This window comes from Impatiens glandulifera, chromosome 2 (assembly GCF_907164915.1).
Source record: "Impatiens glandulifera chromosome 2, dImpGla2.1, whole genome shotgun sequence".
Taxonomy (NCBI): Eukaryota; Viridiplantae; Streptophyta; class Magnoliopsida; order Ericales; family Balsaminaceae; genus Impatiens; species Impatiens glandulifera.
This window is the reverse complement of record NC_061863.1, coordinates 57,601,972-57,730,505: the sequence shown is the minus strand read 5'-3', so window position 1 is coordinate 57,730,505 and position 128,534 is coordinate 57,601,972. Positions and strand designations below refer to the sequence as shown.

General features: G+C 32.3%; 19 protein-coding genes and 1 non-coding gene across 30 annotated transcripts; 7 read left to right on the top strand and 13 right to left on the bottom strand.

Annotated features, from left to right (window-relative positions):
• Positions 1–5,767: 5,767 nt before the first annotated feature.
• Positions 5,768–6,619, top strand: LOC124925035 (extensin-1-like). The gene has a single exon (XM_047465011.1). It carries the CDS (start codon positions 5,768–5,770, stop codon positions 6,617–6,619), a length of 852 nt encoding a protein of 283 aa, XP_047320967.1.
• A 2,641-nt stretch (positions 6,620–9,260) lies between these two features.
• On the bottom strand, positions 9,261–10,099 carry LOC124927811 (NAC domain-containing protein 90-like). The gene is made up of 2 exons (XM_047468291.1): positions 9,591–10,099; positions 9,261–9,520 (listed from the first exon to the last, which is right to left on the bottom strand). The coding sequence occupies exons 1-2, from the start codon at positions 10,086–10,088 to the stop codon at positions 9,428–9,430; spliced, it is 591 nt and encodes a 196-aa protein (XP_047324247.1). The 5' UTR covers positions 10,089–10,099; the 3' UTR covers positions 9,261–9,427.
• Positions 10,100–14,607: 4,508 nt separating this feature from the next.
• On the bottom strand, positions 14,608–15,481 carry LOC124925810 (NAC domain-containing protein 90-like). Its single transcript, XM_047465918.1, has 2 exons — positions 14,982–15,481; positions 14,608–14,896 (listed from the first exon to the last, which is right to left on the bottom strand). The coding sequence occupies exons 1-2, from the start codon at positions 15,477–15,479 to the stop codon at positions 14,804–14,806; spliced, it is 591 nt and encodes a 196-aa protein (XP_047321874.1). The 5' UTR covers positions 15,480–15,481; the 3' UTR covers positions 14,608–14,803.
• Positions 15,482–17,671: 2,190 nt separating this feature from the next.
• Positions 17,672–21,402, top strand: LOC124925809 (putative pentatricopeptide repeat-containing protein At1g31840). Of its 2 annotated transcripts, XM_047465917.1 has the most exons (3): positions 17,672–18,312; positions 18,824–21,184; positions 21,288–21,402. In XM_047465917.1, the coding sequence occupies exons 1-3, from the start codon at positions 18,161–18,163 to the stop codon at positions 21,313–21,315; spliced, it is 2,541 nt and encodes an 846-aa protein (XP_047321873.1). In that variant the 5' UTR covers positions 17,672–18,160; the 3' UTR covers positions 21,316–21,402. The 2 variants fall into 2 exon arrangements, with proteins under 2 accessions (XP_047321873.1, XP_047321872.1); XM_047465916.1 differs by having other exon boundaries at positions 17,673–18,312; positions 18,824–21,402.
• Positions 21,403–22,479: 1,077 nt separating this feature from the next.
• On the bottom strand, positions 22,480–22,872 carry LOC124925033 (forkhead box protein L2-like). The gene has a single exon (XM_047465010.1). The coding sequence runs from the start codon at positions 22,870–22,872 to the stop codon at positions 22,480–22,482; it is 393 nt and encodes a 130-aa protein (XP_047320966.1).
• A 756-nt stretch (positions 22,873–23,628) lies between these two features.
• LOC124926254 lies at positions 23,629–24,465 on the top strand. Its single transcript, XM_047466449.1, has one exon. The coding sequence runs from the start codon at positions 23,723–23,725 to the stop codon at positions 24,278–24,280; it is 558 nt and encodes a 185-aa protein (XP_047322405.1). The 5' UTR covers positions 23,629–23,722; the 3' UTR covers positions 24,281–24,465.
• Positions 24,466–24,517: 52 nt separating this feature from the next.
• On the bottom strand, positions 24,518–27,390 carry LOC124926252 (glucan endo-1,3-beta-glucosidase 14-like). 2 transcript variants are annotated; one of them, XM_047466448.1, is made up of 5 exons: positions 27,207–27,390; positions 25,998–27,037; positions 25,736–25,921; positions 25,392–25,482; positions 24,518–24,536 (listed from the first exon to the last, which is right to left on the bottom strand). In XM_047466448.1, the coding sequence occupies exons 1-3, from the start codon at positions 27,262–27,264 to the stop codon at positions 25,859–25,861; spliced, it is 1,161 nt and encodes a 386-aa protein (XP_047322404.1). In that variant the 5' UTR covers positions 27,265–27,390; the 3' UTR covers positions 24,518–24,536; positions 25,392–25,482; positions 25,736–25,858. The 2 variants fall into 2 exon arrangements, with proteins under 2 accessions (XP_047322404.1, XP_047322403.1); XM_047466447.1 differs by lacking the exon at positions 24,518–24,536 and having other exon boundaries at positions 25,180–25,482.
• Positions 27,391–29,275: 1,885 nt separating this feature from the next.
• LOC124927002 (ferredoxin-like) lies at positions 29,276–32,325 on the bottom strand. Its single transcript, XM_047467336.1, has 2 exons — positions 32,169–32,325; positions 29,276–29,992 (listed from the first exon to the last, which is right to left on the bottom strand). The coding sequence occupies exon 2, from the start codon at positions 29,984–29,986 to the stop codon at positions 29,522–29,524; it is 465 nt and encodes a 154-aa protein (XP_047323292.1). The 5' UTR covers positions 29,987–29,992; positions 32,169–32,325; the 3' UTR covers positions 29,276–29,521.
• Positions 32,326–32,828: 503 nt separating this feature from the next.
• On the bottom strand, positions 32,829–34,487 carry LOC124927001 (60S ribosomal protein L10a-1). Its single transcript, XM_047467335.1, has 6 exons — positions 34,436–34,487; positions 34,240–34,278; positions 33,856–34,075; positions 33,387–33,552; positions 33,107–33,312; positions 32,829–32,983 (listed from the first exon to the last, which is right to left on the bottom strand). Exons 2-6 carry the CDS (start codon positions 34,242–34,244, stop codon positions 32,930–32,932), a joined length of 651 nt encoding a protein of 216 aa, XP_047323291.1. The 5' UTR covers positions 34,245–34,278; positions 34,436–34,487; the 3' UTR covers positions 32,829–32,929.
• Positions 34,488–37,060: 2,573 nt separating this feature from the next.
• Positions 37,061–38,363, bottom strand: LOC124927003 (cytochrome b-c1 complex subunit 9, mitochondrial). The gene is made up of 3 exons (XM_047467338.1): positions 38,155–38,363; positions 37,828–37,875; positions 37,061–37,299 (listed from the first exon to the last, which is right to left on the bottom strand). Exons 1-3 carry the CDS (start codon positions 38,269–38,271, stop codon positions 37,252–37,254), a joined length of 213 nt encoding a protein of 70 aa, XP_047323294.1. The 5' UTR covers positions 38,272–38,363; the 3' UTR covers positions 37,061–37,251.
• Positions 38,364–38,920: 557 nt separating this feature from the next.
• LOC124927000 (cell division protein FtsZ homolog 2-1, chloroplastic-like) lies at positions 38,921–41,361 on the bottom strand. The gene is made up of 7 exons (XM_047467334.1): positions 41,200–41,361; positions 39,989–40,973; positions 39,832–39,922; positions 39,638–39,762; positions 39,466–39,558; positions 39,328–39,387; positions 38,921–39,248 (listed from the first exon to the last, which is right to left on the bottom strand). Exons 2-7 carry the CDS (start codon positions 40,871–40,873, stop codon positions 39,135–39,137), a joined length of 1,368 nt encoding a protein of 455 aa, XP_047323290.1. The 5' UTR covers positions 40,874–40,973; positions 41,200–41,361; the 3' UTR covers positions 38,921–39,134.
• A 3,575-nt stretch (positions 41,362–44,936) lies between these two features.
• LOC124926878 (T-complex protein 1 subunit beta-like) lies at positions 44,937–49,716 on the top strand. The gene is made up of 12 exons (XM_047467188.1): positions 44,937–45,148; positions 45,492–45,555; positions 45,638–45,694; positions 45,910–45,975; positions 46,081–46,192; positions 46,399–46,527; positions 46,732–46,803; positions 46,985–47,100; positions 47,779–47,855; positions 48,345–48,830; positions 48,922–49,237; positions 49,361–49,716. Exons 2-12 carry the CDS (start codon positions 45,550–45,552, stop codon positions 49,505–49,507), a joined length of 1,584 nt encoding a protein of 527 aa, XP_047323144.1. The 5' UTR covers positions 44,937–45,148; positions 45,492–45,549; the 3' UTR covers positions 49,508–49,716.
• Positions 49,717–51,868: 2,152 nt separating this feature from the next.
• Positions 51,869–51,996, bottom strand: LOC124928265. Its single transcript, XR_007098484.1, has one exon. It is a non-coding gene; the product is annotated as a U6atac minor spliceosomal RNA (small nuclear RNA).
• A 1,905-nt stretch (positions 51,997–53,901) lies between these two features.
• LOC124926400 (protein ADP-ribosyltransferase PARP3) lies at positions 53,902–57,622 on the top strand. The gene is made up of 14 exons (XM_047466621.1): positions 53,902–54,360; positions 54,438–54,551; positions 54,629–54,756; positions 54,830–55,138; positions 55,224–55,461; positions 55,544–55,671; positions 55,771–55,847; positions 55,918–56,078; positions 56,147–56,356; positions 56,435–56,537; positions 56,615–56,697; positions 56,777–56,926; positions 56,994–57,176; positions 57,266–57,622. Exons 1-14 carry the CDS (start codon positions 53,947–53,949, stop codon positions 57,350–57,352), a joined length of 2,385 nt encoding a protein of 794 aa, XP_047322577.1. The 5' UTR covers positions 53,902–53,946; the 3' UTR covers positions 57,353–57,622.
• A 97-nt stretch (positions 57,623–57,719) lies between these two features.
• On the bottom strand, positions 57,720–59,487 carry LOC124926402 (beta-1,6-galactosyltransferase GALT29A-like). Its single transcript, XM_047466626.1, has one exon. The coding sequence runs from the start codon at positions 59,142–59,144 to the stop codon at positions 57,966–57,968; it is 1,179 nt and encodes a 392-aa protein (XP_047322582.1). The 5' UTR covers positions 59,145–59,487; the 3' UTR covers positions 57,720–57,965.
• A 6,061-nt stretch (positions 59,488–65,548) lies between these two features.
• LOC124926401 (protein SUPPRESSOR OF K(+) TRANSPORT GROWTH DEFECT 1) lies at positions 65,549–69,722 on the top strand. Of its 3 annotated transcripts, XM_047466622.1 has the most exons (8): positions 65,559–66,206; positions 66,367–66,472; positions 67,841–68,039; positions 68,557–68,625; positions 68,704–68,778; positions 68,895–68,993; positions 69,107–69,262; positions 69,335–69,722. In XM_047466622.1, the coding sequence occupies exons 1-8, from the start codon at positions 65,732–65,734 to the stop codon at positions 69,458–69,460; spliced, it is 1,305 nt and encodes a 434-aa protein (XP_047322578.1). In that variant the 5' UTR covers positions 65,559–65,731; the 3' UTR covers positions 69,461–69,722. The 3 variants fall into 3 exon arrangements, with proteins under 3 accessions (XP_047322581.1, XP_047322579.1, XP_047322578.1); XM_047466625.1 differs by lacking the exons at positions 68,557–68,625; positions 68,704–68,778; positions 68,895–68,993; positions 69,107–69,262; positions 69,335–69,722 and having other exon boundaries at positions 65,549–66,206; positions 67,810–68,017; XM_047466623.1 differs by lacking the exons at positions 68,557–68,625; positions 68,704–68,778; positions 68,895–68,993; positions 69,107–69,262; positions 69,335–69,722 and having other exon boundaries at positions 65,550–66,206; positions 67,818–68,033.
• Positions 69,723–69,986: 264 nt separating this feature from the next.
• Positions 69,987–97,743, bottom strand: LOC124923862 (DNA polymerase epsilon catalytic subunit A-like). 2 transcript variants are annotated; one of them, XM_047463841.1, is made up of 49 exons: positions 97,486–97,743; positions 97,297–97,362; positions 97,144–97,203; positions 96,979–97,074; positions 96,414–96,574; positions 96,104–96,195; positions 95,795–96,012; positions 94,824–94,910; positions 94,604–94,738; positions 93,261–93,383; positions 92,448–92,531; positions 91,535–91,699; positions 91,251–91,427; positions 90,340–90,453; positions 88,879–88,983; positions 87,728–87,846; positions 87,480–87,621; positions 87,305–87,399; positions 87,051–87,156; positions 86,866–86,945; positions 86,611–86,787; positions 86,404–86,491; positions 86,213–86,293; positions 84,955–85,098; positions 83,555–83,650; positions 83,184–83,384; positions 82,322–82,376; positions 82,104–82,246; positions 81,585–82,027; positions 81,033–81,180; positions 80,760–80,957; positions 80,583–80,657; positions 79,666–79,856; positions 78,816–78,990; positions 78,674–78,738; positions 77,045–77,177; positions 76,835–76,936; positions 76,674–76,757; positions 75,571–75,645; positions 75,393–75,452; positions 75,061–75,317; positions 74,929–74,977; positions 72,625–72,785; positions 72,359–72,425; positions 71,682–71,813; positions 71,404–71,574; positions 71,128–71,322; positions 70,935–71,041; positions 69,987–70,667 (listed from the first exon to the last, which is right to left on the bottom strand). In XM_047463841.1, exons 1-49 carry the CDS (start codon positions 97,645–97,647, stop codon positions 70,310–70,312), a joined length of 6,618 nt encoding a protein of 2,205 aa, XP_047319797.1. In that variant the 5' UTR covers positions 97,648–97,743; the 3' UTR covers positions 69,987–70,309. The 2 variants fall into 2 exon arrangements, with proteins under 2 accessions (XP_047319797.1, XP_047319798.1); XM_047463842.1 differs by having other exon boundaries at positions 96,104–96,192.
• A 3,298-nt stretch (positions 97,744–101,041) lies between these two features.
• LOC124927472 (serine/threonine-protein kinase D6PKL2-like) lies at positions 101,042–104,272 on the bottom strand. The gene is made up of 2 exons (XM_047467888.1): positions 103,611–104,272; positions 101,042–101,939 (listed from the first exon to the last, which is right to left on the bottom strand). Exons 1-2 carry the CDS (start codon positions 104,177–104,179, stop codon positions 101,147–101,149), a joined length of 1,362 nt encoding a protein of 453 aa, XP_047323844.1. The 5' UTR covers positions 104,180–104,272; the 3' UTR covers positions 101,042–101,146.
• Positions 104,273–111,014: 6,742 nt separating this feature from the next.
• LOC124927471 (serine/threonine-protein kinase KIPK2-like) lies at positions 111,015–116,226 on the top strand. 2 transcript variants are annotated; one of them, XR_007098410.1, is made up of 4 exons: positions 111,015–111,260; positions 111,744–112,728; positions 112,801–113,752; positions 116,174–116,226. XR_007098410.1 is itself a non-coding variant. In XM_047467887.1 (3 exons), exons 2-3 carry the CDS (start codon positions 111,776–111,778, stop codon positions 113,642–113,644), a joined length of 1,797 nt encoding a protein of 598 aa, XP_047323843.1. In that variant the 5' UTR covers positions 111,015–111,260; positions 111,744–111,775; the 3' UTR covers positions 113,645–113,757. The 2 variants fall into 2 exon arrangements, 1 of the variants encoding a protein (XP_047323843.1); XM_047467887.1 differs by lacking the exon at positions 116,174–116,226 and having other exon boundaries at positions 112,801–113,757.
• Positions 113,667–125,012, bottom strand: LOC124927469 (alkaline/neutral invertase E, chloroplastic-like). 5 transcript variants are annotated; one of them, XM_047467885.1, is made up of 10 exons: positions 124,798–125,012; positions 124,385–124,435; positions 123,747–124,309; positions 123,291–123,456; positions 122,816–122,936; positions 117,674–117,764; positions 117,114–117,607; positions 116,958–117,006; positions 116,179–116,605; positions 113,667–113,757 (listed from the first exon to the last, which is right to left on the bottom strand). In XM_047467885.1, the coding sequence occupies exons 2-9, from the start codon at positions 124,413–124,415 to the stop codon at positions 116,276–116,278; spliced, it is 1,845 nt and encodes a 614-aa protein (XP_047323841.1). In that variant the 5' UTR covers positions 124,416–124,435; positions 124,798–125,012; the 3' UTR covers positions 113,667–113,757; positions 116,179–116,275. The 5 variants fall into 5 exon arrangements, with proteins under 5 accessions (XP_047323841.1, XP_047323842.1, XP_047323838.1 ...); XM_047467886.1 differs by having other exon boundaries at positions 124,845–125,009; XM_047467882.1 differs by having other exon boundaries at positions 123,747–124,435.
• Between the last annotated feature and the right edge of the window lie 3,522 nt (positions 125,013–128,534).

The following is a 128,534-nucleotide window of genomic DNA, read 5'->3' as shown; positions in this document are numbered from 1 at the left end:
AGCCTAGGATCGAACCACCCTATTCTTAACCAAGCCCGACCGAGCCTACATCGGCCAAAATGAACTCAGACCCTAGGACTCCGGTCTTACAGGACTGTTTGGTTCCACTTTTTAAAACCTGAAGTTATTTTCGTAATTTTAGGACCCCAAAAACCATTTTTAAATAATCCTGAAAGGTCAGAAAACGACATTTTTCACATTTTCGGGATATCACCTAAACCAATGTTTTGGATAAGGGCTCGTTTGGAATTTATTCAGACATTCTCCTTTGATATTTTTAGGTTTTGTTAAATTTGAACCTCAACGCAATAGGTACACACCTTCTTTAAATGATTTTGTACAATTATTTAAAGTTTATCCTCATTTAGGACCCTTATACTACTAATTAAAGATAAAGAATGTTATAATTAGATTTATAAAAGCCATACTTTGTTTATTTTAGAATGATTTTGAGAATCATCCTTAAGCGGGCGTAGAGGACATAGCGCAAAAACCCTTTTCCTGAGCGTAAATAAAAAATAAATTACCTTTTTTAAAAACTCTGGTATAAATACGTTTGTACACGTATCATTTTATTGATTTTCATAAAATCTCTTGGCGACTCTAATTTTCAAATAAATAATCTTTAAATTGATTATGTTTAATTAATTTAAATCGGGTTATAGTTAAATTGTTATTTAGCCTTCTAGATTATTAATGTTTGAACAAAAGATTAATTATTTTTACATAATTAATTTTTACCGTTCCAAGTATTTTCAAAATCTTGTAAAAACTAAATGTTTCATTTTAAAAGATGTCTGACACGCAAATTAAGGTTAAAACGTATCGAACCTCGAACTGCTTCGCGGTAGTCCTTCCATATTGTCATGTGTCTCACAAACACGTGCTAAGCTATGTAATGAAACATAGACCGGAGATTATAAAAAATTCGGTTTACCGGAGATAATAAAAATAAGTATTCAGATATATAATTGAACAATATTAAATGTATTATATTTTCACCATCACAATATTAAAAAAATTATTGAACTAAAAATCTTGAATTTTTGTCTTAGTTATACTGTTAGAGTTTTATTTTATATTGAAAGTTGCAAAGTGTATATGAATTTTTCATTTTAAAAACTACTTGTTTGATCTAATTCATATAAATTATTAATAATGTTATTGATCACAAATATTATATTTGAAACTTTTTGAGTATTTAAAACAAACTAATTAATTATTAGATTTACAAATTTATGACCATTTCTTAAAAATTTAAAATAAATTAATTTTGTAATTTGAAGCACTTCTTTATCAAATAATCATTAAAATACTAAAATATTTTATTTTATTTTGAAAAACAATATTTTAATCCTGTAATCCAATTAATGTACATTTTATCAAATAATTATATCACACATATTTATTAAGACTAATTAAAATATTTATTAAAAATTAAGGTCAAATACCATAAAGTTTATACAAACTAAATTAAATAATTTTGTTATAAGTTAACAAAAAATTAAGAAAACATAATATAAATATTAATGCATCATTCAAAAAAGTAAATGTAGATGGTTCATTGGTATTGATATGTGAGTAAATATTAGTGTGGATCAATTCTCCTTATACTAATTAAGTATAGACAAAGCCTATTTAATTCTTGACAATCATAGTCGAGATGGGTATGATCAACATATATATATGAGGTTGTTAAGGTTCCACTATTATGGGAGGATTCTCTGATCTACTATTCCCTTGAAAGGGAGCATTGGTAATATTTATTTTTTTTATTTTATTTTATTTTAATATTATCTTTATGTCCCTCCTGGAACAGAGAATCCTCATGTTATAGAGGATCTCACCTTGAGTATGAAGTCTATATTGTTTAATTTAGCTATTAACTAAATATAAGTATTTTTGAATACAAAAATTTATATATCTTATTATCAAATTTAAATTTATAATTACAATTTAAAAAAAATCGTTGTTCTCATTTTTTTCACATCATTCTTTTCCGTTTGTGTCTTAAACCACTTCATGATAAGTGATGATAAGTGATATTGCATTTTTAATGAGTCTTTCATTATTAAGCGATTCATCAATTCCTCATGTTTTTCAGTTAGGTAAGTGATTTATAATAAATCGATATTGCCATGACTTCCTCACAAATGAGCGTTGTAACAATGAAATATACAGTCCCTTGGTCTGAAAAACAATACAATTGGTCTCAATATCACTTTTTCGTTTGTTTGTCTGTCTAATGAATATATCATCAACAAGTTTATTCTCACCAACACTATAAAGTGGAGTATCAAGTTGTAATATAGGCTTCTCGACTCTTAGATTACCAATTTGTTATCATGAATCTCATAGGAATAGAGGGTACAACTGCATTCTCAAATGTAGGATCATCGAAAACATATCCTCACGCATGGTCTGTTTTGTCGATTGAGTCGCATAATGTGTGGACTCTCTTTTCATTCAACATTCGAGTGAGCAAACTGTATTACTTTCTAAAAAAACATGTAATTAGGAGGTTATATATATATATATATATATATATATATATATATATATATATATATATATATATATATATATATATATATATATATATATATATATATATATATATATATATATATATATATATATATATATATATAAATAGAGGAGTGATAGGGGAATTTGGGAGAGAAAATGTGAGAGAATAATGTGTCATTACTTAGAAAAGAAAGATAAAAATTCGTTATTTTTTAGAATAAGATTGTGTTAGGTCATTTTCAAATTCTCCCCTAATCATTTCTCATATATATATATATAATATATATATATATATATATATATATATATATATATATTTAAGTATTTATTTTTTTAAAACACATTACATAAATTGTGTTTGACTTAATTTATATTTAGTATTATAATATATATTAGTTGGAGTCTTCTTTGACCATTTATCAAATAAATATTATCATATATTATATATATTATTGTTTTAAAATGTTTTATTTTAAATTAGTAAATTAAAAATATAAATTTTCTTAATTTCTACTTTCAAAATCATATTGATTAGAATAAAGAAGAAAATTGTAACGAATGATTATATAAAGTTACATATTATCTAATTAATATATATATATATATATATATTATATTTGGCTTATGAAGAAACTAATATAAAATATTAATATAATATTAATATTATTATAATTTATCATATTAAGATAATATCTTACTAATATATTATATAATAAAATAATATAATATTGATATTATTACAATTTATATATTATCTTATATTTTAATATTTTTTTTCAACTCGAGAGAAAAAATATTTGAATAACTTGAGGATAAAGATGAGATGTTGAAATGTTGATAATATATTTTCAAACTTCACAAACTCGTGAATTCCATCTAGTTACAGGATAGTAGTGTGTTGACTGATTAACTAGCGAAGATGTAGAATCTCATGGACATTAAATGAATGTTGAGGTGAAACAACAACCGAATAAACTCTAAACTTACTCGTGAGTCTCGAGATCCATTTAACGACGGGATGACAGTGTGTTGAATAAAAGAAAACCAGCGGAAAAAGTAAAAAAAATCTCATTGACATATAATACTAGGGTGAAACAATACCTGAAAAACTCATCCTAATAAAAGAATAGTAGTATGTTGACTAAATAACCAGTAAAGAATCACATATGATTGGATTAAGATCAATAAAAATATGGGCATTGACTATTAGAATAAAGTAACAACTGAAAACAAAACTCAAAGAATATATAATTGTAAAAATTAATAAGAACATCAACAAAATTATTTAAAAGAAAGAAATATTATTAAAAAATATAATAATAATAATAATTAGAGTCATCCATCAATGGCTAAAACAACCATTGATGAAAGTTGCGAAAGACTATATTTTGTAGCGAATAAAACTTTGGTTCCGATACCATGTTAGAATAAAGAGGAAAAATGTATCGAAAAATTAACAGACTTACATAGGTTATGTCTAATATATAAACATTATATTTGACTTATAAGAATATTAATATAATATTAATATTATCAAAATTTATTATATTCGGATAATATTATAATTAATAATATTGTGATAATATATTATATAAATATTATATTATATTTTATCAATATTTTAAATTAATTTTTAAATTATTAAAGAGAACTATTATAATTAATGATATAGTTATCAAATGACATTGTAGTTGAGCGGTTGAAATATTTTATCTACATTCATAGTATACATGGGTTGGGTTCATGTTGACATCCACCAATATAAATTTACAAGCAAGGAGTCGTTCGGTACGTGGTATTAGTTGTAAGGAGTATAATTTGTATAGGGGTATTAAGATGTATAAATTATATAGATTATTAATGTTTGGTTGGAATGATAAAAGATGTATAAGTTATATTGATTTTATAATTTTGTGTTTGGTTGGTGGTATAAAAAAGTAATAAAAAAATAAATGACTATTTTATCCTTGTATTTATATAAATTATTTTAATATTTTTATTAATTATATTTAAACTAATAAAAAAATATTTAATTAACATATAAATATTTTTAAAATAAATAATAATGTTATATGATAATATAATTATATGTTAATACCTATGTTTAAATAAATATTTATCAATAATTAATTTATTAAATATATAATAACAAAATTACAAACAAATTAACGAACTTGAATTCTATTTTTTTTTAAAATAAATAATACAAATGAATTCGATTTTCGGTTGTCTTCGAGTTGAAATATCGACTCAAAAATCAATTCAAAAACCATATTTAAATTCGAATTGTTTAAAATTTAATTCAAAAATAAAAAATAAAATTCAAATTTAGTGAATACGAATTCGGTTCAGACTAAATATTCCGAAGATAAATAAGAGTTTATTCTGTTATAAGTCAAGATGAAACAAAAATTTATTAAAATTATTTTGTCCTATTTAATTTAATTTAATTTAATTTAATGTAATGTAATATAATATAATCAAATAAAAATGAAGATAATTAAGAAATCATAGAAGACATATGTGAGAAAAATAAATAAGATTAAAAGGGTTAAAAGGAGAAAGAAAAAATTATATTTTTTTATACTGGCTCGTACCAGTTACAATTTTATACATTGTTTAATGTATAAGTTATTTTTTATACTATATATATATATATATATATATATATATATATATATATATATTTTTAATCAAACATCAATTGAAACTGTAGATATTATTATTATATATATACAGTTTTGTACATCTAACCAAACAAAGGCTAAATGTATACACAATATACTTTTAGTTAATGAATAAATTTAATATTTTAATAATTTACTATTAATAATCTTAACTTGTATGATATAATATGCATGCATTTATGAAAAGTTTATAAGGATTAGGATGATACAGTTGGTGTGTACTGGCAGATATATAATGCATTTAATGAATTGTATTTAAGGTGAACATATCTACAAATATCTACAATATTTAATTATTATTTTTAATAGTGAGTTTGATAAGAAAGTAAAAATTTTATTTAATAAAAAATTGACCTTTATCATCAAATAGTTGACATTTATATTACTAAAGGATTTTCAACCATAAAGTGGACTAATAAAATTTGACTTGTACACAAAAGAAAAAGTAAAAGTAAAAGTAAAAGTAAAAATAAGATCCAAACAGAACTTAGTAAATAGTCAATACTCAATATAAATAGGAGTGTGATGTTGTTTAGAATTTTCACAATACCATGAAGTCTTCTAGTAGTGTTTGTTTGAAACTATGTCTAGCTTTCTATTTTCAAGCAATACTGCTTTTGCATTTGCCTATCTCTGTTTCAAGCACTGGGTTTTGTTTCTTTTTCCCAATCCATTGTCATCATAAACCAGATACTCCATTCCTACAACCTCCTCCTCCTCCTCCGGTAACCTACTCTCCACCTCCTCCGGTGACATACTCCGCCCCTCCTCCACCGTCTCCTCCTCCTCCGGTAACCTACTCTCCACCTCCTCCGGTGACATACTCCGCCCCTCCTCCACCGTCTCCCCCTCCTCCGGTGAGATACTCCTCCCCTCCTCCGCCATCTCCTCCTCCTCCGGTGAGGTACTCCTCCCCACCTCCCCCTCCTCCGGTGAGGTACTCTTCCCCACCTCCCCCGTCTCCTCCTCCTCCGGTGAGGTACTCCTACCCATCTCCACCTCCTCCGGTGAGGTACTCCTACCCACCTCCACCTCCTCCGATGACATACTCCTCCCCTCCTCCGGTGACATACTCCTCCCCTCCTCCACCATCTCCTCCTTCATACACTCCTCCTAAATCTCCATGTCCACCACACCATCATCATCATCAACACCATCACCATCACCATCAACCCATACATCATTTTTCTCCGCCTCCCGTACCAAGTTATAGCCCTCCAATGTCTCCTCCACATGCTATTCCAAAACCGCCACCTCCATCCCCACACTTGCCGCCGCCGCAAAGCCCACATACAGGCTATGGTTATCCTCCGCCGCCGCAAAGCCCACATACAGGCTATGGTTATCCTCCGCCGCAATCCCCACCACCATATGGTTCAACCAACAAGGCAACAATAATATAGCTAGCTGAATCGTGGAAGGAAAGATCGATGTTGCTAAACTATGGCGGTTTCCATTTTATTTTTTTCTAATATATATATTATTACTTAAGCTTGGCATCGAGGAATATATGTAATAGCATATTAACATTATTGTTTTGCAAATCTATAAGGTATTGAATTCAAGATATTTTTATTGATGGAGATCTTTTAACTCAAGATTTAATTCGTTCTCATTTTTTTTTTTGTTAATGTAGTATACGATACTAACAAATAACAATGCTAATTATCAAAAGGGAACTTCAAAGTTAAAACAAATTAATCTAGGATTTAACATATGTATTTTCTCTTTTTCTTAAAAAAAATAAGTGAAAGAAATTAATACAAATTATTATAAGAGTTGTTACAATTTAATAAATAAAAAAATACAAGTAAACAAAAGAGACAATATGTAAAGTCCAAATGGCCTTAAATCCCCTTGTTGAGATTGTGATATTATTTAAATAATCTTATTCATGAAAAAAAAATGATTATTTTGATAGAAGGGACTGAAAAATATTACTTTTCTGTTTGCATACTGCTAATTACTAGCTAGCTAGCTATATATGACGTTGAATTTAATTACCAAATTTCCATTGGACATGCAGTTGTAGAATCCATTAATATATTAATTTGTTTGTATAGAACCATAGACACACTCACACACCTAATTACTAACTATATATGATATTGAACTTATTGCGTTGGACAGTTGGAATGGAAGCACGGAAAATAAAATAGTTTGAAAATACAAAACCAGATCCAAATTCAAAATTTGTTAAAACATTTTTTATTTTATTTTATTTTTAGAAAGAATATCATATTTAATAACTTGGTTGGTTGGGTGGGTTAAATTTATTGTTTATGCATATGAACTTTACAAAATATTTTAAATTTATTAAGTTAAAAAAATAATATTTTATGAGAAATGATTTGAGAAAAAAATTTAGGTAAGAAAAAATTAAGAGGAAATGAATAAAATAATTTCTCTGCATTCTTTTTTTTCTTACACTTTTATTTTTTTCAACCAATAAAAGATAATGTCACATCATTTCCTCTTTCGTTCTCTCTTTTATCAACTTTTTTTTTTACTAACATTCTAGTATTAAAATATCTTTTATAATATATATTTAATATTTAAACTTATTTAGCTTATAAAAATAATAATAAATTATTTTAAAATTATGATTTGTGTTTGAATTTTTTAATCATATATATATATATATATATATATATTATATTTATAGTAGCTAAAATTAATGATAATTTAAAATTATATATTTGTGAATAAAAAAAATTATTTTTAATTTTTATACACAATTACATCTTATTTTAAATAACTACTAAAATATTAGTAAATAAATATCTAATTAAGTAAATAATAATAATTTAAAATAAAATATTCTGATACAATGATTTTTTTAATAAGATTAACAAATTTAATATATATTATTAAAATAAAAAAAAAATTATATTATGAATTTATTATAATAAATAAAATAATAATTATATACATTTTAAATATATATATATATATATATATATATATATTAAAATGGTTAATATTATTAAAAATTTACTCCAGAAATTTTATATATAAGTTTATTATTATAATTATTAATGATTATTTTTAATATTATTAAAACAATTAATTTATTATAATTAGTTCATAATATTAAAAAATAATTATATATTTTATAATATTATATATATATTAAAATTATTAATCTTATTAATAAATTATAAGATAAAATTATTAGGTCAAAATATTTAATTAAATTATTATTATTTACTCTATTAAGTATTTATTTAATAAATATTTTAATAATTATTTAAAATACAATATATTATAAAAAGGATTTTAAATTATTATTTAAAGTTATCATTAATTAATTAACCATTATAAATATAATATATATATAAATCTTATTGAAAATAATAATAATAATAATAATAATAATAATAATAATTTCAAAATATTTATTATTTTTTATATAATATAAATAAGTAAAATATAAATTGATAATAGATTTTTTAATATAAAAAAATGTTCTTGTAAGTGCTTTAGATAGCGAAACTTGTTTCAAATAGTGTCTAATTTGATAGCCACAAAAAGTTTTGAGGTGGATTAAAGTATATATATATATATATATATATATATATATATATATATATATATATATATATATATGCTTGGCTCACAAATATCAAGAGCATAGCTGTGAAAATTTAATAGTTAAATATTATATTTTTCTCTCTCTATTTCTTTTTTCAACAAAGCATTAAATTTTGTCAAAAATATTATCTGGAATGTTGGGACAACATAACCTATCAAATTAATTGGAGTATTTGAATAAATGAAGAAGAAAAAAAGAATGATTTTAATGAGGCCATGATTTATTTTGGTAAAATACTTAATATATAAATATATATAATAATAATAAAAATATTAATTAAAAATAAATAAATTTTAATTTGATTAATGAATTAAGTAACGTAATAATTAAAAAATAGTGAAATGAATTAAATAACTCAAAACAACATGAACAAATATATATTTCATCCAAATATAATCGAAATATAAAAAAAAAAATAATAAACAAATTAAATCTGAAAATTACACACAACATAATCATAAACATACATAAAATAAATTCATAATTTTTTTCTTAACTTAAGAAATAATACTATAATAGAGATAATTAAAGTGCTCCTTTTAATCCAGAGAGACTATAAGACTCTGAGGTGTTGACCATATGTTTTTGGTCAATTCTTCTTCTTCTTGTTGTTATTCTAGGTCAACACTCCTGCTGCTGGCCTCCGGTCGAAAGCACGACCGGTTCCCGACACGATGTAAACTCTGCACAGGCATAGCTCATGTCGCAACTACAAATGTCTATTTAGTAACAATGAATGAATGAATTAATAAAGTAATTAAATAAAATGATTAAGCAACCTTTGGAATTATGGAATTGGATGAATTATGATCAGTTGTTGAATCCTCCTGATTCTGTTCATTCAAAATGGCTTTATATTCGTTCATTTTCCACTTGGTTTTAGTTCCAGTCGGTGCCCTGCCTTTGTAGAACACCATTGTCCTCTTCCAACCAATTACTCTGTTATCGGCTGAGTAGACATGGGAAGGTGAGCCCGTAGCCTTCCAGTAACCGGAGGAGGTGGTCCGGTTAGACCTGCCGCCGCGGGCTTCTCTTTCTTGCCTGGCCGTGAAGAAAAACCATTGCTCCGTATCCTTAGGACACAACTCCCCAGCCAGACTTGGAAGATGAGATGGTTGAATGGAGTAGATGTCAACGAGAGGAATGAGGCTATCAATTTGAGGCGTGGTTTGATGGAGGAGCTTGTTATGAAGATAGAATGAGATTAACTCTTCTTCAGTTGGGTAGAATCGAAACCCAACTTGCCATTCTTGATCATTATCTTCTCTTTCTGCCATTATATTTTCAGTCTGCTGCAAATTAAACTTCAAATTATCTACTATTTTATAGTTTGAGGGTTCCACGCGTTTCTCATTTTCGTCTTCCTCATTGAAAACTTCAACTACTCGCTCTCCTATCACCATCACTTCTCATTCTTTAACTTTATTTATTTTTAATTAAATACTTTGAACTAGTAAAAATATATCTAAATTTTATTTATTTATATTCTAACTCCATTTCAAATAAAAACCAATTATAATCAAAAGAGTATGATCAAGAATTGTCAAAAGTCAATTTTAATATTTTTTTTGTTTGTTCTGTTAGTATAATTCTAATGTCAATTTTAGCTTAATATATAGGATATATATATATATAATATATATATTTTTTTAAATTGTAATCTTTTACTTCATTAGATTTAAAAAAAAAAATCAAATAGGTCGATGGCCAAGAAGAATTCCGCCAAGCTAACATGAGAGACGCTAAAGACAATGCACATTGAATTGGAAAGAGTCAAAGAGGCAAAAGTGCAAACCTTAAAGACACACTTCGAGACGATTTGCATGAAGAACGGGGAATCACTGGATGATTTCATCATGAAATTGACATCCATCGTGACTGGTATCTGCTCTTTGGGAGAAAAGGTGGAGGAGATCTTCGTCGTCAAGAAGTTTCTTATAGCCGTATCACAAAAATACATGCAAATCATTACCGCGATCGAGCAATTTGGCGACCTCAAGAATATAACCATTGAAGAGATTGTCGATCGTCTCAAAGTCCACGAGGAGAAACTTCACGGCTACGGAGACCAAGAGGAGGAGCACTTATTGCTCACGCAGGATGAATGGATGTCACGAATGAAGAAAAATAGAGAAGCCAAATTTTTTTCTAGATCGTCGAGTCACAACGGCAACGTTGGAGATAATCGAGGTCGTGGAAAAGGACGATGTCGAGGTCATTGAGAAAGTTCACCTCGACAAGAAGACATCAAGCCCCGTAAAGACAAGAACAAGTGAAGTGTTATGTTTGTTAAAAGTACGGACATTACGCATCTAAGTTCCTTAACAAAGTGCCCGACGATATGAGGCAAACCTCACTAGCTTCTATGATGAGGAGCCAGCATTAATGTTTGTTGAGGTAGTGACGAACTTTGACCGAAGACAAGGAGACAAACCTCGAAGAGTTTGTGCAAAACCGTCCAAGGATGAATCAGGGGATGTGTTTCTCAATGAAGAGAAAGTCATGACGAACCTCCTTGCAATTGGCAATGAGTATAATCACATCGACGTATGATACCTTGACATTGGAGATAGCAACCATATGATGGGCCATCGAGAAAAGCTCAATGAGCTCGATGAAAAGATCACCAGAAATGTGAAATTTGAAGACAGAAGCAGGGCACACAGGTTTCTTGATCCAGCTTGCAGGAAAATTCGTGTGAGTAGAGATGTCGTGTTCAATGAGGAGAAAAAGTGGGGTGGTGCAATGACAACAAGCTCGTACAAAATTCTGTGGAGTTCAGAATCCTATGAGATGTCTATGCGAAGGCACCACTGATAGAGATGGATCGTGATGAATTGTTGTTGCTCACCACCGACAAGTCAACAATATATTACGAGGAAGAAGCCGAAGAGCCATGGTATAAGGCCATAAAGAAAGAGTTCAAGTCCATTAGGAAGAACAAGACATGGGAGTTCACCGACTTACCACCCAGTCACAAGACCATTGGGTTAAAGTGAGTTTTCAAGTTGAAAAGAGATAGTGAAGGCAACATCCTCAAACACAAAGAGAGATTGGTAGCGAAAGACTACATGTACAAGCAAAGTGTTAACTTCGAGGAAACCTTTGCACCGATGGCGAAACTTGACACAATTAGGTTAATTCTTTCCATTGCAGCTCACCGTGGATGGAAGATCCACAACTTGGATGTCAAATCCGCGTTTTCAATGCTAACATCGAAGAAGAGTCTATGTCGCTCAACCTGAAGGCTTCATCATAAAAAATGAAAAGCACAATGTGTACAAGTTATACAAAGCTCTCTACGGACTACGACAAGCACCAAGGGTGTGGAACACTTACCTCAATAAGAGAATGATGATTCTCAGCTTCGTGAAATATTCTCATGAGTAAGCTATGTACATGAGAAACCATGGAGAAGAAGTACTCACTATTGGTGTATATATCGACGACCTGATCGTGACAAGATCAAGCATCAAGGGCGTTGATGAGTTCAAAAAACAGATGTTGAAGGAGTTCAAGATGAGTGATCTCGAGCGACTCTCGTACTATCTTGGTATCGAGGTGGGCCAGAAGAAAGACAACATCAAAGTAAAACATGCATCTTATGCCAAGAAGGTGTTAAAATAGTTCGCAATGAAGTATTGCAACCCGAAAAAATATCCGATGGAAGTAAAGCAGCCACTCAAAAAGGATGTGGAAGGATGCTTAGTAGATTTGAATGAGTGTAGGCGTATCATCGGGTGTCTTAGGTACTTGACGCACATTCGACCGATATTTCTATGTAGTTGACATAGTGAGTCGATATATGAAATAGCCTACCACTCTACACGAACAAGTAGTAAAACACATTATTTGTTATGTGAAGGGAATGACGAGCTATGAGATTCAGTTAAGAAGAGAACGAGAAGTTGAAGAACTCGTTAGTTTTACTAACGACATAGTCGGTGACATAGACGATAGAAAAATCACTAAAGGGATGATGTTTTTTCTCAACGGGAATTTGATCACATGACAATCTCAGAAGCAGTGAATTGTTGCGTCATCTTCATGTGAGGCGGAGTTTATGGCAACTACTACACTCGACCGATAACTCCCGAACCCAAGACCGATGGCTTCCACCCAAGACCGAGGTGTTCGACCGAGAATTCTAGCACCCAACCGAGAATTCTAGCCTAGGACCGAGATGTCTTAGCACCCCGACTGAGAATCCCAAACCCGGACCGAGGGGTTTTTGACTTAGGACCGATGGCTCTTAGCCCCCAACCGATAAAACGAACCTAGGAACTATGACACCGGTCCTAAGGCCTGTTTGGTTCCTTTTTTAAAATTTCATTTTTTATTTTAATTTTGGAATCTCAAACCATTTTTTAAAAATTCTGAAAAATTAAAAAATGATTTCAAAATATTTTTGGGATATTTCCACCAAAATATATTTTGACAAAGGCTCATTTAGGATTTATTTTTAAACCTTAATACCTTTTAAACTAGTGTTCTTTGGGTATTTTCCTCTATAAGTTATCATCAGCAACATGTACCAGCATTTAAATAATTGTTGTTACAATTTTTTAAATACACACAAACTTATGCATGCTTAATTAGGAACAGAAGAATAATCGGTTAAAATAAAGCAGTATACAGTCGATTTTCAAAAGTCAAATTTATAAGTAGAGATTGTTTTCAAACCGGGTACGAATGATGAAGCGCGAAAGCCCTTTCTCAAGTATCACCAAACTATGAACTAAAAGAAACTCTGGCTAAAAATACGTTTATACACGTATGTCATTTTTATTAATTTTTCAAAAATCAATTGGTGACTATGTTTCAAAGAAACAATCTTCTAAATTAATTATTTTTAATTAATTTAAAACAACATCAAATTGTGATTTGATTACCGCACATCTCCGAATTATTTAAATTTGAATAAAAAATTAATTATTTTTATAATTAATTTTAAAAATTATTATGAATTATTTAAATCTTTTAAAACAATCTTTATTTTAAAAAAAAAAATAACACATAAACCGATATTAAAATTTTAAAACATCACATTTGTCACCGAACCAAAAGGGTTTTCCAAGTTATTTATATAAATCTTATTAAATAATAATAATTTCAAAATATTTTTTATTTTTTCTTTGGAATTAAATGAAAACTAGAATTATCTCACTGTCATGTTCAAGATGGAATAATATTTTATTATTTTTTATATAATATAAATAAATATAAATATATATTAAATTATAAAATGTTGTTGTCGAGTACGTTAGATAGGGAGACTTTGTTTCAACGATTCTCTAACTTGATAGCCACAGAAAGTTTTGAGGTGGATTAAAAAAATTATATCTACTTGGCTCACAAATATCAAGAGCATAGCTGAGAAAATTTAACAACCTTATAATCTTAAACATAATAAATATTACATATTTTATGGTGGGCACAAACATTAATAGCTAGTAAATGGTATATTCTTCTCTCTTTATTTTTATTTTTTTCAACAAAACATTAAATTCTGTCAAAAATATAATCTGGAATGTTGGGACAATATAACCATCAAATTTGGAGTATTTGAATAACAAATATATAATGATTAATGATAATTTTAAAGTGGTAATAATTTATTTTAGTAAAAATATTTAAAAGATATTTATAGATATAAATAAAATAAAAATAAATAGTATTTTATTTTGATTAATGAAATAAAAGGGGTGAAATGAGTTAAATAACAGAAGAACATTACCAAATATGATTGTACTTCATCAAATTGTAATTAAAATATACAAAAACATGGTTTAAACAAATTTTAAAAAATTGAAAATTACACAAAACATAATCATAAACATACCTAAAATAAATTCATATTTTTTTTAACTTTAGGAATAATACTATAATAGGGATAATTAAAGTGCTCCTTTTGATCCAGAGAGACTATAAGACTATGAGGTGTTGACCATATGTTTTTGGTCAATTCTTCTTCTTCTTCTTGTTCTATGTTCTAGGGCAACACTCCTGCTGCTGGCCTCCGGTCGAAAGCACGACCGGTTCCCGACACGATGTAAACTCTGCACAGGCATAGCTCATGCCGCAACTGCAAATGAAATACGGTTGTGGGTCTATTTAGTAACAATGAATGAATGAATGAATAAAGTAATTAAATAAAATGGTTAACCAACCTTTGGGATTATGGAATTGGATGAATTATGATCATGAGTTGTTTCATCCTGATTCTGTTCATTCAAAATGGCTTTATATTCGTTCATTTTCCACTTGGTTTTAGTTCCAGTCGGTGCCCTGCCTTTGTAGAACACCATTGTCCTCTTCACACCAATTACTCTGTTATCGGCTGAGTAGACATGGGAAGGTGAGCCCGTGGCCTTCCAGTAACCGGAGGAGGTGGTCCGGTTAGACCTGCCGCCGCGGGCTTCTCTTTCTTGCCTGGCCGTGAAGAAAAACCATTGCTCTGTATCCTTAGGACACAACTCCCCAGCCAGACTGGGAAGACGAGACGGTTGAATGGAGTAGATGTCAATGAGAGGAATGAGGCTATCAATTTGAGGCGTGGTTTGATGGAGGAGCTTGTTATGAAGATAGAATGAGACTAACTCTTCTTCAGTTGGGTAGAAACGAAACCCAACTTGTAATTCTTGATAATTATCATCTCTTTCTGCCATTATATTTTCTGTATGCTGCAAAATGATCTACTATTTTATAGTTTAGGGTTCCACGCGTTTCTCACTTTCGTCTTCTTCATTGAAAACTTCAACTACTCGCTCTCCTGTCACCATCACTCCTCATTCTTTAATTTTATTTTTAAATACTTTGAATTAGTAAAAATATATCTAAATTTAATTTATTTTTATTCTAACTCCCACTTCCAATAAAAACCAATTATAAACAAAATAGTATTGATCAAGAATTGTCAATAGTCAATTTTAATATTTTTTGTTTGTTTCTGTTAGTATAATTGTCAATTTTAGCTTAATATATAGGATATAAGGATATAAAGAAGTTAAAGATTATGATTATAAGTAAACTAATAAACTCTTCAACTAGTTAAATATTTGCGATTTTGAACTAATAATATTTATAAAATATTTAAAATTTTATAAGATTTTACATTATTTATGATTTTATTCTTATATATTCAACAAAATAATATTACTTATACAAATAAATGAACTCTTTAAATTATTAAAGAAACTAGCATGTATCACGTGCACGAGTAATAATATAAAAAACTGTGAAAAAAATATTACGGTAAAATTTTTATGGGCGGGTCAACCCACAATCCGACTCAAGTATTCATTTACTCTCACATGTATCCAAATTAACCACAGCTCTCGACCCGACAATCTGGACACTTTAAAAATTAAGCATCGTTATATATATAGATTAGTTAATTAAAAAGTTAAACTTATATTGTTAAAATGTCACACGTTTATCAAATTTTGGGTTGAATTTAAAATATAAAGTGTTATTAGCCTAGTTGGTTAAAAGGTTGTACTTGTTTTGTTATGAACCATACCTATAGTATTTTTAATTTTATTTTTAACCGTTTTAAGTTTATGTGCGGGTCAACCCACAATCCGACTCAAGTATCCATTTACTCTCACATATATTCAAATTAATCACAGCTCTCGACCCGACAATTCGGACACTTTAAAAATTAAGCATCATTATATATATAAAAATTCTCTAATTTTACGATTAATGTCTAACAATTTTAAATAAATTCTTCATTTTAACAAGTTTGCTCAAAATAAAACTAAATTAACCTAAATATACATATAAACGGTTTATTAAATATGAAACAGTTGATTTGATTGGTTCAATTTGAACCGTTCAAAATTCAATTTGGTGTTTAATCAGTTTATTCATTGAAAAATTTATTAAATTAGATTAAATATATATAATATTATGAATAAGATTTGGTAACCTAATTAGTATAATTTTTAAATACAGATGTATTATATTAAGAATTTTTATTTATTAAACATGGCAATAAACTAGACTAACAATTTCATATTTTGGATAGTTTTACAAAGTCTTTAAATTAATGATATTATTTATCGGCACTAAAGAGTTGGAAGGTTCAATATAAATTCAAATTTTATGGTCCTCAAAATTAAAATAAATATTATAGTTGTACATTTTATCAAAAACATATTAAATATACAAATTAAATATATAATTAGATTATTGATCATATTGATATGTTTTTGGTGATTTTAAAGTCTTTTGATTATATTTGTGATATATTATATATGATGTTTCTATAATAAATAAATAAAATGATAAATATTTTAAAATGAGAAGAGATTATGAAGATGAATATAAGAATAAATAAATAAAAAATTAATTTAAAAGCATTAAAATGTAACCTAAAAAAACAAAAAAATAATTTTTACCATTAGGTTATGATTGAATTTATGATAAAAAATTTAAAATATTAAAAATGAAAATGTGGCTATAATATAATTAGAGTTATTGATATAAAATGCTATGAAGGAGGAAAAAATAATATATTATTATATTATATATATAATTTAAAGAAAAAAAATATTGTTATATTATATATAATATAGAAAAAAATAAATAATATATATTATTATATAATATTTAAAGTGAAATAGAATATATATATTATTATATAGGATAGAATATATATTATTATATAGGGTGAGAAAAAATTAATTCGTATTATAAGGAAATAAATATAATATTATATATTTTATTTTATAATATATAATTAATAATATTATACGTTAAAACTCATTTCAATAGGATTATCAAATCGATCATAAGTTCAGTTGATAGGTTTCGGTTTGTAGGGTTGATCTTGAAATCTACAAACCGAACTTGACCGATTTGATAAAAAATGAAAATCCTATTGAAATGGGTTTAACAGGTTTTTGTAAGAAGGCCCTAAATCTAAAGCAGGAATCGAAATAGAGTAAGGAAGGACTAGGGAGGGAGGCGATGATATTGGCGCCCAAAGTTAAACCCTCGCTCCCTCTGAAGGAATCGCGCTCCTCCTCCTCGATGGAACTTCCCTAAAGTTGTATACTTGAGTTGAGTTGAGTTGAGGCATTCAATCAAAGAATGGCTGCTCCCTCTATTTGTTCTCTATCATTCAATGCACTTCCTTTCCTCTTCAAGCCCATACTATCTTTTCGCTTCCTTTACTCTTCTTACCTTCACAAAACCCTACTAGACCAAATTCACCATCAAAATCTCGACCTTTTAATTAAACCCACTTTCGCTCTCCAATTTGGGTCTCATTATCTTCGGTCTGGGCGCGTCTATTTGTTCGCGACCTAAATAAAATCTAACCCTATAAAGAGAAGGAGTGATGAAGAAGAAGAAGACTTGGGCTGTCAAGTTTGCAAGATTTTTCTCCTGCAACGCGTCCAATCATGTCATTACTACCAAATCTTTCCACTCTTCTTCCCGTCCCAAATTATACTCTCCAGTTGTTGCTGCTGCTGCCTTCGACAAGCGCGGGTTAGTTTCCACTGATTCCTATTCTTCCATGTCTATGTCAAATGCTATGTTTTCATTCATTTTAATAATGTCATTAACCATCCTTCTTAATGCTATTCTAATTTATGATTCAGCCCTTTGTCTTGACTTCGTTTACATTTCCAAATAGCTTAGGCATCGAGTTCAGATAACATGTAACTTGGTAACAGGGCTCTAATCCCAAAGTTTGAAAATGATATGTGTACTTTCTAGAAATTGAAGGAAATAGATTCTAAGGTTACATGGACAACCTTGTTTTTCACAATCTTCTTGAGAATCTTACTCCGAATTCACCTCTGAAAGACATCAAAACTATGTACAATTAACTAGTTATAAGGACTCAAATGAAGTTAGTTTGATGGCGATGGAATTGAGTTTGCCTAGAAGTTAAAAGCATTCTTATCTATATGAAATTTCTTACATTTTTTTTATTGTTGATCGCCCACTTTATTTGTGGATTTTGTATGTAATTTGTGTTGTTATTCCATTACAGATTGGGACCCAAAATTGTACAACATTCGCTTTCCAATATGCAGCCTCATCATCTTTGTTCAAATCCCTATTTGGCGATTCGGTTCTTCCAGAGTTGTTTAGGGTATGAGCATTCATTACAGTCATTTTGCTCTCATATTCATGTCTTGCTTAGGGAGAGAAAGTTCGAGCCCGCCAGGCTGGTTTTCCAAAATATGGTTGGAAAGTTTGGGAACGCCAATATTTTTGACATTTTGCACGACACTTTTTTGGTTTATGGTTCAAATCCTAGTACTGTTTATAGTTTTGTGGTGGAGAACTACGCGAGAGCCGGGATGATCGATAGTTCAGTCCAGACATTTCTTAAAATGTCCAAAAATCACATTCGTTTGTCACCATATGCTCTATCAACCATCTTGGCTTCTTTAATTGACACGAAGAGGATGGATGTTGTTTTGGACATCTGTGCTGAATTGAGAAACGGACGAGAGCAAAAGCTTAGTGAAGGTATTGATGTGTATGATTTCGTAATGGATACTCTTCTAAGGAAGAGAGACATTGAAATGTGTTTGAAGTTTCATGAGATGATGATTGCTAAGGGATTTTTTCCCAATGTTATTGCTTGTAACAGGATAATGAAAAAACTTTGCCAAGATAATAATGTTCGAGCTGCTTCAGATTTTCTTTCGTTGATTCTAAAGGTGGGTCCGAAATTGAGTTTAGTGTCTTTTGGAACTTTGATCAATGCTCATTGTAAAGAGAAGGAATTGGATGAAGCTATGAAGCTCTACAAGGTTATGGTGGGAATAGGTCTGGTTCCTGACTTAATTATCTATAGCATTCTCATAGACGGTCACTTTAAAGCAAAGAAGTTAGAAGAAGCATATCATCTTTTCTCAGCAGCATTAGATAAAGGCATCAAATTGGACGTTGTAGTTTTTAGCTTGATGGTGAATGGATATGTGAAAAGAAGGGACATGGGAAGGGCTGTCAATGTGTATAATAGAATCTTGAAAGAGGGAGTAAGTCCTAGTATTGTTACTTGTAACATCCTCATAAATGGGATGTGCCAAAATGGCCAGATTCTCCATGCCTTCAGTGTTTTTGGTCAGATCGTGAAGCTTGGTATTGAACCGACAGCTTTCACGTATAATACTCTCACTTGCGGCACTTGGAAATCTGGAAACGTAAGATTTGGAATGAGTTTACTCGAGAATTTGATCCGGGAAGAACATACATCCGATGTTGTCACTTACAGTGTGATTGTAAATTCTCTTGCCAAACGAGGCCAGATTGATAATGCTATTTGGTTCTTGTACCATGCAATTAAGAGGGGGTTGGAACCTAATATTCTAAACTTTAACATCTTGATAGATGGCTGTGTCAAATCGAAACGAATTAAAGATGCTGTGAAACTGTACGTTAGTATGTCTATGTATGATGTAGTTCCCGACGAAATTACATACACCACCCTAATTAAAGGGGTCATTGAGAAGGAAAGGTTTGTTGAGGCATTGAAACTACTCCTTCAAATGCTGAAGAAGGGTGTGACTGCAGATGTTGTAACATATTGCACACTTATTGATGGATTTAGTAAACAGAACAATTTTGCAGCCGGAATACAAGTTTATCGTATGATGTTTATTAATGGAGTTGATCCTGACATTGCCACATATAATATTCTCATAAACATTTATTTCAAGGTAGCAGATATGGAAAGTGCGATGAAAATCTTCACGCAGGCTGGTGAAAATGGACTAGAACCCGATATCGTGACATACAACACGGTGATCTGTGGTTATTGCTCATTGAAGATGATAAAGGAAGCGGTTAGAGTTTATGAAGAGATGAAATGTAGTCGGGTTCAACCCAATGGTATAACTTTTACTATATTGATAGATGCTTTATGTAAGGAAGAAAGAATAGAGGATGCATTGCTTTTATTTACCAAAATGCTAGAATCAGGTTCGGTACCCAACGTGGTCACGTATAGTTGTTTGATCGATGGGTTCCTCAAATTAGACAAGATGGAGAATGCTTTGGAACTTCATCAAGAGATGCTTGCAAATAATATCTCCCCTAATATCGTTAGCTACAGCATCCTAACTGATGGATTATGCAAAAAAGGGCTTGTTGATGAAGCTGCTTTTGTCTTTCAAAGCGCATTAAACCACCATTTATTGCCCGATGTGATTGCTTATAGCATTCTAATTCGCGGTTACTGTAGGGTTGGGAGGATAAAGGATGCCCTCTTGTTATACGATCGAATGCTCAAAAATGGTATAGTGCCGGATCATCTTGCAGAAAGCATCCTTGCTCAGTTTCAAATTCAAAATGATATAGATCTTAAATTGAATAGTGAAATGAATGATGTAAGTATGTTGTATCCTAATTTCTTCAATTATAGAAGCTGATATTCTTTTTTATTTTTGTGCATCAGAGAATCTATAGTTTTTTTTGTTGTTTTTATTTACTATATTGTATAGAAATGCTCCTTATGTCGAGGCAAAATGAAAATAGATTTTGCAGTAACTAATGTTTAACTGCTAGTCCTATCGACATTTTCTCAAAGAAAAAAGAAGTATGGTTGTGCTTTTCGCAGTTGTTGGCTTGTGGCAGCAGTTTTGGTCTCTCTCATTGAGGTAACTACAGTTTATTTTGGATAGCAAAGCACGTAGCTCAAATATAACTTTATTTAGTTCTCTCATCATGATCATCATAGTGAAGAAGGGATCATCAGAAAATGTTGCCCAACTGTTAATATGCATTCTTCCTTGAAGGAGGAGTTGTAACTCTTTTAATTGTTTATTTCACGTTAGTCTGTATTCTTGGCAGTCCACGTGTACAATTATTGCAGCCTAACGATATGGAGGCTGTCCATAGTCTGTTGTTATCAGCCGTGGTGCTGGTTTGTAGGTATGACCACTATGAATATATATAATCTTGGAATTGTGTCTTGAGCTATATTCTCACCAAATTTCTAGTTTTTTGGCTTGATTACTTGATTTTGTTTTTGTCTTTTTGAACCTTAAGCAGATCTATGGGAATTGGGATTAGTATGTTGGTTTATGATTTTCATACATAACAAGCTCACAATTCAAAATAGAAACAACAAAGTAGTGCTTATTGAGGAATTAAAATTTGACTAGTTTATGAGATTGTGTTATCTTTTGCAAGATGCGAAGCCTAAGATGTATTTCCATGATTCATCCTTTTCATTTCTACATTGGATTTGATGTCATTCCATAAATTTATCCTTTTCATTTCTACATTGGATTTGATGTCATTCCATAAATTTATCTTCAGAACAAACATATTGTTCAGATTTTTCTATACTCTTCTTCATTGGCAACTGGTTCTTATCAGGGAGGGGAAGTTTAGACCATTCTTGCTTCAATATCATTGCCAATCTATGATGACATACTTACTACATTCACAAACTCTCTGGATAAGCTTAAGATACCACCTTTATATATATTTCATTGGAAATTTGAACAAAAAAATAATGGAAGATAGATGTATCACATGTAGATGAACCCAAACAATAAATAACAAAAAAATTTAGAAGGGAAACACACACACACTGACACAAACGAAACAAGGGGTGTCGCACAATAAGCAAAAGAACCCAAGATTTGAGTAATCAAATTATTATTCTGGAAATCCAGGTGAGCTGATCTAGAAGAAGAAGAAGCAGATGAGGCCAATACATGCAAAAAGGGTTGAAAGCAACAAGCTAGGGTAGAAGTGAGGTGTGCCAATGGACTGTGCTGGTGCTGAGGTGGGTGTTAATGCTGGTGAATGAGCAGTGTGTTTGTGCGGGAGTGGTGGGATGTGGGCATGACTATGAGAAGGTGGTGGTGCTGGACTTGGTTGGTGCTGATGATCATGAAAAGGTGAAGGTGCTAGACTTGGGCCGCGATGATCATGGAAAGATGAAGGTGCTAGACTTGGGCCGCGATAATCATTGAAAGGTGAAGGTGCTGGACTTGGCCCGTGATCAGACATGACAATGGCAACCAACATGGCCAAGATCATGAGAATGAATGCTGATTGACTATGGTTAGCCATTTGTAAGGATTTGATTGAATAATAATAAAGACAAGATAGAAGAAGATAGAGATTTGTGTGTTTTTCAAAAACTATGTTGGGGGGATTTGTTTTTATAAGGTGGAGATACAAATAAATGTTCCCAGATAGTAAAGGCCCAGATAGTTAGGATATGATAATACCATATGTAAAGAATACTACTGAGGGAGGCGAACTGAGGTGATGCATTACATGCTTACATGTCATTGATCAAATCAACCAGTTTAAAATTTATTTGTTTTGTTCCAAGTAAAAAACACTGAACATGTTCCAATAATAATTAGGACCTGTGGTTTGCTGTCCAAGTTTAATGAATTTGCCAAGTTATCATATGCTTTATTCTTTTTCTATTCTATTTTATTTTTATGTTATGATCAATTACTATGTAATACTTATATTAGGATAAATTAACTATTAATAACAAATCTAAATCTATTTTTGAATTATTGGAATAAATTAATGGTGCTATTTAATATTTATGGATTTAGTGATGTTTGAGTAACTTTGATTCAATTTATTATATACTTTAAAAAAAAATGAAAGAAGAGGACAAACAAACATAACAGGAGTTCTCTCTCTGTCAATCTCTTTTCAACCAGTCAATCTCTATCCCTAACTCTGTGGTAAGCCTTGTTTGTTTGGAGAATTTACTTTTCCTATGTTTTGAAATTACATATTATGATTTAATAAATAAATAAAACAAACAAACAAGGCTTTTATTGCATCCTCCATTCCGTGGACAGTCGATATTCGTGTGTTTCAGGGGGGGCCACAATTAGAAGAAGAAACTGAAGGAGGAGTGGGGAAGAAGGAAGGAAGGAAGGGAAAGAGTATGAACAAAAAAAGAGAGGTAAAATGGAGCTGGTTATCAGCCTTTGTTGGGGCAGCTTCGGCTACAGCAGCGACGGCGATAATCTTGGGTAAACCCAAAGACCCAGATTTCGAACTGGTATCTATCGACTTTAAATCCTTCAATCTTAATCTTCCTCACCTCGATGCCGATGTAATCCTCACTGTTCATGTCAACAACCCTAACATTGTACCTATTCGTCACTCCTCGGCCGAGATGTCCATATCTTACGCCGGCTCCTTCCTTGGCGCCGCTATGATAGACGCGGGTTCTCAGCCGCCCAGATCGTGCCGGCTTCTGAAGCTGCCGGCAAAGCTGAGCGGGCTGGAATTGGCGCACCAAGCAGCTCGGTTCATAGGGGATGTTCGTAAACGGGAGATGGTTCTAGAAGCGGGGGTTGATTTGGAGGGATATGCCAGAGTATTGTGGTGGGATCATAAGTTCAAAGTGAGGGTGGATAGTCTTATCACTGTTGATCCTCTTTTTTTGGATGTCATTGAACAGGAAAACAAGTCCAAGATGCAAATCTTTCTTGCTTGATATTTCAGACTCTTCCTTCTTCTTCTTACAACTTAGATCATCATCATCACCTCTTACCTACCTGCTACCAGCTAGCTGAATGTATGTATGTATTATTGTTGTGTATAGAGAGAAAGATCAATCAATGATCATGGGTTGTGTTCTTATTTTACTTGTTCATTATTGATTTGTTGTTGTTGTTGTTGTTGTTGAAGAGCACTTCCTTTTACCCTAAAATGGAGGAGAAGGGTATTTCTTGATAACAGAGCAGCAATATCTGACATTTTAACAAACAGTCTTCATTGATCATTTCTTGATTCAGAATTTTGGTTCAAATCCAAGAGGGTTATAGTGAATATTATTGAGATTGTCAAAGATGATGATGGATGAAGAAGGCAAATTCTTTCCTTTAGTATATTTTATATATCACACATTTATCATGTAAATAAATAAAAGGTTATCTCAATAATATTGATCATCCTAAAAATATGGTTGGACAATGCTTTTTATTAGGGAAGGTTAGGGATGTCATTCAACTTTAGTGATTACAGTGCCCATTTCCAAAAATTAAGATGATTATTTGTTTCTCAAAATTTACAAAAAGCAATCTAGATCTATAATAAAGTAAAAGATGAAATATAATTTAGAAAATGTTTTTTTATTAAAAAAAATGTGATTTATCAAATTTTCAATGAAATTGTGTTAGAGATTGTAAAAAAATATCAATTTACAACACAGAGTAATCATCTTTTCCATGTTAGGCAAGAACTAAGTCAAAAAAGGTAAGATTGGGAATTGTATGCTTCTCTCTCAAGTAAATGAAGACCTAAAAAAAAATCAAACCTAATACCTTTTCGTCAACTTTACATAAACTTGAAATGATTGAACTGAAAGCATGTTATATATATTTATAACCCACATGAATAATTTATTATTTATTATATCACTGGAGAAACAAAATTAATCAATACACCTTTCTCTATAAGGTCATTATTTTCTATGAAAAAGAAGAAGATTTGAAGTAAAATACACTGTAATATAGTATACCATTCTCTATAGGCCATTATTTTCTATGAAGAAGTAAAATACACTATGTAATAATAGTACAGAGGATAAAAGATTGAGGACTAACTAATCTGATTGCAGCAATTGATGGATGAAGTAGCTCCAAAGCTAGGAGGGTCAAATAAATAAACAAATATGTGGAACCTCTCTTCACAGTCCTACAATACAATACAAAACAATAGAGGATTAGATTATTCACTGAAAATGAACTCGGATTCTTATAGGATCAGGCTGATCCAATCAATTCTCTTTCAGGGAATAGACAGGGGAAGAAGCTGACAAGAAAAATAAGTTTTTATTTTTCTTGGACAACTATGGCGGCTTCCAATTTCAGCAGGATACAAGCCAACTTGGACTTTTGTGTGTAATAAATAATACAAGATAATAATATTGGTGCTTTCTTGGTCTCACCTAAATGATCTCTCCCTTTTGAACAAAGGGAAAATCTTTAAGCAACTGAAAAGCCATTTCACTGCCTCTTTCTGTCCCTCAGATTTTCCTTATCATCAAGAACAATAAATGAATTCAAATTGCTTAACCCAACAAGATCGTCGTCCACACCATTGTAAGACTCAGAACGATCAAACTTAGTTGTGCCTGCAAGTTTTCAAAACAAATTATTATGGTATAAGAACAAAAAACGAGCCTATTCTAGTTCATGATCCATGCTTACATTATTATTATTAATACTGGAAGCTGAAAATATTAATGTGGGAAGAGTTCCTTGCAATCCTATATCATAAACAGGTGTACCATCTGGGTAATACAGCCCATAATTCCTCTCAGATGTTGGACCGGGCTTTAGATTCTCATTGAAGAGTGCAAATACATATATGTCAATTGGGATTGAAGGATTTCCTGGTGTAGCTTGATTCGCCTGTATCCTACGCAATAAATTGGAGTTGTATAGTCCTGCATTCTGAACCGTAGCTCCAACCTCATTTTGATCACCTTTAGAAGGCCAGCCCGTTTCAGATATCTTAACTTGAATATCTGTATACCCCATTGCTCTTATAGCGCAGTAAACTGCATCTATTTGTGCAAACAACATGTTGTCATAATGCAAATTGGTTACAGGATCAACTGTCCCTTGGTTGGGTTGGAAAAGGACATAACTAAGGGAAACTTGATCAGGGTTATCCTTGTAAGCAAAAAATGGATATGCATTTATGAGAAATGGGGAATCAACTTGTGAATGGAAACTGAGAATGGGCTGGATGTATTCAGCTAGATCTGGCCGGAAAGAACCTGATGAAGGCGGGAAGGAGTTAGCCAATATGGCTAGGGAATGAGCAGTCGTGACGTATACTTGTTTGTTAAGCCCTAGATTAACAAGGGCGTCGTAAACGGTTTGCATAGCAGGAAGGAGATAAAGCGGTAACTGAGTATCGTTACCACCGAGTACTTCGTTCCCAACTGTAATGCAAGTGATTTTGGTTCGAGAAATGTAGGGTTGAACATGAAGTTGAATCCATGCTTGTGCTTTCTTCACATCGGTCATATTCTGGAGATATTCATTTCCAAGTCCAAGAACGAAATCTACATCTGAATTAGCAAAGGCTCTCAGTACATTAGGATCTGCGTCGTAAAGCTTCACTCTTGTGATGTTTAGAGTTCTTAGGAGGCCGGCAACGCGGGAAGGGGATGGGAGATTGTTGGCGATCTGACCGTAGTTAATTCCAACGCCAACGGAGATGATTCGAACAACCGAATCTACAAACATGAAGAAAATCATCGAATTGTATTACAATTTACACACACAATTGATCATAAAATATGCTAAAAGAAGAAGGAATCAAAGTTGAATCTGGTTTGGTGATGATGGAATATAAACTATCAAATATGAAGAGAAAAACAGAGGAGAGTCGGGAGAATGAATTACCAGATAGAAAGAGAAGAAAAAGAAAGGCGGAGAAAAGAGAGGAGAACTTGAAAGCCATTGATTGAAGCTGGCTGCAGCTATGGAGCCAGCCACCGGTCTCCGGCCACTCCTCCTCCCTGTTGCCGCCGGCCGCCGGCTGCTGCTTCAGATGCTCTCTGTATTATTTATTACAGGCTAACATCTATCAATCAATATAGTTTGCCAGCTCATATATAGCAAGCAAATGTTTCCACTTACATCTAAATATAATAAATTTATATATTTTTTGAATTTAAATTTTATATTATTGTTCAACTCCACTCGATTAAATTTTTATTAGTTTTAGTCAAACTCGAACTAATTTATAAATTTGAGTTCGAGCTCGACTATTTACTTATAGGTTACTCGAAAAACTTAAATAAAATTAAATTTTTAAATATTTGACTAAAAATAATATTTATTTTAGATTTTAATATTAATATTAAAATAGATAAATCTAAAATAGATAAAAGAAAATATTATTTATTATCATGATCGAAAAAAATCGATAAGTCTTAGATTAAATATTTATATGAACTCGACTCAAATTTTGTCAAAATCAAACTTAAGTCGAGTTTTAACCAAGCTGTTTGTAAGTGACCCATAGCCTCATTTGCGGCCAGAAATCGTGTCAACGTTTTCTTACAGAATAAATGTTTGTTTAAAAAATACAATTTAGGTGGAGGAATGTTATTAACTTATTAGTAAAATAAATATTTTTCTTAATATTATATTTTTTAATTAAAAAGTGATGTATTTGATGTGAGATTTATTTAATAGAGGAAGAATGAAATCGTGATGACTAAATTGAAAGTGGCACAAAATGTCATTTATAATCAAATGGCTAATCATGCCATGTTACATCCAGTAAAGAGTAAGAGCTTGTTTGTTCTGAGATTATATAAAAAATTATACAAGAAAAAGTGTGTTATACTAAATTTTTTGGATTAAATTATTATAATATTATTTAATATCTTAAATTTCTTAAAATTAGAATAGGAAGTAATTTAATATTTTAAATAAATAAAAAATTATTTTAAAAAATTATTATTAAAATTGGTTTATTTAACATCAAACATTTTAACTCATATATATATATATATATATATATAAAATAAAAAAAAATATCTTTAAATATTTTGATTAATAATTGGATAAGAAATATTTTAAAATTAACTAATAATAATTTCTATTTATTTATTCACAACATTTTTTTAATTAATAAAATATTAATCTTTTCTCAAAAATATAATAAAATCAAATAATCACTTTCAATCTTATTCATCTTAGTTCCGCCACACCTACGAAAGCTAGAGAGAGAAAGAAATACGAAATTGAAATATGAACGCTGATTTAAAAATTCTCCTAATTTTTGTTTTTATACAGATTTATATAAGAAACAACCTAAAATATACAATTTTATCTTTATTAAATTTAACATTTAGATACATTTTTAATTACTAATTTAAAGAGAGTAAGTAACAGTTTTGTTGATGAAAAGGTTCTAAGAAGAAAACAAGAGCATTTTTTAACCCAAATGTAATAGATTATTTTATTTAAAAGTTGGATTTGATTACTCAAGTCAATTATGTACAGAGAAAAAAGGTGCATTTTGGTGCTGTTTTGAAGTAATATAGATTCCCAATTAATCTGTAACTTACAGATCTTCTTATATTAATATAATTAAGAATATATGCTGCATTTTCCATTAATTAAATCTATTTATATCCTAATAGGTCTACCGTCCACTATTATATAAATCAAAAAATGATGCTGCCTGTTCCTTATTACCTTTGCAGATCTTAACTTCATTTTAAAAACCCAAAAGATGCTTTTTTCATGATTTTTTTAATTCTTCCTTAACCTCACTCTAATCATTATATTTCAATCCCAAATAAATATAAAGAAACAAGATCACAAATTTTGAATTCAATTCCTCTACATATATTTTAACTAAATCTATCTTTGTATAAAAAGTGAAAAGTGAGCAATCTTTATATAGTGGCATTGGCTAAAAGTATTATATATTTTTAAAAATGGACAGCCCCCCATTACAACCACCACTTTATTCTTATTCCCACAACCAAAAAATCAAAGTTTACTGTTAAAGACATAACTTTGGAATGAAAATTAACAAACAGGCAATCATGAAACTAAAATTGAAACCTGAAGAACAAACTTCTAAACAACATCTGCCAAATTATTTGTGATACAAACAAAGAAAAGAGGATAAACTTCTAAACACATCTGCCAAATTATTCAAAACCTAAACCAACAGCTGGTTTTTGTTTTTCCACTCAGTAGAGGTCTTCTTCCTTGTGAGTGTAAATGACGCAGTCTGAAGTTGGGTGCGAAATACATGTCAGCAAGTAACCCTGATTCAACTGGCCGTCGTCAAGGAAGGACCCTTCGGATTGGTCAACAGAGCCAGACTCCAATTTCCCTGCACAGGTAGAACAGGAACCGGCTCTGCATGAATAAGGCACATCAACTCCTGCTTCTTCGGCAGCATCAAGCACATACTCGTCTTCAGGGCACTCAAATTCATGTTCGACACCTTCTGGTGTTATCAGCTTGATCTTGTATGCAGCTGCACTAACTCTGAACCCTCCAGATGATTTCAGCCCAAAACTTTTTGAGACACTCTTCCTCCTTAAGGATGATCCGAGAGACATTGGTGAAATTAAAGAGGCACGGGCGTTCTGATACTTTTGAGCAGCTTGGAGCATGCAATGAGATGGTGTCTTTGAGAATGTTGCCATGTTTATCTGAGTAGTAATTCAGTCACCCCAGGTTATAAGCAAATCTCAAATAGAAAAAAAAGTTACAAAAAATTTGATTCCAAGTGTTGGAAGATAGTGGCATAATGACTTTAAATGATAAAGTCTAAGTATTGATTTGAACAGTGTTCTAGATTTCTCTATTGTATCCTATAAATAGTACTCTTCTATCTTAGCAATGCAACAAACAGAAAAAAAAAAAATGCAATTACGGGTCTTAGAGTGTGCATTCCTATTTTTCGCGCATTTCATTTTTCGCACCAACAAATCTGGTATCTGCTATCTGCTATCACAACAAATTAAAAGGTTGTGTTTTATCCTTGAAATGGCATCAACTTTATTCTCGTACTCTCTAAGTCAAGTTATTGACTTTGAAGGCAGATTCTATAAATTCTGGATAAGTCAAATGGAGACATTCTTTATCCTTAGATCTGGATGTGATTGATGCTGACAGACTCAAAGAACATGATGATGATGATGAAGGATACAAGAAATTCAAAAAGGATCTCAAAAAGAAAAACACATTCGTGTTACATTATATTCAACTAGGCATGGGAAAACCATATTCCCTTTTCGGTGTCAAAAAGATCGAGAAGCTTGAGTGGCATTGAAGCAAGAATTTCAAGGTACGGAGAAAACAATTGCATTAAAACTCCTTGTGGAAAGATTTTGACAGTTTAAAGATAGAGGATCGAGAGAAGGTAAAAGATTTCTCCTAAATGTTTCCGATAAAAAGTGAGTATGCACTAAAGGTTGAGAGTGATAATGTTGATGAATCCATCAACAAACAAAATTCTTATATCTCAAGATGTTACCTTTGATGATAAAAATACTTGGGATTTGAAAGGGGGGAAAGAAGTTGAAGGCATGGGATGTCAACAATTTGTTGATCCAATTGCATCCCAAGCTAGTGCATCTTGTCCTCCTACACAAGACTTTTACATCAAATGAAGAAACTGATTCAGATAGTCCTCCAAGAAAGACCCGATTTCTTAGTGACATTTATGACTCAACTGAGTTTGGATTATTCTCTTGCGAGTCACAAGTCATTAAAAGAAGCTTCACAAGAAGAATGTTGGCTAAAAGCAATGGAAGACTGCATCAACATTGAGTGCCTCCATCATTGAAATTCTCTCACAGTGGTTTTGAGGTTTTTCATCTTCTCCCTCATTTTCTTGTCCCTTAAATCCCATTAATTCCCCTTTGTTTGCATGCAAGAAGTTGCTTCTAGTGACATATCCAGTTTTCACAACAATTCTATATCGGTAAACTTTAACTATTCAAAGAAAAACTAAAGTTGGATGCTAAGTAATAAAAATGAAGGGATAAAAGAGGAGAAACATTGAAAACTGCCCTATGTTATTCAATCCATATTCCAATTCTCCCAAAATGAATGAAATGCTATGGGGTTGTGCCAATGTAGTGAATCAACAAGTCAGGTGACAATATGTCATTCGTTTCGGACCAAACTAGACCAGCAACACACAGGCAAGTAAATAAATGACTCTTAAGGGTAACCAACACAAGTATATGGTAAAACCCACCAAACCTCTTCAAAAGGTTAATAATCCCCTATCTGAATAAGTAACTTGATGAAAGGTCTCACAATCATCAAAACATTCATAAAATAAACCATAGAGACGCTAGCTAGATCTACAAATTAGCAAAAATATTTCACAAATCCAAACATGAAGAAATGAATTGTTCCTAATTATTGAAAATGTAAAACCTTTAATCTTTTACTTGAATCTGTAACAATTGACTTCATTGACACACATATTTTCAGAGGAGCATAACAGTAGCTGTAAGAACACATTGAAGAATGAAAATCTATTGATATGTTGTCATTATGGCTTCTAGCATGTATTATAAATTTATAATGTCATAAAACGCCACACCAGAGATACATACATAATATGTGATATGGCAGTAAACTTATGAGAAAGGAATACGCATCTATAAAACTGAGGAATGAAGTAGAGAAATAGTAATTATAAACATATAATCATCAAGAAGGCGTTCATAGTCTCATAGAGAGTAGTAAGATACGAGTTTCATCTAAATACATCGCAGCATCAGATCCATTACATGCAGGTGATATGATCTTTATATATATATATAGGAAAGGGAAAAGACAGAATCAAACAAGAACTCCATAACTCACCTGCTGCAGATCGATAGATCAAGCTCAAAGGGAAGATTGTGATCGATGATTATCGAGTCTTTGAATAGAGCTGCTGCTAAGCGGAGATCTATATATAGAAATAGAAGAAAACTTGAGAGAAGAGAGCAGCAAATATAGTTAGTTATAAGCTGGAAGAAGAAGAAGAAGTAACGTGTAATAATTTTCTTTCGTTTCTATTTTATATTATATAATAATGTATTTTTTCAAATTAAATCAACACAATAAAATGCTTAAAAACTATAGAAAAACTGTATTTATTTAATTTAAAGTTAAGGAATTATGGAGAAAATGAAATGGCTTTTGGTATCATTTGAGAGTCGGTAAAGAAACAAATAAAGAAAGAAAGACAGGTGTGGGGGAGGCCTAGAGACAAGGGGAACCCAAACTAGAAGACAAGGGCCGCTGCTGCTTTAATAAATGACCCTTAAGGCACCTCATTAGCTGGCTCCCAACAACAACCAAAACATGTGGGGCTTATTTTTTATTATTATTTTTTTTTAATAATAGTAAGATTTTATTTACTGATAACCTTATTATACATGTATAATGATTTGATAATGTTTGGGGGACCTTTAGATTACCCACTAATCAATTAAATAATGTCATTTTTATAGGCAAAAGAAAAAACAGTTATAATTCAGATAAAAAGGCACATTTAACTCAAAGAACAACATTTCAGGTCCACTGTCATTTTTAATCACACCAAATGGGAAAAAAAAATGTGTAGTTTTCCAAATAGCTTAAAAGATTCGAACTGGCTTCCCCATTGTGCTCTTCAGGTACAGGCACCTTACCTGTAGATATTGATTGATTTGATTGATTCAGTGTTTGAAGTTAGAGGGTTATTTGAAAATAATCTGGTTTTTTTCAACAAATAAAATATTGTTTGAGATAGGGGGGGGTTATTGAAAGCTCACATTTTGCCAGTTCTTTTTCAACAATGAGACTAGGAAATTGACACTCATTTGCACATTCTGGAATATTTGTTTCTCCTCCATGCCCAAGTTACCAACAGCAACTCCCATGCAGAGTACCTTTTTCAGCTGGAACTTCACTGTGGCCTTCGTCTCATTCACTTTACCTTCAAGTGATTCCTGGTGGCTAACAAGAGTTGGGAACTTTCCTGCATCATTTATTTTAAATTTAAATAACCTCACTAGAATAATGAATACTACACAAGTAATAATATATATATGCCTGCTTTGTTCAGTCCAGGGCCTAGAAGACGTGGAATTTGCTTGATAACAGCTTCTGATGCTAAGAATGCATGGTATTTCTTGGCTAATTTCTTAACAAGTTTCTTGTTTTTGTTAAGCTTCTTCAAGCTTTCCACATCCATGTACTCCAGACTCATCTTCTCAGCCTGCAGGTTAAATTAATGGACTAAATTACACTAGTAACAACATTATACAAGTGTGCAAAATTGGCACCAAACTCTGAGGGAAGTAAATAGAAGGCCCTGTTGCTTTATTTTAAGAGTAAAAATGTCCTTGGCAGTAAGATTAATTAATCCATTGGTCAATGATGTTACTATATTTCTAATATTCAGATTGCATGCACGTTGAGGATCGATCAAATGCAAGATAATTGAGCTGTTTGGGAATTGTGACTAAAGCAGATTTTGATTTATGTACAAACACATGAAATTAGGGAGACAAGTAAGTACCTCTTCCACATGCTGAGCATCACCAAGCATGCAGACCTTCATCTTGGGACGTGGAATATGAGGCAATTTCACCGACCCACTGAAACGCTTGTCCTTTTGGGGATCATAGTTTTTCAGTCCAATTTGCAGCTCAACAGTTTCAGTGAAGTTGCGCTTTTTCTCCTTGGCATCACCTGTAATCTGAGTGATAGCTTCTCTCAAGGCATCACTCTGAAGTTTGCTGTAAAGTAAACAAATATGATTCAATCAATTAATCAAACAGATAGTGCAGGTAATAATAAAAGTATCATGAATCTATCCACAAAGAATATAAAAATGAGCAGTTACGTTGCTTCTCAATTGAACCAAATGAATACAAACAAAACCAAGATTCTTAATTAGTACCTCATGGCTTAAAGACTTTTGTCTCTTCAAGTTAGCTCACTGCCAGATAGAAGAAAAGGAAGATGAATCAAGCAACCAATCAGTCGAAAAAAATAAGGGATGATGCGATATTCAGTATGAGCTATAGCAATTCTGTTCTGAAATCTCTGTGTATGTGTGAGAGAGAAAGTGACAAACAGACAGACATAGACGATACCTTGGCTTCAGGGGAGTTTCCTGCCCGCCGACGATGAGGAACCATTTCCTGTCCTACCCACCTTTCAAACAATTTTTCCCAAATTACCCACCTTTTCATTCACATTCCCAAACTACCCACCTTTCTCTTTCTAAACCATTAATCAACCCATTAATTAACTCACTCTCTATCTCAACCCACTAATTAACTTCCCCTCTCTCTCTAAACTCATTAATTAACTCCTCTCTCTCTTTCAATTATTAACTAATATCCTCACTTTTAAACTATTAATTAATTCAATTGAAATATATTATATAAATATTAAAATAAAATAACACATATGTTTTATTTTTATTTAAATCTATAAATATAATATATATAGTTCAAATTAAATACACTAAATTAAATAATTTAAATAGCTATTATAAAATAAAATAAAATAGAATACATTACATAAACCGGGAACTTGAAATAAAATATATTACATAAACATTAAAATAAAATACATTACATCACAATAAAATACATAACATAAACATTACAATAAAATAAAATACATAATAAATATTAATCACGGTTCAATATACAATAAAATGCATATTTTATCTTTATAATTCAATTTTATGATATCTACTCCATTTTCCACTAAAGCAAAAACCTCTATATAAATCCACATTATGTTTGTTACCACCCTTCCAATATCCATTTATGTTTCTGTATTGTGCAGTAACGATTTCGAAGACTCCTCTTTGTTCATTGTATGGAATAACCTTGTGTGATGATGCTTTTTTCTCAACAGTTTCAAATAATTCTTTTGACCTTTGACAATAAATTTGACCATTTTGAAGGTCATTATATAAAAAAAATTGAATTATAAAGATAAAATATGCATTTTATTATTTTATTGTATATTGAACGTGATTAATATTTATTATGTATTTTATTTTATTGTAATGTTTATGTTATGTATTTTATTGTGATGTAATGTATTTTATTTTAATGTTTATGTAATATATTTTATTTCAAGTTCTCGTTTATGTAATGTATTCTATTTTATTTTAATTTATAATAGCTATTTAAATTATTTAATTTAGTGTATTTAATTTGAACTATATATATTATATTTATAGATTTAAATAAAAATAAAACATATGTGTTATTTTATTTTAATATTTATATAATATATTTCAATTTAATTAATTAATAGTTTAAAAGTGAGAATATTAATTAATAGTTGAAAGAGAGAAGCTAATTAATGGGTTTAGAGAGAGTTAATTAGTGGGTTAAGATAGAGAGTGAGTTAATTAATAGGTTGATTAATGATTTAGAGAGAGAAAAGTGGGTAGTTTGGGAATGTGAATGAAAAGGTGGGTAGTTTGGGAAAAATTGTTTGAAAGGTGGGTAGGACAGGAAATGGTTCCGACGATGAGCTCCGAATAACGAAAAGAAAGATTCTAAGGAGTTCCAACCTTAACCCTAGACACGTGAGATCAGTCCTCGCCACTCACGTGACTTTTACTTTGATATTCGGACAGGAGCTGCTGAATAAGGTTTATATATATAATCTCCTCTAAACTTCATATATTTTCTTATATTAATCGTGTTAATTATCAATTAAATTATTATTTATTTTTAAAAAAATCAATATTTACTAACTCCATTTTAAATATTTTTACCAAAATATAATCATTTCATTCAAAATATCTCAAAATAAAGCTTCATTCGCATTGGTGATATTTTGAGGAGGTGATAATTATTTTTGATAAAAAAGACTTAAAAAAGTATTAATATATATGAATAAAATAAAAAATAATAATTTAAAATAGAAGGTATTTTAGTTAATGAAATGAGCGATGTAATTGATTGAAAAATTATTTTTGAATGAATTTTTTAAAAACTTCAAAGAGAACAAAACCTAAGAAACCGATATAACTGTTTTAGTTGGACAAAACAAATATTTATATTAATATATTCAAAAATTTAGATCAATAAGATAAGAACAAATGAGCAAGTATACATAAATAAATGTTTGTGTAACTTCAACATAAAAAAAAAATATCTATCATACAAAATTATTTAAATAAACTTTGGATTAATTCAAACAAATCCAAAAAATGTAAGAAATATTAAAAATTGACATAATGCTTGATTAGAGATTCAAAACACAAAATATAAACATCCATTTATATCATAAATTGTTTCAATAAATTCAAATAATAATATAATCCGTTCATTTGTACAATAAATTGAATAGATATTTTTTCCATAATCAAAATGTGACATATAATAAAGCTTCACAGTATTCTCAAAATGTGTCTATATAACTGATTGAGAAATTGTGATTAAATTAAATAATGTTTTGAAAGACCTCTTTGTAAACTTATCTAATTATATATTTGTTATAACTTAAAAGTTATTAAGATGTTCTCCATGTTACAAAAATACAAACCATTTCAATCTCTTTCTGCTGCTCCCTTCATCTAACTCACACAAACAATCACAATTCTATGTTGCTTTTAAAAGATTGAGGTGATAAAAAGATGCTACCAATGCATATTAGATAAGAAACCAAAACATATGGCCTACAAAGAAATGGAGAAAATGAAACATGTTTATTCAGCTTGGTTTTGATTCATCTAAAACAATAGAAAAACTAGGCCAAATCATAGGAATTGAATTCAGCTTGGTAAAAATGATGAACAATGTTTACAACTGCCTCAAAGAGAGACAGGCACACAACTGACTTTGATCAAAAACATAAAACAAATGTTTATTTTAACATCAATCCAAAATGTTTCCTTTTTTCAAACCAGGAATCAGAAAAACTAACTGGTCATTTATTCAGTTGGCCTCTGCCCCAGGACTGAAATATCCTCATAACGCTTCTGCATCACCAAACACACAAGAGATGTTAGATATTTCAATATCACAACTGCAAATTACCAGAATAAATAAACCCTTTATCTAGTTTAAGTTCTCTACTGATGAACAAGGACTTTAATCTACAATGAACACAATAAACTCTATACAGATTCATCATCACTAGCACACTCTTGACTCGAAATGGGAGCAGGTTTGAAAAAGGATCTTAGAGTGTCTAGGACGGGGCCAGGAGGGTCTCTTAACCCCTTCTTTTTTCTTCTCATCTTGTCATGGTAAGGAAGAAAGGGTGATATTCCGAATCCTCATTACTAATGGAATCCAAAGGATCTCTAGATTGATCAGAATATCCTTTTAGCACCTTATTGATTGTTTAAGTGAAAACAATAGCAAAAATGTCAAACACATACACATGAATCATCTGCCCAATTGCATTTTTAAGTCATAAAATAGTTTGCCCTAGAAACTGCTCAGATTCAAGAATAATAAGGGGGAAAATGATATCAAGACACAAAAAAGGGAGAATATGATACCCCAACATTGTTGCGTTCCCAAAGCTTATGTACGCCATAATCCACAGCCTGCATAGAGATCAATTACAATTACTTCAAAGTAGAATCTAAAAACAATGCTAACAAATCTAATAATGGATCAAAGTGAAACCGTATGAAGGAAATAACATATTTTGCAGAAATTGGACATCTAGGGTTTCAGAAAAGTGCCCAATCTGAAAATTTTGCGATCTTGAGATACAAATCTCGATTGCGTTGTGGATAAACATCTAGAAGTCATCTTATATATATAATAAATCGATCTATAAAGAAAGAAGGAAGCGAAGCAGATGAGACGAAAACACTAACCCGTTCTCCGGCGAAAGCGCCGAGGATGACAAAAGTGGCGTAGACGGAAGTCCGTCGCATGATAACTTTATAGATTCCATTGAGGATTCCTCCATCTTTGCGCGCTGCGTATTCCATCTCCAATCTCTTTCCTACACCCACCTCAATCCCTCGGCTGAACAAGAGAACGATTGATTGCAAAGTATAAATGAAAACCCGACCCACAGAGCCTGTCAAATTTGCCTTTTATTTACGCAACGGACCGGATGGAAGTCCTTGCAACCCTAAATAAACCGGCTTACCGAACTACTCATGAGTTGACTCATTTACAATCTTCAAAAAAAAAAAAACAGATAAATTGATTTATTATTAATTTTAATTGTAATATATATATATATATTAATTCATTCATGTTTATTGTTTTATAATATAACATATATATTAGAAACAATAGTAATATTTTTTCATCATTAAATTTTATATTAATAGAATGAGGATTTGAATGACCCTATAATGCGAAAAATGTAAAATTTATTTGTAAACATTGTAACTATAATTTGAGTGATCATGAATCGATATAACACTTCAGATTGCCTGTGCTGAATTTGATTTTTTATTTTTTTTTCTCTTCAATTTACATTGATGCACCTTAATACAGGAAGCATCCATTCATACTTGGATGTTTTCTAGCCTATTATTATTATTGCAACAAAATTTGTCACGTCAACTTCAGTTATAACTCAAGAATTTCTTAGCTACTTTCACGGGCAATCGAGCATACACAGGCTCGAGCAAACATTTTCGTGTTTCCCAGTTCGGTAGAACCAACCAAATAGAGAAAGAAAGCAATTCTGTACACAAGTAAGCAAACAGACAAGAGTCGAGCTATTCAAACAATAAATGAAATTAAACCAACTTTCTTTTGTGTAAATCAACAACCCCAACACTCTGAAACCAACCATTTCTTCATTATTACTACTACCAAGAGGAATGATCGTCTGTCAAACTTTAGGATATCGATAACCCCCTTTCCTCTTCAAGAACTCCGGAATCTCCACAAAAACACCTTCCGTTTGGGAGGAAGAGGAATTGGGACGCCTAGAATCTCCCTGTCCCTGCAATGTTTTTCAATTATCAAGAAACACACAAATTGACAGAAAGAAAGAGAGATCAGTGGTTAATAAATAACAATACCCTTCCTCCTTCAGTTTCCTCTTGTCGCTTGAACCCAGTAGCAATCAAAGTTATGCTAACCTGAATCAATAATGATCATGTTTTATTAACCAAACACATTCTGTTCTACTAGCTAATGACATTATTGTTAAAGCTTACTTGGCCTGTTAAAGATGGATCTATCACTGCTCCAAATATTAAATTTGCGTTTGGATCAACAAGGTCATATACGACCTCAGCTGCAGCATTCACCTGGAACCAAAACAAACAAAAAAAACAAGTTTCAAAAACTGTTTCTAGAACTTGACCACTAAAAGAACTGGTTTTTAACCTCAAAGAGAGTTAAATCGCTGCCACCAGTTATATTCCAGACTATTCCAGTCGCTCTCTCTATACCAATGTCCAACAATGGAGATTGTATTGCATTTAAAGCAGCATCTCTTGCCCTTGTTTTACCTGCAAAGTGAAAAAAACACTATAAAATCGACAATAACAACAGGAGAAAAAAAACATTTCAGTTCTTACCAGTGGCAGTTCCTATTCCCATAAGAGATGAACCTGCATTTTGCATTATCGCTCTTACATCAGCAAAGTCGACATTAACTAACCCGGGAACCTGCAAGAGCTAAAATTCAAACACAGCCCAACAAAGTCTCTCTTTTTTCTCTAAAGGTGAACTAACCATTATTATGTCAGATATGCCACGAACACCTTGTCGAAGTATGTCATCAGCCAAATTAAAAGCTTCGGTTACTGGAGTAGACTGTGAGACAGCGGTTAATAGCTTGTCATTAGGAATGACAATCAACGTATCAACATTCTCCCTCAAAGCCGCCACTCCTTCTTGAGCTTGAACACAACGTTTTCGTCCCTCAAATGAGAACGGAGTCGTGACAATACCAACAGTCAAGATTCCTAACGACTTTGCAATTCCAGCCACAACTGGAGCTGCACCTGTTCCCGTTCCTCCACCCATTCCAGCAGTTACAAACACCATATCTGCACCAGAAACCGCCTCCTCAATAACTGACCTGCTCTCATTTGCAGCATTCATTCCAATATCGGGTTTCCCACCAGCACCAAGCCCTCTGGTTAATTCTCTGCCAATTTGAAGACGGTTTCCCACAGGTGACATTCTCATGGCTTGGACGTCTGTATTAACAATCCAAAAGTCTACACCAGTCATAGAACTCTGAACCATTCTATTCACAGCATTCGAACCGCCTCCTCCAACTCCCACCACTTTGATCTTCGCCTCATTGTAGTTATTATTTGGAATGGATGGTTCATTTGAAATCTCTTCCTTCCTCATGCTGCTAGAACCTCCTCCATCAGTTCCATTTCCCCTCAGCAGTGAAACTTCAGGATGAAGATTCAAGAAAGCATCTTTGCTTTCATTTGGTTGGTTAATTCTGTGGGAATTAAATGAACATTTAAGCCGAAAAGAGATTGGAGACTTATTCAGATGAGAATCTCTGCCTTTATAAGAATTCTCCTTTAATGCTCGGCCATTTCGAGCTGCCAATACATCGGAATGTGCAAAGCTGCAAGGAACATAAGTTGCCATTTCGCAAAGGAAAATACAACGAGAAGAATAAGAACAACTACTACTACTAGGAGAGGCGATGAAATGTTGTAAAAATCAAACAATGCCCAAATTCTTCAACCTGTTGAATACAGAAACAAGATTATAATCCTTAGCTGAATCAATAAACGGAAACAGGAATGTATAGAAAGAAAGCTAGACCGGAAAGACCCAAAAATGAAACCACGTAAATGAGCAACGCTAGCCACGAAAGAACCCCAACAAACAAGAGAAATAGACAGAATGAACAATTAAACCGACAATTAGGTTGACAGAAGACAAAATTCATCTGGGTTTTGATCAAATACCTGCGAAGAGTGAAGGGAGAAGTACAGTGAGCAGCGGCAGCGTACCATCCATTGAACCCATTCTCAAACCAAAAGGGTGGAATTTAAGACTGTCTTGAGAGGAACAGTAAACGCGCTGATAAATGGCTTCTTCCTGTATATAGAGAAGAGACTAGAAAGAAAGATAGATAGAGATAGCACCTAAAGGATAGTGGACTCAATATACTCCCAAATTATGCAATTTTTTTTATTTATTTTAATATAAGTTTCTCGTGACAAAATTAATAGCTAAAAGATTAAAAGTTACTATTTTGATTTTAACTTGTTAATTTCTTACATTAAAAATTATATATATTATTAATTTTAGCATAACCATATTTTTTAAAAATTAAATTAACCTTTTACAATCTTTTATTTGAATCACAAAAGCCAACCTCCCTCAAACAACCATTAAACTAGTTCGGTACATACATTTATTTGTTTTTAATGTGCATATATAACATGTACTTAGTACCTACAATGTTACTTATGAACATATTTATATTTATTTGTCTTATTAAAAAATATCTTATTTCAATAAGTAATTATTAGGTTGTTAGTTGATCCGTTGAGGTCCCAACTATTCCATTCCATCAAAACAGACAAAGTAATAAAGTTGAAACTGGAATTATGTGTCCCTTTTGTCATTCTCAAAATGGTCGACCTATTAGAGATTGTTTGATATGGATTGTTTATTTATATATATGTCCGGGAGGCCCAAAACCATTGAACACCACTTAATTTCATACTTTAAATTATTAAAAAAACAGTTTACTATTTTATTTATATAAATTGGAGGTAAAAAACTTTTAAAAAAAGTATTTTTCAAATAGTTCAAGATAATACTAATAAATAAAGCAACTTTACTTGTCTATAAAACTTTAACAAATTTGTGAGTAAAAATAAAGAAAGAACATTCTGGTAAATTCGGAATTTTAATAGTATATGGATCGTAACAACATCAGTTGAGAAATTGATTGATTGCCACAAATTTATTAATTTTGTTATGAATTGATTGAGTTTCTTTTTAAATAAAAAATAATTTTGGATAAAATTATAATTTGGAGCGGATTATGAAGGGATGTAGTCTGGACTTAAAATTATTATTAACTATCTATATATCCAAATCTCTTAAAAGGTAGTTAGTGGTTTTTAAGATAAATAAAATGAGTTATATTCTTCCAAAATGTATAAATTAATTTTTTTTTATTAAGTTCAAACCACTCAACTTTTTCTTTACATTATGTTTAAACTGTTAATCTAATGTTTGACTCCATCCTTTATTGTAATACTATTTGTTTATCCATTAAAAAAATAAATGATTAAAATCGATTTAATGATGAGGATAATAAATGACCGAATTAAGGCTCGAATTTTGAATCGTGTTATATGAAACTCGAACTATCAAGATTTTAATTATAATGTTTTTTAAAATGGACAAGAGATCCTTCATTTATTTAACGTATTATTTTTATTTTTTTAATTAATTTGTCAATGTTTTTAAATGAAATGATATTTAAAGATGTTTTGAAAGTATTTAAAAAAAAAATTGTATTATTTTTAAAATTTTGTATTCTAATTTGTGGAAATTAGTTTTGATAACTACACAAATTTGTAATTTAAGAAAAGATTTGAAAAAATTTGAATATATATAGATTTTTTTTCCAGAAGAATTTCACAACGACCTAACTTTATGTATGATCTAACAATTGAATGTATTTATATTTTTTTAAGATATTAGCATTTAAAACAGTCGAATACGATTTGAAGGTTTGGCAAAATTTGTATTGTGGTTTCCCGTGGCGTTAGCATTTTTTCGGTGCACAAAGCCCCAACGAGAGAGCCCCAACGAGGAAGGTTTTAGTGGGTTTTTTATTATTTTGTTAATGCGACTCTTTAGAAAATAAAAAAATAAATAGAATTGTTATTTTGTTTTAACAATTGTAGTAAAATAATTCAGAAAAATAAAATATTATGTTAAAATAAGAAGACGGAGACGTTCATCCGTTTGTGAAAAAACCTTAAATGGTTAAAATTGTGATAGTTGAAGTTTCAAATGACACAATTCAAAGTTTGAGTTCTACCGGATAAAAACGACTCAAATCCGAGTCATAAATAATAATTGAACCTATAATAAATATATGGACAAATTACTTGGGTGGCTCTCTAATTATTTCTATTGCTCACTTTTAGCTCTCAAATTAATTTTGAAACAAATCGCCCTTTAACTTTTAGAAAGGTCACAAATGACGTCAACTTTTTGGTTAAACATAATGGTTAAACTTAAAATATTATTTTTTATATATTATCTCTAATATTATTTTTTATATTTTAATTATTAAATCGCTTATATATAATATTATATATTATTATTATTAATTTTTATATTTATATAATTATTAAATATTTTATATAATATATAAATAATATATATATATATTATAAATTATTTTAAACTTTATTTATATTTATATAAATAGAGTTTAAAATAATTTATAATATATATATATATAATTATATACATTATCTTTAATCATTAATTTATATAATATATATTTTAAAAAATAATTTGAGAGTTAAAAGTAATTGAGTAATTGGGAGGTAACTATTACTTTTAACCCTCAAATTATTTTTTAAAATATAAATTATATAAATATATATAATTAACTATTAAAGATAATATATATAAATTATTTTTAAACTTTGTTTTATAGATATAGAAATATATATATATATATATATAATATATATATAAGAGATTTAATAATTATATAAATATAAAAATTAATAATATATATAAGCAATTTAATAATTATATATATATAAATATAAAAATAATATTTTAAACTTAAGTGGTTATGTTTAACTAAAAAGTTGATGGAAGGGCCGTTAGTGATATTTATTAAAGTTGAAGGACGATTTGTTTCAAAAATTAATTTAAAGACCAAAAGTGAACAATCAGAATAATTAGAGAGTCGCCCAGATAATTTGCCCTAAATATAATTTGTAAGGATTAATATTATTTTGTATTAGTAAACCATTATGGCCATGATTCACTATAACTATAAATAGTGTCCAATTTAGGACAGCTCATTTAACAAAAAAAAAAAAAAAAAAAAAATAATTAAGTTTTTTAACATAAAAGTATATAACTTAATAATTTAGGAAGTAAAATTTTAAATTTTATTTGGTTATGAATTATATTTCCAGTGAAATCAAATTTTTAAATAAAAATTTGAGCGAATAAAAATTGTTTTTTTCAAGGCAGCCCAATTTTCAGCATGACAATGACTATAAAATATCTTAAATTAAGATTACATTTAAAACATGAAAAATTAAAAAATCACCTATAATTTTTATTTATTTTTATTAAATACCTTATTTTATTTATTTTTTACTTTAATTATTATTATTAATATTTTTTATAATTATTACAGTATTACTATATTTTATATGAATTTTGATACTTTACTGGAACAAATTTTAAAACAACTTATTTATATACAGTATGATTAGAGAAGATACAGTTCTTTATTTTAAAGATAATCTTCATAATAATAATAATAATAAAAAAATTATTAAATATATAAATGAAAATTTGTTTTTAATATATACAAGAGAAAATCATATAAAATGTTATTTGAAAATAAAATTTAAAAACAAAACAGAAGTTAAAGCCTATGAACAATAAGACCTAATTAATCTCTCACTATAAGCGGCCCGGCCCGCACCCACATTTCCTCTTTTCATTGTTTCAGCTAAAGTGTCAAGCACCACTCTGCACTTCTCCGGCGATTTCCCGTTCTCTGACGGCGAATCCTCCTCGTCGGACTGTTGTGTCAACCTCGGTGGAGGTCTATACATTCGCGGTCGCTTGGGCTTCACTCACACCTTTTCTGGCTCTTCGGTTTGGAACAACAAGCAGTCTCTGGTATTTCTATGTTTTGTTCTGTCTATGTGTTTGCAGAGGGATCATAGAACAATATAGAATGATAGTCTAGGTATCCGATGTTTCTGCGCTGGACCGAACAACTTTCATACCAAATGTTGTGTCCTGACCTAGATGTCGCTAGTGACTGACTTGTGTCATTACACTCTAAGCTTATTATCGTATGGTTGTTTTAGTAGTATCAAGTACTAGTTATTATATGTTACAGGAGTTCATTTTCTTACTCTTTATTTGGGAGTTAACTTATAACAAACCCATGAATATGATAGTTAGAGTGCCATGCTTTTCTCTACTGTAATTTGGTTTTGGCATTACTTTCTTGCAGATATCATTGTTGTTGGTTGAAAGACCAATTCTCAGCCTTGTTCCCTTAATTTGTTCCAATGGGGGTGCGTTTCTTGTCCATAATGCTGTCGGAATTTGTATTTGTTCCTCATCAATTTATGATTCTTACTTAGTTTGTTACTGTAGGTTGATAGACTTCTTAAAGATGAAGCCACAGAAGAAAAGGGTGAGAGGGCCAGAATGGTTAGTACAATATTCGGATGTTGTTAACCTCTTGTAGTTATACATGTGAATTTCAGCAATTGACTAGATTTTATGTGCATTTAAATTTGGGTTGTTGTAGTTTGTTGAAATATGAATGCTGAACCCAATCATAGGCTTGGCTGTTTTGTAGTAGTGTGATTGAATGCTCATTTTAGTTTACTTGACTAATGAATGCGTATTCCAAATTTTGATAGGCCTCATTTGTTGGAGCAATGGCTATTGCTGACTTAGTGAAGACAACATTAGGACCTAAGGGAATGGTAATCCTTGTGTATTTGGTGCAAGAGGGATGTTACATATTTCTAAGCTCCAAGTGTTGGGCATGGATATTGACTTAATCTCTTTACCCGTTTTTTTTTTTATAGGACAAGATTTTGCAATCAACAGGGAGAGGAAGGAGTGTTACTGTTACAAATGATGGTGCTACAATCTTGAAGTCTCTCCATATTGATAATCCAGCTGCTAAAGTTCTTGTTGGTATCCTCATTTAGTTACCCTTTCTTATGCCTCATTTCCGCTCATTTGATGTACTTTAACTTGCTGATGCATTCTGGTTGTGTGTTTAGACGTCACTTTAAAGATCATCATTTCTTATTGAAGCTTTATTTTTCTCCGAGTTAATGCACTGTAATTCAGTTTTGGCTTCAAATTTGGCATCACTGTGTTCTTAACTTGATTACCAGATATCTCAAAAGTTCAAGATGATGAAGTTGGGGATGGGACAACTTCTGTTGTTGTTTTGGCTGGTGAACTTTTGAGGGAAGCTGAAAAGCTAGTAGCAACAAAGATACATCCTATGACAATAATAGCAGGTATGCATTAAATTCCTTTGTTCTATCTAGTCTTTGATATTGTCTGTTAGAACAGCTTTATGATTTTACTCTTCTGTTCCTTTCTTTACTTGTGGAGAATGTTTTTGTGTACTTTTCTACTACTTTCTGTACTTGAGAATGATTTACATCATTTTAGTGTTTTTATACGAGTCTAGTGTTTATGTACCTGTTCTAATTTTTCAGGTTACCGTATGGCTGTTGAATGTGCCCGCAATGCTTTGCTGGAAAGAGTTATGGATAACAAAAATGATGCAGGTCTCTTATAGAAAGAATCAAAGTGTATTATACAGTAGAAATATATCTCTTCAGTATATAATGGTTTGATACACAGGAATAATTATTCATCTTGGGGATTATTTGCTCTGATAAAATGAGAATTGCTTTCCTATTTTATGAGTCATAGTTGTTTAACATGCATGATATTGTTGGCCTACAGAAAAATTTAAGTCAGACTTGATGAAGATTGCAAGGACTACATTGAGTTCCAAAATTCTCTCCCAAGACAAGGAACACTTTGCAGAATTAGCTGTTGATGCTGTCATGAGATTACAAGTGAGTGTTACTTCCTGCTTCGTCTTTAAATGGAAGCATTGTAGTTTCTTTCTCTCTCTTTGGCTTTGAGTTGATTTGGCAGGGGTTGAAATAAAATATTACTGTGTAAGAATGTTAGATTGACTTGTTTCGATAGAGATTGTATTGGTTGGGTTGATTACCTTGTCTCAATTTGTCATTCTTGTATTTTAATCATCCCTAAAATGCTTGTGTTGATTACTTGCTAAGTTTAAGAAAGTAAGCATTTGAATCCATCTTCTCTTAACTGTTAAAAGGTAATTGCATCATTTCTCTATTAAATTCTTTGTCTAAAAAATTAAAATGACTGTTAATGAGTACAAATGAGAATGTTTGTTGAGGAGATACTTAAAGGTGATCATTTCTAGCAACATGGAAATCTTTCTCTGAAATTCTGAATTTTAGTAGCATATTTGACTGATTTATTCTATAAATGGTGTCATCTAAGGTTTTTGGAGTGTGTTAGGTAATAATCTTACTTTAAGAAAATTGGTAATATTTTTTTTGGATGTTCTGAAAATTTAAAACCATATCAGTCATGGTTTCTTCTATCAGTCTGTTATCATTCTTCTTTGAGTTTTTTGTATTAGTTCCTTTTGTATACTAGTATACCTTCAAAGTTATTACTATTTGTTTAACCTGACCATTTTCTGAATTCAGGGGAGCACAAACTTAGAATCCATTCAAATTATTAAAAAGCCTGGAGGATCTTTGATGGACTCATTTTTAGATGAGGGGTAAGTATTCAGAGAATCAAATTTGCTTGTTTGTTACATTAGTATATATTTGAAATTTATTTCTTTCATCCCAGAAGAATATTTTTTCCTGGAAATATACATGCTTGCAAATGTCCAGTTTTTTTCAACCATGACACTCGGGTCGTGTTTGATGAAGGGTTATTTTTATTTAATTCAAATAACCTCATATTCCATCATTAACCAAAGTACCAATTTACCCTTACTTTTTTTTAACATTTTAAATATTAAATACAAAAAATATTTTAGTAATTTAACCCAAATAACTCCAAATAATCCAATTCTTCAACAAATGTGATTTTTTTTCATCCTAAAAATCGATAATTTACAAGAACAACTACATCAAAACAAGCCTTTGTCGCCTTAGACCTTATTATGAGATATTAGTAATCTGTTTTCCCTCTCCACACTTTCTGTAATCTTCTTGGAGATGGATGTAAACATTTTTTTTCGTGTATAATTTCTGTGCAGGTTTATTTTGGATAAAAAGATAGGTCTTGGTCAACCGAAGCGCATTGAGAATGCAAAGATCTTGGTTGCTAATACCGCAATGGACACAGATAAGGTTAAGATTTATGGTGCACGTGTTCGAGTGGATTCAATGTCTAAAGTTGCTGAGATCGAGGCTGCTGAGAAGAATAAGATGAAAGAGAAGGTGGATAAGATTATAGGCCATGGGATTAACTGTTTTATCAATCGGCAGTTGATCTACAATTTTCCAGAAGAGCTGTTCGCCGATGCAGGAATTCTTGCAATTGAGCATGCTGATTTTGAAGGAATAGAGCGGCTTGGACTGGTAACTGGTGGAGAGATTGCATCTACTTTTGATAATCCAGAAACAGTCAAGCTTGGTCACTGCAAATTGATCGAAGAGATAATGATTGGTGAGGACAAGTTGATCCATTTTTCTGGAGTTGCAATGGGTCAGGCATGTACAATAGTACTCAGAGGTGCAAGGTAATTCACCATCACACTTGAGTATTGCAGTTAATTTTCAGGTTGGATACTTTGCTAAATTGCATATCTTGGGCATTCTCTTTGTTGACAGTTTCCATGTGCTTGATGAAGCGGAAAGATCTCTGCACGACGCACTGTGTGTGTTGTCTCAAACTGTAAATGACAGCAGGGTGTTGCTTGGAGGTGGATGGCCGGAGATGGTTATGACCAAGGCAGTGGATGAACTCGCGCGAAAGACACCTGGCAAGAAATCTCATGCTATTGAAGCTTTCTCTAGGGCATTGATAGCTATCCCAATAACCATTGCTGACAATGCTGGTCTAGATAGTGCTGAATTGGTTGCACAACTCCGTGCTGAGCATCACAACGACAGATCTAACGCAGGCATTGACGTCATTTCTGGATCTGTAAGTTTTTGCCGCCTTAAATCTTGTTAAAGTGGATGAGAAACAGTATAAAAAAAGTTTTTATTCTGGATTATATGGAAAATATATATATATCTGATGTGGTTGTGGGGGCATATTTGGCAGGTTGGAGATATGGAACAACTGGGAATATCGGAGGCCTTCAAGGTTAAACAGGCGGTATTGCTGTCTGCAACTGAGGCTGCAGAGATGATCCTAAGGGTCGATGAAATCATTACCTGTGCCCCACGTAGGCGAGAAGATAGAATGTGAGTCAGTCACTACTACTGCCTTTTTACGGATGTTTATTTATTTCTATTTTTTCTGTTATGTACCTCGGATTTTGGGTAGTAGTTACTATGCAGGATAAATTAGTGGGTTGCTCCTTGGAATTGTTTTGTTTATTTTATGTTCCTCAAATTGATGCTAAAGATTTATTATGTGTCACGAATGAAAGTTGTGATAGAGAAGATCCTATTGCTTTTCTAAAGGATTTTTTTTTTATTATTTGAAATGTTGAATGAGTTTAATTGTTTTATTTTTTATCTTACCAAAAATTGTCCATCCAATTTAAATGGATGCTACACTTGTTTAGATAAATTCAGTCTCTTATCACATGGAATTTATTTATCTCTAAAAAATTGATGGTTGTAATCCAGTAACATAGATGCAACTCTTTCACTTCATTAAACTCAAAATTACTTAACTGTTTTGTTTGTTTGTTTCAATTAAACGAAAATGAAGACATATATACATGTATTATCTAATGAACTAAAAATGATTTTATCTTTTCAATATTGGTAGATAAGGGCTGGTTTTACAGTAACGTATATATATATATATATATATATATATTATTGACACCATATTTGCTTCTAAACTATTAATTCTTATCAACATCAAATTACATAATTAATTATTACTTCTGATCTTTGTTTAAAAAGAATTTATCCAACCGGAGTGGACTAAACGCTCAAAACAATATTTTTTTAATGGTTAAACTTAATAGTATATAATATTTTCTTTAACAATACTATAAATATAACACAAATACAAAGCAAGTTTAATTATGCGTTCTGTTTAATGGCACAAAATTCATACTTAATTCACTTGTTAACGTAACAACACAAAACCCTTGGCGAATCATAAATTAGTATAATGACGTAACACCCTTCAAAAATTAGCATAATGACGTAAAACTTTTAGGATTCAGAGTTAGTATAATTGTGCAAAGTCTTTATAATACAAAAGTTAGCATAATAACGCAAAACTCTTCAGATTCAAAAGTTAGCATTACGGTGCATATGGGTGTTCAATATTTGTTGTGAATCTAAAATCCGATCGAATTCGAATAAATCGAATTTTAAATCAATTCGAATAAATCGAATTTTAAATCAATTCGAATTTAAATACGACTTTAATTTAGTTTTCGAGTTGAAATGATTTTCGAGGAGTTGGGTTTCAACTCGAAAACCAAACCGAAAATTGAATTATTTTTTATTATTTATTATATATAATTAAATAATAATTAAATTTAGGTCAGCCCTGACCCGTTACTAGATCCAGTCCTCTTTCATAATTGAATTTCAATAAAATTTAATTAGCATAATGACACAAAACTTTTAAAATTCAAAAGTTAGCATAATAACATACTACCTTAATACTTAAAAGTTAACATAATAATAATAGAGTAAAACTCTTAAAATAAAATTTGTCATTCAAGTTCAAAAGTTAACTTAATAATTACGAGTTTAGCCCAAACCATTAAAATCATTTTCTTTCTCATCTCAACAGAAACACATATACAATAATGGAATGATTTCATCCCTTGACTATTATCAAGTATCTCCCCTATCTTCAACACTCCAACCTTTCATATAATTTTCACTATAAAAAAACAAACATCTAACAATTTATAATATACTCAATAATTCTATTCATATTCATAAACATTTCATATCTTCTAACTAGTCTATATCTATCATTTTCTTCATAATCATACACCTTAATTAAACATATTTTTACCAATTTATTGTCTCATTACTACGTACTTTATGCATTCTTATTCCATAAATTTCTAACACTTTCTGAACAGTTTTATTATCTCAAAATACACTTTAAAGCATCAAATAATAGAGTTCATTTAAGACTAATAAAGATACACTTTAGAGTTAAATTTATTTCTGTTGTGCGGAATGGAAGAAAATGATGAACAATGAAGTGTGGAAATAAACAGATGAAGAGATTTCTAATTGTCAAAAGATAAAGATAAAACAGATTACAGCAAAAGAAATAAACTTCGCCTATAAAAATGATGAAAACAAGAAACGTAAATACTAACTTAATTTTGCATAACTGTAGAATTAAATGTGATATTAATTCCTATACTAAAGGCAGATCGTTAGAATTAAATCAGTTAGAATCGAGATAAATATCACATATATTTTTTTAATATTCCTATTTTTTTTAGTAGAGTTAACTTTATTCTCTTTGTATGCAATACAAAAATCTAAGTGTATTTTTATTATCTCGAAATACACTTTAAAGAATCAAATAACAAGTTCATAAAAGAAAAAGAGATTTGGTTCTATATAAATTACAACATTTCATCAAATATGTAGATCAAATTATACAAAAAAAATTGGGTTATAGATCCACCGAAGTGGGTAGCCTTAACCGGATGTGTGGTAACAGATAAGGCCCGAAAGCCGTTCCCGTCCCTGTCGGGGGAGATGCCAACCATCTCTCCTTTCTACGAACACGTTTGATTATTTTGTTTCTTTCATTCTTATACATTGTCTCGTACATATAAATTTCCGATGTGGTACAAACTAACACTGATTTAAATATTTATTATTAAAAAGCCAAGGAGAGACAACCATCTCTCCTTTCTACGAACACCTTTGATTATTTTGTTTCTTTCATTCTTATACATTGTCTCGTACATATAAATTTTCGATGTGGTACAAACTAACACTGATTTAAATATTTATTATTAAAAATTTGGCTTCGACCTTCAGTGTGTTAGACTGACGTGATAACCAACTACACCACGAAACCTTGTTGTTTTGATTCATCATTTATCACAACTTAAAAACAATATTTAATAAATTATTATGTTTTTTTTGTGTTCATGTTTATGAGTTTTTATTTTCTTAATTATTAGTCTTTTATTTGTAAAAGAATAGGATTAAAAATCTCAATACATCATATTTGCTAGCTACTTATATAACCAATACTTGGTATAAAAAATAGTTTTAATGATAATGTATAACTAATTACATTATCTTTGGTATTAACCCTTCACTTATCATAATCTATGACATGTTTTCTAATTTTACATGGTAAAATAGATTCTTTATCAACGTTATAGAAGTTGGGGAAGAAAGAAACAATATTAATATAGTTTTGACAATATCTAAGGAGAATGTTACAAAAATGTGAAGTGAAAGGATTCTTTAATGCTAAAAAAATGTTACAAATACTCAACAATAGAAAATATACGAGTTTTTAATAAATAGGTCGTAAAATTCATCCTAAATATATTATTGTTTTGAAAAATACTACTCCAATTACAATATTCCTCAACTTAATGAACCGTTTTGGCATATTCCAATGATTCTTTGATTTCTTTTGTTAATGAGAATAATTTTTGTTGTTCATTCTTTTTTTTTAGAGAAAATAAATTAACTGTTATCTTTGCAAGCTCTTTGTTTTAATATATCTCCTTCACTGTCCTTCAAATTGTTGAAATTAATTTCATCCAAAAGTATTAATATGTTTATTAGACCAAAACTAACTCAATTGTGTTGAAGAGCAACATTATTTATTTATTAGGAAATAAACATACTCATTTTATTTAACTTTTAAGGTCGGGTTAAGACTTAAGCGTGTTAACCAAAACTAAAATTCATTGCATCCCTCCTCATTTATTATTAAATTAATTTAATATTTATTTTATTTTATATTAATTCATTAAGTCTTTGAAAAAAAAAAAAAAAAACTTCTCCGACAAACTGAGAAGAAGACCTTAAATATGGAGTGAGGGAATATCCATATTAAAAAAAAGTCATTTTTTTAAAAATAAAAATAGTATGAGATTGTAGGACGGTATTTAAATAATACAAGGAGATGGAGGTTCCCAATCCCTATAATTACAGATGTCAAGCAATGGAGCATGTATCCAGGTTAGGTAGCCATGTGGCGAGAAACCAAGCCCTTTGTTACACATGTTGCTTCCTCACTTAGACACCTGATGTTCATCATCCCCAAACATGTTGCAACTCTCTATCTGTCTTCTTTCTTTATCAGACACACAGACAAGACAGACAGAACTACAACTACAACTAGAACTCCCCATCATATCTGTCTTTATAAAAGCAAGGAGGTGTAAACTAGTGTGTTCTTCTTCTTCTTCTCCAATCTGAGAGCTCAAAGAAGATTACAGTTCCAAATTTGGAAGGCAAGGATCATGAAGGTAATCAATCACTACTCCTAAACCCTAAAAACCATTAACCATGCATGCAAATCAATTGATCTTTTTCCCTAAAGTAACAGGGACATACATGCAAGATAGATAGATTTGTTATTATTATTAATCAATTCATTCTGAATCTGTTGGTGAAACTTATAAGGTGCATGAAACAAGAGGTCATGCTCACCATCCCCATTCATCCGGAGGAGGTGGTGGTGGTGGAGAGGAAGAGAAAATAATGACAAGGAAACAGAAAGCAGATCAGAGCAAGGCCCAAGAAGATGAGCAGACCTCCAAGAAATCCAAGTCCGAAGTTAACGATGTTGCAGCCGAGTTTGACAACTTCTGTAAAGCAACCATGGAGCATCTCACCATCAACCAGATGCGCGAAATCCTCGAATCCAACGGCCTAGATGCCTCTGTAGACGAAGACGACTTCGTTGTTCCCTGTTGTCAAGATATGATGTTCTTCGGGGCGTTGGATAACTGTTTTATCTGCGGTGGCAGAATCAAGTGCAACAACTCTGGCACATATACCTGTGAAGGAAGTTACAGTGAATGGTCTAGCTGTGTTTTCACTTCCAAAAACCCGCTCAGGAAAGAGGATCCAATCAAACTTCCAGAATCTGTTCAGAATTCGCCTGTTTCTGATGTAACCAACCCATTTCTTCTTTTTTGCACATCATCACATGCTTACTTTGTCTCTCACCCTGTTAATTTGGGTTGCAGTTAATAAAGAGTCTGCAACTGGACCCAAAGAAAAGGCCTAAGAGGGAAGGTGGCACGGATAAACCATTTTCCGGAATCTTGATTTCTCTGTCCGGACGTCTCTCTCGAACACATGTAAACAAATCTCTTCTCTTTCTTCTTAATAATTCCTCCAACTCAAACTCAAACTCAAACCATTTGTTCTTTGTCAGGGCTACTGGAAATCGAAGATAGAGAGACATGGAGGAAAGGTTACCAATTCTGTAATTGGTGCAACATGTCTGGTGGTGCCACCAACAGAACGTGAACGTGGGGGCTCATCCAAATTAGCAGAAGCATTGTGAGTCAAGAACATTTGAACTCAATCGATTTAAGAATAAATCATTGATTCTTTGTCATTTTTTCCTTGTTAGGGAACGGGGTATTCCAGTAGTAAGGGAAGCATGGCTTCTTGATAGCATCGAGAAACAGGAATCGCAGCCTCTCGATGCCTACGATGTAGCTAGCGATCTCACAGTAGAAGGAAGAGGAATCCCTTTGGACAAGATGGACTCGACCCAGGAGGCGCTGGAGACGCTTGTAGCTGAAATCAAGCTGTATGGGAAGAGGGGAGTTCACAAAGATTCTATGCTTCAGGAGAAAGGGGGTGTGATCTTTGAGAAAGACGGCATACTCTATAACTGTGCCTTTGCTCTATTCGACTTTGCACCAAGAGTGAATGAGTACTCACTTTTGTAACTGCATGATTAATTTTCAATTTGTCTGAACGATCGTTCTGATACACTGTTTGCTGTTTTATCATGGCAGCCTTTGTGTGATGCAGCTGATAATGGTGCCAAACGAGGGATTACATCTGTACTTCAAGAAAGGAAGAATTGGTGATGATGCCATGGCAGAGGAGAGAGTTGAACAGTGGGAGAATTTGGGGGATGCTATCGAAGAGTTTGTCAGGCTTTTCCAAGAGTTAACTGGGAATGAGTTTGAGCCGTGGGAGAAGGAAAAGAAGTTTCAGAAGAAACATTATAAATTCTACCCACTAGACATGGTTAGTCAATTTTCTCACATTTCTCCAATTTACTAGCCTGACTTGGATATTTATGGGCGTCCATCTGTTCGTCCTATATTAGGCAGATGGAATCGATGTGAGACATGGCGGTTTAGGTCTTCGACAGATGGGAATTGCTGTTGTTCACAGCAAGCTGGATCCTGTGGCAGCTAATTTCATGAAAATTCTTTGTAGTCAAGAGATATACAGGTCATTCATTATCTTCCATACTAATCTAAATGAATTTTTCTTTAAGGCTATGTTTTGTTTGGTTCCTGGGATGTTCCTTTAAAAGGATTTCTACTACAGGTATGCTCTGATGGAGTCAGGCTTAGACCTTCCTGACCTTCCAGTGGGGATGCTTTCAGATATTCATTTGAAAAGATGTAATCTTTCTCCTTCCCCTTTTCCATTTTCCTCCAAACATGCTCAACCCGACTCGTTTGTTCCTTTCAGGTGAAGAGATACTTGTAGATTTCGCTCATACATTGGCATCATCCAAGGAGACAGGTCAGAACTTGGCCGCCTTGTGGGCGGATATCAGCTGTAAATGGTTTACTCTACTGCCTTCCACAAGGCCTCTGATCTTCAGAGATTTCCACGACGTAGCAGAGCATGTAAGAGATAACAAATTGAAATCCAAGATCCTATTTACATTGTACTGAGCCGATTTATTTACACATAGGCTGCATCTGCGCTGGAGATGGTAAGGGATATTACGGTGGCATCCCATCTCGTGGGTGACATGACAGGTTCTACACTTGATGATCCCTTGTTCGATAGGTATAAGAAACTAGGATGTTCGATCACTTCCTTAGAGAAGGACTCCGATGACTATAAGATGATAGTGAAATATTTGGAGACGACATATGAACCCTTCAAAGTTGGAGATGTTGTAAGATTCCGGCTGAACTTATTATTATTAGTCCTTGCTGTAGTCGAATTCTTTTGACTGAGTTGTTTTGTTGGGCAGAGTTATGGGGCGTCTGTTGTGAACATATTGGCTGTTGACCCGAGTGCTTGCCTTTCTTATGACGAGATGAAGAATCTTCCTAACAAGTACTTACTGTGGTGTGGTAAGGCTTCTTAAATTTGTTTGTTTTGATGTCACCCCTTTCAAGCTGTGACTTAAATAGTTGATCTTTTGCTTCAGGTACTAGGAGCTCCAATCTCGTAAGGCATTTGCAGAAAGGGTTCCATCCTTCAATTTGCTGTCTTCCTCAACCAGGTTACATGGTAAGCACAATTATCTTAAATGAATTTGAATTATCAGAGTTTCCTCGTATGATTTTCATAGTTGAGCTTTTGTTTGCAGTTTGGGAGGTCGATTGTTTGCTCTGATGCTTCAGCAGAGGCGGCTAAATATGGGTTCACTGCTGTTGATAGGCCAGAAGGGTTCTTGGTTTTGGCTGTTGCTTCTCTAGGAGATGAGATAACAGAATATGGCTCCATTCCGGGGTTGGAGGTAAGAAAAGAAGGATGCGCATGGTCAAATGAAAATAGATTAGTTTATGACTTAAATACTTAAACAGGAGGTAGAGACACTAGAAGAGAAGAAGATGGGAGTGTTGGGATTAGGCAGAAAGAAAACAGAGGAATCTGAACATTTTATATGGAAAGACGACATAAAAGTTCCTTGCGGTCGTTTAGTGCCTTCCGAGCACAAAGACAGCCCTCTCGAGTACAACGAGTTTTCTGTATATGATCCAAAGCAGGTGATACACTTGGATGGAGGACTGTTATTATTAGCCATAGTGTTGTTTGGCATTATTTGTTGTTACCTTATTTCTCTTGATGTTGACAGGCAAGGATCTGTTTCTTGGTGGAAGTTAAGTATGAGGAGCAGAATGTAGTTTATGAAGATCAAGATCCTACTTCTGATCCTTTGTGAACAATATGCTGATGTGGTTTGGGGGTGGAAGATGATGAGCAGCGTGTTTTTCTGCCGCTCTTTTGTATCAAAGGAATCTTTTGTTTTCCTTAAAGGCTTTGTTTGGTTTGCTACTTTGCTGCATGTACTATGGATGATAGCTTTTGTACATGCAGTGTAGTTTTATGTGTTGTTTCTTTTGATGAACTGTATGCAACATAAGATAAACTATAACTATATATGTATGTTTGTTCATTATCATTGATCTTAAGAAAACTCAATCATAGATAAGACACCCATGTGTTCTCTTCTATGTTGTTCTACAGAATTTAGGTTCATAAGATACTATTCAACACACCTTACAATACACAGATGGAGTCAGAGTTTGGATTAACAAAAGTGTAAATTTCATTGATTGCTGACAAAAGTGTTACTGTGATGAATCTTTGCCATCATTTCTGGATCGAATACATGGAGTGATGGGTCACCATTCAATAATGCAAATCCCTATTCCGTCTGTTACGGATACTACTAACAATTGAAACAGACAAATTTCTTCTATTTTAACCAAATCTACCAAATGAATACTACATAGAAATACCTGGAAAAGAAAGGGCGAGAGAGATGGGAGAGATCACTGGTGAAAGACAACGGATGGAAACTTGAAATTGGGTGAGATGAATGGAATTACCTGGGGTTTCTCTGCAAGATCGCGATAGAAGTCATACTCCGCTGCATAATCGTGTAAATGAAGTTCTGATTTTTGGTTGGTGTGGTAATGATGTTTAGCAGATGGCAGTTTTCCAAATCCGAATATGCTAACCTTATCGCAGATCCCCAAAGCCATCATAACAGCTTGCATTCCTGAAGAGTAATGGAAGAGGGAACCATCATGAGCAGATCCCCATTCTTCTATTGGCTTCTTCGTCTCCTCCACCTCCACGAATCTTTTCAACGAGTAATACTTGATTATCCGAGCACACATCATGTCAAACCGTAGATCTGTGATAATCAGTGGGCCTTTATGCGATGAATTACAGGTCGTGTAATCCATGAAATGAATAGGCTGACAAATATACATAACGATCGGGACAGTCGCTCCATAAGGATGGCAGAAACAACCTTCCCTTCGAGCACAAAGATGCAATATGTTGCTGTTAATAAAGGAAATGGTAGTTTTTGATCCCACGTTTCTTTCGTACCCGTTCGTTCTAGCGTTGTTCAGCCGAATCACAGCTTCATGGCTATCAATTAATGCTCCATTCTCGCTGTTCAACAGAATGCCACTATTACCTATTACGGCGCAAGTAGAGTACCGTTCATTGGAAAGCGAGACTCCATTATGCCGGTCAATTGGAACTTTAATCATCTGGACCAAATCAGAAAGTACCTCAGCTTGAAACCGCTTGTTCCGCCACCATTTTTGCAAGTGCTTCCGAAATTCCAGCCAAAGCCTGTAAAACTGCGGCGACCTGAGCAAAGTCGGAATTCCTCTCGAAGACCTCGCCGGAATATTAAGTCTTCTATAGCTTCCCGTCGAAGAGAGAAAAGATCGATGCGTCGCGTGATTCCGGAAATTACCTTCTAATAGCCGGTCAACTTCTTGGTTCAGTTTCTCCTCACCTAACTCCACCGACGCAAATCTCAAGAGCGTCTGATTGAATACCGGCGGCGGATGATTGTCAACTGAAGTAATGCCTTGATCGAAACGAATCAGGCCGAATCGTCGCCGGACTGCAACTCGGCCGGTGAGAGTGACAGCAATTGCCAATAGGAGGAGAATACTAAAGAGCGGCCTCACCGACCGCTTCATCGGTTCTATTGACAGGCAGATCAAGCGCCGGCGACGCTAAATCTCCTGGCGGTAAGCCAGAGATTCAATATGTGGTGGTTTTGACTGGAATGGCAGAAGTTTTTCAGTCTTCCTCCTCCTCCTCATTAACTCATATTTAAGAAAGAAGGAAACACACACTGTCACTGCAGTTCACTATATACCGACGGAGACGGTTATGTACATGCCGGCGTCGACGGCGACGGCACCGGAAAGCGCTGGTGAAGCTGTAGACAATGGAGAGAGAAAGAGTGTGGGCACGAAGCTGAACTGCAGCCCGGTCATTATTATGATGATGAAAGGAAGTTACTTTTTAGCTTTTATTTTTTTGCTAAATAAGGAAAAAAGGAAGGTTAAATCTCATTTGTTGAACCTCTGGTTTAGGAATCTCAACTATAGCTTCACTTTAATGGCTAAAGACTATATTAGCCTTTAAACTTACAACTCTATAATACCCTTTTAAGTCTACTTATTATTATTATTATTATTATTATTAATATTAAAAGTTTTCCTCCCATCTCAGTTTAAAATATTTTAAGTAAAAATTTAATCACATATTTTAAAAATAGAAATGATGATTATAAAATAACACTCTTCAATGAAATAAAAAAGATATATATTCACATGCATAAAAAACTGTTTATAAATGTTAAAGACAGATGTGATCTGGAATAAATATAATGCTTATAATTGTAGTGGGTTGACTCACCAACTAGTAAACGACGCAACATTATTAATTTAGCGGTATATTCAATTCTTAATAATGATTTTATTTTAGGTATTCAATTCTTATTGAATTAGTTTTAGCTACAAGTAAATAAGCACATATAAAATTAAACAAGATAATTTTGTATATTTACTTTTATAAAATTAATAATATTATTTTATTTCAACAAACTCCATTTTATTTAAATAATTTTATTCTGCATGAATAAAAAGGTTTTATTTAAAGTTTAACTTGAGTTCAAAAAAATTAAATAAATTTTATTCATTTTCTAAAAAACAACAAAGAGAATATATGAAATACATGATACATCAAATAAATATATGCAAGCATTTAAATCTCGTGCTCCAACAGTATATACATACAAATAGTTCATTTTGTTTACCAAATTATATATATTTTTTTTTCAAATAACTTATGTTACTATTAAATTTAATTTTTAATTTTACGAGATTGTCATAACACCACATTCATATTTTTTTTATTTAAGTTATTTTTAGTAAAAATCAAATATATTTTATTTAATATTGAGTTAGGCGATATATTAAAATTTATGTTATTTCTAACTAATCCTACATCAAAGAACAATTATTTGAATAAAAAAAACATAAGTGGAGAAAATTTTATTTACATTTTGTTTGCTAATAAGTGATAAAAAGTCAGAAGCAATAGATATGCGTAGGTTTGTAAAGATTATTATTATTATATATAATAATAGTATAGAATATCATTTCTCTATTATACATATAGGGATGAATATAGGTCTGTAATATGTAGTAGAATAGATTGCCAAAAATAACGGCTAACAATAATGTCCTATTTATTTACTAGGCATCCACAATATAAAAGCGCGCCAAGAGACGCACAAATCGAGGGACAACTAAATAAGTTACTTTTTTTATGCCTGGTCTGGTTTGGTTAGATTTTCGTGTTCATTTTCTAAAAAAATTAATAAAAAGTATAAACATATTTATTACAATACTATTATTTATTTTGAACAGAGAGTATCATGACCCACTACTACCCAACCTTCACTCACTTCAGCGTTTAAGAGAATCCAATCATAATATTAATTTATTTCATTATGAAATTAATAATATAATAGTGTATTTATATATAATTAATTATTTTATTTATCTCAAATAGTGTAATTTAATGATCAAATTTTAGTATTAAAGATTAAATATTATAAGTACTCATTCTTTTTTATTAAAAATATTTTAAATTGAAATAATCTTCGTAAAATTAAATCATCAAATTATTACTACTCATTAAGAGCTAATTGAGATTTCCGAACATTATTTTTTAACTTTACTATTCGAAATTCTTTATTAGTAGTTTGGAATGCAGTTAACTTATTATTTACGTGACATTAATAAATAAAAAATTAATTAATTAAATACCGAATTTCAATGGATCGAAAATTTTAACAACATAATTTTAGAGCATCGTTAGTCAAAATAAATATTTAATTAATAATAAATACAATAATAACCATCAAATCTTTAATGATCATAGTTATGGTCGTCTGTCTAATGCGTATAATTCATAATGTTATTATTATGAGACAGATCCTAAATCTGAGTTAGATGTGCTTAAAAAAATGGGGTAAACTTAAAAAAGTAAGAGTAAAATTTTGATAAAATAAATGGATAAAGGTAAGTTGTGCCATTTTCTAATAATTAGAGACATAAATATTAAATTAAATTGAAATATACATATATAAAGTAAAGTCACATTTTTAACGTAAAAATAAAAATAAAAAAATATAAAAAATCGGGGTGAAATTCAGCTCACCAAACACCTACATAGATTTTTATGAGATTGTTTCATAAAACTGATGGAATCAATCGTAGAGTTAATAGTTTTTTTTAAAATCTAATAGCTTTTATCTGTTCTTGTTATTTTTAATATTAATGGACAATTTAAAATATATATATATATATATATAAAATAAAATAAATGATGCTTTGCATTTAGACATTTTGAATCATATTTAAACATGTAATTTAAATTCTTATTAAAATGCTTAAATTAAAATGAGATTTTTATCAAATGAAATGGATTGTATTATGTTTGAAAATAAAAATATAATAGTACAAATCAAATTTATTAGTCATTTATTTTTCATGACCAACTTATAATTAGTTACTTCACGCCAAAATTAAATTCATATTGAATGAACAAATCATGTATAAAATGCGTGCTCAATAAGAAATTATACCTTTACATTGTTGCTGGCTAAAATTATTTGTGAGATGAAGTACAAGCCTCATCGTCATAATCTTCCAAATTATAAGGGATTGTTTGATATATATACAGAAGTTTCGATAATTTCATACATATGTTTGATAATAAAAAAAATGACTTATTTTAAATAACTAATATTATTAGTATTTGATACTTTAAAAATGTTACAAATATAAAGTAATGAATATTTTGATTTTTTAGTTAATATTTTTACTATTTATTTTAAACATGGTGATTTCATTCAAAATCAAGTTTAATACAAACGTTACAACAAATAAGATACAATTAACTACAAATAATATAAATTATCAAAGAAAAAAGTTGAATAAATTTATCCTCAAAACGTCCAAAATGTTCATCCACCTTAGAGGCAATAATAAAATGAGCTTCTGGTTAAAAATTGTGTGGCTAAGTTCATCGTAAAAATATGTTTGATTAAAAAAACACTTACTGAATATAAAAGGGTTTACCCAGGTAAAATAATTAAAATATATTTATTTTTAATATTCTAAATTTTAAAAAATAAATAGTTTAAATGAAATATATATAAGTATAAATAACGTGTTGAAAGGAGAAGTACTATCAAACAAACTTGTCTTAATTGTTACACTTTAATTTAATATGTATATTTTACAAAATTTTATTGATCGGATAAGATCATCCCTAAGCGTGATTTTTCTTTTCTTCATTTTAATAATTGATTGTTGGCATGTCCACAAAATCTATTGATTTTCAATTCATTAAATATGTTTGAAAGAGACTGATACTCTCATTTTATTATCTGTAACAAAAAATAATAATAAAATTCAATCAAACCATTTTTTTAAAAAGAAATTATTGAGTATAAAGAGGAATAGATAAAGTTTTTATTATATTTATTTAATTTTATTTTATTATTTCTTCTAACTATCGGAAACAAGATTAGATATTCATAATCTCGTTAAGCAGTTTATTGGCAACATTTTTCTATTTGATTTTTTTTTTTAATTATTTGTTTTAATATAGGAAGATAATATAATCCCACATTTTGTCTCTTAGACACAGTTAAACTAATTGATCTTTAAAATTATCAATATTTTTTTTTAATTTTTTTGAATACTAATTTTTTATTTGTTCAAACATCTAAATTTAATTTGTTTAATTAAATTGTAATAATTTTTAAGTTAGCCATATATTGTTAAATAAAAATATGATGTCCAAATTAAAAAAATAGATTATATTTTAGTTTAATTATATAATTAATTAAATAATATGTGATTTAATCTCATGTATATAAATTAAGCTCATCAGTCATCACGATGATAAACATTTAAATTTGTGCAAATTTTGAGATAGCTAACAATAATAAATATTTGATAGAGATGAATGTAAATTGGTCTGGGTATCTTATAACAAATAATATATATATATATATATATATATATATATATATATATATATATATATATTTGTGTAACATATTATAAAAAATAAATTATTTAGGTTTCATATTTAATACATCAATCATCATATGCTTCCTGTAAGTGGGTAAGTGATTATAAATCAATTAATGCGTTACTTTGGTCATTTAGTTAGGTCAGGAATGTGACCTGACGCCTAGAAATTTTGTTTTGCAATAAATATATATAACCAATTCTAAATAGTTAATTAAAATTATATTTAATCTCATATTTAATTAAATTAAAAATAAATCGCAATTCCTTTTCTATAACTTAACTTAAAAAAACAAATATAATTAAAATCTTAGATAATTTTTTATTATTTATTTAATGACATCTTTCTTTTTACAGTTAAGAAACAAAATAAACATATACTTCTTTATTTGTCTTTATTTAAATTATTATTGGGCATGGATAGATTCAGCTTATTAAAATAAGTTCAATCAAACTAAATATTATTTTATCATCAATTATATATTTTAAATCTTTAATTAATATACTAAAATAATATATATTTTAAATTATATTATATTATTTTATTTATATATTAATATTATTGAAGTATTTTTACAAAAAAAAATTATTATTTCCTTAAAAACATAACTCAATCGGACTCTAATTTAACATTAAACAATTAAAACCTAAACCATATAACCAATCAAACAAAATTAATCGTTTCAATTGGAAACTTAAAAAAATCGACTCAACTAAAATGTTTGTACATATTAAATTGGTGTTAAAAGAAAAATTATATTATTATAAACAATCATTTTTTTTTTCTGAGATTCTACATTTTTTTTTCAAATGAACCCTTACGTAGGCTTAACCTTTTTCATAAAAAGATTGATTGGAGCACGACGGACGTAACCCATCACCATTTTTTTTATAAAGTACAGATGTGACCTGCTCTCTTATGTTATTTATTTATTTTTATTTAGTTTAATATTTACCTCTCTTATTCGTACAAAATGGGTAGAACCTAGGTTTATCTCCTTGATAAACTAGTTTTATCAAAGTTATGCGGTGGTAATCGAATTAAATTGTCCTGTTTGAGAATTCTTTTACCTAATTTGACTGATAGTTAATCGGGACGAGACGAGGATGGTAGTTGGGTCAGGGACGGATCTATGTAGGAGCTCGGGTCCATCCCGATTTATTTATTTATTTAATTTTAAATTTGACTATAACCACTAATTTCTTAATTTTTTTTAATATACTTTAATGTTTTTTTAATTTAATTATTAAAAAAATACTAAAACTTACTATTATCCACTAATTTTATTCAAAAAAATTTCGTTATTATTTTAAGTCAACTCCAACCATAATTCCTGAGTCCGTCCCTGATTTGGGTCCCTCAGACTTGCTCCGATTTTACCTCAAATTCTGTTCCGAACACTATAAACACAATTAAATATATATAAATTACAAATAAATTTATTAATTAATTATATTTTTAAAAATTTTTAAGTTTAATTATCTATACAAATATAAATTCTTAATATTTATAATATATATTAAATAAAAAAATTCGTTTATATAATTTTATTATATATAACATTTTCTTAAAAAAAATGGTCGGTATATCGTGAGAATTTCCTGAAAACGAACGAAATAATAATGGTACTAAAAAATCTTCGAAGTAAAACAGAACGGGGAATGATAAATACATTCTTTCCCGTCTATTGCCATCCTTAGATAAACTCGATAAAGTCGTTATATTAATAATTCTTCATTTATATTTTTAAGCTCACTTCAACATTTTCTAATCTGACCTCCTAGTCAAATTCCTGGATTCTTTTGAACATGTGCAGTTAATTGATGGTTGCATCTTGATATTTTTCCAGAAGTTTAGTTCTTGTTTGCTATTTATTAATGTATATGGGGTTAATTCATACATGTACATAACTTCAGGGTTCAATATTTTGTTTTAAATTTGCTTTCCGTACGCGCCTTGACCCCCAATTCCCTCTTTCACCGTAAATTTCTGTGATGAAATAAATATCTTCGTCGTCGCCGATCAAACGCCGATCATCTTAAACAAAGTAGGGTTTGATAATAAGGATCAAGAGTGTCAAATCTCAGTAATTCTGATCCTAGGTCTTCCGTTTTCTTCAATTCCTCGAATAATAATTATATGAGCTTACCGATTGTGAAAGATGTATAGCAATTTCAAGGAGCAAGCAATCGAGTACGTGAAGCAGGCTGTACACGAAGATAATGAAGGAAACTATGCGAAGGCGTTTCCGCTCTATATGAATGCATTGGAGTACTTCAAGACACACTTGAAGTATGAGAAAAACCCTAAGATCAAGGAGGCAATCACGCAAAAGTTCACCGAGTATCTGCGTCGAGCGGAGGAGATCAGGTCCGTGCTCGACGAAGGTGGATCAGGTCCTGCTTCCAACGGAGATGCTGCCTTGGCTACTCGTACAAAGGCCAAACCTAAGGATGGGGGAGAAGCCGGGGAGGGGGAGGATACTGAGAAGGCGAAGCTTAGGTCTGGATTGAACTCTGCTATAATTAGGGAGAAACCGAATGTGAAGTGGAATGATGTTGCTGGGCTTGAAAGCGCAAAACAGGCATTGCAGGAGGCAGTTATTCTTCCTGTGAAGTTTCCTCAATTTTTTGTTGGTTGGTTTCTTTTCTTTTGACTACATCATTTGATCGATTTATGTTTTTCTGGTTGAACTGTATTAGTAAGATTTTGTGCAACAGGGGATTGTTATAGAAGATTTATCTGAAGTTCTAGATTGGTTGCTTATAATAATGTGGTTCCTTTATGCTCTTTAAGGTAAGAGACGGCCGTGGAAAGCATTCCTTTTATATGGTCCACCTGGAACAGGGAAGTCTTACTTAGCTAAAGCTGTTGCAACTGAAGCTGATTCTACCTTTTTCAGGTGAGTTTTCAGCTACCAAGTCTTGTTATTTGTTTTCTTACATGAGATTCTATCTTCCTTTGCTTCCTTTGGTTCTTCTGATTACTTACATCCACTCTTGCATATCTTAATTAGTTGATACTTTTCATAATATGTTCGAAAACACCACCCAGTGTCACATTGACAAAGATGTAGATACCATTTTGTTCCAATTATTTTTTCAATTAGTTCAGGTGCATCTTCAAATTACAATCTTAGTAGATATTGAACTGAAGACATACCATCTTGTCATGCCCAAGAAATAGTAGGGATGTCATCTTCTTCAATAATGATATAGAACAAGATTATCACTTTGATATATATACAAATCACAACCCACCAGGTAACTCAAGTGGAAAGAGTATTACTTAAGAGAAAATAACTCATGTTTGATTCTCACTTAGAACATCTTTATTTAAGTGGGGACCATGACGGCGGGGGTTGTGCTAACCTCCTTCTGAGGATAAACCTCAGCCGCAAAAGAGAAAAAGGGAATAAACCCTGGTCGCAAAAAACTAAAATTAAAGGATACACAAAACACTTTAAATACAAGAAATAAGTAGGTAGTGTATTGTGAGAGGAACACAACTAGATTGAGCAAGTATCTTCTCTCTCTCTTTTTTTTCTTCTGAGAAACGAGTGCTTGTAATTAATGAATTGTTGCAAAGTTTTCAATTGGACCCAATATTGAACAAGTTTCTTAGCAATGTTGAACAATTTTTTTGACAACACCTTAGAATGAAAAGCATTTTTTGCTTTCTTCATTTGTCAAACTACAGTTTTGGTTGGAGGGGGCAGGAAGGGGTATCGGGTTTTGGTGATAAGATCAATGGATATTTTGTGGTGGGACAGTGTCATTTATTGGGGTAGCCACATGGGTCTATGTAGATGACCCCATCCTCCCTTTCTCAAAGCTAAAGGAAAAAAGTCCATGGTTCTAATTCTTCAGCTAAAAGTGGAAAAAGTCCATAGGCCTCACACCTATACTATGGGCCTATTTGGAAATAATTTTTGTTTCCAGATTTGAATCTAGATCAGATGTGAAACCACCAATAGTTTATGAATGTGTGTCGTCTGACTACATTATGTTTCCAAACTCGGATCTCATCTGGATACACTTTCAGACTAGATATTTGAAAAAAACAGTGTTTCCAAATGGGGCCACTTCCTTATGAATCTGCTAAGCCTAGCAGTTAGAACTAAGTATTAAATACTCTGCATCTGATTGTACCATTGAAAAAAAGTAGGAATAATGTTTATTTTCTATGTTCCTTTCTAATTTCTGTTAATTCTTCATGCTGGGACCTTATTCCAACAAGTTGGCAAGTGCCATCTGCTTCTTTTATGCAGCATTTCCTCTTCAGACCTCGTTTCAAAGTGGATGGGTGAAAGTGAAAAACTAGTTTCAAACCTTTTCCAAATGGCTCGTGAAAGTGCTCCTTCCATCATCTTTGTTGATGAAATTGATTCCCTATGTGGTCAACGTGGAGAAGGGAATGAGAGTGAAGCTTCTAGACGTATCAAAACTGAGCTTCTTGTGCAGATGCAGGTACTTCATTAATTGTTTTTGAAGGAAAGTACTTAATTAAATTAAAGTTGTGTTCTCCTGTTTAAACCTTCATGTGAAGGTTCTCCATTTGTACTTGTCATGCTATTCATCTTTGTATCTTTCCAACTTTTAGTAAAAAGATAAGAAAATGAATCACATGATGGACATCTTTTTCAATTCATCTCTGTTGTTTAGTAGTGGAAACAAATAAGTAGTCCATTTCATTGAATTTAAGGCCTTATTTGAGATTAATTTCAAATAATCCACTATCCAGTCAACACATCTACCTACATTCAAATCAACCAAAATATCCTCAATATTTTAAAGTTACTTTTTCATTATATATTTATACCCCTAATGTCTTCTTACCCGAATAACCCGATTTTCAATAACTTACATGAATGATGAAACAAGGTTATTCAAATAAGCCTAAGATCAAACAAGGTCCAGGTCAAAGAGAACCTTATTTATGAAGGTGGATGTTTAGATGGCCTAAGGTTTCTCTGATACTTTTCAGGGTGTAGGACATAATGATGATAAAGTTCTTGTTCTTGCAGCAACCAATACTCCATATGCTTTGGATCAGGTGGGTGCATCTTTAACTTAGTTTATAATCTGGGAAAACTGGACCTGTCGTTGATGTCCTAACTAATAATTGTTTCAGGCCATCCGTCGACGATTTGACAAGCGTATATACATTCCTCTACCAGATTTGAAGGCACGGCAGCACATGTTCAAAGTATATACAAATATCACTTCAACTTTTGTTCTCCCTTTTCACATTCTCTATTAAAATATGCAATGCTGAGAAATCGACCGAACCTTGTATCCTTGAATTTGCTTGACTATGTGCAGGTTCATCTGGGAGATACTCCTCATAACTTGACTGAAAGCGATTATGAGAACTTGGCTCGCAAATCCGAAGGATATTCTGGCTCAGATATTTCTGTCTGTGTAAGTGTGTGACAGTTCTTTATTCAAATTTCTCAAGAAAATACCTTCCCCTATATCATCCTCTCAACTGCACTAACTAATATTCGTTACATATTTTTGGATGCACTCATCAGGTGAAAGACGTGCTATTTGAGCCTGTACGTAAAACCCAAGATGCGATGTATTTCATAAAGACTCCTGAAGATCTCTGGATGCCTTGTGGGCCAAAACAACGGGGTTCTATTCAAACAACCATGCAGGATCTGGCTGCAAAAGGGCTCGCTTCAAAGGTAACCCTGTTTAATATCATTTGGCTGTATAATAACTGAAATTATTGACATAATTTGTTTGTATCTGTTAAGATCAATCCGCCGCCCATCTCTAGAACAGATTTTGACAAGGTGTTGGCCAGACAAAGGCCAACTGTGAGCAAAAAGGACCTTGAAGTGCATGAAAAATTCACAAAGGAGTTTGGAGAAGACGGTTGATGAAATTTTTATATAGGCATCAGAGAATGAACTGAAGATGTAAATTAAACCTATCTATCCACATTTATAATTATTATTAAGATTATTATTATTATATAGCTTTCTTGAATTTTGAGGAGGCTTGGTGATAATACAATGTTTATTTTGTATGGGGTGTTGATTTTTTTTTTTTTGTATATTTGATTCCCTGAGATACACTGATACTCATTGATTACTAATTGCAATGAATGAAGTTGTAAGATATTTTTTTTTTCCAGTTGGAGTTTTGAATGAATTGGAAAGAAATATCCTTTCTTTTGTGATCTATTAGCAATGAATTTGAAGACCATTGGTGATATTGCTCTCAAAAGTACCATATAAATATGTTTGAAGAGTTAAAAGGCTTCATCTCAATTCAAGGTTAATATTAAGCCTTGTGTGGCAAATTCTTTTAAATATATTGCCTCATTTGGTGGTGTAATTTAAGCCTATGTTTTGTAATTGAGTTGAACACTTTGATTCTTATCTTTGTAAGTGAAACAAAACAAAACAAAACAAAAGCTTGCTATTCAATATTCAATTGAGTTAACATTTTGATTCTTATCCTGTAACTGAAACAAAACAAAACAAAAACTCCCTAATTTTGAAAATAATTACTAATTGCTAAAAATAACATTCACAGACAAGCAATTCCTATTTTAAAAATGACAATTATTATTATACATTATCATGAATTCCATAATATCCTTGGAGCAGATCCCCCCGATACCCTTGCCATTGCATATAAATTATAACAGCGGGCAGGATTATAACAGCGGGCGAGCCTGGCATCTGGCATTGTGATTCTCATATTCATAGTTCGCAACTCACTTAACTTTCTAAAATCCATGTGACACACTCTTTAAGTAGTTGAAATTTTTGATGATTGGCAACCTTTAAGAAAACCTGCATTTTGTTCTTGAACTCGGTTAAGTCTTCTTTGCATGAGTATGAGCCGGCACATGAACAATGCTCAGCAAGGTGTGCTGCTTTGATTTGGTTGCATTTAAGGCAGACCAGGTCCTGTAGATGATACAACCGCTCTCTCTGTCGTACTATCTGAAGAAGAGAATTCTCCATCACTTCGCGGTCATATAGCTGTCCACATTGATCTATTGCACACCTCCATTCCTGCACTAGCAAAGATCTATCCCGACACAAGTCTATGTCTCTGCAGTCGTTACAGTAGCTGCAAAGTTTAAAAGAAAAGATGGTAATAAATACAAATGACATTTTAATCATTTAGGCCAAATAATCCACTTTTTTCATTGGTTGATTTTAAAAAAAAAACTACATCAAACAAGTTTTTAAGAGAATAGTTTCCTTCAGTTATTTATTGTTGTTTTCTTTACAGTGGTGACAAATTTTGTAATGTAAAAAATTAAAATAATCTCACTTAAATTAAATGTGCAAATAATTTTATCCATCATGATAGAATAATACTTTAATGTCTTACCTACAAATGACATTTGGTAATGTGAAGGATAGAAACTGGTCTTGAAACTGAGCCTCTGGAGCAAACTCTCTTACACGTACATATTTCAACAGATTCTTCCTCATTACCTAGTATTGGGAAATGTCAAAACAGCATAAGCTTTTTACGGATCAAATTAAACTATTTGCATGCTTCAACCAAAATTGGCACTTACCAGAATATCATGCTGAACATTTTGGTCAAGGGCTAACACTGCACAAACATGCTTAATGAACTCCAGTGCAGGATCTCCTTTATTGGGATTTTCTGAAGATGAATGTTCATCAGCCATAGGCTTTTTTGATCCCTTCATGTTAAGACCTGTATCACGTACAATCCTCAATAGCTTGTCTGTGAAGTAAGAACTTATCTGCAAATCCACAAAAAAAATACAATTGAAAATTATGGAATAAAAAATATTTGGTACACAAGAATTAAGGAAGTCTTATACCTGTTCCCTAGTATATTCAGTCATTTGGAACTCAAAAGCTTCGGCTGCAGCACCTGTGATTGATGGAGTGCATAGACTTCCATCTGCAAGCGATACTCTAATTGCAGCTTGTTCTTGTACATATTTCCATGGAATATACATGAATTCCGAGACGATCAAAATGAAATAATCCTGAATTGAGATCCATGAGCAATTCCATCAGATGGCAATGAATACAGAAAAATGGGGATCCAATCTAATTACCAATCAAGTAAGATTGCAGCCATTTTCTAACTTACTTGAATTGTTTTGGGCAAGGTTTCTGCAATATTCCAACTAGAAACAATATCAACCTGAGAATCGTTCAACATGTTTTCTTCCTGTTGTATATCAGTAAGGGCTTTTCCAGCTTGGATTCCACCATAATTGTACTACAACAGAAACAAATACAACAAAAAGCTTACCACTTAGCAAAGTTCTCATAAACAAGTAAAGATAGTCATGTTGCTGGTCCCTACCAACTCTGCAGACTATGTTTCATAAGTAGTTGATTTCGGGTAAATTTATAAAGGTTTTGGTTAAAAGGATCCCTTGGCAACTACACATTCTTTCAAGATAAAACAAAATCTAATGCATTTTATCATATTCCTAAATTAACTTAAAATCTTCAATGAACATTCGTATGCACCTCAATTCAAGAAATAATAATATTATTTCATCTTATATTGCATACAAGGGTCATAACTTGTTGTGACAAAATAGTCAAAGGATAAAAGATATGCTTCAAGTGTTCATTTACATAAACTTCCAAAGTAATAAGTCAAAGGCTGTTGGAAATTTTGTTGTCCATTTAACTAGGTTTATGGTGTTGGATAATGAAGTAGGAACCATATTCATAATACCCCAAAAGGAAAAGAAATGAATGGCAAAAAGACCAAATGTATATATACATAGTTTCGTAAAAATGTTTCCTAACCTGATCCATGAAAAGAAGTGAATGCCAATACTGCATCGGGTCAAGTTCAATCCATTCAAATAACTCCCTGTAACAAGCAAAACCAATTTACTTAGGAAATCATCAGCATATCCCAATCGTTGGGCTTTGTGACCCATATAAACTCCCAAAAAGAATCATCTTGTAGGAGGAAAAAGATACTCATAAAGGTTATCACATATTAGGACTTTCTACAGGGACAAAAGATCTTAGGCAAAAGAAAGGAAAAAGAAGATAGAAAGGTGAACCTCGTTTTCAGTGTTTTGAGTAAGCTTTCACAATAAGCTTTAGCTCCAGATAGATCTGACTTTCCAGTGTCGATGATGATCTTTGTGAAGTTGGCAAATATGATTGTAGCACCCAACTTTCTGAACTCGACCAATAATAAAGCAAACACTTTCTGCATGATCTGTATGATATGACAAAAAAATATTATCTGAAGGATATGAGAGTGCTACTGCCAGATTCTGAAGATTGCTCATAGAAGAATGAGGAAGAATTTTGGGCGGACAATTGAAATAGCACAACATTATCTCAAACTTCCTAGCAACCAAAGATCATTTCAGAATGACTAGAATTGTCATATTGTATATAATGAAAGAATAATAGAGCAAGAAGATATGATGATCACAAAGTTACAGGAAATGGAGAATGCATAGGAGGATAGGTCTTTACAGTGCCTTAGATACAATGGATGAAACAGGTCAACCATGAAAACCCTATCAATGAAATTCCAACTAGTTGCTTCACCTTAGAGAGAGAAAAAAGGTATTTGACAAGTCTAAATTTAGGGATGGCAACTGGTACCATACCCGGCGGGTAGTGAAGTACCCATCCCCATCCCCGTACCCGATTTCTATTTTACTACCCGACCCCAAACCCAACGGGTATCTTTATATCTTCCCTATCCCCGATTCGTCAGGTACCCGATACCCGACGGGTACCCCATTACCCGAATAAAATCTAAATTTATATATTTTACTATACAAAAAAAATTGATGAATAACTAAACAATAAATAACTTTATAGTAATAATATCGAAATATAAAAAATAGAAACATTATTTACCTATATATGATGTTATAGATGTTGAAAAACATAACAACTTTGTTGTTACTATAATTGAAGAAGAAATATTGAAAAATCTTAAGAGATGAAGATAAAGAATGATAAGAGAGAGATAATTTTTGATAGTTGAGGATGAAGAGAGAAAATAAAAGAGTATTTAAGGAGGAAAGAAGTTTTTTTTAATAAAAAAAGTACGGGAAATGATGAAGTGTGGGTAAGTGTGGAGTGTGGATAAGATCAAATTAGATGATGTAATTATTATAAAGATAATGATGGGATGTGAAAGGTCATATTAATATTTAGCAATGGATAAATAAATATAAATATATATGTATATATTAATATTAATATAGACGGGTATCGGGTATGGGTTTCGCACACTACCCATCCCCGTACCCGATCGGGTACCTTCTCTTCTCCCCATAGACTGTCTAATCTCCTAATTGACAAAGGTCCAATAAGTCAACACCTAAAATGGATCAAGATAAAAATCATTGTCAACCCTACAGTTCCATAAATAATCTCTATCTAATGCATGAGTGCCACTGGTTATCTGAACTCGCACCATCTGTTGAATTCATTACCTTGCTACCAGCATGCAGATATCTCACTAGAATGTTATCATACAGACTGCAACAACTAGTGACCATTTAATACTAATGCAAATATTCAACAGCTTGAACATAATTGGAACATCACAGATATCTAGAAGAATCTTCAAATTAACATTTTAATTCCTAACTATGTGCATCTCTTGACAGTAGATAACATATATTACTCTGGAGAAGGACAAAGAGAAACAAAAAGAAAGAAAAAAGAGGATATTTTGTATCTGTTAGTGATAAACAGATTTGAATAGTTATAACATGTAAGTTCTAATTTCCTAGTTTTGTCTATTGTTTTGTTTTGTCTAAAAAAGAGGATATTTTGTAGATAACCATTGAAAGCTTCTTGCGCTCTTCTTTTCTATGAAAGTTGACCTTTAAAAAAAAAACATGTAAGTTCTAATGTTTGCAACATGTACATATAAAAGTCAGATCCATTGTATAGGAGTTTTAGGGACCCAAACTAGGAATGCATATTTGATAGCCTAAATCATACTTTATGTGTTGATTATGTAACTTGTCAGGGTGGTGTTAGGTTAGGGTTATAATAATATGTGGAGATGGAATGGGACCCAATGTCTGGGAGAGATCAGGAGAGATGTACACATGACAATATACAGTTGTTGGTAATTCTTGGAATAAAGTAGTTCTGAAGTGTTAGATAGTCAAATACATTGAGAATACAAGTTGTCAAGGGCATCTTTGGCATTTTTTATTAGTGAAGTGCTTAAATAGAATATAGATGATATTGTACAGCAAGTTATGAATAACTAATACAGAAGATAATATACTTTATAAGCTACTTTCCCTTGAATTTATGAATAAGGCCAAGCTTCATTTTATGTTTAAAGTAACTAATAAAATTCTAGTTCAATTTACCTTGTGAAGCATGCGGTGAAGATTTGGATCATGAAGTTTTGAATGTGGACTGCAATAACAATTGAAAAGGAATTGCAAAGTCAGAGGAATCCAATGCATTTTGACAAACAATCAACTGACTGACACAATCACCTGCAAAGCCATCTATACAAGTGTTGTAAAATAGCATCAGCAAAAATATTTCCTGATGTGAGAGCATCTGTGAGGCATCTTTGAATTAATTGCTTGAGAACACGAAATGCAGGTGCACATGAAGTGGCTTCATCAAAGCTCTTTTGCTCATAGGAGGAACCAGGATTAAAATCCTGTTCCACACCAAATAAAGAACCCCCTTCTATTTCATTAACATTGCTGCTTTTTAGAAGAGCATTAACAGCCAGGTGATGAATCTGAAAGGGATACAAGTTAGATGCAATCCCTTGTATGTAATGCAAGTGAACTAAAAAGATATGAAATCTTTGTACCTTTATCTCCACAGTCACTTTTCTATATGCTCCGGGATAAGTAAGAACAGGCTGTTCGACCTGAAAAGAACATCACCAGTGAAAGAAAGCAACAGATGATGTTTTTCTCAAGACACAAAAATAAACAAAAGGGTCATAAAGCAACAATATTTATCTGATGGTACATTTTGAAACTAACCTCATCGGCAAAACACGTCTCTTCTTCACTAATACCTCCCACATCTGGAATCCCATCGTCTGATATCCAAAGTATCTATAGTAATTATTGTCCAATCATTAATGCTAATTGTCAATGATTTGATTGTCTTAAGCCATAGAGTAGGTTTCAATATAAGATCTTAACTATTATTGATTTAAGGTAAAATATATTTTCCAAAAATCTAATTAAACATATATACACACAAGAGATTAACCCTTATAATACTACTAATACCAATATAAGATTAAGGTTTGGTGAAAAGATCAGCTTGTTCACAAAAAAAGAGAGAAGTAACTAAATTTTTTATTTATGCCATGACAAACCACGTAGCAATCAATTTCAATATACTCGGTCTTCTAGTGATATTTTAGATTATTTGCAATGCTAAGAAAACATGATTGTCACAATATATGATCATGGGTTCAATAGAAGAAAATCCCATCTCACCCTATAGCGTTTCTATATCCATGCAAATCCACAAATGTTATGAGCCATGGTGGATTTTCTATATCCAATACTCATAGCAATGGTAACTTTTGAGTACTATAGAGTATCCAACAAAAATACACTTAAGGTCACAAAAGTTGTACTGGAAATTTATGGAGAGATGAAGATGTCGCAAAAGGTTCTATGCCCTGATAGAGTTCACGAATTCAACTTCACCTATCCTGGTCAAAGCTAGGGTTATTACGACAGTCGCAATCACAAGGTGAAGGTGAACCTTGATATAGCCCTAATGAAAGAACATTGACGACAAGGTCGTAGTTGAGCAACAACAGCAACAGTGAAAAAGTGAAGATGCAAGCAATGATAGTCTAGCCTGCGGTGGTGCAAGGGAGAGGATAATAACAGTTTGTTTTGCTCTAAATAGCATGTTGATTTTAGGGTAATATTCTATTTTCATTAATCTAATTAAACATATATACAAGGAAAAGGGCAATCCAACTAATTTATCACCAACTAGAACATGAGCTCTCCTAAAATAGACAATCCAAAATCTGATTTCCGTGCAAATACATTGGTTGCTATCAAACTGCAGGCAGAACATACAGAATCTTGGAAAGAAGATGGTCCAGACCAACCTGTTGCTGATCTCGCAATGCTCTTGAATAGAATATATCTGCTGTATGAATAATCCAATCTACCTCAAAATTGCCTAATGGCACCTGCTCGAGTAAATTGTAGTATTCAACAAGCATGAACCTCAAAGACCTAACTCTTGTAAAATAAAATAGGATCTTACATGGGCATATCTGGAAAGAGAGATCCTCTCATTCAACCACTGAGATGATGCAGCACATCGTTGCATTCCGATTCTTGCCGCCACAATTTGCCAACCAAGAGCCTTGTACAGTTGAAAGTAAGGTTTTACAAATTCCAAAGAGACTCAATATTGATCACCCCACATGGTAATTATTTTTCGAGAAAGATAAAATAGTCTGCTCTTGATTACCTGATAATTACTATCACGAGCATTAGAAGGAATGTTCACGCATGGAAAATTCTCCAAGGATCGTACACCTGACTTCAATAAATCTATGTTTGGACATTCAATAACAACTACTGCGGGTCCAGGATGCTGCTCTCTGTTAAACATTCAAATTATATGAGAACCTCAATTTGACCATTTGCAAACATCACATAAATTGTTACACAAGAAAAACTGAATGCAAGGAATATAATGTGTAGACTAGGCAACAACTGGTGTCCATAGTGCTTGGCAGTCAAGTAATAAGAGATCAAAGTAAAGAAGAGTTGGATATTAGGCTTTACATTTTGTTATTAGCAGTGTGATACTAGTTGGGCCCACAATTAACCTCTACAAAACGTATTATTGTGTGAATGAAATATGCATCTTTTTAAATACAAACTTCACTTTTAAATGAACATTCGAAGAAAAAGCTACGTCACTCAAAGAAACAAAGGCTTCATGCTGTCATGTGTTTGCATCAAACAGAAGAAGAGGGATTTGCATGGGATGAGAATTGTTTGATCATGTTGTCATCTAACCTCTTTGTTTTTGTTTCTCCCCCCTCCCCCTTCCTGTTTCTTCTTTTTTTTCTAATGAAAAGTTACCTTTAACATAAAAAAACTTTTTTTAAAAAATGTGGCCTTTTCTCTTATACAAATGAATATATTCCTTGTAACCTAAAAAAAGAAAAAGAAATAAAGAAAGAGAAATGCTTGTCCATAAAAGAAACATTTCAAAAATGATGAGTAGGAATCACATATCATCTGTCAAACATAAAATTCTATGGTGTACCAATTTAATACAATGGAGAATTAACAAGAGGATGTTTTTTCACACATAAGATATATAGTTTATGTGCATTGGTTGGGGTTTATAGTATAAAACAAGGACATCAACAATAATACAGCCAAAAAATTATCACAAGTTCTTCAAAAAGAGGACATCAGTGATCCTAGGCCAGTCATATTCACTAAATGTGGAAGCATGAAGCAGAATAGCAAAATGTCTAAACAACAAATACAAAGGAAAACCAGCAAGTTCAAAATCATGTCTGCCCATGCATAAAACTTGTTAACTATATTAATCTTTTTCCTCAAATTAGGTGAAACATGTTTTTTCTTGATTGATTAGCAGCTCAATGCCAAGCTAATGGAGGATTTGAATATACCAAATATGTTTAGAAGATGCAAAACTCTATTCCGTCAACTGAAAGACAATAGACCAGTTTATTTTTGCTGAGATAAGCTCCTTTACACTCATCTGGACACTGATTTCCACAATTACTCATACAAATATATATATATATATATATGTATATTATCTTTCTTTTCTTGAAACGCGATAAGTAGGGGTTGAACCAACAACCTTCTACTTAGGAAGGAAGTAGTATATATATGTATATATATACATATATGGGCATACATATAACATAATTATTTATTTGGGCACATGTTAATGTATTGTGATCTCAAGATGTGGTCCACTGGCTTTTTACAGCATCATGCAACATTATAAATTTATAATTATAGAACAGAATTAATCCAAGTTTATAAAACAGATGGAGCATTACCCTTCATAGTAGACTATCGAAAACTATAAACACCTCAGTACCTGTATTCACTGATGATCCTTTGCAGAGCCTTTTCAGCATCATTTATGTTGACAACATAGTCTACCTGCTTAAGCGTGTGGATAAATAAAGAGGAGCTGAATAAAAGATAAGTAAAGAGTTCCGAAGAAGGCAATGCTTTACCTTAAAAACAAGAGAACTAGGAGGTTCAATTGACAGGGCCAGGCAGGCTTCGCGGAATTGTTTTTCAATAATATGTGGAGATAATTCTCTGTTTTGATATGGATTAACTACTACAACAGATGTTGTCCTTGATGCAGGGAAATATCCAATGAATATAGCACGTCCCTCAGATATGCTGAAACAAATCAACAGAATTTGAGGATTTCCTCTTCTACGGAAAAACCAAATTCTAAGCATATAGATCATGACAAGGCAATAAGGCTCCAAGAAATGGGAATCAGTTATGGGATCCAATCTTTTCATGGATCTGCTTGAGAACACAACATTAAAAGCCTAACTTAACATTCTAAGTAGCATTCCATGCAAGAAGTGGATTAAGCTATTTTACATTTAGTTGAGATAATTACCATTCATAATAAATAGGACATGCTTTTAAAGATAATCATCTATTAATTACGGAGACTATTCTATACAATATTAGAATAATATCGCATACTATAATATCAATATGATAAGATTTGGTTAGCATATTATTTATTATCTTATGTTTGAGTTATTACATTCTATAAATAGACAATCTTTGTCATGTAAGTGAATAAATTCTCAATAATATAAATTCTTTTTTTTAATGTAGGAAGCTAGCATGACCGCTACAGTCAGGTGACTTCCACTTCAACTTAAGGTGTTCTAAGTGGGAATCGAACCCGCAACATTTGGTCTCTTAGGAACCACTCTTGCCACTTAAGCTACCTAAGTGGGTTAATAATATAATTTTCTTCAGATTACAAAAGAAATTCAAAAATTTCGAAATAGGCAAAATATTGTACAATAAGGAGAAACATGATTTTACCTGTGATACATGTAGAAGAAAGAAATTGATTGTTCAAGATAAGAACACTCTGTTGTTGTCTTCATGTGCAATTCGCTCAATCTCCATCCATCTTGTGGATTTCTCCTCTTGGCTGCTTTGTCCACTTTGCACACACAGCCAACTTGAAGGATAGTATTAAAATCCATAGACAAATTTGTTTCATATATTCCCTGAAGAGGAGACAAATCCAAGTCAATCTCAAATAACTACAATTGAAACTGTAGAGAAACGTTTCATGCCCGCATAAGATGTTCAAATAAAGCACAACAATGAATATAACATCTTTACAGGTTTTCTTTTCTATTTGTAATAAATGAATCACCAAAATTTGCAGCAACAAACGATTGGTGTTAACCCATAACCACCCCAGAAATGAGTATGAAAGATATGGAAATAAAAACATCAGAAGATCTATCAAGTGGAAATCTATTATCCAATCCTCACTCAGCTACTACCTAAAACATTACGCAGGGGAAGAGGAAAATGTGAAGTTCAGGTTCATTATCATAATAGCCCCTGCATATCATCACTTTAATTGAAAGGGTAAAACTACCTTTTTATCTATATACTATATTATTATATCTCCTACCAAACACAAAATTATAAAATTATACAGTTTATATCCAACTTTATACTTTCAACCAAACAACAATGACATATATAACTTATGTCCCTTAATACTTTTTTACAAATTATACCCCATACAACTTGTATCTCCTACCAAACGGCACTATATTATTAATGGAAACATATCCACTGCAGAGCTTTAAGCTGATTAAACAAGATAAGGATGATAATGGAAGAAGCCATATGATTTATACATAATGCTTGCCTACAAATATAAACATAGAAAGATAAAAATATCACCAAAATGTATTTGGAAGGTTTTTACTGACCTCAACTTTTGGATCTGCAATATGAGCTTCAAACTTTTTGCTCTCTGTCCTGAATTGGTCTTCATCAATTGTGACCTGTGGAGTGTACGAATTAGAAGATAAGACTTCAACCTTTCACATGGATGAAATTTTTCAGGAACTAGGGGTCTAGATATGATAAACTTATAAGACATGTACCTCAATAAGATTATAATTCTTGTGTCCATGAGGAAGAACTTTGTTTACACACCTTCCAGGAAAGCCGTCTGTAATTGGAACCTTGGAATTAACGTAAAATACTCTAGGGACCTCAATAGGAATCTTATGCATGATTCCTTCTACAACCACCCAAGCAAAGAAATGACTAGGTTGTCCACTGGGAACAAGCTGAATTACCTGTTACAAACAAAGTAAAATGAACACTAGTAGTAATCAAAAGAACTCAATACATAGCTCAAGATAAAGCCAAACCTGCCAGTGAGAACGGGTGAGGGATAGTTCCTGCCTCTCAAAATAGGAATTTAATCCTGTTCTAGCCTGAGCAGGTCTTTTATGGACGGTAGAACCAGGTAAGTTGAAAGTCTCATTACTGGAAGACGCCATATTAGAATTCTCTAACCTGCCAAAATATTTCCATTCAATAATGTTTGTATCCAGCCCTTTTATAATTGTGAATTAAATATCTAAGTTTACATGTAAGAACATATTTCAACAGCTTGTAATCATTCATTAGTTCATGAGCATTAAGGCTCCCATCTTTTTTATAACTTTTGCAACCATCAGAGGTAGTACCTCTAACATTTTTCTTCTGTGTATGTAGAATATAAGATCATTAAGATGGTCCTCCAGCAAACCACAAACAGGAAAACAATTGGATGATAATCAAAGAGAGTTATATTTTCATAGCTGAAACAAAGGTTTGCATCTTTATCATGGAGAATCAAATACAACATAGTAAAAGAAAAACAGGCTGTATACATAATTTTCTTTACCATTTACCACATAGATATTAAAAAAACGTACCTTTGACGTTTTCTTCTTTCCCGAGTCTCTTTCCACTTCCTCTTCCTACTTTTTAGCCACCCCTGGTAATCTAGATTTTTGTCACTATCATATACAGCATCATTTTCATTTAATGGAGCTAAAGGTTGATCAATATCATTATGTTTTTGTGGAGATCTTCCTTCAACATGATTGGGCCTTTTATTGGCATTATAACTGTGGACAATAGGTCTAGGTCCATTAAATGAAGTTCTATCACCATTCCTGAAGTCTTCCACATCTTCAATATTGTGTTCCTTTGGTAGCAGATTGGTCGAGGCAGAAACATCATTCACTTTTGTTGCGTCCTCCTTTGAGAATTTAAAGAGATCAGACAATTTCTTTTGACGAAATTTATCCTCCTTCTCACGGACCTTTTTGTGTAACCAATCAGGATGAGCCACCCTAGGTACAGGATTTGGAACCTGAAGAAACCAACAATTAAACAAGTCGGGACCAAAAAATATATATCAAATGAAAATGAAGAAATTGAAAATATACCTTCTGCATTGCAGCAGGAATGGTGATGATTTTCTGGATTGCAGATCCAAGTCTTTGTTTGTAATAAGACCAATCGACTATGGATCGAATGCCTACATCTGATGCTACCTTGCACCACTTCCGTAGATAAAATTTTATAATTTCTGCAAATATGTGTGTTCATAATTACTTTTCACCATCTACATTTTGGCACAATAAGAAAATATACAGGACTTTACCTGGATTGGTTTCAAATATAGCAACTGGAATAGCACGTTCGCTTACTGGTGTTCCCTGTTCATTTCAACATTAAGGCATCTTAAGAAAACTGACATGATTTTTTCTGGGGAATACAAGGATATGAGAACACTTGAAAAACAGAAGCAACTAACTTGAAGCAATGTACAATAGTTGAAAGGATTATTACATATATATTAGCTAATATAAATCTCATGCCACCACTCAAGCATGATCAAGCAACAAAAGGAAAAGGAGTAAGATTTTTTTGGTACTTGAAATGCTAATAAACTGATGTTATCCTCCTATGTCAATATTTATACTTTTTTTTTTTTGAGAACGCTGGGTTCCGCTACTCTTATGGAGTGCGACTAATTCCCGCGGGTTAAGTACATAGCCCGCAAACATACTTAACCAATTAACCAGGCGCAGAACTTGTCGCCTGACGGGCTCGAACCCAGGACCTCATGGAGGCCTGGGGGATATCTACCTCTTATTGCCTCAGAGCAAATAAATGGGAAAAAATATTCAGAAGAGTCGATAGTTTCAGATCTCACCTTAAAGCCAAAAGAAAAATCATGCACATGATGCTATAAATATTTTGATGTTTTATTACTTTCTTGGGACTTAAACAATTTTCTGATGCAGTTAATATATCAATTTAGTGCAACTATGCACATACAAATTGATCAAACCCAGATAAGATTAGCATAGCTGGAATAAAAATGAACTTCGTTCGAAAATGATGTTCCAATTTGCAATCAGTTTCTGAGTGAGAATGTACACAATAAGCCGATCAAAGATAGCAAAACAAGTTTCATGCTAGAGACAAACTAAATATTGAAAACTCATGTTTGTGCATACCTTTGGTTCACATGCAACAATATACTGGCAACGGAGCCCTTTGTCTTTCACCATTGCATCACCAAGAAAGTCAGCAAGACGTTTTGCAGTGGTGACTGCACATGACTTCTGTTCACCATAGTCTGCCAAAGACCTGCTCATTGTGCTTGATTCTGATATATAATCAAGCAACTCGTTGTCTGCAATATCCATTCCTTCATTCTGGAAATTAAGTATTACAAAAGAGATAGTAATGAGATCTACCAACCACTAGAACTGTGTTATTCTTATAGGAATAAAAAACTACCAACTATTAGGTTTAAAAATCATGTTTTCCTTATGCTAAACAAATTATATGGAATAGAGAAGTGACAAATCTTCAGTATTCATACATCAAGAAGATCAAGCCAACGGTTTGCAACAGATGCAACTTCATGATAACATTCCTCCAGCGTTGAACCATGAAGGAATCTGTTAAAAAGCTCTGCCTGCCAAAAACAAAATGCTTCAGCCCATAGATATGAAAATTGAAAACCCTAGATGTTACATCATGAAATTGCAAGGACAATTATAATAGATATATTTAACAGTATAGATTACAACTTTATGTGAACAGGTCCAAATTATTAATACTAGGAATGTAAGCTCAATGTTACAACTTCGATTAATGATGCATCCAAATTATTAATACTAGGAATATTAGCTCAATGTTACAACTAAAAGAATATCAGGATGACAGTAAAAAAATAGAACAAAATTCCGTCCATATATACATAAGAAAATTCCTCATTCTTGGTCATTAGAAATTTTTAAGACTCCAAAAAATTACAGAAGATAACCGATTATGCTGCCATGCACTCCTAACTGTCTCTTCAAGATAATAATTCAGTAGTAGAGTATGAGATGTGCATCAGTAGATTTGTAGTAAAGATCCTGGAACGATTGAAGTGAAATCCTTATATCCCAGAGTGTTGGTGTAATTATTCTTAGAAAAGGAACTTCACATGGAAGAATCAAGAATTCTACCGAAAATGATAGGCATGTTATAGTAATATGTTATATATCATGTCATGTAAAATTCAGGTTCTTCTATTTTTTTTAAAAGGTTCAGCATTGTAATAAAATCAAAGGTGATTACGAAGAGCAGCCATTTTTACAAGAGGGGGGAAGAAAAGACAGAAAAATGAAAAACAAAATACAGAAGTTAGATTCCTATCAGATTTTTTAGTATCGCATGATACTAAGCCAATTGCAGCATATACCATCTCCCAAACATTGAAGTAACATGGAAAATGGCGATCAGATTTAATAATAACTAGTATTATAATTTGGCCCTATTTGGGAAAGGAATTTTTAATGAATTAGTACAACCTGGTTCTCATTGAGAAACCGTCAACTTATTTTGACAAATGGATACACGACCATTTGGTATAGAATGTGGTTGATCATAACATCAATTTAAGAAACATATAGAATAACATTTGGTATAAAAGTGAGTCTGATTGTGTGGTTGTTGGAATAGATGGATGCGCTAACATATAAATGGTGTCTCATCTCGACACACATATCCAAATGTGAAACCAGACAATTTGTCCATACTAAATAGGGTCACTCTAATTAGCCTTGTCATAAAATACAAATATTATAAATCACATCATATTTCAAGAGCAAAAGGAAGAGGCACATAAACATATTTCTGGATAAGCATCATATCTAAGTTTGCTTCCTATATATCAAAAGCATAAACCATATAAATGCAAATTAGGGGTATAAAACACTTCCATGAGCATACCTGGAAAACCTTGATGAGCTTCAGCTCACCTCTGCGCTTGATCTCAAAACCTTTCAGCTCTGCCAATGTACCGTCGTCATTAAAAACAGCATAGCGCTTCTTAATTAAAATTCCTTCTGCTTTAGAAGCTGGAATGATCATTGCCTACATTTCATAAAGGACGGACAACGTTATAAGTTTTTTTATTAAAACTTAAACGGACAATGTTATAAGTGTTAATGGTAAATCTTGTTATTAGTAGTATTGTTAGGGTTATGGACCTATGGTAGCTCTTATACCATGTTGATTTAGGGTAAGATTAGTGTATTCTCAATAATCTAATTTAATATATATACATATGCAACTCAACGAGACAACCCAACTACATATTGTCAAACCCTTTTCGGAACCTATTTAAGATCTCTAGTAAAAAGGAGGCTAAAGTGGCGGACTGTTTTTGTCTCACATCTAATCAATTGTTTGAATAATTCATTTAAATAGACAATTTTCCATCGAAGAGGAGGGGAGACAGGTCTCCTCATAGATGCTCTTACCCATGTTTCGATTGACCTGAAGACCGATGACAAGTTATCTCTACCCAGCTCTCCCGATTTTAAAACTAGCTACATGTTTCATGCGTCCCTCCAAAGGACTCCATCCCACTTTTCTTGGAAAGAGGTGTGGAATAAAAAATTCTATCAAAAATCTCAGTTTTTTATTGGAAAGCTATCAATAGAGGAGTCTTAACATCTAACAAACTGAAAAAGAAATAATTTTATCTCGTTAGCAGGTGCAAAACCTCCTTCATTTTCAATGGGATATACCAATGTCGCAGACTTCCGGGTCAAGTGGATTGAATGTAGTTCTAGCAACAACATGGCGGACAACTAGAAAACAATTCCCCTCATCATGTGGTGGACAGTTTGGAAAGAAATAAATAGAAGAGTTTTCAAAGGAAAAAATTATGGGCTCGATCGTCTTAAAGGATTCATGTTACACGAGTTTGCTTAATCCAAAAAAGGGGGGATTGTACGGGATGGAATTTTTTTGATTTTATTGACATTTAAAATTCATACATTGTTTTCTTATTTATTGTTTTATTTTTTCCTTCCTTTTTGCATCTTGCGTTCTTTTTAACAAAAGTTGACATTTTTCGAAAAAGCATTTATATATGCAAAAGTCAATGCTACTAATAATAATAATTATCACTAACAATGAGAGAATAGACGAAGGATTAAAACTTTCAAAACTTCCCTACTAATTGAAGATATTTTATTACCTTATAGGGCCCATCAACTTCAAACTCAATAGAGCATTCACTGTGTGTAGCATAGGATTTATTGACAGGATCTTTGAGTGTCTGCAAGTAGTAATTAGCAGGCATAAATGCAAAAAACGGGTGAAGATAGTGTCACTTCAAAGCAAGCTATGGAAAGCCACAATGTAATTATATGAAGCAAAGTCACTCACTTGGTACTGATCATTTGTGTTGTTTCTTGCTACATCAACATTAAGCATAACACAAGGGTATGAAATTGTCAGCTTCTTATTTGAGTCCCTGGGTTGATATTTCACATAGCATGTATTATAATTTTCATTAGAGATTATAAGAAATTGCTACGTAAAACTGTGGAGTGTTCATGACCGGTTTTATAGGTAAATATGGATTCATCTTACTTTGTCTTAAATGTAAAATTCTCTGGGAATGATCCTGGTAAAGCACACCAAATACCATCAGTATCTAATTCAAGTGGTCTTCCAATCTTCTCCACAAGCAAGCGAGCATTTTGAATGATCTTTGCCCCGGTATATGTAACAACTCCAGCCATTTCCATGGAGTACCATCTAGCACCCCTGAAATGGAAAAAATCATTAGATATCAAAAGCAGAATATCCAAGAATGAATTCACGGGAAGAAACCAAGGGACTGACTTTCGCATGACATAACCATAGAATGAATTCAGAATACATTTATGCGCCAGCTGTAAGGAATCGTACAGAATTACCAAATCCTGTCATACATGAGTAAAGTCAGTGAGTACAAATAAAAAGAGGTAATACAATACCTCAAACTGGAAACACAAAATATTTCTAGGAAATGAAAGATACAATAACACCTGTGCTTCTTGAATCTTTATAGGGTTTCCACTAGCCTTTGCTTCAGAAAGTTTACCTTTCCAGACCTTATTAAGTCCTTTATACTCATATCTTCTATCTCGGAAACTACAAACCAAAATAGAAATATAGTATCACATTTTAATTCAATCCAAAATCCTTGTCAAATAAATATATATCCATCATAAAAGAAAAGTTCATATTGCAACTTCAATCGGTGCATACAAGAACAGATCTACTAAGAAAAGTTTATCACCTGCGCACGGTGTCAACATAAAAAGGATTCTCCCGCATACATATCCCAGCTTCTCGAACTTCAGTAACTGGCTTGTCAAGGACTCGTTTGTATGCCTAGAGCAATAGTTGGAAAAATTATCAAGAGTCACGACAATCAAAACTACGGAAAAGGGAACAGTGGGCAATTGGAATACCTTTTGGCAATATTTTTTTAGTCGATCTTTCAATTTTAATTGCTGCTCAGGTTTAGGCAGATCAGAGAAAGATCTGGATAAATGACCAGGTCCACCATCCACAAATTCTGACTCAATTTGTCTCTTCAAATGATAGTAGTCACTGAAATTTTCAAATAAGTTTTACCCATGTGAGGCTGATTAAACTCTAAATTCATTCTCAGTGGGCAGTCTATAAAGGGAATGAAAGAAGTAGGATATATAAAGACCTTTTCTTTGCCATATATATCTCACCCCGCCAGACCCATTCAAGTTTCCGCAGACAAGTTTTGCCAGGGCGGTTGAAATCACATGCAGTGCAGACTTCATCTGAAACTATGGATGGTGGCTGAAAATATATAAAAGGGATATAAAACAATCTCTACATTAGAAGTAAAATAGGATTAAATGTAAACAAATATAACATGCTTCAACATCGTGATTTTTTTTATCAGTTTGTATAACTGACTGCATGTGTGAACTAGTAAAGCAGCAATCATCAATGTGTGATTTCCCTCAGGTGAAGTGATAGAAACAACATGAATACTAATACCAGTACAGCAGGTAGCCAGATTAAGCTGAATGGTTAAAAAACTACAAGGTGCACAAGTCAATCTACTTAATTTCAGCTTCAAACAGAAAAATAAAATCACCCAATTATTTAAATTTCATCTTCATGCTATAGAATTTACTAACTCCATATATTCCATATAAGTATGCTTCTTCCCTCAGCTGCAATATTTAGAAGTTCATGGAACTATAGTCCCAAATGCTAGTACCTGCAAACTCAATCTAATACCAATTCTTGGACCCTCCACTCCACTAAAATCTGAAATCTTCATTGTGCTTTGGCTCTTATGAAGTGAAAACAAGAACCTGATCAAATCTTAAGGAGGATCATTACATAACAGAAGAGGCAAAGTCAGCATGCATCCAAATTCAATGAAAGCCTATCCACTTGTAGGAGGCTTTATTCCAATAATGGTTTCACTCCAATCCAGACATTTGATTCCCTATATTAACGAACACAATCCAGGCCTCCAAATTCCATTAATTCCGGTTCTGAATTTCAAATTACAAAATCCTATCAAATTCAGTGAAACCCTTGTCCACTTATAATAGGCTTCATTCCATTATGATTGATCTTGATTAGTATATATAATGATATTAGAATTACATCTTATCTATAGTATTAATATAATATGATTGAAGATAATAATATTCGATTGATCTTGATTAGGATATTATTACCTAATGGTACAAAATATCGTATAAATATATTATTTCAATTGTGTAAGTAAACAGCAGAAAATAAAGAGCATGTGTTTTGATTTGATGAATTTGTATACATCCTACAGAAACTATATTCTACATTGAATACCTGGAGCCTGTTAGTCAATATGATGTTTGGATACATTGCAGCAACATCTAAATGATAAATTAAGGGGCACTCTTCACAAATAGGATCATCACGTAACTTTATAAGCTGCAACAAGAAAAATATTCATGATAAACAAGTGCAACTTCAGTGTAAGATCACAATTTCAAACATTGCAACCATTTGTTAGCAGCTGAATCACAATCTTACATGTACAATTCTTAGCAAAATATAACATTGGTATTTGGGTATTTCTATGTTATAAAAATAGAGGATAATAATCAGAAAAAGGAAAAGCGATCAACCATTTAGATCAGACAGTTCAAGGCATAAAATCCTGCAAAACAAAAGACAGAAGAACCTAAACATGGCCAAAGCAATATCAACTAAGAAAATCCAAAACCAATGACTTTAGAAAAATAATTCCCTTACTCTTCCTTGTGGCCTTCTAAGTTTTCAACAGTTAACCTCTATTTTTCAAGAGATTACCGAACGAACTATTGAATAGAAAAAATAATATTGTTCTTCAAGAGAAGAAAAAATAAATCAGGAGTTTTGACATTCTTTTTGAGAAAACCTTCTGCTAAATCTGCTAAATTGTCTCCCAGACATAGTTTGAGGGGAGTGTGGAAATAGTCAAACTAGGTTTATTTTATTTTGTTCTCTAATTTATTTTTATATTGTTTAAACATTTTAAGAATTCTAATTTACATTAATTAAGGAAATTATAATAAATTATTGTATTTTAGGGATTTTAATTTATCTTGATTAAGAAAATTCTACATTTTCATAAATATGTATAACCTATTATGAGAATTGTATATCAAAAACAGCTTTTTCTCTCTCCATTCAAAAAATTCCACACTTCTACAATATCCATTTGTCACATTCTCAACCTTAGTGATTGTGCCTCACTCAGTTTACTGATTTGTGAGCTTTAGACTTATTGGAGTAAGGAGATTCGCATTAAGGTGGATCTTATGAAAGGAAGCAACATGAGATTTTTTGACAACAAGAAAAGATCATTGTCATATTTGAAGAGCAATTTCCTTGGTGTCTTCACTCGCGTTGACAAGGCATTTGCAACCTTCTCCATGTGGGATATTAAGGACTTGATTAAGACAGTGATTTGGTTTTCAGTTTGAGATTTTATTGTTCTCGTCTTTTTGTGTATTTTCTTTGATTGAATTGTCCCTTTGTTTCCTTCTCAACGCCTTTTTATTAATGAAATTAAAGTTATTCAAAAAAATAAAGACAAATGTAATTAATTGGCCGACAAACAAAGCAATTAAAGTAGTTGCCTAACACAATTGTTGTGCTTGAAACTTTCGGCCACTTATGATAAAGCATTTTTTAAATGACAAAATCTCAAATAATTGTTTTAAATCTTAGTTTGTAGGAGTTTGCAGTTCAAAGCACTTAAAGAAAGATCAAAATGAAATTTCATGATGCATTTGAGATTACCTTTTCCATGATTGCTGATTTTACTTCATTATAATTTGAGACAATCTCCACGTCCATTTTACCCTCTACTTTAATAGCATATTGCAAGTCCCGATCAAGGTTATTAATTAGTTGCTGCAATAAGGAGCATTAAATGGAAGCCATGAGCAGTAAAGTAATCTTCATCTAAACTAAGAAAACTATAGGGCTAAACAAAAAGAAAGACCAAAATGACATAAGAATAGGATGAAAAGCACAATGATAAAGTGAGGTATGCTCTTATTACAATATGCAATGTATAAGAAAGCAAATGTTCCTGGACAGACAACAGTTGGTAAGTAATGATATGTTGTAGAAAACCAGGAATGTCTAGAGTATGGATTGCATATTCTTTTCTTATTTAATTTTTGTATTGCTATATGTACAGAATGAGAATGAAAGAGGAAAGTGTTTCTGAATTGCAAGTACATTTAAACATTTACAAATACCATGAGAATTCGACTCATTTTATGGTTTTCAAAAAGACAATCTATGATGCTCTATACTTGAGAATTTAGACAATAAAGAGGGACACTAGTACAACAACATTTATATTAAAATTTAGACCTTTTTTTGTTATTTTGTTGACTTTTTATGTACTACTTGTTTTTCGGGTCTTTTCTCTTTTGACTTTCATGATCTTCCATTTATTTTTCTTGCTTGTAACTTGTGAACAAGAACGCATTTTGTGTTCACGCCTTTTTATTCTATGAGACCTTTTTCAAGATAATAAAATAGCACAGCATTTATGTGAAATGAACTTTAAAAGATACTTAGGGTGAGAAATTTGTATCTTTTTAAAAAAAGTTGACCTTTTTCAAAAAAAAATGATACTTAGGATGAGAAATTTGTAAGTATTTTCAATGATCGACGAAAGTAGAAGGGGCACTTACATCATAGGCAGATGGGTCAAGTTTAAAGCTAGTTGGTATATCAGATCTAAAAACACCACTTTCTAGGCATTCTACATGTCCACCAATATATGTCTCACTCTCCAATAGTCGATTATTGCAGAACTTCTCAGGATTAGACATGTATTTATTAGGACAAATAACATTTGCCTGGTATGCCTGCAAGTTTAATAAAGTAAAGCATACTGTTGCATGTTAGAGATCTCAAAACAAATTAGAACATTACATGTCAATTTGTTAAGACTCGAATTCACACACCAACACACCTGGACCATAAGAAGCATTTCACAAAGGGTTCCACTTCCCTTCCGCAGAACCTCATCTGGTGGCATAGGTATTATAGTTGCCAGGGAGAAAATGAAAGGATGTACATAGGTCATGTACAAATAATAAGTTGAAACTGCATCAGAAACAGAATATGAAGCCATCATCTGCAAAGTCATTTAAGAAGGATTAGAGAAATAACCATTTAAAAATTGTAATTGCAAACATGGAGATATCATTACTTGAAACTTTATACATACACATCAATAGTAAACATTTCAGGACTTGTATATTTGACCACAACTAAACTATATCCAGATACGATAGTTATGAGGTCGTGTTTCAGATATGTTAGCAGAGACTAGATTTATTAAACCATGCAATCTTATGAAATACAATCAAGAACTTTCTAAACATTGGAGGGTGGTTATATGAGCACGCCCATGAAGACACAATTCAAATGTAAATGGCTTGTGGCTAGATTATTTGATTATGAATTTTTAAGTCAAGAAGCAAATGTTGGAAGGAACTTGCAATGAACATATAAGATATAGCTCAAACAATTCAAACAAACACTAATAGAAGTAAAAACAAGAGTTACCTTTTTCTTAAAAGGTCCAACTTCTAATGTGTCAACAAAGATAACAATTGCAAGTCACGTTTTTTTTTAAGAAAGGTCAATTTTTCATGAAGGACTTAAGAACAAATGACAGTAGAACAGTTATTGGAAAGGCAAGAATGACATAACAATCACAGACCATTTGAGGGTCTCTCCTTGTGCCAAAAAATATGAAAATTATTTTTTGATGGATCATAAACAAGTATAAAGTGTCTATCATCGTGAACCCGGCATTTTGAGCTGTGATGCATATACCCACTGGAAGAAAAAAATAAAATGTATTCATACCAATATACCTGGGGTCTCTCTTTTGCAAACTGGACCATATCTTCCGGATTTACTTCCACGGGATCATAACCTAACTTGGCTTTTGTGACTGCCTGCCAAACACTAAGAGCATTAGGAAAGACATCTCTGAAACATATACATGATTTATGTAACTTTGGGAATCATTTGAGATCAGATCATTAGAAGTCACATATTTGATTGGATAAGAATTGAACATATATGTAGAAATTATGAAGATGTTGTTCTAATCATCCAAGTGAAACATCAGTTTCAAAGCCCTAAGTTTTTCTGGTACACAAACTGCACGATCACATAGGTGAGTTGATTAATGGTTCATCCGGTTAATGCCACTACAGAAACCGTATAACTAAAATGGGAAATCATCAGTTTGCACTACATAATAAACATGTGATAATTGATTTTTTTGATATTTTGAAAACAAAATAGAACAAAGTAGTTTTGCCCAAGAGCCCTTGGACAAATAGAATTTATGAACACATTATCCGAGCATTTAAGAATTATATATTACATGAAATTGGAATCCCAACCACGAATTAAAAGAGATGCATAGAAGAAAAAAAGATTCAAATCAGAAAGAATTATTAATGAGAGTATATATGCACATGTTAAGAAGTGTACAAGAAAAACATCAGAAGTAAAGGCCCAAAAGGTTTTTTTTCTTATAAAGTGTTCTTGTTGCAGGAATCATAAACTACAAGGCCAATAAACCAGAGATATGGTGTGCATAAATGTAATCTAATCACTGTTTGTCAAGACACACAGACATGTAAATGTTATCAACACTAGCCAAAAATAGTCACCTTCAAGCCCTGACTCCCTTGAGGAAGATAACTATCACGCTTGACCCATGCAAAACAATCTAAATGACAAGCAAATTTAGCTCGGCATTCACCTTGGATCTTATCGCACGTAAACCCCAGCTCCTACAATTTCAAAAACAAATGAAGAAGAATCAGATTAAAGGCATGTTTCATGTTCTTAAATTGAGGCAAATAGTTTATGCACTTTTTTGGAAATAATCATGTGACTTTAAGAGGATGATACATATAAAATAGCAACCAGTTTTTTCATCAGATATAATGTCAGCCAACTTTGAAAGAGCACGTCTTTTTTTCAAGATAAAAATTAGAAAGCAAACACATTATTTATGCGCCAACGAACCTAAAGTACTGTGCAGTCTAGTAAGATATTAACACCCAAACAACAAACATCTTATAATTGATATTCTGTCAAATGCCTTGACTAACAAGAAAATACCAATGATGACACGAATCGTCACAACACTAACGGAATATCGCAAGAGAGTATCAGAGAGTCTACGAGCAAATTATTCTTTGGCATATAAGAAAATGTTTTTCTCGTTTGTTCTCCAACTCTCCAAATGTAGAGAATTACACAATACTCATATAGTTTAGAATTCCTAACTACACGCAGAAGAAACAGTCAATATACCGAGTTCTGGAAGTAGCCTCTCTGCTAATGCTATGGAGAGGTTTAGACAGCCATGGCACTACTCCTTACCAACATCTTGTAGTGATGGGGAACTAATGAAAATATCATCTAAGAAATACTACATTTGTAGCAATTCTCTTTTTATATCTGCATTTGTTGTTACTCGGATCCTAAAACTCATGGGTTCCTCAATACAGCACAAGGAGGAAGCACATAAGTTGAAAGGTCAATGGCATTTGATAATGAGAAATGAAAACAATAAAAAAAATGGAGAAAAAACTCAGCACACTAACCAAAAGTGATATGATCTTTAACCCTTTTTTTCTCCTATTGGTTATGAAAGACCTGTTTCCTCAATTGGGGACTGAACTAATGACAATGTAAGGAAACAATGTGATTTCTATCTAATGGAGTTCTCACACAACTGTAGTTGAGAATCAAATGTCAAAATGAAGTCCAGGTAACTTTAGTCAAATTCTTTGATATTGCTTTGTACATCTTCAGTAACATTGAAAGAGAAATGAAGAATATACAATGAAGTTTGTTGCTGAGACACCTAAACTAGAAAGTCCTTAATTCCAAAAATTAATAACAGATGCCCTTAATGCCACCAAAACAGAATCTCAGCACTTAGCTCAACAAAATCTCAGTAAACTATGTCTAATTGAGATTACCAAAAAAAATAACATACATCACTCATTTTAAGCCCATGATGAGCTGCTCTGCGTTCCAGAAATGGCCAGTCAAAGAAGTCACCATTGTATGTAACATAAATACCAGGCTTCATATCACGCATATGTAGAAACCAGAGTTTAAGAAGCTCTTCCTGCACATAAAATAAAATACCAAGTACATGTGTTAAGATATAAGCAAGCAGAAAAGGATTGACTGAAGCATACTACTGAGTGTACCTCGTTTTTTACATTTGAGACTTTGAAAAAGCTTTCGAATTCAGGCTTTGGACTGTACTCCAAGTCCTCTACATCTTCGCCTACACACTGCATAAATTGTATAATAAACAACAGTCAACAGGGGTTCTAGGAGAAGCAAAGAGTATATGCATATTAAGTAAGAATAGCATGATTTTTTGTTTTCTCATTAACAATACGTATGAACTTATCAAGAAGAAAACATACTACAAGTTAGGTATATTCCTATTTTACATCATGTTGAAAAATGTGGATAAGCGGCAAAAATTACATTCGTTGAGAATTATCATGGTTAAATGCATGGAAAAAATGGTGAAGAACTATTTTAAATGTTAGGTTATGCTAACTGTCACGACCTGGATCCAACAACCTGCTTATGCATGATGTTGTTGCTACAAAGATGGAGCATTTCATTTGTTTATCACAGCTCATCCCTAAAGGAAAATCTCAAATAAATAACCTTATAGTCAATACATCCTTTTTTTTCTAGAACGCTGGGTTCCGCTTCTTCTTCGGAGTGCAACTAGTCCCCGTGGGTCAAGCACATAGCCCGCAAACACACTAGTTCAAAAAGCAAGATGGAATTGGATTTGTACTTTATTAGGATTTAAGATTAACTGAAGATTTGGGATTTTACCCTCTATAAAGGGGCATAAGATGGTTGTTGACCAGTCATTCAAATACCCGTGTTCAAACAATACACATCTTCCTATTCACATTGTTATCTCTCCCTATATAGACTCAAGCACAGAGAGCTTGAATCTTCATGGTGGAACACTATATCTTCCTCAATTAGATAACATCATTAGGCAAGGCTAGGTGCAGTTAAGGATGTCATCAACATGAGATTTCATTACATTTAGATTTGAGATGAACAAATAACGTCCCAAAATACTCTTGAACAACTAATGTCCAAAAAGCAATATACATAAAGATAAGTTTGTTGAACTCACCTCCCTGTTGATAATTAGATAACCTTGCCTATCAACCATATAAGAAATCATCATGACCATATCATACTCAGCATCAGGGAATTTCAAAGGAAGCTTTGTTGTCTCTATGTCAAATGCACAAACATGCACTTCAGCACGTTGCAAGAGATCCGTCCTCCTTTCCAAGATAATGCCAGTATCAGAAACACTGACATCATACCATTGCCCACTTCTTACATCTGAGCCAAACAAAACTTTGGGGGTGAAGACACAGAGGTGAACAATATATGAATACTTTCATAATTTACTAATAGGGAATTTAGGACTCACCTTTGTCAATAGCAAAGCGAACATGGTATGGAACATCATATTCGCGAAGATCAATAATACAGTCTACGAAATCTAGAGGTCGGTGTTTGCTGCTAACCAATGACAGCAAATTTATCAGGGGAATAAAGAATACACTTCTGTTTAGAATAATAGCACATAAACAAGGAATCTTCAGCACATTTGCAAGATTATGAAAGAATTTGTGACCACTACACTCCCCTGAAGTTTCGTGCTAGAAGAATAATGAACTATAGTAACCAACTCCAAAACTTTGTTTATGAAAAACATACATGTTGAGAAAAGAGACTACCTTTTTCCTGTCAATATGGATTCATATGCCTCAACAGCATCAAATTTTGTCTGGTTTCTTTCAACGACATGCATCAGGTCGTTCTTTACATGCATTAGTTGTTGAACCGTATCAAATGATATCTTTAAGTATGATTTGCATAATCCAGAAAGATGGTTTTTCTGTTATAACCATATGAACCAATCAGGTGATGTTCAAGGTACTTCAATGTGAAGCAAATATTGCTGGTAAAAGAAGAACTAAAGGGTCTAACAAAACAAGCATACTGAGCAAATGGGAACAACCCAGTTGAAAAATGCAATGGCTTTTAGAAAGGGTCAATTGAGTTAAAAATAAACATGTAGATGCAAGAAATGTAATAATTCTAAAATGATTAAGCCACAACAGGCAGGCTTGCCATTGAGAATGGGTTTAGAAACATCGAGCATATTGTTGGAGGAATAAAAAACTGATGTAGAAACATCAAGCAAAATTATTAAAAGGAATAAAAAAGGTGTCAAATTGTACAGCATTCAAAATAGAAATGGACTTGCTAGTTCTATGAAAAAAAAATGATACGGCTTACAAGATTGAGATCCTCCTTCTCTACTATTTCTATGTCCGCAACTTGACTTTCATATCGTCTTCTCAAATATGCTTCAACGTCCATTTCCATTTTCTCCTGCAAGGACAAATGGGTGTAAGATGCGAAAACCTAGGTTAATAACTGAAGTATGATAATTTCAAATACCTTCGTGGCCACGTAGAAATATGGTCGGAATCGATACTTCGATTTAAAAGAACTACCATCCTGAAAGTAAATCCACCAAAACAAATCAATCAATTGCATCACATCCTAAATAACTAAAATTGCACGGGAAATGAATGCAATTTGGTGTTTTACCTGGCAAACAAAGTAGAGATCAATACAGCTATGAACTTTGTGGGTGTCTTGATCTTCCCAAGACGACTGAATTAATTACAATGAAAATTGTAATGTTAAAAGAAAAAAGAAAAAAAGAACAAAACAGAAGCCTACAAATCGTCTAATAAGAAATTAACGGTTGCGTTGATGTATTGGTAAAATACTTACAGATGCGAATGTGAGTAGCCATCCGAGTCGCTTTTCGCCCTCTGTAAAGAGGTTAAAACCGAGCTTGGACTCTAACTGTTCTTCACCAGTTAGAATCAGCTTCTGCTTCTTTGATAGCCACGCGTCTTTACGATCCCGCCTCCGGCCATCGGTGCCGTTCATCTCGTGAATTAGGTTTTGTGGAGATCGGAAGAGACTGGCGACAGAGAAGGGGAAGAAATCACAGCTAGTGAGAGGAACTGGGGATATTTTCCCGCGCTTTTGTTATGCTCGCTTTGATTTCTGATAATTAAAAGGACAAACCCTTGGGAAGCCATTGTCTTATTATTCTGATATTGATTATCTAAAAAAAAATTGGTTAATCAATTAAAAAAAAATTGGTTAATCAATTAAAAAAAAATTATTAATTTTAAATATTATAAAATTAATTAAGGATGTTTATTATGTTTAATTACCCAGCTAGAAACTGGAGAGAAAGAACAGAGTGAAAATATATTAATAAATTTTATTGTATTTTTATATATATTATTTACTATATAAAATGAAATTTGCAAATATATGTTATATATTTGTAAAAATTATATATTTATAATTAAGGATAACGCTGAAATGGGAAGGTGAGTTAAATATTATTTTATATTTTCTTATCAAAATATAATAGATAAGATATATTTTATTAGATATTAGATTTAAATATTAGAAGGAGGAATTTAAATTTTCTCTCAATTATTACATTTTTAATCCCTTTATGGAATTACAATCATTATTTATAAAATTTCTTACTCATTTTTATTTGATTAATTTATTTTTTATCTTTAAGAAATTTATATTTAAGTAATTCATTACTTAAACTTCTCTATTCAAATTTTAATTTTTAATTTTATAAACATTCTCTTAATCTTTCACTATTTGATCACTAATTAAAATTAAATTATTGTACTATTAAATCATTGTCAAATTTATTTATTTATTTATTTATTTAAATAAAAAAAACAAATGAGAACCCCAATTTGTAAACCTTAAACTAGAGATGACAATAAATAGAAGTATTCATTCTCTGAAACCATTTTTTATTTCACTACTCAATCTGACCCCGAACTCGAGGGATGTCTCTACTTTTATATTTATTCTTGATTTGTCAGATATCCGATCTCTGATGAGTATCACCAATTAAAATACTAATAACATTTTAAAGATAGAAGAAAAAAATAATAATAATAATAATAATAAAAGACAAGTACAAAGGTGCACTCCAAATTGTAAACCTTAAAGGCTTAAACGCCCAAAATAAAACAAAGATATTCAAAAACGACCTCGTTTTAGTTTTTCTCCAACCGCAACACGGAGCCCACCAGGCCTTTTTCTTTGTTCAAAGTAGCTCCCGAACTTTGTCTGCATTTATTTATACCCAGCAGGCTTCGACTGGCGTTGGGCTTCCAAATTGGGCTGGTCTCGGCCCATAGGTAACAAAATAAAACAATTCAGTTCAATTATCTTATTTGTAATCCCTCTTTTCCTTTATTATTATTATTATTATTTATTTTTTTTGTTATTTTTTTAATAATATACATATTATATAGTTTTGAAATTATATATATATATAAGTTATTATTTTCCCTCTTTTTCTTTATTAATATGGAATATACATTTTAAATTTGATACTTATCTTATTTAATTGTCCAATACTTTTATTAATTAATTTCATACTAGATTTATAGTCGAGTTTAATTATTACTGGATAATCATTAAAAAAAAAATTAATAAATTTATTGACTCAAAATTTTAAAATATTATAAATTGAATGTTTTGAAATGAATGTATATATTTAGACAATCTAAATGAATTTAATTTTTGTGTTACTCTATATAATTTATATGATTTGATGGATTTTAGTAGATTTTATTTATTATATTGTTTAATATATATATATATTATGTGTTAGATCTTATAAATGTACTTTGACTTGATTGGTAAATTATTATTTATGTATTTTTTTATTTTAATTAAGTATAAATTAATTAATTATTAAATAAATATAGTGATTAAATATAAATTTTCTTTCCAGTTGAAATTTAATATCACTTTTGATCAATCACAATAATGTATAATATACCTAATAATTATTTAATTGATATGTATTAACAATGTTAAAATAATTACTTAAAATAATTATTCACCATCATCTTTCTATAAATAATTCATATATTTAATATCATTGTTTACTTTATACGGCGCTCATTTCAAAAAAAATAGTATTTTTGAAAAAAATAAGAATAGGAAGAGGAAAAATAAAAAATACAACATGGTGTACCAAATAGATTTGATTTTTAGCTTATGTTTCCAAGTTGTTGCGAAAGCTAGTAACTGAGTAGAGTGATCAGGTAAAAATAGTTAATCTAAGATAAAAAAAATAAATAATAATAGGTTAGAAAGTTAACACGCCCCACAATCAGGATATTCATTTCAACTTAAAGTGTTAGAAGTGAAAGTTAAACTTATAGCTTTTTATAACCACTCTTGACTTAGTGAGTTAATTTTATTATTGAATAGTTAGGCGTGACCAAACAAACAAAATGGCTTGGAATTAAGATGACTGAATGGCAATAAATTGAATAGTTATATATGAAATGGGTAAAAGATACCACCTAAGGTAGTTCAATCAAGCACATATAGGAAACAAGGACTCGTCGGTCCCTTTCCTCATGTTGACAATTATGCAAAAATACAATAACTATGAAAGGAAAAGCAAGAAATCATACGAACAGAACAAAAAAATACTCACTCAATATAGGAAACATGTCACATGGGTTCATCTCATGCCATCCACAGAATTTTATTAGCTCAATTTTCATCAAGTGGGGACCCTTATTGAGTTTTCCCCACCTGTTGTTGATCGAAAGGAAAACAGGATGATTGATCACGATTCGATCGAAAAGTACTGTGTTTGACCTTTTATTTATTTATTATTATTATTATTATTCTATGATCAAAACAAGTACTGTAGACAGTGAGGTTTCCAGAACAATGTTAACTACGTTTGGTATTATTGCAAATGGGTTTGAACTAACAAACAAATGGTTGTGTTTTTTTGTAAGGATGATCATGTGTTGTGGAAGATGCTTGGGACATTCCGATTATTGCGCGGCAACATGTGTGTATTAATTAATATATTATATACTATATAGTAGACAAAAGAATTAGTTAGATGTGACATTTAATCAGATCGAAATTATATGCTTAATTGGTAATCCACATTAATTCAATGCCGCTTATGGAGATTATTATAATATAACCATTTATATATACTAATTAATATACATGGATGGCCTACCAAAGTGTTAAAATGTCTAAGGTTATCTGACAGTGTCATACAAATGACAAATATATTAGTAGGCTGACCTAAGTTAAAATTGGTTTGATTTTGAATAATTTTAATCTTTCCTTTTTATATATTTAGGCTGACCTCTAAATATATATATTAAAAATAAAACATTGCACTGCCCAACAAGTTGTATTTATAATACTTGCTTAAGCTTTATGTAAACCGCAAAAAAAGTGAAAATTAAATAGCAAATTAATTAAACCCCCACCATCAAATATTTTTATATACTGCCGCCTTAAAGAGTTTCTACAGTCTAATAATAACTAAAATAAATATAAGCTAATAGTACTCCACCGGACTCTGCGGGCAACTGTCCTCCGACACAACATCCGGGCGACTATACGGCGGCGGAACAATCGGCGGTGTGGCACACCTCAACAGTGCCCAATTCACACCTTGAAAGAACGGATGATGTTTAATCGCAAACGCACCCATAGTTGACCCCATCCTCCTAACAGGATCCTTGACCAATAACTGCGCAATCAAGTCCTTAGCCGCCGCCGGCACAACCGGTTCTTTAGGAAATTCAAGTGCACGGGCCACAATGTTTGCCAGCGTCATTTCGTTGTCCTGTCCTTTAAACGGGGTAGTACCATATAGAAGTTCGAATATGAAGATCCCCAACGTCCACCAGTCAACTGCAGCACCGTGTCCCTCCCCGGAGACAATTTCAGGAGCTAAGTATTCGTGGGTCCCGACAAATGACATTGAACGTACGTCCATAGGTTCCGCCACGAATTCAGGGCGGGTTCCTGGTTGTCCGGGTTTCTTCTTGCGGTTGCGTTTCGGGTTGAAGCATGAGACGGCAGGGACAATGCAACTAGGTAGAATACATGATGTGGGTTGAGGACGAGGTGGGTATTCTATGCGGAGAGCTGGAGTTGATGGTTTTTGATCGGAGATGATCTGGGCTGTTGATGAAGATGAATCACATTTAAGGGAAAGGTCAAAGTCAGTGAGCATGATGTGACCGTCAGATCTGACTAAAACGTTTTCTGGCTTTAGATCACGGTAAACTATTCCCATCATGTGAACATATTCAATAGCCACTACTACCTCTGATGCGTAAAACCTGGAGAAGCCACGTACAAGAACAGTTATTGACCAAGATTAATAGCCTCTTAATTTAATCAACCAATTAATAAGAGGGTTATGGTTCAAAATTCAACACAAGTCTTCTATAGCAAAAGGACAACAACTAAGAGACATAAAAACAAGAATGGTTGTAATGCAGAGGGGGGTACTTCTTTTGATTAGGCAAAAAGAAAGAAAACAGTTATTAACATATTATGGTAGTGATCTACAAAGAAGACACCTCCTACTCTTTTGTCGGAAGGGGACGCAAGGCATGGGCCATGACGGTAAAGATAACTCATAAAGATAATGCTAAATACATACCTCTAAACCAAGTATTAATTGGTCTTGGTCCCATTTTCTATCAAATTATGAGTCCCTCAAGTCTCACCCACCACTAAGTTCATTGAACTAATTAAGGACGACGACACCCATTGCAATTATTACTAATTCAGACTAAATTATCCCCCCTATAATATTCATTTACCAATGATCCTATTTTAAAAAAATAGTTACATCTTTGGGGAGTGGGGACCCATGCATACCAAAAGGAGAAAAAGGGGAAAGTTATATCTCATCTCATTCTAAGTGGGAACAAAAGTATCGTATATTCATTCAAACACCACTTTCCTTTTCATCTTTATATTTCATTGACCTAACTTTATTCCTATTATTTGTTATTCAAACCAAACTTTATAACTAAATTATCAGTAAACTTATAAATCTGTACAACCATGGCATGGGTGGGGTACTGTTTGTCACGCACTTAATTAATTAACACGCACTTCAATAATCTTCACATAAATTCCAAAACTGCCCTTAAAAAATGGAAAACCCCATTTTATACTTCCTCAAATAACAAAAAAAAAATAAAAAACAGCCATTTATCTCTTTGTTTTTTCACTCAGCACCTAATTAATTAAACACGTTGCTTCCATTATCAAATGTCACTTAAAATATTAAAAGTTGTATTAAATAGAGTTAATAATAAGAATGTGACTTAAAAAGTACTTCATACTATTGTTTAGGTCATTGTTTGTTTGGTTATTGAAAGAAAATTGTTTTTCATAAAAAGTTGCTTTTAGAAGTAATATTTTTACCCCCAAAAAACCCTAAACCAAACAGATCATTAGAGATAATAGTTGACTTTTAAGGAAGTGAAAAAAATATTAGCTCTTGCAATCTTGACCCTACTCTTCCTTACTTCCTTTAATTACTCATTCTCATCATTTCCATTTTATTAATATAAATCTCTGATAATTGATAACATATAAATTTAGTTTTACTTTAATATTTTAAATCTAATAAACACAAGGTCTCGATAACACAAAAAAGTGACCTTATAGAGAATAAGTAAAATAATAAAATACTCGAAATAAAAAAAAGTTTTCCTATACCGCCAGTCCACGACAAGAAGTATATGCCATAATTTGATCCAACCGCAGATCTCCATCAAAAGGACGACGGAAAAAGCATCGTGATCAAACAAACCTAGTGGGCCCATACTACCGTGTGGGACTGGGGATCAATCACCATTGACATAGCAAATCATTGCACATATATTCAACAGTTAAGAGTTTGTTTTAACTATTCGTTTTTCTATTTTTTTTTTATTTTAATAAATAATATACTGTGTGCATTGTAACGACGGTTATGTTAACATGCGCACCTGACAGCAAATTCGTGAAACCGACGGCAAGGCTGACGCTGCCGAAGAACATGAAGATCGCCGCCGGGACAGAATTCCGTCAATAAACACGACCATTTCGGCGATTCCAATGCAGCATAGAGCGTAGGAAGAAACGGATGTTCAAGCATTTCGAGTATTTCTCTCTCCGTCTTCGCTCTTCCTTCTTTATTACGACTCGCTACTTCCTTCTTGTCCATTACCTTAGCCGCAAACAGAGGCGCATCGGCATCGGAAGCTACGGAGGTTTTTACTTCGGCGAGATAGACAGCGCCGATGTCGCCAGAACCGAGGCGTTGTAGGAATCGGAGGTCTGAGAATGAGAGTTGGCCGGAAGGAGAGTCGGATCTGATCTGTCTGATTGAATCCCAGCGGGAGTCGCCGCCTGATACGGCGCGGTTCCTGGAGGCGAAGGAGATGGCGGAGGAAGCTGCGGTCCATGTTGTCTCCGAGCCGGAGCTGGTACTTCTATTGATGTCAGTGGCAGTAGTTGTGGAATTGAAGCTCATACTCTGTAAATCGTCGGTTAAATCGTCCAGCCATGGTTCCATGGCTGTGCAATTAAGATGAGAGAGAAAGAGAGAGATTGAGTATGAATTTGAAATTAGTCAGAGTAAGTTGAGAGAGAAGCTCGTCTTCTCTATCATGAACGTAATCAGTGTATAAGCAGAGCTAATAAAGGATTTATTATGGGCCCAAATTAATGGCCCTATATAAATTTCTGATTTTTTTCCATATTTGTAAATTGTATTTAAACATTAATTAATTAAGGATACATTTTGAAAATAATGTCTTCAATAACCACCGACTTATAAACTTCAATTTAATTAAATCCATCTAAATTGAACATATTTTGAGGTCTATATATACTCTATATATTATTTGTATTAAAATTGTATTCAACTACATAGAAATCTCTAATGGAGTTTGAGCAATATATACATAATGAGTGAATAATAAATATAAATAGATATAAATATAACATAACAAAACAAAATAATTTGTGGGTCTCCATACTACATAATACATCTTCTTTAGCAATCCGTATTATAAAAATGTTGCACTGTTTGTTTATTATTTATACCTGAAAGCCATGTTTGGTTGGGTACTATACTATTGGTATAATATGGTATAATATAAATTATATCAATAGTGTTTTAATATGGTGTTTTTTTATATTTTTATTATTGGTATTAATTTATACCCTATATAATTTATACTTCATATTTGGTTTAAAATAGTAAGTAGTCCCCATAAGTACAACACTGTTATTATATATATCATTTAATTTTTAATTTCTCATTATACTCTTTATTAATATTATATAATTATTATTATATAATATATTAAATATATTAAATATATTTTATTTAATTTTATTATTTTATTATATATAATCATTTTTAATATAAATATTTTTAAAATTGTTCAATATTTTAATTAAAAAATATTTATTTATTTTTATAAAAATAATTTTATTAATTATTATTTTCTATATTTACTTATATTATAAATAATATTTTAATTTTAATTTATTTTATTACAATTATTAATCATATTTAAATTAAATAAACATAATTTATCGTTTATATTATAATTAATTTTTTATATTTTAATTAAAATTATATTAATTATTAAATAATAGCCATACAATAACTTATAATAATAATAATAAATATTATTTATAATATAAATAAATATAAATAATAATAATAATAATTTTAAATTAATATTTATACAAGTTATAATTCTTATAATATATATCAAACACAAAATTATAAACATATACAACTTATATCATTTCTTATAATTCATACCATAATTCATATCAAACATCAATAACCTATACAACTTATACTACCCTATATTATTTATACTCCGTTACAATTTATACCCCTATACAACTTATACCCTATATAATTTGTATCCCTTATCAAATACTATCGAAGTGTAAAGACAAATGAAAAAATAAAATAAGAAGAGGTGATTGAATAAAATAAACAAATGATGATTAAAATAAGAAAAAAGATTAAGAAGTAAGTGGTGGAAGAAAGATTAAATAAATGCCACCAAAATAAGAAGTTTGATGGAAGATTTATGTTTCTTTTGCACTTTTTCATCTTTAAATTATGCGAAATTGTGTTTCTCCACCACCTTTGAAAGTTCCAACTATTAGATTCTAAATTCTTATAAACCACAAAAAAAAAATTATATAAAATACTAGACATTACAAATATTATATATTATGTTATGTGCCGACATGGGATTACCTCACGTTGAACAATGTGTCTAAAACTAAAATCAACCAGAAATATGAGAGAGAGACAGAAGAATAAATATTGTAAGAGAAATAAAATGTTTACACTGTTTTTCAGCTTAAAAGTAATATATAATCTATTAGAAACTACTAAATTCCTTATGAAATACATTTTTAATTACCACAACCTAAAATTACTAATGTCAGAACTCACATTACCAATGTCAATATGTGCCTATCACATTTATCATGAACAATGGTGCTATTACTTTATTTTATAGGAACTTGTGTTTGCACATAAACTTGTAATGATATATCCATTTAATTATTTTTTTAATAAAAAAAGCTAAGACAATCAAAAGTAATAACACTTAATATACTTTAAGTTGAATAAAATCGCGATCTTTCATTTTTTTTTAGGTACCGACTCTAGACATATTTGGTTATATATATTCAAAATTAATGTCATTCAATTAATGTCTTATTGTTAACTTCTTATTTCACTTTATGCATTTATCTTATTACTTATTTTATATTTTAGCTATATTTATTTCAACGCCATTCAAAATTACTAAACTTAACAAAAATAAAAAAATAAAAACAAGAATACAAAATTTTATTTTTTGACTATTATTTTCGGCTTACAAAAGTTAACTAATTCAAATCTAAATACATGAGCTAAATGAAATTAATACATTATTTTTTTATATGTATAATCAAATTAGACTCTAAAACTATAATTGATACATTTTAATGTTAATTAGAACAGTAAAAAAATAAAATATTTGATTATTTATCCAACTGTATTGTTTGTGCGAAACTAAACCACGTCGTCGCTCATGACAAATTAAAACACTCTATCATTTCTCAACTAAACATTTGTTATTGAAACTGTATTTACTCCTAGTATTAGTGGACAAGGCCCTGTTTTGTTTGAGTTTTTTAAATAACTCAAATAAGATTAAACTATTATTTTATTATTTTTTTATTTATTACATCACTCAAATCATTAATCAAGATATAAAATACATTTCATTTTAAATTATTATTTTTTATTTTATTTGTATCAATACCTTTTAAATCATTTTACCAAAAATAATAATTATTTTATAAAATTATTCACAATCATTATTTTTTCTCACTCTATATTTTTTTTAAAACTTTAATCCGAACTAATAAGATAATTATTAACTGTGTTTATGAGATTATGAGATGAATTTAAAAAGACAAGTCTGATCCTTTTTAAAATTGTTGTACATGAAATTGTTTTGTTGTGATAAAAATAAACCGATGGAATATATGTGGGTGGTGGAGGAGAGTTTGAGTCCCTCGTTCTAAGGTAAGGATAAATGAAAAGGGACAAGTCCACGACAGGCCTTTTCTTTCTACATCAAGGCCCAAATTATTATTATTATAACTTGTACAATTTTGGGCCATTCAATACCATGTGATATTACTGTTCAACACTTGTGGACTAATGTATGGATTGTAAAATAAATACATATAATTTTATATAAAATTAATAATAATAAAAAAACATTATTACATATGTTACTTAAGCCTTTTGAACTTGATTGAGTGTGGAATTCAATTGGTATCAAATAATTCGGCTGGAGGAGGAGTGTTTAATTATCATAATTACTAATCAATGACTTTTGTAACCTTTACAGCTTAAAAGCAGATATATTCACCAAAAGTGAAAGTCAATTAGGGCAATTACATAAACAAAAATAATAATCTATATTTTGTAGGGCACTATGTGTTTTTGCCACATTTTTCTCTATCCAATGCTGCTGAACCTATATTTTATTGTCACTTTTAAAATTGGATTTCATAAAATATTACTTCTAATATGTTTATTTTTTTAAATATAATTATATTTTGGTTGATAAAGTCAAGTATTATTAAATTTTAGCACTCCACTCCACTCCACTTTATATTTTAATTTTCTTTTACTGCAAGTTATTTGATTAAAATTTAAATATTTTGATTTATTATTAAATTGAATTATTAATGGAGCCTACTATCTATTTATAGCATACCGTTGGTAAGTATAAATATAAATACCCATCATACTCGTGGTCCTATTTTGGCTTCGGTGAGCTTTGTAACACTCTAATTTGTTTGATTAGAGAATTCTTGTATTAAAATTATCTTGTTTCCATAAATATAAGATATATGAACTACCTATAAGATGTAATGTAATGTAGAAGTTTAAACCTAAAGTAAAACTCCTAGATTCAAAGACTTTAATGGGAAAAATGTTGTTAAAAGTTGTATTATAAGAATAATTATTTAAAATATAATCTTTCACCAACTAACAATTAAACAAATCAATATATATTTTTGTAATATAGTTTATTTTTTTAATTTATAAAATAAAGTATTTATAATATATTATTTTTAAAATTTCAATATATATATATATATATATATATATTATTTAAAATCACCCATTTAAAAAGTTGAAAACTATAGGTTAGTCCAAAAGTACTAGACACTTATTAGCTATAATGTTCTAAATTTTGTCATTTTTTAATCTTCTTATATTATATTATATATAATAATTTTATAATTTCATTTGTCTAATATTTAAATGAGTGTTTTTATACATTTTTTTAATGTCACTCCATATTGTCTAATGTCACTCCATATTTTCTAATGTCCCAGTATTTTAAATATTAAAAATGTTTTTTTAATTTTTAAATCAATTTAGAACAATTTATTTATTTATTTTTTAATTATTTATCAAACCATTGTATAATATATATATATATATATATATATATATATATATATATATATATATATATATTAAAAGTTTGGAAATAAAATGTAGCAAATATTTTATTTTTTAAGTTTAAATATATTAACTAATTATTTGAAGATAATAAATTATATTATTGAAAAAATATTATAATAATTTGTTTAATAAACTAAGTTATGAAAATGTTATATTTTAAAAAAAACTTATTTTTATAACAATAATATTTTGTTGCCAAATAAATAATTCTTCCACCATTAAGTTAAGAGTTTAAATCTCAACATGCCAAACAATGAACACATTTTATTAAATAAATATGACATAAATTTACAAAACTTTGAATACAAATAACAATTTTATTAATTAGTTTGTGAATACATTTTGAAAAGGAAAAAAGCTCACTTAGACGTATGTACTTGTACAACTAGCTCACTTAAACGTATGTACTAATAAAAAGTTATTTGAACGTACGTACTATCAAAAATTGGCTCATTTAGCCTTTTTTAGTAACCATGGTTAACTTTTATTTTTAAATTTATATATTTATTAATTAAATATTAATATATTTTCTCTCACTCCTTTTCATTTATTATTTCATTTATTACTAATAAATGAATCCTCTATTTTTATCTTTTTTATATTTTATTATTATTTTTATATGAGTATTTATGATTGATTATTTTAATTTTATTTTATATATACGAGTATTCATCATTAATTATTTTAATTCTATATTTCTTTTTTTTTTATATTTTTTTATATTCACATTAATTATTAATTATTTTAAAATTGTTTAATCCCAATAATTGAATATAACAATCAAAATTCTTTTAATAAAAAAATTTTTTAACACAAAAATAAATTAATTAAGAATTGAATAATAATAAAAGCTTATTCATCGAACACTAAAAAAGTAATAATCAAATATTAGACAAAATAATTCCTTTACTAATATAAGTCGTGAATAAAAATTAAATAAAAATTATTAATTTCATTTTTATTTATATTAAACTAAATAAGACAAAACCCTTTTTTATTTTTATTATATTAAATTAAATAAAAAAAACCTTCAAAAAAATATTATAGTAGAACATAAAACTCATAAATAAGTTGTTAAATTAAAAAAAAAAATGAGAATTTAAGAAATATGAGAAACAAAAACTAATAAAAAAAGAAGATAAATATAAAAGTGAAATTAATATTAAAATAATAAAAAATTTAATAATAAAATAAATTACCTTGTTTAATTAATGAAAAAGAAGGAGAGAGAAAATATATTAATATTTAATTAATAAATATATAAATTTAAAAATAAAAGTTAACCATGGTTATTAAAAGAGGCTAAATGAACCAATTTTTGATAGTACATATGTTTAAATGATCTTTTATTAGTACATATGTCTAAGTGAGCTAGTTGTATTAGTATATACGTCTAAGTGAGCTAGTTGTATTAGTATATACGTCTAAGTGAGCTTTTTTCCTTTTGAAAATCTTATCCAAACTTATAGACAAATTTGATATTAACCAATAAAATAATAAATAACTTCTGTTGAAATTTCCTCAATGTAGTATCCCAATCCTGCAAGGAATTCAATATTTGACGCGATCAATAAGAACCTTAATATTGGATTCGGGTAGCATAAATGATGTATTTTTTCAATTTAGATGTAGTTTATATTTAAAATTATAAATATAGATTTGTAGCGCAGAAATCAGATATTTACAGGTAACTCAAACTCAGAAGATACTCGTAAAAGTTTCTATTAGAGTATAATATTTTAACGTTATCTTATGAGCTTGGGTTGTGATGACCCAGTGGTTTAATTGGGTTATTTATAATTTATTTCAATTTGAAAAAAATAAAATAAAAAAAGATAAAGATGAACTGAAGTTTTGAATATGCCAAACACATGAAAACTAAAGTTTTGAATATGCCAAACACATGAAATGACGCAACCTTAACCTTTGTTAGTGAGTTCAATATACATAATAATATTGATTGGCTGGCTATATAGCACAAAATTTCAAGATTATCATTGTCAACTATTCTCAAATTATTCTATATATTTTGATAATCAATTGATGATAATCCAAAGCCCATACCATTCAGGTCTAATACTCTGTAAATTAGCGCGCCAATTATTGATTCTAATCGTAATAAATAAAACGATCTTGAATTATAAAAAAAAGGCAAAACACCTGTAATTTGATAGTACCAATCTTTCCAATTCGAATGAAACTGGAAGTAGAAAAATCTCTGCAATCAAATTAAAGGAATCTCTGTTTCCAAACCACCAGTTTTCTTGTGTCACCTCCCTCTCTCTCTCACACACACTCACACTCACACTCACACTCACACTCACACTCACACTCACACTCACACTCACACTCAACCAAGAGACCAACTTTTCTTTTTCTTTCCGCCAAAATTATAGAGGGAGGAAACATACAGTGATGTTTCTCGTGATTTTCAACGACCGAAACTTCAATTTGTCTCCGCTCCCCTCTCCTCATTCATTTCCCAACTCTCTCTCTCTCTCTTTCTCTCTTTACCAAAGTGCAAACCGACCTAAGAACAAGCAAATAGCTAAGGGGGTTTTCACTTATCCTGGTAATTTCCTCCTCAAATTCCATTTCAGACGTTTGCTGTTTTCTTTTCTTCGTTTTGTCTTGCTTTACTGAATTTAAATTTGAATTTGATCGAACTGATTTGGGTTTCGTTCCGTTTTGTGCAAGCTTCAATCTTTTTATCAGCCAGATTACCATTTTTGTCGATCTATTAGCTAAATGAAGAAGTTGTGTATAAGCCCATTTTCTTGATCTAGTCTTACACCAGTCTATTCAAATTCTGTTCCATTCATATGGTGGGATGGTGGGATATTTTTATTTTTTTGTCAAGTATGTAGCTATCGTTGTTTTTAAATTGATGTGGGGAAAGTGGTTGCTATTGCATTAATGGAGGTTTCCCACATCTTGTTTAAACTTCAACTGTCTATAGAGCTGTATGATAATTGACACTGCACCTCATTAACACATGGAAAAACAATGGATTTTGTTCATCTTTTGACAAATTCTCTTCATCTTATATCTACAGTCATGGGTTAGCATTGGCTAACCGCGGTTAAGATGGAAGACATGTCTGGTAGTACTTGTGAAATTGTTGAAATAGATGAACATGCTAGAACCCGCAAGTTGTTTCACACCGATCGCACTAAATACTCGATTGAAGATGACATTCACCAACTTTTCGAGTCACTGGACGTCAGAAGTGTGCGGAAGGGTCTTCGTCAGTCTCCAGTTATCGTTAATTTAGGTAAAAGACCGATCAAACCCGGTGTTTCTCACCAATCTGGAATTGGAATTCCAGACTCAGTCAATTTAAAGCAGGCATTAAGAGGGCTCTGCATTTCTCAAGCTTCAGAGATGGCTGCTTTAAAGAGATCCTCAAAACCTGTAAGGTTTTCAGAAGTCAAAGAAGCTGGAACTATCAAAAGATTGTACAGAGCGGTTGTAGTAGAAACGGGCGATTATGGTTTTCCTATCCCCGACGTTAAGAAGGGAAATTTAGTGAAGATTTCACTTTTTCCAGAAGGAAGTACATCTCAAAACTCAAAAAGTAGCATTAGTACTAGCACGAGCATTAGTGATGATAGCGGATTGAGTGGATCGAGTCGTAGCGGGTATAGGCCACACATGTCGAAAGACTTGAGATGGGAAGCCATTAGATCTGTTCAGAAACAAAACAAAGGAGTGTTAAGCCTGAAACATTTCAAACTCCTCAAGAGACTCGGTTCTGGGGATATTGCGACGGTTTACCTAGCTGAGTTAGTGGGCACCAACTGCCTGTTTGCTTTAAAAGTGATGGATAATGCATTTTTGTCTGGAAAGAAGAAGATGCTTAGGGCTCAGACAGAAAGAGAGATCATGCAAATGCTAGATCATCCGTTTCTCCCTACATTGTTTCGTTATTTCACAACCGATAAGTATTCTTGCTTGGCTATGGAGTATTGCCCCGGAGGAGATCTTCACGTTCTTAGGCAAAAACAGCCTGACAAGTATTTCTCCGAGCATGCAGCCAGGTACGTAGATTTATCAATTGGGTTTGTTTGTTGGATTAGTGTTTTATTTATCTGTTTTTTTGTGGGTATTAGATTTTACGTGGCTGAAGTCCTTGTGGCGTTGGAGTATCTACACATGCTTGGAGTTGTCTATCGAGATTTGAAGCCCGAAAATGTCCTTGTTCGTGAAGATGGTCATATCATGCTTGCCGACTTTGACCTCTCCCTTCGATGTGCTGTCAATCCGACTCTGGTCAAGTCGTCATCATCACCGAAAACACGCTCCACCTCGATCCCGTGCTCAGATGCCAGCTGCATAATGCACCCTTTATGCCTCCAACCATCATGGCAAGTCCCTTGCTTCACCCCTAAATTTCTTTCAATTACATCAAAATCCCAAAAGCTTAGAGCCACAGACTTGGCTACCCAGTCTCTGCCCCAGCTCGTGGTTGAGCCCACAACAGCCAGATCAAACTCATTTGTCGGGACCCACGAGTACCTAGCTCCGGAAATTGTGAAAGGAGATGGCCATGGAAGCGCTGTTGATTGGTGGACTTTTGGGATCTTTATGTTCGAGTTGCTATATGGGAAAACTCCCTTTAAGGGTCCTACAACCGAGGACACTTTGGCAAATTCGGTTTCCTTGAGCCTCAAGTTTCCAGAGTTCCCTACTATTAGTTCTCATGCAAGGGGCATGATAAGAGGTTTGCTAGTAAAAGATCCAGAGAACCGGCTTGGCTCTGGAAAAGGGGCGGCAGAGATTAAAATGCACCCTTTCTTCCAAGGACTGAATTGGGCGCTAGTCCGATGTGAGACACCTCCAGAGATACCTAAAATGGACGGGCTTAGTGGTGCCACATCAGAAATAGCCCCACTAGAGAAGTTGGAGAGTGCTGGAGGCGACAACATCGAAAGTGTAAACTTTGAGATGTTTTAATTAGCTTTATTGTGAACTAATGTTATCACGTATGAATATAACAGTGTAAGTCAAAGTGGACACGCCATACATTTATATTCTCGATCAAATCTAGAGCCAAGAGGATTGATTGTGATACAAGGGGAAAGAATATTAGGGTTATAAATAGAGTATTGGTTGTTTAGAAATGTTAGGAAATGATTTAGTTAGAAATTCTATCTCTTCTTATTGTATTCTCCCTAGCAGTTAGGGTTCTTTCTCCCTTCATCAATTCTTCACTTCTCATCTCAATATAATTCAAGATTTATACCTAATTCTACTACAAGGTATAACACTGGTATCAGAGCTCGTTCTTGGCAAAATAGTGTGTACAAATGGAGGTTTATACCTGAAACAGATTTGTATTTGCGTCCTGTTCCGTAGTCGCTGCTTAGAATCAGTTCACAAGATTACTAATCGAATCACTGAAGAAGAAGTGCTCCAGAGAAGATGAAGATCGTCGCAGAACTGTTTATTCTTTTGGCGCGATCGCGAATCCGAGTTCACGATATTCACATGATTGCGATTCGCCTTTGTTAAACCTAGCGACCGTCAACGTCGTTCCTGTTTTCCGATTGTTACAGAGATCAGAGTCGGTGTTCGTCTGAGGACAGTGAAGAAGGTAGTATGGAACTTGAGATTATAGGCGTCGTCGTAACAATGCAGATGAGACCGAAACCCTAACTCTATAGTCACGAACCACCACTTTCAGATAAACGACAACATTCCAACTTCCGGTTTGTCAACCGGAAAGAAGACTTCGTAAATCAGGTTTGATTCCTGATTTAAATTTTTGAGAGGCCGATAGAGAACCAAGTACTGCTTTCGGGTTATGGTTATTGTGTGATTGCTTAGCTTGAAGATAGGGTTGATTTTTGTATTGTGTTCCAATCGTACTCTTAAAGAGAAAAATTCTGACTGAGCAATTAAAAAGGGGACAGGTTGTATCAGAAAGACCTGTTCATTACCTACTCCTTACCTGCTCCATACTGCTGTAGCTGGTACTCTTCCTTACTGATTCAGCTGCTCAGGGTCAGTACCTGCTCCTTAGGCTGTAACATTAATTAAAAAGTTCAATTGAAATATGGTGTGGTTCATTTGAAAATGATTTTTCCCAAATTCTTTGGAGAATCTGTTGAAAATGTCGAAGACTGGATTTATGAGGCTGAAAGATTTTTTCGGGTTAACGATACGCTTGAAGAAGACGAGGTGCATCTTGCGACAACTCACATGAGGGAAAAGGCATTACAATGGCTTAGGGAACATGTGGTCATGAAAACTCTCAGCAAAGGATTGACGTGGAAAGAGCTGAAACAACTATTGCGACGTGAGTTTGGGTCATGTGCAAGGGACGATATCCGACATATACAAAAGAAAGTGCATCCAGAACCGTGGGAGTTAATCGCGGAACAGTGTGGACAAATAACCGACTTGTTAAAATCATGGAGGATCGATGACGAAATAAAAAGGCGGAAACAAAAGGCTGATGAAGAAAAAACAAGGCAAAAGTGGAAAAATGATCGTCAAAAATTGATCTTTGAATCCGATGAGTTAGTGGAAGATTACTATCAACCTGTAGAAGATCTAGGACAATCGACGTCTTCCCCATTGATACAGCCGGCTCCTAACAAAGATGAAACCCCTTTTGATGACAATTGTTCTAAAGTGGAAGACGAGCCTCCTTTCGACGGCTTTTGTTATGAAAAAGAAATGGAGACTCCACATACTAATGATACAAAATACGACAATCTCAATCTTGATGAAGAAGTTTACGATAATTCATGTTCTTCGTTTATTCAATTGCAAGTCTCCCTAGTGTACGATGACCGAGAGAAGCCAAAGTCAACCTACGTTGAAAATGATGATCATTATCGGGGTGACTTGGGAGAAGCTGAAATTGAAAAAATGTTTGAAGATGTTTTGGGCCTTGAAGATAGGATGTTGGCGTTTGATCCCATTTCTCAAGCATACTTAGCGCCAAGTCCAAATTGCGTCCAGATTTTGTGGTTCGAGAAGTTACAGGACATTGGATCTTGTTTTCAGACACTTTTATGGCATAAAACATGGATGAGATGCAAGTACTTATTATGGTTTGAAGAACCACCTGATGCAGAGTTTTGTAATTGTTCTTATGGGCTACAATTGATAAATCTTGTGGGACAGTTTGTATGGTTTGAAGAACCACCCGATAGCCTAAAGAAACAATTTCGTCTATTCATATGGTTCGAAGAGCCACCAGATGTTTTAGAGTTTCAACGGAACCTTCGACTATTGTCGTTCGCGGACGAACGAAGTGAAGGAGAGGGTAATGATACAAGGGGAAAGAATATTAGGGTTATAAATAGAGTATTGGTTGTTTAGAAATGTTAGGAAATGATTTAGTTAGAAATTCTATCTCTTCTTATTGTATTCTCCCTAGCAGTTAGGGTTCTTTCTCCCTTCATCAATTCTTCACTTCTCATCTCAATATAATTCAAGATTTATACCTAATTCTACTACAAGGTATAACAGATTGTTTATACACAGCAGTTGAAATTTGTAATTAATATGTTTATTATGTTCTATTATGGGGTTAATATATGGAGTTGCTTACTATGGGTCGAAAACAGAGAATTATACGATGAAGCTCTGGTTTGGCGCTGCTTTTTGGCCGCGTTTCTTCCTTGGGCTGGCACTGAGCATGCAAGAAAAGGCATTGACCAGCTCCGAATCCTCTGGGTTAACCAGGATCTTAGCCGAAGCTGGGTTGGCAAGGAGGTGCTTTGCCACTAGATACCCTGCAATTGACCATGTCTGGAAGAGATGTGCTTGTTTCCCAATAAGTCTGCCCCGCTTTGTGTCATAATATTCCGGCCACTTATCTCTACGCAGCCGCTTCTCTGCTATAGCTACAGCCTTTTCAGCAATCTCTGGACGGTTCATTTTTATGCAGGCCACCGTCAGCTGAAAATCCCAGTAACAAACAAATCAAATAAATAACCGCTTGCTAAACCAAACAACATGGATAATCAATCTATGATAAAAATGACTATAATTCAAGATGAAGATCAGACAAAATCTAGAAAATAAGATAAAATGGATTCATCTTCAGGTAAAAACTGCGATGCCTTGATATGATATGGGACTAACTAATGATAAAAATGACTATAATTTAATCTTGCCGGGTTAGAAGAAACATGTTTCGGTTTGGGTGGAAAGAAAAACTATGTCTAACACAAGTTGAGGAAGTAAAACGAGCATTTGGTGCAGCTTTAGGAAGCATAATGAACATCTATTCTATACAGCATCAACTTACCTGCCAAAGAAGAGTTGGCCAGGAACCACCATTATGATAGGACCATGGACTGCGTTTAAAACAGGAATGAAGAGAAACAATATTAGAAACACAAACAACATAGAGAATTGGAAAGAAAACAAATTGTAACGATTATGGGTAACGACAGATTGTTACGTGTTCTTGGGATCACTTCCAGTAATGATACGCCATTCCTGTTCTTCAAGAGCAGGATAACATATCTTGAAAGGCATATCAGCGACCAGGTCTGACCATTTTGCTTCAATAAGATCCAGTATAGCATGGGACTGATCCACGGTCGTAAGACTGCTTATTACAGACCACAAGTTTCCCAAAGCAAAGAAACGGAAGTCCATATGAGCTGGCTGTAAGTTTCCAATCAGATAGCCTCCGGTAGTAGGCATCCATTCCACTAGCCAAGGTGGGATCTGATCTGGGTAAATATTGAATTTGTTAACCGCATCGTACGAATATTCCTCTGTCTTGTACCGATATATTTCATTGACCTTTCTCATATCAATCCAGTAATACTCTCTTATGTGAAATGACAGCGCCACCAGACGATTGTTAAGTGCCCTGATTAAGTCAGCCGAACCATCCTCGGGGGCAAGCATCTCACGAGCACAAAGTAAAGCAGAATAGAACAATGCCTACAAATACCATTTTTTTTATATTAGTAGAATGCACTTCTATTCTAGATTATATAACCACTTTACCTGAATTTCAAGAGGGTGGCCATGGATTCCCATTCGTCGATCAATCATACATGAACCATCTGTCACTAGTAATGTAGGGAACATATCAAAACTGTTGAAATTGAGTTGATGGGTCAGGCCCAAATTTAATAGGCCCAACTAACTAAAGTGTCAAAGGCTTAAGTTTGTTAAGTTTGTTAAGTTAGTTAGGACAAGTTGTTTATATATATATATGAGTAATTCACACAAGAGTGTAAGAGATTTTAGAGGTGTGAGGGATATATATAAAGAACGAGGTGTAACTGAAACGTTTAAAATTGTGATAGTGGAATCGAGTTCGTAACAGAGCTCGACGGAGACGTAGACCATCTTTTTTGGGTCGAACTCCGATATCAAATCTTGTGTTGTTTTATTGGTTTCTTGCTGTTATATTTCTAAGTTCTTTGATTGATTAGGAGGGAAATTCCCTACAGTGGTATCAGAGCTCGGTTTGGGCAAGATTAGAATCAATCTTGAAGAATCTTGAAGAATCTTGGAAAGGTCTTTAATGCTGGCTAGTGATACGGATAAGGAAGATTCCGGCTCAGGCGCAGAAAGAGACAAAGTGGACAAGGTTCAATATTATACAAGAAAGAGATCAACACAGAAAACAGTACCTTGGGAATTCCAGTGGCAGTCCATCTCAAGCATGAAGACTGACATTGACAAATTCGATGGCAATGGAGATTTTCGCATTTGGCAGCGGAAAATCAGGGCTCTCTTGGCACAGCAGCATCTTCTGCGAACTCTAGAAGAACCAGTCTCGTGGCCAATGGAGATGAATAAAGATCAAAAGATCGAGATGACGGAGACAGCGATTGGTACAATCATTTTCCATCTCTCAGATTCTGTAATTCGGTTGATAGACAATGAGAAGACTCCGGCATCGATGTGGAGGCGCCTAGACGAGCTGTTCCAATCCAAATCTTTGATTAACAAGATTTACTTGAAGGAAAGGCTGTTCAGTTACAAGATGATGCAAGAAAAGACTCTTACTCAAAATCTTGATGAGTTCTTGAAACTCAATATCGAGTTGGCAAACTCAGGCGAGAACGAAGCAATGAGCAATGAAAACCAGGCAATAATCATCCTCAACTCTCTTCCCGAATCCTACAAAGAAGTCCGTAATGCGATCAAATATGGACGAACAAGTATCACTCTTGAAGAGGTGATTTCGGCATTGAAGTCGAGAGAGTTGGAATTAAGAACAGAAAAGAAAGCGAGTTCGAATGGTGAGAATTACATGGCCAAAGGGAAAAACTTCTTCAAAGGGCAACCTCGCACCAATAACAAATCGAAAGACAAGAAAAGCAAAACATCACAATCAGAATCTACGGAAACAAGAAAATGCTATCATTGTGGAAAGGTTGGTCATCTTCGAAACCATTGCTATAGCTGGCTAAAAGATAACAAGAAAAAGCAAGTGGAGACTAAAGAATCAGCGAATTATGGTGATGGCTATGATAGTGGAGAGGTCTTAATGGCGTCAATGGAAGATACTAGGAGGGACTGGGTTCTTGATTCCGGTTGTACTTTCCACATGACGTACAGAAAAGATTGGATCTCTAATTTCCAGAAACTGAATGGTTGCAAGGTGCTGATGGGAAATAGCAATGCATGTCAAGTAGAAGGTATTGGAGATGTCAGCATAAAAATGTTCGATGGTGTTGTAAGGGTTCTGAAACAAGTCAGGTTCGTGCCTCAGCTGTCACGAAACCTCGTCTCTCTCGGGATTCTTGATGACTTGGGATACACAAATCAGATAGTGTCGGGGAAGATGAAGATAATGAAGGAAAACAGGTTAATGATGCAAGGTATCAAGCAAGAAGGTTTGTATCAGCTGATTGGTGAAACTGTGTCGAGACAGTCTGCACTTATAGTTTCAGATGAAGACAGGAAGGCCACGATATGGCATCGGAGGCTCGGTCACATCAGTGAGAAGGGTTTGCAGATTCTCAGCGACAAGAATATATTAGGCTCAGATAGAGTCAAGGGTCTAAACTTTTGCGAGCATTGCGTGTTAGGCAAGCAGCATCGGCAGAAATTTAAGACCGGGGTTCATAAGTCCAAGGGCGTGTTGGAGTATGTCCATTCAGACTTATGGGGTCCTGAGAAAACATCGACGCATGGAGGTAACTCGTATTTCTTGTCAATCGTAGATGATTATTCTCGTAAAGTATGGGTTTATCTATTGAAACACAAAAGTGATGCTTTTGAGAAGTTCAAAACATGGCAGACTTTGGTTGAGAATCTGACAGGTAGAAAATTAAAGATCCTAAGAACAGATAATGGGTTAGAGTTTTGCAACGAAATGTTTGATAGTCATTGTCGTGAGCTAGGGGTTCAAAGACATAGAACAGTTCGATCCACACCCCAGCAAAACGGCGTTGCTGAGCGAATGAATCGGACTTTGTTAGATAAGTCTCGATGCATGCTTTTCGGGGCAGGTTTGTCTAAGTCTTTCTGGGGAGAAGCTGTAATGACAGCAGCATATTTGGTGAATCGATGTCCGTCGACAGCAATTGAGTTCAAAACTCCTGAAGAAATGTGGACAGGTAAACCTCCAGATTTGTCTCATCTTAGACCATTTGGATGTACAGCCTTCGCTCATCAAAAAGAAGGCAAATTAGAGCCAAGAAGTGTGAAGTGTGTGTTTCTTGGGTATCCTCAAGGAGTGAAAGGTTATAGGCTGTGGTTAAAACAGTCTGGTGGTTTTAAAACCATAAACAGCAGGGACGTAGTATTCAATGAAGAGGAGTTTGTGTGTCTCTCTCAGAATCAATCTAATCAAGGTGACTTGGGTAAAAGCGAGCAGGGGACTGGTCAAGTGGAGATTAATGCAGGGGATCATGGTCAGGTGGAGCCATTGATTTCAGATCAAAACACTGAAATGGTTGCTGATAATCAGGAGGAATTTACTGGTACAGATGTTGAACCTGTTGTGACACAAGACGAGGAAATTACAGCTCAATCGGAAGCTAGTTATCAACTCGCAAGGGACAGGGAAAGGAGGCAACCAAAACCCATCCAGAGGTATGGGTTCTCAGCTTATACCGATATGTTGGCATATGCGTTTATGACAGCAGTTGAGTTAGACAAAATTGAGCCGGAAAATTTCAAAGAGGCTTTAAGTTCTAGTGATAGATCCAAGTGGATGGAAGCTATGAAGGAAGAAATGAATTCACTTTATAAGAATTCAACTTGGGAGATTGTTCCAAGGCCTGTCAAACAATCTGTAATCAAGTGCAGGTGGATCTATAAGATCAAGGAAGGTATTTCGATTCAAGAGGGGGTCAAGTACAAAGCAAGATTAGTTGCTAAAGGGTTCTCTCAAAAGGAAGGAGTGGACTATAATGAGATCTTCTCACCAGTTGTTAAGTACAAAACCATTCGGATAATGCTCTCGCTGGTAACTCAGTTCGATCTTGAGTTAGAACAGATGGATGTTAAGACTGCGTTTCTTCATGGAAATTTAGAGGAAACCATCTACATGGAGCAGCCAGAAGGGTTCAAAGTTCAGCAAGAGAAGAACATGGTGTGTTTGCTTAAGAAGTCGTTGTATGGACTCAAACAATCACCAAGGCAGTGGTATTTACGGTTTGATGCGTTTATTACTCAACAAGGCTTTATGAGGAGTAGCTATGATACTTGTTTATACTTTAGAGGGAAGAATATACTTGAAGTTGATTATCTTCTGCTATATGTAGATGATATGCTACTAATCAGCAAACAAGCTTCAAGTGTGAAAAAGTTGAAAATTGTTCTAAGTTCCGAGTTCGATATGAAGGACTTAGGCAAAGCTGCTAAGATTCTTGGGATAAGGATTAAGAGAGACAGGAAGAATGGTGTAATGACTCTCGGCCAGCAAGGGTATCTCGAGAAGGTGATTGACAAATTCGAAATTCGAGGAGCCAAGCCAGCAAAGTTGCCGATCACGAATCAGTATCTGATGTCGTCTGTGAACTCGGCAAAAACCAGGTCAGATCAGACTTACATGGAAAAGATTCCGTATTCAAGTGCAGTTGGGTCTGTGATGTACTCAATGGTCTGTACCAGGCCAGACTTGGCACATGCGATTAGTGTCTTGAGCAGGTTTATGGCGAGTCCAGGCCGTGAACATTGGCTCGCAATGAAGTGGTTACTAAGATACATAGCCTCGACTACTAATGTGGGGATATGTTACAAGAAAAGAAGTGGAGCAGATGTTAGTGTAATTGGTTACGTGGACTCAGACTATGCAGGAGATAAAGACTCAAGGAAATCAACTTCAGCTTTCTATTTTTTGGTGAACGGTAACTGTATCAGTTGGAAGAGCCAGTTGCAATCAGTAGTGGCCTTATCAACAACAGAAGCCGAATATATCGCAGCAACTGAAGCTGTAAAGGAAGCAATGTGGATTCAGGGTCTGCTGCAAGAACTGAAGGTGTTCGAAGGACCTGCGACGGTGTTCACAGATAGCCAAAGTGCACTACACTTGTGCAAGAATCCCGTGTTCCATGACAGAACAAAACACGTGGATATCAAGCACCATTTCATTCGAGAGAAGATAGCAAAAGGGGTGGTTTCAATCAACAAGGTTGGAACAGAAGATAACCCGGCTGATGTTGGAACCAAGGTACTACCTCTAAGTAAATTCAGACATTGTTTGGATTTGCTTAGAGTTCAAGAGATTTAGTACAATGAAGGCTTCGAGCAATGAAGTGATGAACATATTCGATTTCACTAGAACAAGAGAAGAACCCTTCAACTCAAGGTGGAGATTGTTGAAATTGAGTTGATGGGTCAGGCCCAAATTTAATAGGCCCAACTAACTAAAGTGTCAAAGGCTTAAGTTTGTTAAGTTTGTTAAGTTAGTTAGGACAAGTTGTTTATATATATATATGAGTAATTCACACAAGAGTGTAAGAGATTTTAGAGGTGTGAGGGATATATATAAAGAACGAGGTGTAACTGAAACGTTTAAAATTGTGATAGTGGAATCGAGTTCGTAACAGAGCTCGACGGAGACGTAGACCATCTTTTTTGGGTCGAACTCCGATATCAAATCTTGTGTTGTTTTATTGGTTTCTTGCTGTTATATTTCTAAGTTCTTTGATTGATTAGGAGGGAAATTCCCTACAAAAACCATCAGCAAGGCAAAGCTTTAAGATCATCTTGATACCAGTTTGCACATCAACCCTCTCCTGAACTGAAAGATCTCCAGTAACTTTGCCATACGCTCGCAACAATATAATCCACCATAGACCTGGACCAATTCACCAGAAGTAAGGAAGACAGTGTTAATCACTTAAGCATTTAAGCTTACTGAATTAAGTTCATTTGATAAAAACACTTATCTATTTAGATTCAGCTCAAATTAATTCTGCAAACTATGAATGACCTAGTAATCTAGTAAGAGCATGCAAAAAACAACTTTAACCCTTAAAAACTAATAAAATCACGTCATTATAAGGGTAAATTAATTACTTTTCCACCATTAGTTCCAAATTAATATTTTAGTATTCAACATTCTAACACTTAATTTTCAGTTTTATCAAACACACAATGAAATATACTATTAATCACTGACAAATGATAAAGATCACCACAAAATAATTACCCGAATCAACTGGAGCAACGCGGCCGATTGCTGCCTCACCAAAGTCCGGATCCAAGACTTCTTCTGTGGCAGAATCATCTCCATCCAGTGGCACTGTACGTACTTTAAAGCTAGCAGGCATCAACCCTTGACCAGGACTATGGCAGTCCATGGTTTTCTCCCAGCTCTGCCAATGTTGTCAAGATAAGATCACGAAAATGAGGAAGAAGGGATCACCATTTCATATTTTAAACATTTTTGTTATAAAAGCCTTAAAACATCCTTGGATGCAAATCGTTTAAGACAACAACAGTCTACTCAAGCATGTTTATGCAGATGAAACTGCAGCAGAAGATGTATAAAACCATAAAATCAATGCAATAAATGAAAATTGAGAGTAGCTTCTTTTAGTGATCTCATTTTTTAGTTTTGTAAATAATACAGATATAATGAAGTAAATGTTTTTGTTTTCAATACCTGTAGCTGAAGGGTATAAAGGATGAAATTTCTAACAATATCATATTCTCCCTTCAAAAGGAAAGCAACTCCTGATGGTATGAAGTCACGAATGAAAACTTGATCATAATTCATGATACTAGAATCTGCAGGGTCATTAGCAGCAATTGTTCCAATCGGGTTTCCACAATAGTTTACAACTGATTCTCGCAGCAACTTCCATGCTTCATCTTCGATGGAATCAACATTTTCCTCTTTCTCAACCTTTCCCAGGGATGAAAGATTCCCATTTTCATAACCCAGCTGCTGAACAAGTTCAGCCTTCTGATTATTGCTCCAAATGTCATCTGTGCCATGGATCTGTGTACCCTTTTCATCACCAAAACTTAACTCTCTAACGTTTTCAGCCTGCTCACATTTACAACTCAAATGATCAAAACGAGTTTTCAAAGCGTTAGGACCCCATCCACCATTGACACCCCTAGAGAGTTCAACAAAACTCTTCCCAAGATTCTTTATTGTTCTAGAACAAGATTGCTTGGTACTAAAACAATAAACTCCCGTCCTTCTGCTGATTACACTGCCTTGAAAAGAAAAAGCATTTGACCTCCCAAAATATGAATGAGAACTGAAGATGCAAGGAAACGAGCATGATATACCTCGTAGAAACGCTTCTGAAGTGGCCATCATTAAGGTATATACGTCTTAGACTACAACCCCAGAGCATTTTGTGTAATCAGGAGAAAGTGAAGGTTTTGGTTAGTTTATGCTCAAAACAAACAGATTAACAATGAATCTGCTTTACAAGAAAAAAGCAGAACCCAAATATAAACATAAAAAACCCATGCTTTAGGTTGATAGAAGCATAAATTAGATGTTTAGATAACATTAACCTAAACAAGCATATTAATTTGAACATTTGATGTTTCAATTTTGAGTTCAAAAGCATAATTATCAAACCAAAAGCACCGGAATCAAGATTTGGACGCAAAGTACTCTTTAGCTTTCTATATATGTATTTGCGACCGCTACAGAAACCCAATTGAACATCTGCTGGAAAATTTGAACTTACACTTGTTATACATGGTTTAATAGCAAAAAATGGCGGCTTTCACTCACCCTCTTATCAGTCTCTCAGTTCAGCTTCACGATTTTCGTCCACTCAGGGACAAATTCAGAGAGAGAGAGAGAGAGAGAGAGAGAGGCGGTGGTCGGAGAGAGCGTTTAGATTTTCCGACGAACGTCGAAAGCTAGAGAGTTCTAGACCGACTACCAGTGGTCTTCAGACACGTGGAGTAGTCGTGTTGTAATAATAACTTTAGCCAAATTGTCTACTTTACCCTTTAACATGTATGAAAATCTAGTGAAAAATAATAAAAAAAGTCCTTGAAGTTTAAACATTCGATTAAATAAGACTATGAACATAAAAGTGATAACAAAATACTTTTTTTTTTTGAGAAACTTAAATGTAAATTAATGAAAAGTACTTAATAAATAAATATATACCACGAGTCATTCATGTGTACAAATAAAGTTATATTAAAAAAAAAATCATCTCAACTTGTTTTCTGTTTATTTTTTTCTTTATATTATTAATATAAAATAGAATAATTATTTAGAAATTAGTATTTTATCATTAGTGTAATCAAAATTATTATTTTTTAAATTATCAAAACAAAAAATGAAAATAATTTTACTTTTATTTGATATAATTTTTTGTTGTAGAAAAAATATTATTATCTAAAAATAAAAAAAATTAAAATAGAAAAAAATAATAAAAATAAAATAATATTTAACTTAAAAAAATATAAATATTTTAAGAGTTAATTCAATAAGAATTAATTTCTTTTATATATATATATATATATATATATATATATATATATATATATATATATATATATATATAAAAGAATAATGATATATATTATATAACACCTTTGTAATGCGACTTATCTTATTTGGCAAAAATATAAAATATATTTAAAAAAATATATAAAAGAAAGAAAAATATTTTATTTTTCTTGCTAAATGAGGTAGATGCTGTAGAAATGTGTTGTATAAGAGTACTAACACCTACCTCAATTAACAAGAAATAAAAAATATATCTTAAAAAAAAATATAAGAGAAAAAAATATATATCATTACTCATATATAAATTAAATTGGAAATTCTTGGTCGACAATTTTGAAGACGACACAAATAGAATACAAACATATCCGAATATGTAATGTATCTTTTTGTCCGGTTCAAAATCAGGTTAACTTAATTAATAAAAATATTAAAATCGGGTCGACTTAAAATACCCGTTTATAAGTTTTTTCGGTTGAGTTTTGTAACTTTAATTTTGTTTTGTGTTTAAGCAATTTTATTGAAATAGAAATATGAATAAATTGTCGGGGGTTGAGTTAGAGATGAAATCGGTAAATCGTTAAATCAAGTTGAGTTCAGGTCATAAATAAACGAGAAATGATACAGACAGCTACTGGGAGAGCGATTCTCCCAGCGACTGTCTACGTGGCAGGCCACGTAGGCCCAATAAAAAAAATAAAATCTAAAAACCCAAAAGCCCAGAAGCCCGCCCTTTCATCTTCCATTTGCTATTTTCATCTTCCTAAACATTTTAGGTTTTCTCTCTCTCTCAAGTTCATCTGCAATTCTAGCGATTTACAAACGCAATTGATTAACTCAACCATCTTCAACATCTTCCAAGACATTCACATATTTCTCTCTCTTTCTCAAATCCATCTGCTTTCGAATCCTAGCAATTTCCATCGTCTACTCGCGTTCTTCAGAGAAAACCCTAACATTAATCATCAGAGAAAATCCATCGTCTGCTCGCATTCTTCGTTCAACACAAAATGGTAACTTCTTCATCATTTTTACTTTAGTACATTCGGTTATATAATCTAACTTGCGACATTTTTGTAATGTTTAGGAATCAAATAACAAGTGGTTATATATGATGCTTCTAAGAAGAACGAAGCAAAAAAGACGAATACAATGATTGAGATGAAAACAGTAAAGAAGAAGAACGAAGTGAAGAAGAAGAATAAACAGAATGAGGAAGAAAACGAAGGTAACAAACAAACAACAGTTAACTGCATTGTCTAGTTGATTTTGTTAACTACATTATGTTTTATTTATGCAATTTCATGTTTATGAACTATAATAAACTCCAATGTCATGCTACATGAGCTGCAATGTCATGTTTCATGAATTGCAATGTAATGTTATATGAATTATTTTGTCATGTTATTTCTGTTAACTGTATTGTCCTATTAACTCTGTTAAATGCATTCTGTAATGAACTGTAATGAACTCCAATGTCATGCTCCATGAACTGCAATGTCATGTTTCATGAATTGCAATGTAATGTTATATGAATTATTTTGTCCTGTTATTTCTGTTAACTGTATTGTCCTATTAACTCTGTTAAATGTATTATGTTTCATTTATGCAATGTCATGCTTATGAACTGCAATGAACTGTAATGAATTGCAATGTCATGCTACATGATCTGCAATGTCATGTTTCACGAATTGCAATGTAATGTTACTTGAACTATTTTGTCATGTTAGGTGAACAACAATGTCATGTTATCTTAAATGCACTATCTTGTTATTTTCTTAATTGCATTGTCATATTTTATGAACTGCAATGTCTTGTTAGGTGAATAACAATATCATTTAACTGAATTGTCCTGTTATTTTTCTTAACTGCATTGTCATGTTTCATTTCTGCAATGCCATGTTTCATGACTAAAATGTCATGTTACTTGAACTACTTTGTCATGTTACTTGAACTACTTTGTCATGTTAGTGAATAACAATGTCATGTTAACTTCATTGCCCTGTTATTTTATTTTAATTGTATTGTCTTGTAATTAAAATCATTTGTCATATTTTTTTGTAGTGTGAATAAAAAAAAAGGAAAGCAGTTTCACCACCTCCACCTCCCGCATCTTCCATGAATAAAAAAAAGGAAAACAATTTCTCCACATCCACCTCCCGCTTCTTCTATGAAGCTAAAAACAAGGAAAAATGCCATTTTTAACACAAGAACCTCGCCTAATGGTCTGTTCAATCTCGTTCGAGAAGATGTTCAGAAAAAAGCCGTAAGAGAAATTGGATTCGGCTCCTTACTCTCTTTGGGAATATCTAGATGCAACTTCAAATTATCCCGTTACTTGGTGAAGAATTTCAATGTTAGAAGAAGTGTTGTTCTCCTCAACAATGGGGAGCTATTAAAAATTGATGAAGAAGATGTCCAATGCATTCTGGACCTTCCAAGAGGTGATATTGAAGTGACTGAATCTACTGGGAAGAAATCGGATGGAGCCCAATACATATCTATGCTGCAGGATTGGAGGAGGAGGTGGGGTGAAAATGAAAATAAAGGAGCTCCTAACACTCTCTCAATGACCGACAAAATTTTATCAAACACCATTTCCTAACTCAACCTTCTAGCTTTCGAAATAAAATTTCTACAACTTCTCTCATCAAAGTTCAAATTCTCATATCCTCCAGCTTCAACCACAATAGATTGAAATGTTTTTGACAAAGGTATTCCAACTACGTCGTTTACTTCCAATCTTCTCTTCGCAATTGAATCTAAAAGATATTAGATCTCACAAAGTTCTAGATTCAATTGCGAAGAGAAGATTGGAAGTAAACGACGTAGTTGGAATACCTTTGTCAAAAACATTTCAATCTATTGTGGTTGAAGCTGGAGAATATGAGAATTTGAACTTTGATGAGAGAAGTTGTAGAAATTTTATTTCGAAAGCTAGAAGGTTGAGTTAGGAAA

Coding starts and splice junctions, on each gene's coding strand:
- LOC124925035 (XM_047465011.1), top strand. CDS start 5,768: ATGAAGTCTTCTAGTAGTGTTTGTTTGAAACTATGTCTAGCTTTCTAT.
- LOC124927811 (XM_047468291.1), bottom strand. CDS start 10,088: ATGGCAGAAAGAGAAGATAATGATCAAGAATGGCAAGTTGGGTTTCGA. Junction 9,521..9,590: donor CCAATTCCATAATTCCAAAG/GTTGCTTAATCA, acceptor AGACATTTGTAG/TTGCGACATGAGCTATGCCT.
- LOC124925810 (XM_047465918.1), bottom strand. CDS start 15,479: ATGGCAGAAAGAGATGATAATTATCAAGAATTACAAGTTGGGTTTCGT. Junction 14,897..14,981: donor CCAATTCCATAATCCCAAAG/GTTGGTTAACCA, acceptor TTTCATTTGCAG/TTGCGGCATGAGCTATGCCT.
- LOC124925809 (XM_047465916.1), top strand. CDS start 18,161: ATGAAGAAGAAGAAGACTTGGGCTGTCAAGTTTGCAAGATTTTTCTCC. Junction 18,313..18,823: donor GCTGCCTTCGACAAGCGCGG/GTTAGTTTCCAC, acceptor ATTCCATTACAG/ATTGGGACCCAAAATTGTAC.
- LOC124925033 (XM_047465010.1), bottom strand. CDS start 22,872: ATGGCTAACCATAGTCAATCAGCATTCATTCTCATGATCTTGGCCATG.
- LOC124926254 (XM_047466449.1), top strand. CDS start 23,723: ATGAACAAAAAAAGAGAGGTAAAATGGAGCTGGTTATCAGCCTTTGTT.
- LOC124926252 (XM_047466448.1), bottom strand. CDS start 27,264: ATGGCTTTCAAGTTCTCCTCTCTTTTCTCCGCCTTTCTTTTTCTTCTC. Junction 27,038..27,206: donor TTTTCTTCTCTTTCTATCTG/GTAATTCATTCT, acceptor TCATGTTTGTAG/ATTCGGTTGTTCGAATCATC. Junction 25,922..25,997: donor CCAGTATTAATAATAATAAT/GTAAGCATGGAT, acceptor GAAAACTTGCAG/GCACAACTAAGTTTGATCGT.
- LOC124927002 (XM_047467336.1), bottom strand. CDS start 29,986: ATGGCAACATTCTCAAAGACACCATCTCATTGCATGCTCCAAGCTGCT.
- LOC124927001 (XM_047467335.1), bottom strand. Junction 33,313..33,386: donor CCCTGGACTGAACAAAGCAG/GCATATATATAT, acceptor TAAATGATGCAG/GAAAGTTCCCAACTCTTGTT. Junction 32,984..33,106: donor TGAAAAAGAACTGGCAAAAT/GTGAGCTTTCAA, acceptor CAATATCTACAG/GTAAGGTGCCTGTACCTGAA.
- LOC124927003 (XM_047467338.1), bottom strand. CDS start 38,271: ATGGAATACGCAGCGCGCAAAGATGGAGGAATCCTCAATGGAATCTAT. Junction 37,876..38,154: donor GCGCTTTCGCCGGAGAACGG/GTTAGTGTTTTC, acceptor ATCTCTATGCAG/GCTGTGGATTATGGCGTACA. Junction 37,300..37,827: donor GGGAACGCAACAATGTTGGG/GTATCATATTCT, acceptor TTGGTGATGCAG/AAGCGTTATGAGGATATTTC.
- LOC124927000 (XM_047467334.1), bottom strand. CDS start 40,873: ATGGCAACTTATGTTCCTTGCAGCTTTGCACATTCCGATGTATTGGCA. Junction 39,923..39,988: donor GCATATCTGACATAATAATG/GTTAGTTCACCT, acceptor TAGCTCTTGCAG/GTTCCCGGGTTAGTTAATGT. Junction 39,559..39,637: donor GCGATTTAACTCTCTTTGAG/GTTAAAAACCAG, acceptor TTTTGGTTCCAG/GTGAATGCTGCAGCTGAGGT.
- LOC124926878 (XM_047467188.1), top strand. Junction 47,856..48,344: donor GACTCATTTTTAGATGAGGG/GTAAGTATTCAG, acceptor ATTTCTGTGCAG/GTTTATTTTGGATAAAAAGA. Junction 49,238..49,360: donor TTGACGTCATTTCTGGATCT/GTAAGTTTTTGC, acceptor CATATTTGGCAG/GTTGGAGATATGGAACAACT.
- LOC124926400 (XM_047466621.1), top strand. CDS start 53,947: ATGACAAGGAAACAGAAAGCAGATCAGAGCAAGGCCCAAGAAGATGAG. Junction 56,538..56,614: donor CAAGTACTTACTGTGGTGTG/GTAAGGCTTCTT, acceptor CTTTTGCTTCAG/GTACTAGGAGCTCCAATCTC. Junction 56,698..56,776: donor TTCCTCAACCAGGTTACATG/GTAAGCACAATT, acceptor TTTTGTTTGCAG/TTTGGGAGGTCGATTGTTTG.
- LOC124926402 (XM_047466626.1), bottom strand. CDS start 59,144: ATGAAGCGGTCGGTGAGGCCGCTCTTTAGTATTCTCCTCCTATTGGCA.
- LOC124926401 (XM_047466622.1), top strand. CDS start 65,732: ATGTATAGCAATTTCAAGGAGCAAGCAATCGAGTACGTGAAGCAGGCT. Junction 68,040..68,556: donor AGCTTCTTGTGCAGATGCAG/GTACTTCATTAA, acceptor GATACTTTTCAG/GGTGTAGGACATAATGATGA. Junction 68,994..69,106: donor GCTCAGATATTTCTGTCTGT/GTAAGTGTGTGA, acceptor TGCACTCATCAG/GTGAAAGACGTGCTATTTGA.
- LOC124923862 (XM_047463841.1), bottom strand. CDS start 97,647: ATGAACGGCACCGATGGCCGGAGGCGGGATCGTAAAGACGCGTGGCTA. Junction 96,196..96,413: donor TCCATATTGACAGGAAAAAG/GTAGTCTCTTTT, acceptor GTCATTGGTTAG/CAGCAAACACCGACCTCTAG. Junction 87,622..87,727: donor ATATATATGGCAAAGAAAAG/GTCTTTATATAT, acceptor TGAAAATTTCAG/TGACTACTATCATTTGAAGA.
- LOC124927472 (XM_047467888.1), bottom strand. CDS start 104,179: ATGGAACCATGGCTGGACGATTTAACCGACGATTTACAGAGTATGAGC. Junction 101,940..103,610: donor TTTCACGAATTTGCTGTCAG/GTGCGCATGTTA, acceptor TGGCTTCTCCAG/GTTTTACGCATCAGAGGTAG.
- LOC124927471 (XM_047467887.1), top strand. CDS start 111,776: ATGGAAGACATGTCTGGTAGTACTTGTGAAATTGTTGAAATAGATGAA. Junction 112,729..112,800: donor TTCTCCGAGCATGCAGCCAG/GTACGTAGATTT, acceptor TGTGGGTATTAG/ATTTTACGTGGCTGAAGTCC.
- LOC124927469 (XM_047467882.1), bottom strand. CDS start 124,415: ATGATGGCCACTTCAGAAGCGTTTCTACGAGGTATATCATGCTCGTTT. Junction 122,937..123,290: donor CGTTGCTCCAGTTGATTCGG/GTAATTATTTTG, acceptor GAATTGGTCCAG/GTCTATGGTGGATTATATTG. Junction 116,606..116,957: donor GGCCAACTCTTCTTTGGCAG/GTAAGTTGATGC, acceptor TGGGATTTTCAG/CTGACGGTGGCCTGCATAAA.